The sequence below is a fragment of the Patagioenas fasciata genome, chromosome 2, assembly GCF_037038585.1.
Source record: "Patagioenas fasciata isolate bPatFas1 chromosome 2, bPatFas1.hap1, whole genome shotgun sequence".
NCBI lineage: Eukaryota > Metazoa > Chordata > Aves > Columbiformes > Columbidae > Patagioenas > Patagioenas fasciata.
The window spans coordinates 72,156,289-72,300,467 of NC_092521.1; the positions used below are offsets into that span (position 1 = coordinate 72,156,289).

General features: G+C 37.3%; 2 long non-coding RNA genes across 9 annotated transcripts; both read left to right on the forward strand.

Annotated features, from left to right (window-relative positions):
• The first annotated feature begins 26,107 nt into the window (after positions 1–26,107).
• Positions 26,108–102,517, forward strand: LOC139827192 (uncharacterized). 6 transcript variants are annotated; one of them, XR_011737498.1, is made up of 8 exons: positions 26,108–26,174; positions 27,636–27,758; positions 37,149–37,252; positions 40,154–40,364; positions 41,376–41,440; positions 99,563–99,778; positions 99,902–99,983; positions 100,337–102,517. It is a non-coding gene; the product is annotated as an uncharacterized lncRNA (long non-coding RNA). The 6 variants fall into 6 exon arrangements; XR_011737497.1 differs by lacking the exon at positions 27,636–27,758 and having other exon boundaries at positions 26,123–26,174; XR_011737500.1 differs by lacking the exon at positions 27,636–27,758 and having other exon boundaries at positions 26,123–26,174; positions 100,415–102,517.
• A 15,949-nt stretch (positions 102,518–118,466) lies between these two features.
• LOC139827193 (uncharacterized) lies at positions 118,467–130,017 on the forward strand. Of its 3 annotated transcripts, none has more exons than XR_011737503.1 (7): positions 118,467–118,709; positions 120,195–120,372; positions 122,374–122,469; positions 126,151–126,394; positions 127,297–127,435; positions 127,836–127,996; positions 128,300–130,017. It is a non-coding gene; the product is annotated as an uncharacterized lncRNA (long non-coding RNA). The 3 variants fall into 3 exon arrangements; XR_011737505.1 differs by having other exon boundaries at positions 129,412–130,017; XR_011737504.1 differs by having other exon boundaries at positions 122,434–122,469.
• The last annotated feature ends 14,162 nt before the right edge of the window (positions 130,018–144,179 follow it).

Below are 144,179 nucleotides of genomic sequence, written 5' to 3' on the forward strand. Positions count from 1 at the left end.
TTTCTTTTTCTCTCTTTCTGCCTCCTCTACTTCTCTTCCTCTTTCTCTCTGCTTGTTTGCTTTCTTTTCAGATGCCATGATTTTGATTTAGGTTCTACAAAACTTCATGGTGGTCTTGAGCTGTTCTGGTGACTTATCCTGTTAGCTATACTAACTGTGTCTTATTCACAGAAACAAAGAAGTAGTTAAGTCAGAGAAGACAAGTATTGGCAAAGGAGAAAATATAGTGTAAGGTTTATATGCACGCTTTGTATATATGTTTGTTACCAATAGAGCAAAACAAATCAACAAAAGAAGTAGATATTATTTTATGGTATAGGGAATTGAGATAGCGTTTGCAGCATCATTTGTGTTTACTTTTTCTTGGGGATTGTCACCTAAGTCTGCACACATCAATTTCTGCACTCTGTGTGAGTAATGAGACTTGAGACTTCTCTTTCCTAAAAGCCACTTTGAATTCTGTTTTGAAAAGTTCACTGTAACAGCCAAGTGATGTTTTCTGTATATTATGCCTAGTACATTTTCTGGTTTCAATTTTCTATAATAGCAACAACTTATTTAAATTAAAAAACAAAAACAAAACAAAACAAAACAACCAAAACAAAACTATTTATAGGTTTGGTAATGTGAAACTAATCCACGTTTTTTTAAATCTTTTCTTGAGGGGATAAAGCCTTAAAAATCCTTAAGATATCACATGTAGGAAGACAGGACACTGAAAGAGCATTGTACTATTCACTACTCGATCTCTTGTTGCTAAAATCTGAGTTTGTATGCTCAGTTCCAAAGTTTACATTAATGGATTTTCAAAGGTATAATTAAGCCCTATAGAATCTGACAGCCCATTTATTTTCAGAAACAAAACAACTTTTCCAAAACAGGTACATTTCCATTATAACAGGGTAGTATGGGAGCTGTGTGATAGATGGGCAATATCTAGGTCCAGGCTGTTGAGAAAAAGATGATGTTAACAAAGTGACAAAAGGTTATTCTTTTGCAGAAGTTTATGCCTCAATTATAGGAGACCATTCTTCATAACATGCCCATGAAAGAGAAAAAGATTGGGAGCAGCAACTTAATATGGGGATGTTTGATATACCCTGTTGAGGTGCTTATTTCTTTTAAATGACTGAAGAAGAAGTCTAGGCAATTAGATAGCTGATGGAGATGCCAAGTTTGAATATGGTTAATACTTCTTTGAGTGCACACTCTGAATGGCCCCTAAAGGATTTATCTGTCTCCACTGTATGTATCAAGAAGAGACACCAACTAGCCTCCTAAATTAGAGGTGGATATGTTGATGCTATTAAAGCCTTTCACAGTCTTGAGATTAGTTCACTTTTGAGAATGTTTTTGAGTAGTGGGGAAAGAGATATATTATATATGTAAACAGACATAGCCTTAGCCTGTTCTTAGAAGCTGAGACTCTCAGGCACATCTTTAGTTTTTTGAAGATATTTGCTTGTACCTAATTAAAAAAAGGCTGGGAGCAACTTTATTAGTTGTTTTGGAGAGCAGGTGGTCCACCTAAAGAGATTTAATGGAGATAATTTGTTCTGTGGCATGTACATTTACATAGATATAATGTGTTCATTAAGGAGGAAAAGAAATATTATTCAAAAATAGATGTAAAAGGTCATCCAGTTGATCATGTTGAAAAACTGCTTCTTTTTGAGATTCGATTCACTGAAAAACTGTCATCAAATAAGAGCCAGCATCATTGGTCAGGATTTTTTTTTCTGTGAAACAAAAAGGGTACTCTGAACTTTAATTTAGTATAACATGTATGGCAGCAGCGTTCTTTAGAAAAATACAATTGGATTTTAAAATGTGATATTAAAAACAAAAACAACAACAAAACACACAAAAAACCCCAGGAACAAAGCATTACACCATGATTAACCATCCTTCTGAAAGTTTCTTTTCAGGAATTGATTGCCATGAGATTTCACTCTCATTTTCTGATTAAATTGGCTGATATCAATCAACAAATCTCTCTGTAGAGCATGATATTAATCACAAGAAGAAAAGATGGCAATCCAATCCCACATTATAGCTTGATTGTGTGAGATATTCGATATCTTCAAATTATGCTGACACTAATGGTAATAAAGCATGTTATACCTTTGACAGACGTGTTTAGTTCTTTTCAGTGCTGTACTTTTGTTTCAAGTGCTGTGTTTTCAGTGTTTATGATGAATGTAAGAGAAAAGGTTTAATCAAAATGTGGAACCCCATTAAAATTTTTCATCTACAATTAAAGTTAATATAACAGGCCATTTGATTTTTTTTTAAATCTCCAGCCATATCTATCTATCGATCTGCATCTATACCATGTGTATCTATGTCTATATTTATATCTATCTATAGGTATCTATGTATCTGTATTTGTAGTATTAAGGGCACAAAACTTAACAAATCAGACCCTAGGGTATAAATTAATAAAGTATTCCACTGAAGTCAGTTTTAATTTTGCTATTAACTTCAGTGGAACAAGAGAGGAAAGATCAAAGGTAGAACTTACCTAGAAATGTAAAACTTATTGGAAAATTATTTCCTTAGTAGAATGTCTTAAATTTTTTTTTAAAACAAGTTGATTCCATTTTTCTTTTCATAACTACCTTTATCTATGTATGAGATGCAAAATATGATAACAAATCTTAGAACAAGCTATTACAGTTAAGTTAGTATTGATCGCAAGGAGTGAAATTGCTGTATTACATGTTGTAAAACTTATTCATACCCCACAAAAATATTACATTAAAAGTATAATAAATTACAATCCTTTAATCACTTGGCAAATGATTTGACTCTTTCTGTTCAATTTATAGTATCATTTCAGTAGCACCTGCTTCATAAAATGTGCATATTACTGATACTACTCTGATGGCTTTTATGGGAACATTATTGGCATAATTTATGCAATTGCTCTTTTTAACTAATAATTCTTTTAATTTTTTATTCTCTTTCCCAGATAGGTCCACTTTTACTTTTTAAAAATCTTTTACGTTATCTTATAGTATTTCTACTCTTATTCACCGTCACTTGTCGAGCTAATGATGCATCTTTTCTTCAATTAACTTAATCTTTCATTAGAAAAAAAATCACAGTTTTAATATTTCTACTACTTGCCTTAAATATAAATCTCCAAATATAAGTTTATGAAATATGAGATTCTCTGAGATTACCCTTCTGTTTCTGCTTTATGGTACTACATCTTCTATTTTTAATTAAGTTTTTACTGAATTTCCCATTGAAGAGTAACAAACAAATCATAATCTGTGAATTATACATGAGCTAAAACATTCTGAATTAGTCTAATGGAAAAAGAGTTCATACTTATTCAATATATATTTTTATCCTGAAGTTTATAGATAGAATCTTGGCCTAAAAAAAAAAAAAACAACACAAAACCAAACCAAAAAAAAAAAAACCCACAACAAAAAACTCTTCCACAGTGTGTGTTTATAATCTTGATCTCTCCTTCATATTCTGAGGTGTCAAGAGATAGGGCGATGTGATATATGTAGAGCTGCATTCAGATTTGGTCATGGCCTTCTAGAATAACTTCAGCTACATGAATACCATAAAACCAGTTGAAATAAGATCATGCCAAAATTCATGGACCAAATACCAGACCTAGAATGAACTCAAATATGGCAGGAGAGTACAAGATACTCTCCTGATCACTCAGGTTGCTCTTAAGAAAAATAATATAAAGTATATCATATTTGGGGTGAAAATGGTATTTGTTTTAAATTATTTTAATTGTTTGCAAGATAAATGAACTATATATATAATCTTAAATAATGCAACTTATTTAAATCACATTATAATATCCTTTTTTTCTTTCTCCTTCAAATTTTTCCTTGGAGGTGAGGTAGAGGACAGAGAAAAAGGAAAAAATGTGGTCAAGACATCATATTCTCACTATAATCCTTATGTCAAAACACCTCTTGAGAAATAATTATTTAAAAACCTGAAGTGCATGACATGCACAAAAAGGGATTCCTTTTTATAAACCTGCCCTACTCAGATCCCCCAAAAGTCAAAGAGAAAGAAATAAGTTCTGTTGTCCTACCAGCGAGGCTTGATTTGGCCTGTCTACAAGACAACCAACAAAACCCCAGTAATACCTATTTTTGAGCAATGTAGGACCTAAACGGAGAAACTCTTCCTTCTTATGCTGCTAAGAAACAATGATTGCTACTGGAAATAGGGATTTTCAACTGAAGTAAAACCCAAAAGTGCTCTCATTGTTATGAAAGGGAGAGACTTCTTGAAAATAAGGACACGATAGCATTCCTTACCAAGAAATTAGAAATGCAATTTTGCGAATGTGTAATTTTTGAAAAAATTACACCTATATTGATACACTGCCATTATTTAGTGTGATGGAGTTATACAGAGGTGTGAGAAAGATATTTTGGCCTATGTAATTATTTTTGTTGACACCACCTAATGATATTTTTTGCTATAATCATATGAATACCTCAGGAGTAGTAATACTCTTTGTGTTGACACACAGTTCTGTGACTGTGTTTAATAAAACAAAAGGAAAGAAGAAAACAAAACAAGTAATTACATCATACAAAGTAGGCAGCCAAGCTGGAGTAATTTAATATTTTGATTAATCACAGGAAACATGCAGCATATACCTTATATGCTTAGTCTAGTTGTGGGGGAGAAATTAAAGGAAATTTGAGGTTCAGTAAAGGATATGGCTTTTACCATTTAGTAATTTAAAAAAAATATAATAACAGTTCAAGTGATTCAGCAAAATAAGATATGCATATATTAAGAAAAAATCAGGTAACTATGGTAATATACTCATAAGTCCATGTAGTACTAAAACCAGGAGAAAGTTCTGATTTTAAGTATACTGTGAACGTAAGCAACTATAGTACTAGCTCTCGTCACGTATTTGAAGATGTTCACATGGATAAAGAGTTATCCAAAGGACACTGATGGGTGTAAACTATACTATATTACAGTGATATTCTAGACTGACAGTGCTTTAGACACGTTTTACTAAAATCTCCATAATAATATAATGCAGATATTCAATTACTTTCCTCTCAAGATCAATACACAAGTACCATATATTGTGGAATATGATAAAATGAAATATGATTACACTTGTATAGAAAGAAGGAGCTACCCCTAGCAGGCAGAACAAGTATTAAAAACGAGAGATGACAAAGGAATAGCAAGAGACAACTCTGAACAAGTTGTTCCCATCCCAAGTTCTGAACCAGAGATCAGCATTTGTTCTATCAAAAAATAAATGCTCTTTTCCCTCTTCTTTGATAGAAACAATAGTATCCAAGACAACACAGAAAGTATGTGCATTAACATGGCCACAATTTAACAGTTTAGCACATTTGGGAAGTTATCTAGAATATGTCTCCCAGTGTTAGTTAACCTTATTTTCATGATCAGCAGTATGTATCACTCTAACTGCTTTTCAATCTGTACTGAGGGATTAATTGTTTGCACAAAGCACTGTCTGTTTTTTCTGTACTGGACTGTCCATATATGCTAATAACCAGGTATAAAATAGAGCTATCCACAAGTGCTGGTTCTTCTCTCATAGTTTCACTGACATTAGTGAATTTAGAGTGGTTTTGATTTATAAGCATGCAATGAGAAAAGAACTGAGAATATACTTCCTTATAACAAATTCTCAATAAGATGGGTTATTGTTTCGTGTCTTTTCTTCTTTTTCCTCCTGTGAGCTATGCAGGTGACAAAATTTGGAAACAGAACTGTCAGATGAGAATGGGAGTCTTTGGAGTATCTTCCCTAGTAAAAGATAATTTAGATGACAACAGATCATAGAAAATGCAAGACTATGCATCCCAGTTAAGACATAGTAAAGACACACAATCAAACATGGCTCAGTTTTCAGTGCAAAGAATACGTGTCAAAGATCAAGTTTTTATTATTTTTTTTTCAGGATTGTTTAAACCCTCTTTTGACACTGCAGGACCTGTCAAGCAAAGCTAAATATTGAAAGTATGCCAGATTTGACATTTTCAAAGGTGAACAGGTAGACCTTTACACTACAGATAGCTCTCTGAGACTCTCACCTCTGTTACTGCAGACTGCAGTGTCAGTTCTGACAGCAGTTTTGATGGTGGGTGAGTGATGACAACCGATGATGACAGACTATAGTAGGGATGGAAATTCAGCTGAGTCCTGCAACATTAGCACATGACTCAAGTAACTCAAATGTCTCAGATTTATGTACTATGACTACCAAAAAACAGTTCTGTGATTTGAGTTTTTGAATTATGTGCTAGGTGGGAGCTTGATACTTTAAATGCTGTTTCCCCAGAAAAGTATCTAACGTGAATACTGTTTCAAATATTAAGAAAGATAATACAGTAAATGAGCAAACACAATACTTTTTTTTTTTTTTCCCCTCTTCGTTACACTAAATTACATTACAAAGGGCTTTTCCTGCTCCTTTGCATTTTCCTGGCTATTGATCCAGAACAGAACATGATAGAAGGTTTGGGCCTGACCCTCCCTCAGTATAAATCAGCAGAGTCCCATTGTCTCCATTAGCATTACACTGATTTACAGGGTTGATGATCAGACTCTTCTTCCTAGGAGAGGACTAGCACAGCTTTGTAGAATTTTACAGGGAGACTTTAAAGCAGAAGGAGCCATCACTTTGAATTTACTTTGAACTAAGGTTTTCTTCTATCTCTAATACTAGATAATTGTCTTACAGAGTTTACTATATGTGTTTCAGTGACACACTTGAAGTCTCCTACGTGAAAATTATCCTCATAAAGACCTGATGTTCCTGATCAGACAATGCAGAGAAAATGAGCAGTAATATCACAAAGAGGTAAGAATTCAGCTATATTTTGTTCTGAAGCTTTAGCAAATCTCTATGGAACAGACTCAGAATGATTTTTTTGTAGTCATTTTTTGTGATTTCTAATGAGTGAATGAAATTGATAAATAGTAAAAATTAGGGTGCTTTTTTTTCTTTTTTTTTAACACGAGTCCTACTTTCTAGATGTGAGTTGATGTCTTATAGAAACTTTTTTTTTTTTTTAGGTGCCTATTGGTGATTCATTCTTTCAATTAGATGCCAAGTAAAATTTGTAACTTCAGTACAATTGGTTTTTACCTGGTTACTGTAGCTTGCTCCTTCCAGTTGGTTGTTGTAGTACTCTTAAGATTGAATTATTTTCTTTGTTGATATTAATCAGGAACATTTATAACATTGTAGTTATCATTTAAACTATTTTTCTAGAATTTTCACTTACAAACAAGCAAAATTTGCTTAATCAAAGCTTTTAACTATACAAAACTTCGTATTCCAGCTGTATTAATTACTAGTCCTTTTAAAAGAACTTGCAAAACAAGAGAAGAAAATCATGGGGTTGTATTTTCTTTCACTCTAAAGAAGTGAAAGGTTTAAATTGTTTACGTAACTAAAAGTCACTGAATTAAATATCAGTCAATATCACATGATTCTATCTTGAATGTTCATCTCTAGAAATTTCCAGGTAGTATCAGAAAAAAAATGGCTTTCCATCTTACCTATACAAGCAGCTTTGTCATACTAGCATGGTTTGTCTCTTAGCCTAGAAGCCACTAAAAATAAATGTAACCTGTTGGAGTAGCTAGGAAGTGATAGTAACTAATCTAATATTTCTAGGAATGTGACTTGACTTCAGTCTAATATCTGGTACAGAAAATTTAACAGCAAGATAAGATGAAAATGGGAAAGGCTGGGGGGGGAGGGGAAGGAATAGGGAGGACGGACACTCAAAAAGAATTAAAACCAAGCATCTTCACTGTTGGGAAGACATCACAGACTTGGTATCTGCAGCTGATGTTTATCCAACTCAGGTTCCAAGTCAAGAATTCAGTCTAAGTGGAAATGAAATAACGGGCTGTTCTGCTCAGGGTCTGGATTGCATGCTGAGCTCAAGGCCCATTATTGGTTCAAATCAAACTGAATAAACTTACAGATTGTCCTTTGGGATTCAGAGATGTGTCAGCATTTTTGCCTGTATTTCATATTGCCATACATGAACTGCACAAAGAGCAGATAGCTTTCTAAAAAAGGAGGGAGATGGAGGTTCTGCAATGTTTCTGGTGTTAAAATCTTATTCAACTTTTATATGCACAATTCCAAATAGGAATATAACCCCACAGAAAGAAAAAAAAGTACCCTTTTTGTAGAGTGCCCATTGATTATTCTTGCAAATTTTAGGTGAGGAAAATTCATGTAATAAGGAAAAAAGAGCGATCACCCTTAAAACTAAATTAAGCAGAAACTATTTGTTCCTTAATCACAGATATTTGTTCTATGTAAAATGTCATATCTCCAGTATGATACTAGGCCAATTTTTTATGAAAGCAAAACATAATATATATTCTTGTTTAATGCTCTCTGGCCATAACCCAGCTTGTGGCTGCATATATATCATATAGATATGTCACTCTGTTTACCATATTGAACGAGAAAAAACAGGTAAATTGATCACACTAGATTTGAATTGTATGCAGCATGAGCTATTTCCTTACAGCCCAGCACTTAAATATGCTTAGGTGAGACATTTGATTCACTGCTGGATTGAAATAGGTTTGTGTGATTTTTAGACTTCTTTGCTGCTCTTCAAAACATATATCAAGACAATTCTTCTGAACAAAGTGATTTACTATGTAGCTTATCTCTGTATTTTGCTGAGAACAGCACGTGAGAAAACTTCCATCTCCCGTTGATAGCAGAGAGGCTACATTTCGTACTGATGAAGAGTTGAGGTGCTTTCCATTTGTCCATTGCTCACCAGAGGCATTCTCCATCCTGCTTGTACTGCAAAATGGAGGACTATGTAGAAACAGCTCAGGAAATAATCTCTGGAATTAGCAAGGCCATACAAAAGTGGAGGGAGTAGTGTTTTGGTCCCTGTAGCAGCGTATCTGCCTGGACCTCTGCTTTAATGTAAGCCATCTGCTGAGGGCCAAGGTTGTGCTGAAATAGCCACAGTGCTTCTGCTTCTGGAGCAGGTGTGACCTCAGCGTTCCTTAAAGTTTCTGCACTGCTTTCTGTTTTGTGGTGTAATACTGCCCAAATATTAACTCTTTTTTATTATAATGCAGACAATGTAGTGACTGCTCCATGTATTAGTAAATAAACCGCTTTATTTATACATATGTCATTACATGTGAAAGTAATGAGCAATATAGAAAAAGACTTTTGAACAGCTAAATGTACCTTAATTTTGACCATGAAAATATTTCCTTTTTAATGGCACATAAAAATTTACATTCAAAAGCAGTTTTATTCATAAATACTTACAATTTTAAATTTTACAAAAACATTTGTTCTTCTGTGTTTATTTTATCCCTTCATGTACAGTGCTATTTAAATCAGGACTTTTTCCCCAGCTTCCTCATTAGTAAAGATCCAATTTCAAAAAATTTTCAACCTGTTCTAGTCATCAGAGTTGCAGAGAGAAATGGCCTTGGCATAAGGTAAACATAATCACTGCTGATAACAGTAATAAATATAACTACAAAAGTGATGAGATTCAAGTCTGAAGTTTCTAGAGGAAGGGCGATAGCAGTGGGCGATAGCCCATTTTCCCTCCTGCTGACATTCTTTATTGAGAGAGGATGGCTGTGTATTGCTTGTTCTGTTTGTGAACTGGCCCCCACCGTTCAGCAGGACGGAGCAAAAATAGGAAGAGCAGGAGTGAGAAAGCTTGTGGGTTGAAATAAAGATATGGAAATCACTTGGCAATTATTTCCATAGACAGAACAAACTCAATCTGAGGAAATTTGCCAATTAGCATAAATATTTAATTACTGATTAGGATATTGGGGAAAAAAAACAAAACAAAACAAACAAAAACACCAAAACATTAAAAAAACCTATTCCCATACTGAGGCTTAGTCTTATTCTGAGTGCCTTTCCTCCCTTTTAATTATCACCACAGGTTGGAACAGGCTGTGTGTGGCACACGGCAGACCCTGACCTTTTCTGATGGATGTCATCTCTGCAGACCCCACAGCCCAACCCTTGCTACCAAAACTTTGCTGCTTACACGTGATACATGCTGAGTTCTACTGGTGCTCCTTGAGAGTGTGATAATTATTGTCAAAAGTGCTTTACAGTAATCACTTTATTAAGCTGGTGTTTTGCCTTGTTTGTTTGTTTGTTTGTTTGTGGTTTTTGTTTTGTTTTGGATTTTTTTTGTTTTTGTTCTTTGTTTGGTTTGGGTTTTTTGTTTGTTTGTTCTCTTTTTCAGTTTCATCACGCTTTATCATACTTTAATTGTGCTGGATCATTACTTACAAAATGGAATTTTATACCTTGGTCTCAGAAAATAGAGAGTCCATATGACATGTCAAAGAAGAAAGCTTTGTGATTTGTAGGAATAAATTGTTTCACTCCCTCTATCTCTTTTTTTGCCTGTCTCTCTATATTTCTTCTCTCAACTGTTTTTTTCAGGTTTCTTGCCTTCAAAAGGCAAGATAGTCTTCCAGCCTTGACATGAGGCTAGCTACTTTCCCCTCTTGCACCTTATATCACTTTCTAGTTGGCTCATGAAAGTGGAAGCTTCACCCTAGCTCAGAGTAGCATTTATTCTGAAGGTACAGCATTGGTGATGCTATACCGCAGTGTATTTCGCAGAATCACAGAACAGTTGGGGTTATAAGGGACTTCTGGAGATCATCTAGTCCAACCCACCTGCTAAAGCAGGTTCACCAACAGAAGGTTGCATATGAATGCGTACACGTGGGTTTTGGATGTCTCCAGAGAAGGAGACTCCACAGCCTCTCTGGGCAGCCTGTTCCAGTGCTTTGTCATTCTGTTCTCCCTCAGCCTTCTCCTCTCCAGGCTGAACAGACCCAGCTCTTTCAGTCTTTTCTCATAAAAAGGTGCTCTTGTTCCCTAATCATCTTTTCTGCAGGGATCCATCTTAGGGCCAGCACTCTTCGATGTCTTTATAAGTGACTTAGACTCAGGACTTGAGGGATTGCTTAGTAAGTTTTCTGATGATACAAAATTGAGGGGAATTGTTGACACACTCAAGGGCAGAGAGGCCCTGCAGAGGGATCTGGACAAATTAGAGAACTGGGCAATCACCAACCGCATGAAATTCAACAAGAGCAAGTGCTGGATTTTGCACCTGGGACATGGCAACCCTGGCTGTACATACAGACTGGGGCATGAGATGCTGGAAAGCAGCTCCACAGAGAAGGATCTGGGGGTTCTAGTCAACAGCAAGTTGAATACGAGCCAACAGTGCGCCCTGGCAACAAAGAGGGCCAACTGTGTCCTGGGGTGCATCAAGCACAGCATTGCCAGCCAGGCAAGGGAGGTGATCATCCCACTCTGCTCTGCACTGGTGCGGCCTCACCTGGAGCACTCCGTGCAGTTCTGGGTGCCACAATATAAGAAAGATATTAAGCTACTGTAGAGTGTCCAGAAAAGGGCTATGAAGTTGGTGAAGGGTTTGGAGAGGAAGCTGTATGAGGAACGGCTAAAGTCACTTGGTTTGTTCGGCCTGGAAGAGACTAAGAGGAGACCTCACCCCGGTCTGCAGCTTCCTGTCAAGGGGAGGAGGAAGGGCAGGCGTCACACTCTTCTCTTTAGCAACCGACGACAGAACCTGAGGGAATGGCAAGAAGATGTGCCAGGGGAGGTTTAGGTTGGACATTAGGAAAAGGTTCTTCACCCAAAGGGTGGTGGAGCACTGGAACAGGCTCCCCAGGGAGGTGTCATGGTCTCAAGCCTGACAGTATTCAAGAAGGGACTGGACAATGCCCTCAGCCACATGGTGTGAACTGCGGTGTTGCCATATGCAGGGAGAGGAGTTGGACTCGATGGTCCTTGGGGGTACCTTCCAACTCAGGACATTCTATGAATCTATGATTCTAAATGAGTTATTCTGTCAGCTTTCCAGGGACGGAGGTGAGGCTGATGGGTCTGTAGTTTACTGTATTGTCCTTGCCCTTTTTGAAGACTGGAGTGATGCTGGCTTTCTTTCAGTTCTCAGGCACCTCTCCTGTTTTCCAAGACCTTTCAAAGACGGTGGAGAGTAGCTTAGCAATAACATCTGCCAACTTTCTCAGCACTTGTGGGTGCATCTCATTGGGGCGCATGGATTTGTGGATGTCCAGTTTGTCTAAACAATCTCTAACCTGATCCTCTTCAACCAAGGGCAAGTCTTCCTTTCCTCAGACTTCCTCTCCTACCTCCAGGGTCTGGGATTCCTGAGGGCCACCCTTAGCCGTAAAGACAGAAGTGAAGAAGGCATTCAGTAACTCTGCTTTCTCTGTATCATCCATCACCAAGGCACCTTCCTCATTCAGCAGCGGACCTACATTTTCCCTAACTTTCCTTTTGCTGCTGATGTACTTGAAGACGCTGTTTTTTGTTGTCCTTGACATCCCTGATCAGATTTAATTCCAAGCAGAGCTTGGCCTTCCTTACTACATCCCTGCATACTCTAACCTTATATTCCTCTAAGGTGGGTCTGTCTCTTTTTCCACATTATATAAACATCCTTCTTCCACCTGAGTTTTGTCAGGAGCTCCTTACTCATCCATGCTGGACTCTTACTCCCTTTACTTGATTTCTTGCTCATGGGGATGCATTAGTCTTGAGCTCAGGGGAAGTGATGTTTAAATAATAGCCAGCTCTCTTGCACCCCCCTACTCTCTAGAGCCCTAACGCATGGGATTCTTCCAAGCAGGGCCTTGAAGAGACCAAAGATCGCCCTGCTGAAATCCATGGTTTTAGTTGTACTTATCCTGCTTCCTCCATGCAGGATCCTGAACTCCACCATCACATAGTCACTGCAGCCAAGTCTACCCCCAACCCTTACATCTCTAACCAGTTCTTCTTGGTTCGTTAAGACAAGGTCCAGCAGCACACCTCTCCTCATTGGCTCCTCCACCATCTGTGTCAAGAGGTTGTCATCAGCTTCCCGGACTGTGCATGCTTAGCTGTGTTGCCCAACAGCTGTATTGCTGTATTTGGGCTAAATGTGGAAAATTATCTTACTTTAGATCAGTGCCACTAATATTACATTTAAAGAACCTCTACTGCATTTAGTTCAGCTTCCATGTTTAAAAGGTTTGCTGTCAGTGAGTTTATTCCCTGAAAATAACCCAAGCTCTAAAGAGATTTACACGCTTTTATAACAAGAAACTAGAGATTGGTATTTCAGCCACAGTCTAATGTAACTTACTTTTCTGTATCAATATATAAATTGTATATGTCTATATATCTATATATTTATATATAGATATATCTTCTATATTTTTGTATCTGTATTTGTGTGAAATGAGAATTAAAATGTAAGTTTCATTATATTTTCAGTGTTGTGTTTGATATATGCTGAAGTATTATCTTTGTGTTTTCCAGAGGTTAATATTTCTTAGAATATTTGAACCTATAATAAGACATCCAGAGCAACAAACGGGTATGCAACTGATAAAGCTAATTGTATGCACTTATTTTCTAATTTAGTCTTTTCAGTATCAGTTTGCTGATTACAAAATCCACTAATATAATTTAAATTTAAATGTGGTAAAAGTAATTCCTTTATGTAGTGTTCCTATATAAATACCAATCACTAATCCTTAAACAGGTTTAGCTTAATCAAATTGCTTTTAGATTGATCTTGGATTATTCATCTCACCCCAAGCATGCTCATTGGTTTGTATTCAGAATCATCTTATTGAATCCAAATGATTGAACCCAAACATTTGACATAATTTGATTTAAATATTGTTGAACTGTAAATGAATCCAATAGATTTTCTCAACTAACTACATTGAATGTTGCTTTCAAGACCGAAGCAGTAGAAGGCAACCATTCAAATATAAATTATTTTAAAATGGACTTGAATCTCAGTATCACACAACTAACCTGTGAATAGGGAGTGTGAAAAGAATTGTTACTTAATTCTTAGAAACAATTGATGGTGTTTTTCAGTCTTTACTTTGGCTGACACTCTTGTTTGTAAGATCAAGTTCTCAGTTGCTTATGGCTGCCAAACTTGCGATATATGGGTTGAAATATTCTGTGCTGGATATCTACCACATGATGATTTTTGAGCAAGTATTATTTAATTACTCAAATAGTTCTGAGAATGGAATCACAAAAAAATAAATTACTTTGACTATGTCAGGAACAACTTATACAAGCTTCTACTAAAACACTTCTTGTCCTTTTCATTGAAGGACGTATTGAAAATCTGGCAGTGCATTATGATTCTGAATTTTACTGTTCTTGTCCAAACACTGAATCTTCAATGAATCTTACATGCCTGCTAAAATTTGGTCAAATGAAAAAAAAATTGTCTGCACTGAGCAGCATGCAGTCTTATATGGCTCCTATGCACAACTGTTCAGAACAGGCATTATATCCGTGAAGCAGCTGGGTATGCACCAGTACAAGGCAGAAAGAGCTAGGCAGAATTTCCCAGGTAGGCTGGTATTTAGATTTGTTGTGAGCTGCTTAGGACATGTACAAAAAAAAAAAAAAGGGTAAAAAAAATTAGCTGTATTTTCTAAGAGATATCATGCTAGGCTTGGATAGCTTGAATGAAAACCAGTTTGACTGTGCCACAGAAAGCATAAGAAAGACAGTACTGTGGTGCTAGATGGAAATAATAGTAGACTGGCACAAAAGTTCAGTCTGATTAAGGACCAGGATTGGCATAGTGTTATCAGGAGCAAATCTCATGGTGAGTTTGAATAGCAACAGCTGTCGGGGTGTGTAAGATTTAAGAACAGGCCAGGAAAAGAAGCTGTCAGGGGCTGGATGGTCAAGTACCAGAAGGTGCCCAACACTACTCTGTGGCAACTAAGTGTCCAAGTTTTGTTCCTGACATGTAGCCTTAAGAATATCACCAGCATAAATTGAAGTCAGGATCCTGGCCTGGGTCCTTAGCCACAAGCCCACATATTGGCTTTTCTGCACTACAGTAACTGAAACTAGAGTCCTGGTAGAAAGCTGGGATTTACTTTATAGTTAGATTTTTAGTCAGCTGTAATTAATTTTACTGACCTGTCACAAAACACGTTCACAGACTTGAACTTCTTCAAACCTTAATTGATTTATTATTTTATGTTACAGTTAATTTTTCAAAGCTATTTATGCTCTGCCTTGCGAAAGTAACTATGGAAATATTAATTTGCATATCAATCCTTTTTGAGTTTCCTACTAGCATTGGCACCTTTTGCAAAATTCATTATTATGATGCATGAATAGACCTTTCCCTTTTACCCAAAAATGGAAGTAGCCTTACTTTTAGGAATTTCTATGAATATTTTCAATTTTTATGATAAATTGATAGAAAACTACATGAATTAGAATGAAAGCACATGAAAGGCAGAAAGTTAGCTTGGGTATATAACTTTAGCATAGGCTTTGCTCAAGTCTCACGATGTAAATTTTCACAGAGAACTTATGACTGCAGGTCTTCTCTAAAACTCCTAAACTCATGCAATTATGAGAGAATTCAGAAAAGATCAGCATGGATCCATGCATGCAAATACGTATCCAAAGAAACTGGACTGGAAAATAGAAATTAGATTAGAAAATAGCACACAAAGGAAGTGTAGGTCCAGAACAGCCATCCTAGACAATAGTCCTGAGAGACTGGGACAACATCGGTCACTGAGCCTTAAATTATGACCAAGTGAGGTAAAGAAAGGTAAGGGGTAAGGTGTGCATAATTTGGGGTATCATTTGTTAAGGAGAGGATAACAAGCACCTGGAGGCTTAAGCAAGTCCTCAAGACTGCAGTTTGAGCAAACAGAACAAATCTGATTTTAAGGTACCTAGGAGATTTTCTGCAGCTGGGTGGGTGATTGGCTGCTGGCTTGAGTCAACCTGCCACATGTCTTAATGCTGTATAGGCACACACCTCTGCATGGTCTTCATTGGCTAATTTGATAAAAATACCATTGTGCCCACTCTGCTTCAGATCATGTCTGTTCAGCACTTATCCTGGAGAGATCTGGTATTGGTGATTATGGGACTTTGGTCCAATGCAGAAGTTGATAATATTTTGGAGCAAAGGTTGTCCTTTCATCCACATAAACCAAGATGAAGTTAACTTTGACCAGACACTGACAGCAAACTGGAAGCTGCATGAGCCCAGAGAAAGTGAAAAAGTTACATAGGAAGTTTAGCTGAAGTTTCTACTTTGCTGAGACTACTACATTTTGTGGTGGAGAAAGGGTGATCTGTTTTAGAAATCTAAGAGAAGTCTGTGCGGGGAATACATACTATAGGTGTGCATGGCCGTGTTAAACTGGCTGAAGTGTCTGTAAAAGCTGTTGTTGGTGGACTTGAAAAGGGAACCACAGGAAAGAGTGTAACATCACTCTTGGTAACCTGTGGCAGTATAACATACAGGAAGTTTATTTTTATGCACTGAAAATGTGTTACGGTGCTGAATCCTACTGAAGTCAATGGAAGATTAGGTACATGGAAGACACATTGGAAGGGAGCGTAACATAGCCTTGGAATGCTCATGTGTCCTGTTCTTGTAAATGATCTTTCAGCCACTGTGATCCAGCAAGAAGCCCTCTGAGTTCTCACTTTTCTCTGAGCCATCTTGCTGAGAAGATAACAGATGCATGTGCTCTGTGGATTTGGAACAGAGATCAGAATGCATTCACTGGTGGGTTACATTTATGAAAATTGTAGGCTTTTTATTTCTAAACTCTGTTCACAGTACAAACAAGTATTTGGGAAACCAGGAAAAGTTATATTTGCTAAAAATTATAGGACCTGTTTGGTTCAAGTGGATCACTGCCTGGATACCCCTTATATAAAATTAATAGTTCTTTCCATATACTGAAATGAAACTCAGAATTCTGGGGTGGAGGGAAACATAATTCCAACCTTTGAAAACATCAAATACATTGTTTTCTGCCTGATCTTTGATTATGATTGACACAGTGAGAACTACAAATGAAAAAAAATAAGTCAGCAAACATTGGGACTAGCATTGCGTAAGCTAGATTCAGACCATGAAATGGAATGACAGTTAGAGATGGTTATTGATAAACCTGAATCCCATCATGTGAGAGAATCAAGACCATAGGACCCTAGAAAGACCTCAAAGGAAATAAAGTTGGTCAGGAAAAATGAATGACAGCACTTAATTTTGTTTCTCTAGAAGTCCATGAATTTAAAACACACACTGAACAATTTCTAACAGCTAAAGGCCACTGTACCAAGAAGCTTGTTACTGAATCCTCATTGCTGGATTTGCTTTTTTTTTCCCCATAAAACAGAGGTTACTACTTCCTCTACGCTGCATAAAAAAGAAGAAGGTAAAACAGTTTCCTGTCATATTAGATTTCAATTGTGATTCCATTGAAATTAGGTATGATCCCTTATTATTTTGAATTTAAAACCCTCTGTAATTTTTCTTAAAAGAGCCTGGAAACAGATTGGCCTATCTTTGTATACTGTCACCTGAAATACTCTGAAAATAGATATGTATCTTTTGATACTGGTGAATTATTTGCAGCAAAAAATTTGTTCATAAATACAGAGCTTTCTACTATTCATGAACTGTAAGCAAATGATTACTTCTTCCCAGAAAATTTTCATTCCTTAGAATTATTCAACAGCTATTTTATATGAATATATTTCAACCTATAGATGACTGAGAAATTGTTTGCTAAGAGTATTGCTTTATGTATTTTACATCTACAATTTAAAACACAAGCTGTTTAGATTATACACATACATCAGTGTTAAAATTTTGTTTAATAATTTTAGGAGAGTAGACCACAGAATCTGGTTCCTCTGTAACTTTAAAAATAACTGACTGGAGGCATGGTCTGCAAAGAACATTGGAGAAGAGGAAGATTTTCATATTGTGTTTCGTATAAGCAAAGTGTGCTTTTCTTTGCTGATGGGTTTTATTACAGCACTAGTGGCAAAATAAATTCCATAAAATGGCTACTAATAATAGAGAGTCCATGACACACTTCCAAAACACAGCATTTCCTATGAAAGAATAACAGTGCAACATATTTATAAGTGACTAATTTTCCTGCTATATGGAATTTGTTAGACTGTGCATTTCAATTAGAGATAAAAGCTAAAATCATATTCAGGGTTAGCCAATTAACTGTTTGTAGATGTTTAATTTTTTAGGAAAAAAAGAAAAACAATTTTACTTATTTAATGACCTTGATGAATTTGCCTCTTATTTGTCAAAATGTAAGCTTTGTTCAGTAACGTGTATGCAAAAATCTTTCTAGTTCTTAAATGTAGATTCAGTTTGCATTAGTCTGGTTATCCATCCTGAGTCCAGCTACATAAATAGCAGTGATTAGTGCACAGGAAATGTGCAATTAATAGTTTTGCAAAGTGAAAGTCAAGGTCTGTGAAAACAAGCAAAAATAACTATTTCTAATTTTTATTTGGGAAATGGAAAGACACCGAAATCACTCTCACATGTCACTGACAGCTGAATGTCTTGACTCTTCTGCCACCACTTTTTTCTGGAAACAACTGTAAACAAGCTCCAGAAAGGACTCATGTGACTTGGAGCACAGTGCTGCAAAACTTAATTCTTGGCTGTCTGGTTCCCGGACACAATGCAAACTCTGCAGATAAGTTGTCCAAATATCAGTGAAACCTGGGCTTTGGCCTGGTGTGTCTCCTGAGCTGTGCTTGGTGTCCCCATGGGGTCTGGACTGATCTCAACCAGCTGAGCAGCCTGCTGGTGGTGCAGAAGTTGCTGGGTTCATGTCAGAGCTGAGAAATGGAAAGAAAGATGGGGAAAGGGAGCAAGCTGCCCCTTCTATCTCCTGTTCCCCTTCACACCTGCTTGCAGTGCTATTCACACATGTATGCCAAATGGCTTGGAGACAGCTGCTAAACTGCCAAAATCTCTCTCTTGGTTCTGAAGACACTAATACAGTCATCTTGGGGCCCATGATGCCCATTTCAGCTCAGGCTGAGGCAGACTCTCCTCCTGTTGTCCTTGCCTGAGGCACAGCCCTTCCTTCTGGAGGGATCATCACCTGTCCCAGCTCTGCAGGCCCAGCTCAGGCTCCAAAGGATGGCAACCTGTTGTTGAGGACATGGCTTCTGCCTGGACCACCTGGGCTCATGGCTGACTTTTAGCCCTGGAGTTGCCCTGCTAGCCCTGTGCCCTGATGTAGACTACCAAGAAGAGGTGAATAATCCTGCCTTGCTGAGTTCAGGCTCCCATGTCCCCTGTGAGATTCCAGCTCTTGAGTCAGAATATTAAAAAAATCTGTGAGCTGAGCTAGGTTGAAACCTTAGCTCTGGCTTGGGTTTACCATGCAACATAAACTCATGTGATGGTGAAGATCTAAAGGCACAAGTATATCCCAGAGCAGGAGCTGCCTTGTGTACGCTTAGGGTGTCACAGAATCACAGAACGTCAGGGATTGGAAGGGACCTCAAAAGATCATCTAGTCCAATCCCCCTGCCAGAGCAGGAACACTTAGATGAGGCTACACAGGAATGTGTCCAGGCGAGTGTTGAATTTCTCCAGAGTATGAGACTCCACACCCACCCTGGGCAGCCTGTTCCAGTGTTCTCTCACCCTCACTGAGAAGAGGTTTCTTCTCAAATTTAAGTGGAACCCCTCGTGTTCCAGTTTGAACCCATTACCTCTTGTCCCATCATTGATTGTCACCAAGAAGAGCCTGGCTCCATCCTCGTGACACTCACCCTTTATATATGTGTAGACATTAATGAGGTCACCCCTCAGCCTCCTCCAAGCTAAAGAGACCCAGCCCCCTCAGCCTTTCCTCATAAGGGGTATATTCCACTCCCTTAATCATCTTTATTGTCCTGTGCTGGACTCTCTTAAGCAGTTCCTTGTCCTTCTTGAATTGAAGGACCCAGAACTGGACACAATATTCCAGGTGTGGTCTCACCAGGGCAGAGTAGAGGGGAAGGAGAACATCTCTTGACCTATTAACCACCCCAATTCTAATATACCCCAGGATGTCATTGGCTTTCTTGGCCACAAGGGCGCAGTGCTGACTCCTGGGTCATAACCATGTCGGGTGATAACAAGGGTATACCTGCAGCTCTGGCGATGTCCCAGCTCTGGCTGTCTGTTCCAACCACTAACTTCCATTAACAAAGCTCCATCACCTCCAACCCCACTTTACATGGAATTAGTGGCTGCAGCTTCAGTATGGGAAGAGCCTCAGCAATGTGCCAGGATCAGGTATTCTCTAGCAGTATATGTCCTCGAAAGGACGTATCATGAAGAATGCAATATTTCTGGAACAAAAATGGATTTCAAGGACAAACTCAGTGCTTTGACTCATCAAGAACGGACATGTACAAAGACACTCCATAGTGATCTGAATTTTAAACTCAAAAAATAAAGCATGTGTAGAATTTAGGAAGCAGCGGATCAGAGATTTTCATAGTTATAACTTTAGATTCCCTTAATCTGTCCCACTCTAGACAGCCCTCAGCACATAACCCAAACACCATCAGTCTGGTTCTTGGTAAAAAAAGTGTGTCACAGCAAAAAGAATTGGTATGAAACTCTTGATCACTTGACATAACACATCTAGTGACTATTGCTTTCCAACCAGCATGTTCAACTAGGTAGTGGGAAGAATCTGTCTGTCTAAACGAGAACCTGAACTGCAACACTTTGAAAAAATATATATATTTAGCTGAATTCAGAGAAAAGTCCTCTACCAAGCTTGCATACAGTGATTAAAGTGAGTATTTAAAACAACAAAAAAGTAATTCTTATCCACGACTGTTCTGTCAGCAAGAGATATCTATTCCAAGAGTGAGGCTTTCAAAAAAGCAATGATAGCTGCTTGGTAGTCTCTGCTATTTTTAAAGATGGAAGACATGGAGCATATTTTGTGTCCTGCTGTAAAAGTACAGTCATAATGTGTCATGAGTATGTTGTCAGGAATTGATAAGGGTTCAGTTATGAAGAGGAGGTATTTGGCTCTTTGCAGACTGTGTGGGCTGAGGATTCCATGTTGACCATTAAAAGACTGTCACTAAAAACAGTGAAAATAGAAGGAACCTGCATTTTTCCACTTTGTTATGACATGTAAAGACACGTGGGTGAGCATGTAAAGATGTGTGGGTGAGGCACAGAAGAGCACAATAGAGTGTACCATCTGAACGCTCTTCTAGAGGAGGAAAAAAAAAAGGTGGTTGTCAACAGAGGCAACAAGTCGGGGTAAGATGTCCTAAAACAGATTAAAATACCATCGCAAAAAGCACCTCTAGGAAGAAAGAATTCTTCTTCATAGGCAGGAGGAACAGGAAAAGGGGGAGCTAGAAGAAAAATTAGGCAGCTAATTTTGTGAACTACTGTCTGCTCCAATAGGAGCATCAAGTGGGCACAACTAAGAGAGAGATTCTAAAACTGAAGTACTTTCTTGGACAGACTTACAGATGAGTAACAGAAGTGAAGGGTAATATTATAATCACACTCAGAAAAGACACAACTGCTTTCTAACATCAGGGTCCTGATGCTAATTTGCTATGGTTGCACAGAAACTGAGTGGACTAGTTAGGACCACATATTTTTGGCTTCCTTTCTCTTTCTGATTAGGCCTGGAATAAGGCAAAAAACAATCTGCATGGCAAATATCTTTAACGAGACTTTTAAAATCCTTGACTTTGTACCTTCCAATGTTATATAAGAGGACTGATCATATCTAGACCGGTTAAAAAAAACCTCAAAACCAACAAGAAATGGAAGTTCAAATATGGTCTGCTGAGCTTCCTTGAATCACTCCATCCAAACACAATATATCTGTTATTTTTTTTTTCTTGGTTTTTAGAAGTAATACTGCAATATAACTGTTGATCTATTACTACATTGTTATATGCACTGCCTAGCTACTAAGATAAAAAAGGAAAAAGGAAAAAGGAAAAAGGAAAAGGAAGTAAATGATTGACCTAACAAGAAACAAAGATATCCAACAGGTTTCTGGAGATACAGTTCATTCTTATATATATATATTTTCTTGAGGCTGGTATGTATTTTCATCAAGGCATACTGTTTCATAGTTAGAAATGATGACCAGCCAAGGAACTCTCACCATGAAATTCAGGAGCTGGAGAACAGCAGAGAACATGTTAAAAATTCCCTAGACAGGCAGCGCCTGCAGTTTTGCACAGATCTTCTTTCGTTTGTGTTCAAGATTTTAGAATAACCTATGTAGAGCAATTCAATCAGCGGAGACTTACTAGTAGTGTTTGATATGCTGGCTCTACTTCATCTGCAACAGAAATATCACTGTAACTGTCTAACTACAGCACAGTTTTTCATATTTGCGGGAATAAGTGCTAAGCCTTTTTACAGTTACTTCCCATAATTGCATGCAATAACCATTGCTCTTTTCTACTCTAGTATATACAAAGAAATGTTTTCAAACTGGAATGACAATATCTGTATTCTGGTCCACCACAGGGCTAAACACTCTCATTGGTATGACAAGTCACATCTCAGCTGCTGCTTCTGCATCTGCAGTTTCCCACAAAGGAGATGTCATCTTCCCAACAAGTCTTTCCCGTCATGCTGGGATAGAAGTTTCCAGACAGAGCAAAGCTCAGCTGTCTAATCTTGTATGCACTTCTCCACCATGTGTAGTTCATGTCCTAGAAATCATTTACAGACTGACATCCCTAAGGAAGAAATCTATTTTCAATTGGTGTGCCACAGTAGAGCAAAAGACACATATGTTAAGCAGTATATGGCAAAGGAAGCGAGGAAGAAAATCAGGCTGGTTTTCTGTCAGTGTGACCATTGCCGGTTTCAGGATTAGTCCTTTCAGAAGCCCTATGTAAAGCTGAAGGTATTTGTTTTTTTCCAAACGAGTTGGAAAAAAAGCTGTGTACTTTCTCACCCGTGTGAGAATCGGTCAGCAACTGTTTGAGGAACAAAAGGAAGACCTTCACTACTGATTTTAACATTCACAAAAATACAGATTTCTTCCTGGATCAGCAGTAGATAAATATACAGACTATCACAAAAATCTTTTTCCCACAGAATTATAAGCTATAGTCTTACACAGAAAAGTTTACTGAAATTGAAATACTATACATATACTATAAAACCCACTATGAAATTAGTGTCTTGTTAGATACTTACGAACTGTTTGACTTAAATTTAACACAGATGTTCTTAATAACATGAGCAAACATAAATTTTCTCTTTTCTGACCAATTTTAAAATTGATTTGCGCAGAATTTAAATATCAGATAACTTTGTTCATATAAAATATCACTGCAGCTTTAGTCTGAAGAACTGCCACAGATGTACCAAGCCTATACTTACATAAACAGAAGTGGGCTAGTAAAATACCCGGGCAACTGATTTGTCAGTATCCTGTAACATTTATGCCATCTACATATAAAACTAAATGAGAGTATTACTAACCCATTAAAAGAACTTTTAGGCAATGTTTCTTCTAAAATCTGTTAATTACTGATTTTTAAAATGCTTTCCTGTTAAGAATAATTCTGCCTCCAGGTCTTATCACCTATGTTTCTGGTGTTTTCTCTGGATAAAAATAAGACGAGAAACCAGCAGTGTTTATATCATAAGAATGCAGAAATAATGCTGCCGTATTGTTTAGGAGAAAAATAGACCTGTTGTCTTCCAATATATTTGTGTTCCTAAATGATGAATGTATTAATATATTGTGTATTTGTTTGTATTAGGGGCTTTAGATAGTAGAGCTATGAGAAACATGTGCCTTGGGAGTATGTTAGTTTTGCTAATTCATGTAATCTTAAAACTGATTTTACTCACAATTCCTAATCCATTGTTAGCAGTCAATCAGATCTTACACTAAGTGGGACTTTCTGGCTCATCCAGGGAGTTGCAGCTTGCCTAGAATACGGTATTGATTTATTGAAATGCAATTTTCATTGTAGAATGAACACAGTGGGAAGATATTATGCAGCTGTATGAATACTAGATCACAATAGCACAGGAAGACAGTATGTGAATATTGTACAAAAAAAAAAAAAATTGTAAGATGCAAGGAGAAGAAAAACAAAATCCTTTTTAGGAGGACAGGATGCTGAACAACTGTCCCTTGGTGAATTTGTTTCTTAGTGAACTTCTGGGATTTGTTTGTGTGTCCACATAGGAATCAAAGGGACTAAACTAGAAAAAACAGTGCTGACAAAACAAGAACTGGCCTGAATTTTATATCTAAAATTCAAAGCAGACTTAAAACATTTTCAATAACTGAGAGAAAAATAAATCATTATTCTTCATTCTGGATGTTCTGATTTTAGTTGGAGTCAGCAAGTTTGCTGATGACACCAAACTGGGAGGAGTGGCCAACACATCAGAAGGCTGTGCTGCCATCCAGCAAGATCTACACAGGCTGGAGAGTTGGGTAGGGAAAAATTTAATGAAATATAACAAGGGCAAGTGTAGAGTCTTGCATCTGGGCAGGAACAACCCCAGGTTCCAGTGTAAATTGGAGAAGGACCTGTTAGAGAGCAGCGTAGGGGAAAGGGACCTGGGGGTCCTGGTGCACAGCAGGATGACCATGAGTCAGCACTGTGCCCTTGTGGCCAAGAAGGCCAATGGCATCCTGGGGTGTATTAGAAGGGGGGTGGTTAGTAGGTCGAGAGACGTTCTCCTTCCCCTCTCCTCTGCCCTGGTGAGACCACACTTGGAATATTGTGTCCAGTTCTGGGCCCCTCAGTTCAAGAAGGACAGGGAACTGCTTGGGAGAGTCCAGCGCAGGGCAACAAAGATGATTAAGGGAGTGGAGCATCTCCCTTATGAAGAAAGGCTGAGGGAGTCAGGTCTCTTTAGTCTGGAGAAGAGGAGACTGAGGAGTGACCTCATTAATGTTTATAAATATGTAAAGGGTCAGTGTCACAAGGGTAGAGCCAGGCTCTTCTTGGTGACAATCAATGATAGGACAAGGGACAGTGGGTACAAACAGGAACACAAGAGGTTCCACTTAAATATCAGAGGAAACTACTTCACAGTGAGGGTGAGAGAACACTGGAACAGGCTGCCCAGTGAGGTTGTGGAGTCTCATTCTCTGGAGACATTCAAAACTTGCCTGGATGCCTTCCTGTGTAGACTCATCTAGGTGTTCCTGCTCTGGTAGGAAGATTAGACTAGATGATCTTTCTAGGTCCCTTTCAATCCCTAACATTCTGTGATTCTGTGATTTATCAGTTGTTGTTTTTCTGAACAGAACCAGCACATTCCCAGTGAAGCCCAGATTTCAATTTTTTAACACAATTTGTAACACAGACTTCTTTGAAAAAAGTTCCCTGTAGAAAGTTGACCTTTATTTGGCCTCAGATGGATGGGGAGGCTGGACAAGGGTAGTAATGCTTTCAGCAGAAAAACAGAAAAATCTGTTTTCTTACCCAGTGGCAAGTGTTGTGCCTTAAAGAAGTTGCAGTAGAAATATGCTCTTATTCAATCCTTTCTCAATTAGGGCTCCATAAGGAGAACTAAACAATTTCTGGAGTAACAATCTTTCTCATTCTGCTGATCAATACTTACTCTTCAGTCTGTGAACTGTGTTCTGCTTTATTTTTCCTCCCTTGAGAACTTCACTCCATTATTAAAATACTATATGTTTTGGATTTTGCTTTGTTTTGTTTTGGTTTCTGGTTTTGGGTCATTTGTTTTGTTTTGTTTTATTTTTCCTGTAGCTGGGTACTGAAGAAAGGATAACCCAGCAATCCTTCATTAGTTATGAAGAAAGTACTTAAGACGGGACAACAATCATAGAAAAGGATTTGTGAAGAATAATGAACAGATCATATAAGCCATTAAGATTACATTGACTTTGAGTGAAGCTGTTATTTTTTAGCATGTCAGTTTCATGGTGTGGCCATGGAGTGTGAGCACTGTTGAAGATGATGACATTTGCATTAGACGTGGAAAGCTCAGTTGCATTCTTAAGCAGCTGAGTGAGGGACAGTGAAATCACTGTTCGACCAACTAAGCATTGCGAGTAAAACTTCAGCTCAGTTCCCATGGTAGCTGCCTCAGACCTTTGTGACTTTGGACTGTCTATTTAAAGATAGGACTCCTTTATTCAGGCATGTGACAATCACCGAATTTAACCCCAGAAACAAGGCAGTATTGCTCACTACTGAGATCTGTATTGTTGTAAGTAACCTTTCCTTCATTATCTGATCTAGCTCAGGTACCTCTTTTGTATGCTATAGGCTGTTATTTTAATGTAGGTCATATAAATATTGAATAGAAAGGGATAACTGGATGGTTTATGTCACTTTAAAACTTCTTGTGTTCCAGCTTTTATAAAGACATAAAATCACAATGTGGAAAAAATATGTATCTTGACCAAGTACTAATATTGTAGTCAATGAAAAGAAATTGGAAGTGTCTGAATTATTACTTACACTTTTAAGCACAGCCTTCCTCTTTCTTCTTGTACTCAGGCACAGGCTATTTTTTAAATGAAATGTCAGGTACAAAGCCCTAGTGCTCTTACTGTTGGATTCAAGACAGTATAATACTATTCAGAACTCCCAGAATATTTGTTCTCAAAAGGATATCTCTATTTGTCATTTCAGAAACCACAATATGAATTTTCCTTCTCCTTATCTGTAAAATCACTATTTGAAACATTGGATGCTCAAATAATGGCCTAGGGAAACTGCTGACACACAACTGACACTCTGAAGCAATTAAAATTTATCACCAACATATTTGGAGAGACAGCAGTTCTCTGTTAGACTTTTGCACTCATTCTTCAGCACAGCTTGTGTTACCAAATTAGCGTCCATACTTGAACATAGAGGTAAAAGAAATAAGAACATCAGGAAACAAATACACAAACTTAGAATGAATTCACAATGGCATAAACTATAAAGTTGAGGGATTCTGTCCTTTTACTAGTAATTATTTTGAGAGTGGGTAGGAACAAAGCACTTCAATACTAAACATGAGGCTGGAGGTCAATAGCAACACAAACCCACTTGGCTGCTGCTTATAATGGTTCTTGCTTTATGTTGACACTGAGGGCCTCCCTACCCACTTAGACCTGAGTCAGTGCACTAATATATCAAATCAACCAGATAAAATAAAATTTTGAGATGGCTTGCCGTGCTGGAAGGGGCCACGCTGAAAAAAAATTAATAGCAGAACGCAAAGGACAGGATGAGTTTATGCTGCAAAGGGGAGAGCAAGGAGCCAGCATCTGGTAGTTAGACTGGTGTGGACTGCGGTGGAGCCATCCTGACTGGATGGGAGAAGGAGAGAAGGAGAAGTAACTGTCTGAAACACCCAAGTAGAAATTTCATCCTTACTGTTTACTATGTAGTCTGTAGCTGGAGCCAATTGCTTAAGAATTTTTTTTTTTTTTTTTAAATCTTGTGCGTTACAGTGACATATGCATACCATGTGTTAAAGTAATATGCATACTATAATGAAGAAGGCTTAGGAGGCACCTCATCACAGTATTTCTGTACTTCTGCTACAAAGAGGACTGAGGCTCTCACTTCACAAAGAATCACATGAAGAATACACGTGGCAACAGATAAAAGTTGCACTGGGAGAGGCTTCATCTTAGTATAAGAATTATTTTTTTTTTTTTTTTTTTTTCAGCAACAACAAGTATTCACTAGAACATCTCCAGGGATGTGGTGGAGTTCCCTGCACCAGAGGTTTTTAAGATGCGATTGGACAGGATGGCAGATAATGTCATCTAAGCTCTCTTTCCAATGAAAGGTTAGACAGATGATCTCTGGAGGTCCCTTCCAACCTGGGAGGATTTTCCAATTCTGTGATTCTCTGTTTATTTTGGTTTCTTAATATTTTTAAGTAGAGAAAAATAAAAGTGAAAAAACAACAATACTTACTTATATATATTTCAGCAGGCATAGTGAGACTTCTTATAGGCAAAATTCAAACAACGTATTTTTCAACTGGATTATTTGCCTATGGGAGAAGAAGAGTTGGAGTTGTTCAGTTTCAATGCATCTTTAATGTGCTTCTGATGCTTTCTGTTTACCTTTTTCAGATGCAGATTTTGAGATTTTTTTTTTTTTTTCTCAAAGCCCCAATTCCCACAGACTTTGGATTGCAGAAGGAACTTGGCTTTCACTTGAAAACTGTGACAGATAGAGCCTTGTGGTTTCTGCCAAGCAGATTAAAGTTTATCAAGAGAGAGGGGAGACTGTAAATAATGCCCTGGATGGCCCTTGCCTTGCTGGAGGGTTGACTTCATTGACTGCTTCACACACCATGTGTTTACAGTCACACACCACTGAAGTTTTTCCATTTCTATGGCATCTTCTACCCTTCTCCTAGCTCAAAAACCTTAGAATATGCCTACTGTTTTTCTTTCAAGCACAAAAAAAAATTATCTAAAGTCCCCTTCATGAATTCTAGATTTTAGAAAAGAGTAAACTGTTCCCCAAGTCTTTCATAAGACTTGGGCTTTTTCTTTTTTTTTTAAAAATTTATTATGCTCTGTAAATTATATTGACAATATTATCACATTTTCTTCAGAGTTACAGTTATCTTTGCTTTTATCTATAAATCTTTTCATATTAGCCAGCAATGCTAGAGTACTCCCCAATAGACGGTGTTTCATGAAAGCTTCAAAAGTTTGGTAACTGATGTTAAAATTACTCTGAAGTTCCAGACCTATTGTTTCACTCTCATAATTTTGCCCCACAGGTCCTTTTTTTAAAAAAAATAAATTTAAAATGTACCACTCAGGATACCCACTGAGACTAAATGTCCTGTTTCCATAGTAAAAAGCCGTTAAAGTTTATTTATTTTCTTTAGACTTCTAGTAATGAAACTATGAAGTTACAAAGATAATTTCACCCCCACCTCCTTCCACGCATTTCAATAGCTTTGGGGTAAATGCCACAATGAGTTTTAAAATGAAATTACCTTTCATTTTCAGAAAATAATAACTTCTACCTGTATCAGCCATCCAACAATACTTTTTTTCCTTAAATTAAAATTGAATACGATAAGAAAAGACAACAATGCCTGAGGAACAATACTGACAACAAACAAATAATTGTGTCATTGGAGGAAATCACATATACTGTTTGGTTTGTAAGGCAAGATGTGTACTTTTGAAGCTGAAATACTTGAGACGGAATATTTTTCCATAAATGGTAGAAATAATGGATGGTGACCATCCATTGAAGTTGTGTGACATTTTCCAAATATAATAGATTCCTGATTTAATTTCTGAGTTACTCTAGCTTTTTCAGTGATGGCCTCAGTCCTTTGGGTTGGTTTCACTTTGTCACACTAAGTTCCTTTCCATCTGAGCTGGGTAGCTAACTCCTCCATCTCGTGTAGGGTGAGGGGCAACGGGCACAGACTAAAAGATAAGAGGTTCCATCTGAATATGAGGAGAAATTTCTTTACTTCGAGGGTGCCAGAGCACTGCAACAAACTGCCCAGAGAGTTTGTGAAGTTTCCTTGTCTGGAGACATTCAAAACCCACCTGGACACATTCCTGTGCGATCTGCTCTGGGTGAACCTGCTTTAACAGATGGATTGGACTAGATGATCTCCAGAGGTCACTTCCAACCCCAACCATTCTGTGATTCTGTGTATTACTGAGAAAATAACGTTAAGCAAATGTCAGGGATATATGTGCTGAACGGTCAGGCTCCACATCAGACAGTCGTAACCTTTTCTACTGCAGTTTTCAGGGCTGATAAATTTTGTTACAATCAAAAGGCAGGCAGAATGGGCATCTGAGGTCTGTAAGGTGACCCATCTCTTCTTCATGGTGAAGAATAACACATGGGACTGAGGCTGGAGAAAGGAATTAGGAGAAATAAGAGCCTGAGGGCCTCTCTCACCACAGGCCTGCACGTGGCACTTCACCAGCACTGCCTGTTCTTGTGTCTGGCCATGAAGATCTGGGCCACACCCTCTCTAAGCCTGCAGACCCAAGAAGCCTGTGCTGTCTTTCCTCTGAATCTGGTGCACAGTGTGAATATTTTCTCCTTTCTGAAATAACAATGCTTCTGCTACTAGTAAAAATAGCATGACACACATCACTGCAACTGTACAAAATATCTGTGCATTTGTATTCCTGTGAAAATAAGAACTAGAAAACGGCATAACTCTTCTTCTCCCCTGCAGAAAATTAAAATAATCCCACGGCAATAACTGTGAAGAATGCCATTAAAGTTGTGATAGGCGAAGTTCACATTCAAGATGCTGCTTGCAGTCAGTTACCATGCATCAGCTGAGCCACAGTAGCTACATTCTTAAAACAGCCAAGGGCACTTAATGTGGTCTGTGACGAAAGACGGTTGAACTAAGCCACATTACCATGCATTTGCCATAGTAGAACAACAAAAGACTCTCAGGTTTAGCTGATATAACTTTTAATTGGTGGAAGTTTCAAGCTGTACTTAAATCATTATTTTTCATTAAAATGCACTTGAAAGAGGATGCCAGGATCTTGCTTCTTATGCACCCCTGCATACCTTATGATATATTTCTAAATTGTATAATTACATATTGCTTTTCACAGTTGGGCTCTCCCCTATTTCAGTATGCAAGACAAATCTGTAGTGCACAATTAAGACTTCAGAAAGAGTAGAGGCTCCTGCTTCACAGCTGGGGAGCTCTGTTGGCTCAGGAAAGTGCAAAAATAGACACTGGTGGCTCTTTTTAGCAGCTCCAGGGTAATTTGCCCTGTTGGAAGAGTGCAAAGACTGTTACTTGTGGGCGACTCATGTCACATGCTCTCTAAGGACTGAGCGTTAGTGGTGGCACAGTGACAAAATGCAACAAGTTGCTTTTACCTGTCAACATTCTAGAAAGAAATAGAGAAATATTGCAAGGAAACACCACCTTGAAGTAAATTCTTCCTTTCCCACTGCAGTAAAACTAGTATTAAGTATTCATTTCTCAGACTCCATTTCCCAGTTTGTTACTACATTAGAGGTTTTTTATTTGTGTTATTTCTAGCACAAAGCCTATCATTAGCTACCAGTACTGGTGTGTCAGTAATGCTCTAGAAGGAAAATATTTGTAAACTTAGTGGGCACATTTCAGAACATAAATGTTCCAATGGAAGGAAAGATAATGACTCCTCTAATGCAATACATATATAAAGTATATGTGCATATATTATAGGCTGCCTTTCATTGTAATCTGTTTTTTGCTTCACAGTTTGTCTACAACTACCTGAAAGGAGGTTGTAGCATGGAAGGCGTTGGTCTCTTCTCCCAAGTGGCAAGTGATAGGACAAGAGGAAATGGCCTCAGGTTCCACTTGGGTATTAGGAAAAAAATCTTTATGGAAAGAGGTGTCAGGCATTGGAACAGGCTACCCAGGGAAGTGGTGGAGTCACCATCCCTGGAGGTGTTTAAAAGACATGTAGATGAGGTTCTTAAGAATATGGTTTTACGTCAGAGTTGGACTCGATGATCTAGAGGGTCTCTTGCAACCCAAATGATTCTATGATTCTTGAGAGGCCAGTTTTCATGTAGAGATGAAAAAAGTTTTCTGAGTTGTGATATTGACTAGCAGTATATAGTAAATTACCATATTCTTTTATAAACAGAAAAGCTTTTGAAATGTGTTATAGTCACACTGTTTAATTAACAATGGTTGCTATGGATAGTTTTTTTTACTATTTTTTTTCTTTTCCGTGAACAACATTACTTAGAAATAGGAGACTTCATATGCTGGAACTCTTGAGTCTCTTCTGAAAGTCCCATATTTTTCTCTTCTTTCCACCTTTTATTGTCAACAACCTGAGAGAACAGCAGGATTTAGGCCTAAACACAATTTGAAAAAGAAATACTATGAATTTTTTCAAAGAAGACTTTAGAATATAGGCACCTGTATCTTATTCTGTTTTAATTTCATCCAGCTCTTTGAAAGTTGTAGTTTTAGGTGACAATCATTTTAGTTAACACCAATTACATAAGTGTTATCATTGCTCTAATTCCAGTGGAAGATTTCACAATTAATAGTTTTCTGGAGTAGGAGAAAGAATTAATGAAGGTTATTATTTTTTTCTTATCTCACAGATGTATTTACAATACCTACAGTTAAAATTAAACATAATTAAAGTCACTGGTTATTCACAGAAATGTTCTTAGTCAGATCACTTTAAGCTGCTCTAAGTCCTTACAGCTGAAGTTCTCGCATGACCCATGGTAGAAATATATGTGTGTGTGTACATAGATTCAGAAACAGCCTTGAGCAGTGTTCTTGATGAAAGTATGAGCAATGCTTAAAACCATATTTTGCTCCCATTTGGATAGGTTGTTACTTTGATTTTGTGCTTGTCAGAGAATTTGAAACGCACTCAAAGAGGCTCCAGTATAAAATATTCAGTAACTTAACTTTCAGATTGCTGCCTTATGTACCACCAGCAAACTCTTTTGAATGATAGTTGTCATAATCCTAATTCACTAAGGAAACAAACAGAATGTTTTTTACAATTATCTCAATCAAGGAATGGATTCTGGACATTCCCAGAATTGGAGTAGCACAACCACTGCACATTAGATCTAATGTATCAGGAGGTTGTCTCAGTGTGCTTATTTTATTTTCTTCAGCTTTTCAGACACTAAAAAATCAGGACAATGACAAATGCTACTGTAGTTTCTTCTGAAGTCTTCTCTTCTGGGGAGGGAAGATAAAATGTTATAAATATGAGGAGAAAATATGAGGATTGATTCTCATCTTATACCTGACTTAAAGTCTTAAGGCAAGCACTTAAAGAGAGTTTAACTGTGACCAGGTGAAATTTTCCATTAACACATTGTTAAATGAGACAAGTCATGTGATTAGAATTAACATGTACTTAAATAATGTGTTGAATTAAGCTTTAAGTCTTAAATACAAAGTGATTTAATGTAATAGTCACATTCAAAACCAGAAAGCTTTGTTTGAAGACAACCTGGAGGAAAACTGAAAGACACATTTCCTAACAGAAACCAGGCAAAATTATGTAGATGCTGGAAGCATAGTTCTACTTTCTAATTAAGGTCTCTAATTACTTAAACTATTCTGCACAATCATTTTCCTTTCCTTCCTGTAGTGCTGAGAAGTCACAGGGAGACCTGCTTACATCCATCAGCTTGCTGCATTCACATATAAAATACGGCATGGCCCACAAAGAAAGACAATTCTTTGTGGTTTATAATTAGCATCACAATTGGAGACATTAGATTTTCGCTCTCTTCCAACCCCACTTCTGGCTTCAGACCATATTGCTGCCAGAACAAAATGCCAGAAGGTTTAAAAAACAGTATTTGGTAGCTAGTGCAGGAATAGAATAGCTGTTTTTCCCAGGAAGATTTAAGATTATGGCAATGTTGCAGCACTAGATTGAAAAGGGTCCCTTTTGATAAAGGAGTTAACAGAAATTAAAGGAGTAACTGCTCACTTAGCAAGGTGAAGAAGTGACAGAATGGATCTGGAAGTGATGAACATACCTAGCTCATTACAAAGCCTGCAGCAAGAAGCAAATCTTCATTCATTTTCTATATGTGCTTTACTCAGACCTGCTAGCTAAGTACCAGGTTTTGATTGCTCTTGATGGTTATAGTTTAGAAGCCTCTTTTGCAGGTGACCACTTACAGAACAGTGTCAGAAAATTATGCTTTTTCCTGTCCGATTTGCTTTTCAGGAAAAAAAAAGTTACAAATAGGTGTTGAGTTTTTAACTTCTCCTCTGTTTTTCTGTGGCTGTGGGTACATGCCTTGTGAAGTCCATTCTGTGTCTTTGGTGCTAAGAATATTTTTTTTTACTGCATTGAGGAGTTAGGTGGTGAAAAGACAAATGTTTTTGTTTTAAGTTGGACTTAAATGCAAGCTGAACTTATCAGTAAGCATTTGGTACTCAAACCTTGGTGTATTTAGAGGCATAACTTTAGCTAATGAGGGGAACACAAATGACTTGCTGTGTGTAAGTGCCTCCAGAACTAGTGAGCAGTTGTATGAGGGCTTCTGTTTGCCTTGGACTTGATCTGTTGGCAGTAGTTCAAATCTCAGGTTAGGTTCTGATCGCTTTCTGTCATTTCTAGAATATTGTCATGTTGGTTTTGTCATATCAGGCTTGGCAGGTGCAATGTGTCTGATACAACCTTCTACAACATGCTGGGCTAGCTGTAAGTCACCAGTGCAACAGATGTGTGGGTGCTCAGCTGGTGGTTTGAATTTACTGTGGATTTGTGAGCCCTGTGTGTCTGGGACACCTGCAACTGTGCAACTTGAGTTAACCAACAGTCTTTAGCAAGAAAGGACTTCCAGAGGCTGATAAAAAAATGATCAGGACTGCATTTGTATGAGTGTCTGGAGGGACTGTTGACAGGGCTATATAATCGCAGGTTCTTGGCACTAGTGAGTGCTGGTATGCTCCCGTTGCTGTGTTGACTGGCTCTTATGGGGTGGTAACAATGGAAGTAGGGGTGGTAATGAGGGAGAAAGCAGTGGGATGGGAAATGCCATAGCTTTAAGGAAGAGATTCCAGATACAGAAGAGGAACTCTTACTTGCATTGCTGTTAGGTGCCCTAGAAAACTTTCAGAACAGCAAATTATTCAAGGCATGCTGTGACATTATTTTTTGTCATCACTCATCAAATAGGCATAAGCCCTTTAATAACAACCATCTGGAGTTTGTGGTATTGTAGTACTGAGCAATAATATCTGTGCTTTATGTGCCCCAGTCAAGAGAATGATAATTGCACGTGTTTTGAAGTGGAAATAGAAATTATGTGTACGTAGCACATAAATGCTGACTGCATAGAGCAATTGTTGCATGCACGGACAGCGTTGTGTCTCTGTCTGGAAAGCACCTGGTTTGGTGATTCCCACTTATTGGAGCATCTCCAGGAGATAGAGCCTTATTCCTGAAAGGAATGACAGTGGTGCATACAGACCCATAGGCAGACAGTCTCCAGCATTCTTTTTTGGTGAAAAAAATAAGTAATTCAAGTCCTACACCAACTTGATTCATTTCTGGTTTAATACAATTACTGCATATCAAATAAAGTGGAAGCAGATAATTGCCACTATATCCCTGACAGAAATCTTCCGAGTTATATTTCCATAGCTGGCAATTGTTGTGCTAATGTGTATATAAGCTTGTGAAAATGTCTGCTTTATTTTTACTCTTAAATTTCTTTCTCCCTTAGAAATGCTGTATAACCTAGTTATGGCTTCCATTGTGATAGCTCCTTCCAAATATAACCTTCTCTCTCAGGAAGTTGCCAAGACAAGATTTTGTTGTTGTTGTTGCTGCTGAGTTTTTTGTTTGGTTGGTTGTTTGTTTGTTTTTTTTTTTTCTGAGATATAATGAACGTGATCAAAACTGATGGGTAAAGTTACAGATAGGAACAAATTCAAACTGATAAATCAGGTATAATTCTTTACATGTTTTTAACTTACTGGCTACCATTGTTATTTTTTTACTTAATATCATTGACTAGAAGTTTCTGTAAATTAACAGTCTGCATTTCATTGTTGTTTTTTTTAATCATAATTTGTATATTAAAGTGAAGACCTTTTTGGGTATCATTTCAATTAAAGAGGTAAATCTACAAAAAGTTTTAGCTCCAATTATTGTGTTTTAAATGGTTCTCCCAATCTGCATAGCATCACTTGTACTATTAGTGAAAAGAAAATGTAGGCAGTTTTCATCTCACCTATTGCACTTGAAATGACACCTTACAAGAATTACCACTGGCACAGTACAATATTAGATGCAACATATTTTACTCTTGTAGTGGGTTTTGATGTTTTTGAAGTGATGAAACTAATTATTCTCAGCTAGATTTTTTCAGTGTTTCTCTTTGGCAGGTGAACAGCGCAGCAGCATGAGCAGCAACAATGGCATGTCCAGCTTTCACTGAGGAACTTAAACAGTGAGGTACATGGCTACTGTCTCACTCACAGAATGCCAGAAATGGAAATTCACTTTGGTGTTGGAGAGACATGATGGGTGATCTGCTCCAGACAGGCAGTTCCTACTTCCTGTGTCAGAAACAGAGACAACCTGGAGGCTTATCTGAAAAATCTCTCTTGACTAGATATGTTTGTGAATGTTCAAAGAGTCTTCACCTAGGATTATGGTGTGGCAAAGGAACACGTTTTAGGGACTCCAAAATGGCAAGAACAATGAGGAAATAATTCAACCAAAGAGAGAAGGTAGCTGAACATATTAACTAACATGTTCAAAAAAATGGACATCTGGTCAAATTATTTGTAAGATTTAATAACCAGAGGGAATCTCACGCTTACCTCAGATTAAATTATTTTGAGAGTTAACAATTAGTTTTTGATGCACCATTGTATATGCTTTTGATTTCTTATTCCTAAAATACTTACAATCAGTTTTATAAAAGTGTTGGCATATTATCTTTCCCTAAGATGCTAGAAAAACAATCCCAAACTGACAGTAGTAGAGCAGATAGGGAAATCAAGGAGGCAGACAGCTTAAATTAATGAGGATCAGGTTCACCCTGGGTGGGAAGATTATGAGAGGAGAACTACAAACTACCCTAAGTTAGCTTTATCAGCAAATGTCTGGAGCAGGGTTTGTACAATGATGCTTTACTGCTTTGGTAGAAGTCATTAGCTGTCAGTAATGGGCAGCTCATTAAAAGCAGATATGATGATGGGTATACAGACAAACAGAACCACATCTTATAAACAGTGGCATACAAATAGACTAAAAGATAATGTTTTCAACCTATGTGATGTTCTCTCCAGGTTGTCATTTTTCTGTCTGAGACTATTTTTGACACTTAAATTAAGCTTTTAAAACTTTATAATGGTTCCCAGTACTTAACGCAGCAACAGGAGGAAAATAACTTCCTAGGTTTCACTGTTGAAGCGTAAGTATTCTATTTTCAAAGCAGTTTTCTTCGAATTTCAGAAACTAATATCTAAGAAAATGCAGAAGCTAAGTGGAAGTGTCCAAAGGTCCTTTTTGCTTTTTTTCAAGCAGTGATTCCACGTCTGGACTACCAAACTGTCTCCTGTCTCCTTCAAAACCAATAAAATACCAGTTTTATGTGTTAGCAATCTCTGAATTTGCATGTGACCCAGTCATTAAAAAAGATAACGTGCAACTCACTAATGATTTTTTTCCTTTTGTTTTAGGAAAAAAGGACATTCAGCTGCCACAGTAAGTGAATGAAGATGACGTATCTGGCTGTTAATACCTGCATTGTACCTTCAGTCACTCACTACTGAATACTTTCTAGGTAAATGTGGTAAGAAAAATTAGGAATGCTTGAAATAATATCTATTTTAACTCAGTTCTCGGAGAACAAACCTGAAGTCACTGTATCATTCTATGTGAAGGTGAGGTAGACCATAAGCCTTGTTTTGTACTCTGGGGCTATAGAATTCCAGCTGGCCCCAGCTTGCTTGGAGGTGCTCTCTGCCTGCATAGCCAGGAGTTGAGACACAATCAAGAATCTGCTCCCCGGGAGTATAATTGGACTGAAGTACAGTTACTTGCTGTGCAAATTAATCTTTTATGAAGGCTGCTGAAGAGCAGGACAAAGTGCTTGTTTCATTGATTTGACACAGGACGTACTATTCTCATCACTGTATGACACATTCTCTAAAATAAAGGACGGATGATTGGTCCTGGCAGGAGAGATATTCACAAAGGGCCTTTCTTCCAGCCCCCTGCCTCATCCCTGCTTTTGAACACTCTTCTCAGTGGCAACTGTATCACAGCAGCTCCTGCTACTGCAAGATTAAAGACAGAAGGCCCTCTTTCTGCTGTAAAAAGTGGAACCTGTATTCTATCTGTATACAGTCATACGCTATGTGCAGAATGGCTTCCCAAGTTCAAGTCAAGAAACAGTATTTTCCACTGCACTCTGAGTGCTAATTTTGTCAATTCTGTTTCTCTTTCCCAGAAGTCCATTGCAACTATACTTGAACAGATGTTTCTTTTCATCCTATACAGTCATTTTCACCATCATAAAACTACTGATTTTGACAGTATTGGTAAATAATGAGGGAGGGGGAGAAAAAAATTGTTGTCAGGGAAACATAGCAAAAAAAGCATTTTCTCTTAGTTAACTGATAAAAGTTGGAAGGAGTTTGTACCTTTTGAAAAATCTACATCTATGTTTTTCTTTTATTTGTTCATTGTAAGTCTATTTTTAAAAGTTCTTACTGAAAACGTTTAGATTGTTTTACCTATACAGAGCTGGGAAATACAGGACCCAAACAAATACAACAAACTGCAAAGTAGTCACAGAGGCTAACTTTAGCTTAATGAACTAATCTTTTGTGTATTCAGTAGGGAAGGAGTCAGAAAAAGGAGGTGTGTATTGAGTGTGGCTGGGAAAGAGTTATATTTGTGTTGGGTTTTGTTAGGGTTTTTTGAGTTGCAACTAGAATAAAAAGAAAATACAAACAAACAAACAAACAAACAAAAAACAGCTCTCCTCCCCCCAATCCAGCCAAACAAAAGCCACGTACAACTCACCCTAAAAAAACCAAACAAACAGAAACAAACAAACAAGAAACCAAAACCAAACAGCAACAAAACACTTCTCTGTGAATTGTAGAGAAGCCAGAAAATCTTTTAGAGTCCTTATTATGTTGCCTTGTTCCAAGACCAAAAGAGTATGGAAGTAGTTATGATACTGACTGTAAATTTCATAGGCATGGCAGAACTTGAATATGTTAGTGTGAAGAGTGTTGCTAGGGAAGTTTGGTCTCTGCAACAGTACCCAGTTGTTACCCTTAAGTCTTTACAAAAATTAAAATGATTGAATATTTTTCTGTTGAGAGATGTAAGAGTAATGTTGAGATTTCTCATATTACATGACTGATTTTAGATTTAATAACATTTCCAATGGCATAGCCAACAGGGAAGTAAAAAATGGCTTTGCGTATAAACTGAAAAATTGTTTCTTGCTTCAGTGCTAAGTGTGTCTGTAATTTTATCAAATTGAAATACTTCTGCAGCTACAGTAAGATTGTGTAATGAAGCACAACTGATGATGCTATAGTCTTCCTAATATTAACATTATTACTCAAACACAAATTCATGTGCATCTTTTGGGGTATGTAGTAATGAAACTAGTTTATTTTGTCTTCTGAGTGCTGTGTCTTTTCATTGAACATTTGGTGTTATATCATATTTTCAGATAACAGAGAGAAAAGTACCTGCTTTGGAGTAATAGATTTTAAGGTCAGAAACAAGCTATAAATGAGTAGGTCCTGCATTCAAGCATGGAGGCTCAAAGAGACAGATTATTTCATCCTTACAGATCCAATCTAATAGAGAATAGAATAACTTCCTATCAGTTTCCATGCTAGTTGCCTATGCATCCACTTTTTCTAGTTTTCTTACTTGTGTGTATGTGTGTCCTTTTACCCAGACGGAGTTGTGTAGCTGAATAATTCTCACCTGTGTGGTTGGTCTCTCATCTTTCTTGCTCTCTTACCTATTAGCTGTACTCATACCTGTGGCTGGAAGGGAGGCTTCTACAATGTATGTTCATCAGTATTTGCAAACATAATACAATACAAATCTAGCTATCTAAACAGTCAAATGTCTAAAAACTCCCATCCTAATACTAAGACCAGAGAAATGTGTGCATTCACAGCAGTTTTCACATGGTGTTTGGAAGACTTGGATAACCAGTAAATGCCATGCATGTTTTAGTGTCAAACATGGAAATAGATGGCTGGCTCTCAGAACAGAGCCATGAAACCTGTGTGAGGGCACTGGTTCTCTGTTGTGGAGGAGGTAGTACTGGTGGGGAAGAGTTCAGTGATTTGAGGCAGAAGGATGAACTGGATTCTGACAATCAGAGTCTATGTGTGGGTGTGAAGTGCCTAGAACAAGCCACCTGTGAAACAACATGGGTGAACCTCAGACACCTTGGGGTCAGGACTTAATACAACCTCTCAAAATGAAGCAGTGCCTGAAATGAAATAAGATCTGCTTTTTTCTTGACATTACTTTTCAATTGACATTACTTGAAGGTTTAAGGTTTGTGGGGTTGTTTGTTTGTTTGTTTTCTAAGGTCGGAAATAATAAAAATAAGTGTTGAAGTAATATAAATATTTACCTTTCTTCCTACTTATTGCTGCACTTCTCTTCTTGTACTTCTACTTTCACATTCCAGCTCCCTCACCTGAAACCTCATCAACAGGATGACAACAAATTTTACTGCTGAACTATTGACTATAACACTGAAAAAGTCAATTTTCCCCATCTGTTCTTTGCTGATGTCTGGGGCAATGTAGGCAAAACATAAAGGGAGAATGAATTATGGATGAAGATCTTATAATAGAAAAGGCAACTGTCTGAAGAACCTTCATAGAAGAATGCATAAGGTGAGTTTTTCCTTCTAATCAACTTTGTAAGTCTAGAAATGCTTTTCACAGCCGATGTTAAGAACTGTGTGTCTGGTCTTTGTATGTGTATCTAAGACTTCACTAAACATAGGCATGAGCAGATACAGAAAGATGATCATGGAGCAGAATAACCCAATAGGGGCACTAGAATGAAACTGGACTGAATGTTTTTCACTGGTACTATTTGGAATTGCCAGAAGATGAGAAGTGAGAAAATATGCAGCTAATACCAACAGTAGAAGGGCAGTCAGAATTTCTGGAGTACCTAGTCTTCGATGATTATACTCATTATAAAATATTCCCATAAAGATAGAAATCCTAACACGACAAATGAGGAAATAGAGAATAAAATCAACTGGGAGTAGTGTCGGAGGGGGAGGAGATAGGGAGAAAAGGAAAAACCATTATGCTTCAGTATTTTTTTGTGTCTTATTGTCCTTTGCAGACTTCAAGAAATAATGTTGTAATGATTAGGGAAGGTGTCCACAGTATTTACTAAATGCAACAGTATTGAGAAATCAAAGTATTTGGTGTGAGATCAAAATGTAGATTAAAATTGACAATGTAAAGTCAGTACTAATGTAGAGTTGTAAGATGAAGACTTACCAGTATAGCAGACGAGAAACTAGATAATAAGAACAGATAGGAAGAATAATTTACCAATGGAAAAAGCTTGAGGAACAGCCAAACAACAATTACTCTCTACTGCAGCTGAAAGTAATGGAGGTAGTTGGGGGCATAGATCCCCAAGTGTATATTGAATTTCAATAACTGAATTACCAACACTTAATGTCATCTATAGCAGTCAACTGGGAATCAGTGGATATAAAAAGGCCATTTGAGAGAATTTCTTGAATAAATTAATATCAATTAGATTGATTAATCCAATGATGAATTAAAAAAAAAATAAAAAGAACTTGATAGATAAAAGAAAAGGTAAATTGGAGACAAAATTGCAGCAAGTGACAAGCACCTTTTTCTCCTGTGTAGGCTTTAAAAGAGTGAAGATGACAGGCTAAGTGGGAAATCTTCACCTTTATTACGATGTCTCTAAGGTAACTAGAAATCTAAGAGTAAATTTGGTCGTTAGCTGTAGATATGTTATTGAGAAATTTCATGTTTTGTGATTTTTTTTTTAAAGGGTATATTGTAAGTCATATAATACAGGGCTACTATTTCAGAATTGTGACAAAAATAAAGTTCTTACTGCCAGCTTTCATATCCAACAGGTCTGATTTATGAAGCATAAGGACATGAAATGTCTGCAGTAGTATTGTGTTGCTTGGTAAAGGAATTAAATATTCTGAATGTCTGGCTGATTGGCTTAATTCCTGAAATAGCACAACACTATTCTTATTTTGCTATCAGTGAAAGGAAAGAATAAAAATCAGTTTGTGATGAGCAAAAGGCAGGAAATCCATGGAAAAGAGTGGAAGCAGTTCCTTGATGCAATGACCACTAAAAGCTGTCGCTGCCCATCTTCTTGTCCTTCTGAGCCACTGCACTGCACATAATGTTCAATCATCAAATGGAAGATGTTATTTAAATGTAAGGCACAATAAAAGAAAAATCCATGTTGTTTTCAAATATGTTTATGGTCCCAGAAAGTCCAAGGGTACTTGGGCTTTGCTTTTAACATGACCAGTCTTAAGGATTCCACCAAAGTAAACTTAAACACAAATGAGGTACTTAATTAGTAACTCATGCAACTAAGAAATGTATACCTTTAACTAGTTCTAGCTGGGTTTGAATCTTTCTGATGATTAGTGGCCTATTTCAGTCCTCTTGGGGTTTGCTTTTTTTTTTTTTTTAATGTTCCTTTTTTTTTTTTTTTAACCTTTAATAAACTTTGTGTTCGTAGGTATATAAACAAAACAGAGACCCAGGACACACTTTTTCTCTAGAATAAAATGTAGAAATTTGAATGTAGTATTTCAAGGAAAGAAAGTGTATGAGTAAGCTGCACTCACATCTCACCACCAGCAGAGCCACAGAATTACAGAGGTGGGGGAGAGAAGATCCATAATGGGGAGTAGTTTTGGGGTTCTTCTAGATGAGTTTATAGAGTACCCTCTTACAGCTTTTCAGAGAACTTGCTTCAAAGTCTTCCAGTGTAGGATAGGTGGTTAAAATTGGTCATTTTCATCCTTTTTCAGCGTAAGTGGGAGGCAAATATGGGTGTCCTAAGGAACATCTGTGACTCTCAGAGTGGGGAGTGGATGAGCAGATGTAATTTATGTAGGAAAGGCAGAATCTTTTTCAGGTTTATACACTGTGATAGCTCCAGTAATGCAGGTACACCTTCTGGGGATCTGAGTCCAAAGAAGCAGGTCCAGGCACAGGTGAAATTGATGTAGTGAGCAAAGCAATAAAGATATGAATAATTGAACAGAAGACGTAACAGTCTCTTAGAATAGCTGCAGAAGAATATTGAACCTGGAGTTTTGGGTTCAAAAACTCTAACAATAATGAAAACATTTTTAACTGAGAGTTTGTGCCAATGTACAATATATGATACAGCTTCTTTGTATTTACCATTAAGAAGTGCAACTATAATCCCTTTAATCATAAGCAGTAAGCAACAGGATAAACCAATTTATTACTGAATCTTCATCTGATTAACTCATATCACCCTTGTCCAATGTATTATGCTATATATAGATTCTGCATTCTAAGATCATCACCAGCAGATGAGTCTTCACTATTATTAGCTGTAAGTGGCAAATAGATGGTATGTACTAAAATGAAGCAATATATTAATACTTCTGGCTTTTTCTTGAATATTAATATTTTGGCACTCCTTCGAATTTGTGTAGTGCATCTACTGAAAGTAACAAATAATGAATCTCTTCTTTTGCAAGTTATCAGTTATATGTACACAGTTTTATAATTTTGTTTTCTTGGCTTATCCACTGGGCAAGATATTAGATGTAAACGTCTTGTGTTGTTGGAAATGTAGTTTGTCTTCTAGAAACAGTACCTTCCAGAAATATACCCATTCTTTTCTTTGTTCAGTTTCAGTTCCACATGTGTGATCTTTTGGTGTGGATAAAGTCATCTTAAATGCATTTAAAAATTACTTCACTTTACAACATTCAGATTTGTTTTTAGCTATGCTAATTCAAATTACATAGAAAACCCCTAGATTCTTCCATATCAAACTCTACATCATCTGATTTGTTTTGTTTTGTTTTTCTAGTGCCTTCCTCTTCCTTTTGTCATTAGTAATGATGTTGCCCTAACTCAGAGTGTTTACATCCTGGATATTTAGATTTATCTTTGTCCTTGTCTCCTGCATCACACATTAAAGCATAGTGGCAACTTGTATACTGCAGAACTGGATTGAGCTTCTCTTCTGTTAAATGTGCAGAGTATACTCACATTAACATCATAACTAGGAGAAGAAGTTTTTATTTCTTGAATTAATGTCTCCCTGTTGTCCCCGCTAAACTGTATTTTTGTTTTGCATCCTGAAACAGTTCTGGGTTGAATGCATTGGATTACTTTTGAATGAACCTAAATCAGGAGATATCCTTCAGCTGCTGAAAGGGATTCAGTCCACAGGGCAAAACAAGCAAACAATAGTTTGTTAGTTCAAAAACAATCCTGCAAATGCAGTGGATTCACTCTTTGTTTTGGATAAATAATTTAATTTTACACATTTTAGTGAAAATGTCAAACCACATTTAAAAGGAATAGTTTAGGTAAATTCACCTGTTCTTTTACTGTATGGCGAGTCAAGAAAGAAGGCCAAGAAAACTTGTGCTGTAATATTTTAAATAAATATGGGGGTTTTTTGTTGTATTTTTTTTTCTCAAAGCTAAGGTGAAATTTCATGGACAAAATGACTATATTTGATAGTTTATTTAAAAAATCGAACTTGACATTATTCATCTCTGATCCTGTAGTCATAGTAAACTTGAGCAAGCTTTTTAGGAGCTCAGACCTGTTCACTTATGGGTCTAAAATAAGTTTGCTTTCCTACTTTTTAGTTGATTTTTTTTTTTTGAATGAAATTTGTTTGTTTGTTTGTTTGTTTGTTTGGTTTGGTTTGGTTTGGTTTGGTTTGTGTTCAGCTGAGATCAGAGAGTGATCCTGTCTCTCTTGGCACTGGAAAAGTTTGTGCTCAGTCTGACCTTGAAGTTCTGGGTTCTTCTAAACCAAATCCAAGAGACATAAAATAAATGTAAGCATAGGAAAACGTGAAATTAGAAAAAAACAGGATGTTGGATTGCTTAGGGCTGTAAATTGTACAATTTCCCTTTCTCTTTTCATTGTTGTTGTTTTTTGTTTGTTTCCTTTAAAGAACAGTCGACCCTTCTTGCCCAAAGAAATAAGTTCTTGTATAAGTTTAAATACCTGTTCCTTGGAGACAGTACAAACTTATTGAAGAATTTGTTGAACAACTTGCTTTCTGAAAATATAAAATATCTGACAGATGTTATTTTACAGTTGATTCAATATTATATATTGTATGAGACTTCCATCCCTTCTGGAAAACTGACACAGATAGTATAAGAGTGTGTTGTACTGCATGCTGTGGAGTTTTCTAGTATAAGTGATGAAATGGAGAAAAGTCTATTTGGAAACCAGTTCAGGAACTTTTTTTAGCATATATGCTTGGTCAATGAAAGAGTGATTTAGCAAACTAGTATCACATTAACTACAAATCAGATGCTCCAGGTACTTAATCCCATGACCTTATTTGCATAATTATAGGAACTCCACTGACTAAAGTTACTCATGCTTTCAAATGTAATACCAATCTTAGGCCTTGTTTGAGGTTCATTTTTATAATGTGTTGCTCCAAGATCATCTCTGATGGTTTCTGTTGACATTCAGTGTGGTGGAGACTGTCCTGGGCTTTTCAGGATGCGCCTTTAATAAATAAGGAAGCAGTAACTCTGTTAATACAGTCATACAATAGTTCTCACTAGAATGTGAGAAGGACTCTTCAGCTATTTCTAACAAGAATTGAGACACATTTAGCAGAGAAGATTTTTGGCACAGGATTTCTAAGCTCTCACTTGACATTGATATAAGGAGATAAGTAACAGCTTCTAACTGGAAAGTAATTTAGCATCTTTCCCCAGAGTAAAAGGGTGTTAACTACCTTCACCAGAAAGCCTGCAAAAACCACTACTTAATAATAGGAAATTGATTTTTCAGAATGCAAAATCTCTTTAACAAAGACTTTAAGATACTTATTGACAGATCAGGAAGAAGTTGGCCTGATATACAGAAGACAAACAAAATGCCTAGATCACTTACTTGTTAATGAAATACTTGTTATGAATGAGAATCAAGTTCTTAAAGGCTTCATTCTGCCTCAGCAAGGTGGATTTTACTGACACATAGACCTCATTCACACCTTCTATGCCTCAGTTTGTAAATGTAGCATCAGATCTGGACTGGTGACAGTGATTCATTTGCTCTACCCAACACAAAAAAGCCAGTGGACATCAGTCTGTCCAGAGCACCTCAGTTAGCTTACTTCTGCAAGAATGAGTGAATGAATCTTGAGAGACTACAGAGATGTCTTGGCCAAGCAAGGCAGCTGTGCTGGTTTGACTGAAAATGAGCTAATTTTCCTTCAGGCAGTTAGAAACCTTTTTTTTTTTTTTTTTTTTTTTTTTCTGTAGCTAGCTCAGTCGTTATTAGGATTTAGTTTGAGAACAAGAAGATAACACCCTGGGACAAAGCTGTCTTAGAACCAAGGACATTATGAGTGCTCTACCCATGGGTGTGAGGTGGCTACTAAAGGGGACATAGATAGGGCAGACCATGACTGACATCCAGACTGATCAATAAAAACATTCCATGCTATAGGTGTCATGCTTCGTGTTGGAATCTTCCATGCTATAGGTGTCATGCTTAAGGAGTGTTGGGATCTTCCTGCTAAGTCCTTTCCTTGTTTGATCAGAGCCAGGATGGAGACCTGTTCAGGAGAGTTCTGTTCAGGACTTCCTTTATTTGGCCTTTTGCCATCCTGCCATTTTGCAGAGGCCTCTGGGCTTTTTTAGCCTTTTTTCTCTCTCTGGGGTCAGCTGTTTGGACCAACTGCTGCTTCCTGGGACTAGCTGTTTGGTGCAGATGCAGTTCCTGAAGAATTGCATTGAGTATCTTTTAAATTCTATGACTATTTAAAATATATATATTTACTAGTAGTGTATTAGTATCTGTTAGTTTATTAAACTGTTTATCTCAATCCAGGTTTCTCCCCTTTTGATTCTCTCCCCTATTTGGGTGTGCGATGTGGGGCGTGAGTGAGTGGCTATTGTGATTATATTGCTAGCTTGGGTTGAACCATGACAGCACTTCACATAAAATGTTAGGTGGTGGGAATATGCATCTTAATGGTTCATCATTAGTATAATGAACATATGATTTCCTGGCACTGTAGGGGTTGTGTGAAGTATGATAAAATAGAGCTAGCTGCTGGGTTTAAGCCCAGGAATAGTTGATACCTGTGAATTGTAACTAAATTTTATAGCTAATTTATTTGATCATGATAGTGCTCGTTCAGTATAACATTGAATGCTATGAGGAGGTCAAGAAGAAGTATCCTGAAAAACGAGTATGACAAAGAAGTAGATACAAATTCATTAAACTTCAAGAATTCTACATTTAATTTGCCGTAATATAGAAATTGCATTTAAATTCATTATTTCTAAATATTTCATATGCTTCTAATAACCTAATCCACAAATCCATACTGTGCAGTGCCACCTCTCTCACCCAGATACATTTAGAGAAATGTGTGCCTGTTTGTTTTATTTTGGTCCTTCCTGTCTTACAGCATATACTATTATCTTCTTTTCCTAAAATAAGACTGTTTAGGGCTGTTCCATGGACATTGTTGCAAACATATTTATTTTTTAAACTATTGTATATTCATTTGCACTCACATCTTGTCCTCTCTGTCTGGTTAGCTTCATGTTGTGGTGGTCTCCATAGATTTTGCTAGATGAAGAAGGATTTAGCCTCATTCTGATCTGCTCCAAAGACCACCAAAATCATAGGGGAAAGTTGCCAGTGAGAAGAATTTGCTTTGGATCAGTCTCTTTGACTGAAGATATTTTTTTTTCATTACAACAGATGTCTTTTCTGAACAGTAAAATATTCTGATCTCCACTTCTTCCACTGGTTGGTGCCTCAGAACAGAAAATTATCTAAACCATTGAAGATTTTCTTCTGTATTGGTAATGTTTATTACAGAATGTTTTTTGTTCTTACAAAATGAGAGCCCTTTTTAACATTGTTTAACACACTATGATAGTAAATTAAACCTCTCTATCTTCTAGACCTTTGGTAGTGTTATTTTCAAACTTCTTGGACTTCTAAGTAGTCCTTGATGGTGGAATCTGAAAGTAAATGTTTATTGGTTGACATCAAATATGTGCCTCTTGGCATTCTCTCTTCTGCCAAAACCCATGTGAAGCTTGTAGTTTGCAAATTCAGCAGGCAACTTTGTTCTACCCTAATGAGGAAAAATATAGTCGTTAGGGTAGCCATTGTTTTTAATGTTTAAACTTATTGTTGAAGGGATTATTGTTGCAAAATTATTATTTCTGACAGAACACACTGCTTACCTGGTTAATTACTTTCTTGCTTTCATTTTTATTGATACAAAGTGCTGTAAAAGTTCAAATAAGAGGTTGGTTGCAAATTTTCTATTAATGCTCTTTAGGTCTGCTTATAACACAGACACTTCATTATTTAAAATTTTATGTTTGACTTTCTATTTTCAGACTTGTGTTGTAAAATACTTGGTTTTGTACTAAGTGGCTTACCAACACAATGGAAATCAATGGGAATTTTTAGAAAATTTAGGCAATTTACAGTAAAAAAACCTGTAGCTTGGAAGAACTGATCATTTGTGATTTAATTCCTTTCAGCATGCATTATCCGAGGCTTGATATAACTGAAACTTTCTGATCTACTTCATAGCTTCTCAGGTGAAAAATTGTTTCTTACAGCTATTCAACAGTATACATGCATTATATCAGAGGAAAAATACATTAGATTTATTTAAAAAGTATTGTAACTTAGTGTACTATAACTATAACATGACTATTGTCATTAAATCCAACTTTGCTAGGGTATCGTAGGTACTGTGAATCTATTTTTTTTAAGACACGCTTCTACTATAAACATTTGATGTTTGTTTTAATTCCCATTCCAAAATAAGACAAAGGTACAGTTATATCTTGGAAATCTAACTGGGGAACAAAGGACATATAGAAAATCTTATATCCTCTGGTTTTGTGTTCTTATTAAGAAAACAGAAATTTGACTGTTTCCAGAGTAGTCTTACAGCAGTGAAGGAAAGCCCTGCATAGCCTCTCAGCAGGCCTGACCAGGTTGATTGTGATTGAGTTCAAATGAAAGTGTATTATCTGGAGTAATTCCCTGGACCTAGTTTTACTTTATAAATTTTAATGTTTGTTTCCTTTGGAAATGGACTGGTATTACTCTGCAGCTGCAGTTATAGCCTTAAGGCTGTTGTGTGAACAGTTAGATGTGGAAGAGTTCATAGCATTATGCCAAATTAGCTTAATTTAAGATCTGCTGATCTAAGAATAAAAATGTTGATATAGAGATTCATACTATTATGTAGTCTATAAGAACAATTATATCAATTAATTATAAAAGCATTAAACTTTTCTAAGAAAATTCTTAGTTAATGCAAGAACCCATCTCTGATAAAGACATCTCACACATTTTTACTTATGAGTATCCATGCTAAAAGCCAGTTTTTCTGGTTATCAATAACTCATAGGTCTACATATTCTTCAGACTAGGGATCTGTTATAACCAAAAAGAAATCAACTTATCTGTTCCGTTCAATATTTTATTTCAATGTCCTTCAGGTCTGGGGAAATGGGAGTGGAAATTCTTTTCAGAATCTCGTGATAAAACACGATAAAATTTCCAAGGTTACTCATTTAGGAAAAAAAAAATAGAATTCTTAAATTGAGTACTTGACCACATTAAAAATGTGTTTCTGTCTGTCTTGCAAAGAACTTAGGTGATACAGTCAATTTTTTTCTTTATTTGCCGTTCCTATTTTTTTGGCAGTTTTATTATTTTTTCCTATTTAACTATTTCCTGTTTAACTCCTGTTTAAAGTTAAACTTTTTCTTTAGGCCCTGTATTGTACCACTGCTTAAAATGTTTGACTAGTTGCTACAACCCCATTAACAGTATTTCCTTGTGGTTTCTCACCTCTATGTACTCAATTGTCTTGCTAACTGTCTGCTTTTCTAGGTAGAAAGAGGAGTCTTGCTTGAAAACTGACCAGTAAATGCGTCTCTTATTCAGACTTATAAGCACTTCTGTGATTCACATTATCAGTGATTAATGTTGCATGTACTAGAGAGAAACAAAACCAGAAATGTTCAAAGTCTGTCTTAAAAATTACACAGTCGTGCAAACAACAATGGCTTGAACACCAGGCAGTGAGCATAGGTAGATGGGGGTGGTCTCTACTTAGGGAATACAGAAGGATGAAATATCTTTCCAAATCAGTCATGTGTAAGAGGGTATAGATGCTTTATTTAGCCTGAGGCTATGTGCCAGTGCCTCCCTGCAGAAGCCATTGATACGATACAATAATATAAGGTACGAATCACAGGTGGACCCATTTAGGCATGGTTCTAATTTGTGTCTAAAGTCACCATTTGATACCAAGTAAACTCATGTTTCTGGGCAAGTAACAAGCCAAGTCCAAGATTTTTATTTTCAGCTGACAAATATTGTGTAGGGGTTTGGGGATTTTTTTGGATGTTCTGTATCCTAAAATAGATGTAAGATTTTTGTATAAGCCTTCATGCTTCCTTCCTCCTCTTTTTGTATCAACAAAGCTGTACATGGCTGACTATACTCAGTACTGAGCTCAGCAGTGTAAAATTTGTATTCAGCCTTTGTCTCTTCAAGCTAAACTGAATTCTGGTCACTAGAATGCAGTGGTTTTGGCTTCCAGACAGCATTTGTTTCCAGGCAGGAATTTGCAGCATTGCAATGTAGTTGGTTTACCTTCAGGGTAGAATAAATGTAGGGCAATTTTAGTTCTGTTGTGCTTGTTACTCATTGAATGTGGGGACGCATTTGTTACAGCAAGACTCCTTTCATCCTGAATGTTAGCAATCTGTAGTATCTCCCCCTTTCACTAATATTGTATTTTATTGCCAAACTTGATAATAGTGCAAGGGCCATGGGTATTTTTGCCTACCAAACATCTAAAATAAGGTAATGTCTTCAGGTCCGTTCTTTGGTTTAAATCATATATTCTTCTTTGGGAAAAGTAAATTTATTCTATAAGCTGATTAGAATTTGAATTCTACATTTAGCAATAGAGCATATCTGCCTCTACACTCAGTAGCCCCAGGTGTTTGGCATTTCCTAATTAAGATACAGAAAGATACAGGAAGGGTTTTCAGTTTATCCAAAAACTTTATGATGTGAAGCATATTTTCATTCAGCCAGGTCTCATTTTTTCTGGACAGAAATAACTCCAGATTTCAGTAACACTGACTGGTCTGTCCTGGAATTGAAGGATTCAAAAGGAAACTAGGAACACTGAGGTGAATGTGGCTTGCCTACTGAGGAAAAGATACAATTTCTTTAGTTATCCTCTTAGCTGTGTCACATATGAATTTGTGTTTACAGAATATAGAATTATTCCAGGATGGTTTCTAGCATGTTACTCAGGAAGAGTTAGACCTTATATGTAAAGGAGCTCATAAAATGGCATAACTTGGCCATCCGTAGCTCCTGTAGGATTCTCTTTCAGTGTAAGATCAAGGCCAGATGTAGGTGGGAAGTGGCAGTGATAATTTTGATGATGGGTTCAACATTTGTTTCTCTGCCTCCTTCTAATTATTGGTGGAAAAAGATTGGCTGTATCAGGTTACCTCAGTGGATTCACTAAGGAAAAAATCATTGTTAAAAACTGGGATGAGAGTACCTGAGAAAGATGTAGACATTTGTGCATCAATCCTGACAAAGGACACAGACAATACCAAAGAACACTATTTTGGGACATCATGCAAACTTTGAATTTAATTGCTTGGTTTGAATCCATGGATATGGTTAGATCGGCAAAAGATATGTTTGATAAACACAAACACAAAATTAAAGGCAATCATTATGCCTGAGAAGGAACAGTAAATTACTTATTCAAATCTTGTATTTAGTGTAGTTATAAGCCCTGAACACCACCTATCATACTACATTCTGTTTAGGGGGGACTGAATTAATGGAGGTGTCTATTTATATGGTCTGATTCCACCACCCCACCCTTACTTGATATGTGTGCAATCTCATTAGCTTTCTTTGATGAATACATAAGGTGTCCCAAGTGGCTTGTAAAGTAATTGAAGTTATTCTTCAGCCAGCCTGTTCCTGAACCATTATTCTGAACCTGTCAGAGGTTGTAGCTTAAATCTTCAGAGAGCGTCTTCTATGAAACATTAAGTTATATTTGTGTTAGTGTCATGCCACAAATGTTGAAATTGTTTTGTGATGTATGTAACATTTTTTACTTTATTTCACTTGCCAATATTCATAGGCACAACATCAGTTCTAAAGAACTTGCCCTTCAGTTGCAAAAAAAACCATTTTCAGATGTCTGGTAGTCCTTCATTCATCTGGTGTGTAAACATTATGACTGTGGTCACATAAGATTTGATTCATAGTCCATAATAATTATAATGTCAATAGCAATAGGTAAGGTATAGAATTTGATAGTTTAAGGTTGTGACACTCTGGTTTAGAGATTGGAATTACTTGTTTGTTAGATTAATACACATTGGACATGTTCACAGGGTATTTTCTGAAGCCTGAATCTCATGAAATCAAAGCAATGTTTTGTCTAGATGATAACCATAGAAGGTTATCAGCCTGTGGCCTAGCATACCAGCTACAAATAACATAACTGCATTTGGTCTTGGTATTGTTGACTATTACAGGACATTTCCCATTGGTGTCATGGTGAAAGGGTCTGGGTTCTTGGAAATCTTGGTAGATTCTAATTAAAATAAATGGCATAAAAATATCTTTATTCAATAGACTATATTTTATTTCAATTAACAATATTGTTTGGATTTTCAGCATGTTACTTAAAAGCGTGTTTATAATACCTCTCATGATATGGCTCTAGTTAATCACATACTAGATGCACTGCTTCTTTCTACAATAAAAATAATTCAGAATAGCCTATTTGTTAGAACTTAGGGTAAATGACACTGTAGATGGTGTGAACTCTATGGGACGTAAGGACTTCCTGCGTATGTATGAACTCGATAAGGAACAAGATTTTGCTTCTGTTGAAGAGCAACTGGAGGTTGTTGTGCTTATTTATCTGCAAAAGAGCACTCACCAAACCCACTCATAATGCCACTTTTATGCTGGAGTAACTTGGAAAAAAAATCCTCAGAAGAAGTCCCAAAAAAATCTCTAGTAACTTAATTGTACTTGAAGGACTGATTTAAAAAATCAAGAATTTACTTTTGATCTGTTCACAAAATCTTTCACTGTAAGCATTCCAGTTTACTCCTCTCTGAAAGTAATATTTTTCAAAAGGATATCTCGCTATGCTCTTAATAAGAGAGCATATATCTTTCCCAAAGTAGATCTGTTTACTCTAAGCCACACTGTAAAATGACTCAATGCCACTGCTAATCCTCTGTTAATCTAGGTGACAAAACTCTCCATCATCCATAGTTCTCTTTGTTTTCAATGTAGATCATGCAGTTCAGAGATTACTGGGATGGTTACATGAGTTCCTAATACTTCAACAAAATTAGATGGCTCATATTTAAAGACACGGGCAAAATCTGAATGTAAATAAAACCAAATATAAAGAGTTTATAAGTGTATTAGGAAAGAAAAAAGGGAAAAAAAAAAAAAAGAAAAGACAAGAAAACCAGACATCTTTTCAGAAGGAGACAAAATAAAATGCATAGAAGAGAAAGTGACATTCATGCAGTATGATGCTTAAGGAATTTTAGTAAATATTTCTTAAAAAAATAAACCATTGCATGCAATACACTTGTTTCATACTGGAGCATTGAGAACAATTATGGTTCAGGCTGCCTGGATGTAAGTTACCATGTGACGGTGACTAAGGCTTTTCTTTGGGTTACCACTACCTTCTGAGATTTAGCAAAAGAGCTTTTCACTGATTCATAGGCCCTGAGTTCGATTTTATTTTTTATAAGACCTGTGGTGGAATATGAACTACTCATGAATACACTTCCAGATGGGAAAAGAAAAAAAAAAAAATATGAAACTTGTGATTTGATTACTTTTTTTTTTTTACCCCCAGTCTTTTCCCTTGGACCTGTGCTGATGCTAGCAGCAATGGAATTCTGGACTAATGGTTTTATGGCACTGCCTTTAACTCAGCTTAGTTCAGGTCAAATTGGCATCTAAATTCCAAGTTGGCAGTTGGCAAATCACTTACTGGTTTTATGAGGTGTTGTAAATGTCTATTTCTATTATGAACTGACTGTTTTGTGAGTCTTTATTTTTCCTAATTTTTCCCAAGAGACTAAATTAAAAATCAGAAAGATGACAGCAGCATCCGTAAGTTATGATTGCATAGATGATATGCAATTTCTATTTTGTATTTCTAAACATTTCTATTATGCTTTTCAGTGGTATTACATGCTTATTATAGGAGACCACAAGGCTGTGGAGCTGCAGAATAGAATACAAGGTGGCTACTTACTGGACTTTAAGTGTTAAACTTGGCTTTTACTTCTGTGGTAGAGCAACTGTCTCCATTTGTAAAGATTTAGCACTCTGCTACTTTATCTCTTGAGATATTGGGTAACCCCCAATGCTGTTTACTAAAGCATAGAGATAACTCGCAGAGACATCTGCAGGAAATAGCTGTCTTACTCTAGAGGAAATTTGATTTAATCCAGGACTGTTCACAGACTACATAAATTAAGATGTCATAAAGTGGGTTAATTTTTAGGTTTTTAAACCAATTGAGAGACATTAGGTCCCTGGCAATACAAATTATGAGATTAGTGTCTTACTGTATTGCTGTCTATGTCTATTTTGAAATCTTTCATGCAAAATATTACTGGGTCTACAGGTTCATCTACTTGGGATTCAACTCAAAATATTGTTTAAAACCTAGATTTTCCTGAAATTAGAAAGATGAAAAAGTGCCCTGTGCATTGTCACTTTGAGCCTATATATTATATTTTCATACACTGAGCATTGCACTGAAATACTTATTCTTACATTACCATACGTAGTGCTGCCTGAGTATCTTCCCAGTCACTTCTTCCATAAAACATTACAACTAATGCATTATGCTTCTGACTGTTGATTGTGGGTAATGTTATGACAAGTCCTTTTGGGTTGTGCATAGCACTTGAATTTTTACGTGAAATGGCTTTGCACAGAACATCTACATTTCTAGGCAATCTATCAGACTGCGAGGATAACTGCCATGTTGTGAAGGAGAGTTCATGTTTCAGTTTTTATTCTGAGATTCTTCTTGTGCACATGGTAACATAGTTGTTATCTTGGAGAATGTTCAACGGAGTAGAAGAGAACAAGAACGATTTGTAGATAACCTGTGGGAAGGAAATGTGGACTATAACTGGAAGAGGAATTAGAAACTTGAGGACAAATCTGGTTTTGACCTTTCTGTTTCTTCCACTGTCCAACCAGTGTCTTAGTTCTCTTTTTTTTCTGTTGTTTTTTGCTCATACTTCTCAGGAAAGCCGTGTCTCTTGCAGCCAATTTATTTTGTCAGCCTGATACTAGGGGAATAGAACACAAAAGACTGTGTGACTTGTTGGGGATGTCAGCTGGAGTGACATCTGGCTGGGAAATGTTGCCTTCCAGCTGTTAAGTGGGAGCCAAATTGTGCATTCATTTTGACAGTGACACCAGCATCTTTGGCAGAGAAATGCTCTCTGTCTTCCTTGGAGAAGGTTAGGTGGGCCGGTTATGAAAGGCAGCTGTGGGTAGCTGGGTTTGAGAAGACAAGCTTCTCCAGGGAAAACACAGTCTCTACAGTCTATGTCTACACACAGAGTGTGAAAATGAAGACCAGGGGAGCACTTGGTGTGCAAGAACAGTGTTGCATTTCTGCTTTGATGCAAGAAGCTTGCTAGGCAATAAGAAATTAAAATCTTCTACTGGCTTAGTATAGATGGATGGATGCAGGCAGGCAAGGACAGTGTCTGGGAAGATTGTGATGGAGAGTATGGATTTTTACACTCAAGAGACCCAGGATAGCAGCTGAAAAGTGATTTAAAAAAATGTTAATGGCAATTCAGAAATTGGGTGCATAGGTATGAAATGAGAGGGTAGGATATGCAAAAGGGAAGGATATGTCATTAGAAAAAAGCTGTTGGGAAGAGAGAGACAGCACTGATTTAAAATGGTTTAACACGCCTGATACATAACATGCCATACATCTAAATGTGTCATGACTGCTTTGGAGTGTCTGTAGAGGAAGGGATGTGGCGGCATCCCTTTCTTCAGCCACACATCTTTGTATTTACTTTGGTACCCTTAATAACTACATAAGTGTTTCACACCCTTTTAGAAGTTGTGTAAATATTTTTTCAGATTTGACAACTCAGATTAAAACAACCTATAAATCACTTTTGCTGCCAAAAGCATTCAGGGTAGTTCTGCTCATTTGGAAATACAACTTGAGGTGGTGCTCCAGATGACTCTCAAAGACTACTTCTTTGTCAGATCAGCTGTAAATGCATTATCTTCTTGTTTGGACAGGTGATCAGATGTGCTAGATGTGATCCTAACTCTTTGGATTCTTGCACACTATTTTGCAGATCCAATGAGCTATTTAGGCTCAATTTGGACCTTTTTAGTAAAGTACTATGACAAAGTTAATTCTGTGCTCCTCCAGAGAAGTTTTCATAAGTTAAAAAGCTATGCAGATTGTTAGCTTGGCTTTTGGAGAAGGGGAAGATATGAGAATAACAGTGTAGTACATAAAATACTGCAAATATTTCTTATTTGTAATAGACTGCTGTGGAACAGTCTTTATTTAGACCATGTTATTACAGCTAATTTGGGGTAAATATTGCAAACATTTTATTTTCTCTCAGCAGGCCAAAAACAAATTGCAGAAAGAATAAAACTTTATTGCTTTAACTTGAGAAACACTTAAAGCAGTGAAATAGAAGGGGAATATAGGCCTCATATTTTTAGTGTACTTAACAACACTTTATCTGAAAGGCAAAAGAATGACCTATTGATATATTTTAAGATTTACACTTGGAGCAGGCAGATTTTGTGTCTCTGAAGTGGGGAAGTAGTGTAGTAAAAAAGGAAGTAAAAATACTGTATTGCATCAGTCTTTCATACCTGTATTTTTTTTTTTTCTTGTCATGAAGGTCATTGACAGTGAGAGAGGTAACCACAGGCAACAAAGAGTTAAACAGAGCATAAAATGATTTAAACATCTAACGGGCATGGGATGAGAAAGAAGGATGAAAGTACCACACAAGGTCTTTTAAAGCTATTTTCTTTGTTCATCCATTATCTTGCAGTTCTAATCCTAGGTAAGAGCAGCACTAAGGCTAATGGGGGATAGAGAAAAGAAAGAAGGAAAGAGAGAAGGAAAATAGATGTGGTGCTCTGCATCAGGAATACAACATGATTCCGTGTATCTTGCCTCAGGAAGGAGAGTAGCAGAGGAGCTGTCATCCTGTAAGGGAGGGAGACTGACTTCTGTGGATGATGGGAGCGTTTAATAGCAGGAGCTCAAGTGCTCAAATTGCACGATGTGTGTATGGTGCAATTTTCTGTTTCGAGAAATCCTAATCATACAAATGTAGCAGAAGCTCTACAAATCCATGGTTTCCCTTGATTTTCTGCTCACTGAAATGGATTTCTCTTGCTTTGAATGATGGACAATGTCTTCTGGCCCAACCATTACAGTTCTCAGCATCCCAGAAATTCCTCAGTAAGAAGTATTGGTGACATTTGAAAATGTTCCTGTTTGGTGGAATATGTTTCTGGAATAGAAAAAATATTAGGTAAAGTGGCCAAGTGTGTGGAGGTTGCTTTGGTGTCTTTTTTTCCTTCTTACAGTACGTCTGAAAGATGCAACAACTGGCAGATATGAGAACACCCTTTTGAATTAATGACTTACAATTCTTCAAGTACATAACCTCTTCCCTTGACATGAATGCTCATGTATATTGTCATAGAAAATTTGAATGTATTTCCAGCAGTCCAAAAGAAAAATATAAATTATCAGGTAAAACTATGCTGTACATATGAAGGCTGCTATTTTTCAATGGTGTTGAAACTGAATTTTCAACTTCATTGTTCAAACCATGAGGTGCTATTGATACTGGTGTATTTAACACAGTTTACGTTAGGCAGCTTCACAGATGGATAAATACAAATGACAACTGTAACTTATTTATTTTTACCCTTTTGATCTGCTTTCTTGTTTGTTTAGGTAAACTGTTTTACTGTGTTCAAAGCAGATATTCATAGTTTAAGAATACCACATATTAACTGTCATCTGATATATTAATTACTACCCAGTAGGTATTTATGAGATACTGGTTATTGATTAATATGCTTGCCACCCTCTTGTAAGTCATGTGTGGAGTCTGGTTAGCCTGATAGTCATCACTGAGAGGGAGAGACTGATCTTCATTGATTCTGGGACAGGCTGAACATCATTGCTGCTGTGGAGCAGTTTTCCATTTACCTGCTTTTTTCCTTGGCAGTTTGTACAATTTGTCTCAGTTTTTCCTCTGAAATTTTTAAGCTACCAATCACCTCTGTCTCAGCAATCTTGTGTATGTCTTCAATTTTACCTTTCTTACCTTGTGTGACTCTATTGTGTTTGTTTCTTCACCACTCTTGCTTGCAACTTGGAAGCTTTGCACAAAAGTCTGAACCAGGGATACGCAGCTATGCTGCACTGAAACTACACCTTGTATCACAGAGACTATAGTGACTGGGAGGAGAGTTGCATTATTTTCTGCAAGACGGGAGTTAGATGTCCTCTTGTGGTTGTAGCTGAGTGATGGCAGTAGTACCCGCTCTCTGACTTGATGTGCCAAGATACCTGCATGTTTTTTGTGGAGGAACCAGGGACAACTGTACCTGTATTCATGTTAGATTATTAGGGTGTAGCAGTAACCTAGAACAGTGGCAAGTTGATTAGTGGCAGCAGTAATGTCTGAACCCTGCTGAACTACAGCCAGAACAGAGTGAAGCTTTGCTTCAGCCAGTGATTATTACCTTTCAAATTCCCCTACCTTTTTTTATACTCTTAAATATTGCTGATAGATTTCTTCTGTAGAACTGTTATGAGATAATATAATAATATTCTCATATGCATAGTCATTTAAATAATCATGTGATTTGTAGAGGTTATTCCAATAAATACAATTAATACCTTTTTTTTCTTTCATGTAAGAAGTTTGACCTTCTAGAGGTGAGAAGGAAGGTGTCTGGAAGGTGTCTATGCTTATGTTGGAAGATATTATCTAAAGAGAAATTTTGTCTGACGAAGATCCACCACTTTTACCTAGCTTTGCTCATTTAATCCACAATAATTACACTGTTTGTGTAGGCCTGCTGTCGTCAGTGAGAAATCATGTAATTCATCTTGTTTCTTCAGAAGTATTTGCATTTAATTTTCAATTCACAGTTGCTAGTTTGAGCTTTGAACAGGAAAAAAAAGGACACCTGTGGTTTGATGCTAGGAATAATTTTGCTCTCAAATCCAGAAATACCTCTTGAGAAAGTGCATCATAAAACATCTGTGGGCTAATCAGCATCAGGTTGACCAGACTGGCCTTGCTCTGCTTCCTTGATAAGTTACTTGATTAAAAGTTACTAATGTAATGAATAATGTAGAATCTTTTAGGACCTCACTCTACGTGCACCCAAATATCTGTAATATTTGGGACCTGAAAATAGTTGGTGGACTAATCTAGGTGCAGTCTTCTGTGGGATGTGCTGTAGAGTTGCTATACAGTGGGGGAATGTAAAACAGAGAATTTCATGTATTTTAGGGAATAACAGCTCTAGTTGTGATTCACTGTGTGCCAGAGCTAAAGTATCACTTATTTGTCCCCTTATAAGGGGTTAAAATAATTTTATTTTTCTTCAACGGTAGAGAAAATAATTATTGTTTTCATAATTTTCCTAGGAAAGGGAAAACATCAGTATCACAGTTAATACCAATGAATATGGGAGACAGTGCAAGATTGGTTTAGCTGCACTCTAATAGGAGGAGAGCTACAGAACTTGTGCATTTTTGCTTTTCTCATTTGCTTCTCACAGCCTCTCCATTACATAAATCTGATTGTTGTACACTGTAAATGAACAAGAAGTCTAAAACTTGTGCAGCTATTGTATGGAGAAGAATGTATCAATCAGAAGACTTCTTTTGTAATACAACTCTCAAGGCTGGAATGCATGGCATATAGGCTAGTGTCGAATCCTACTTTACTGCTTCTTTTACTATTTCAGGATTAGAGATGGTTTCTAAAGTAATTAATAGGATTTTAAAATTTTCATTTTTTAAACTTTTAATTTCGTGCTATTGTTCTCTCTTCTTCATATTTTCCATCTTTGAACTGCACCTCTTCTCAGCAGAAAAATGAAAATGGGAGGGGAAGGAAGAGTTAGGAAAGCAAAATGTTATAAAAGTGGAAGAGATCTGTCAGAGAAATCTTAGTGTGAAAATGGATGAAAATATTTCAGAAACTTTTCAATATTTTATCAGCTCTAATGAATGTCAGAATCACTATCATTAGTTTGACTTTTAACTTTACATTATGTGCCTATATGATATGCCTCTTATTTATTTATTTACTTATTTTAAGTGTATGCACTCTTTTAAGAAATGTAATATAGTTAGCTTTCCGTAGCATTTATGAGATTCCTGTTCATGGTTGCTTCCAACACAGGAATGATGCAGTTTCCCAGGGGCTTGTGTACCCAAAATTAAAAACATCTTGGCACTGATAGCTGTATAAGCTCAGTTGTGAGATATGGGGACTGCGCTCATATATATCAGAGCCATTCTCCCTCCATTTTCAGAATGTAACACACAGTTTTGCTTCTCAGACACCACTCTGTGGGGAACAAGTCTGCTGCTCTGATTAGATAATGCATGGAGCTGGCTGTTGACTTTCCAATTAGTGAAAAAATATGTGTAGAGATGATAGGCTTTTGGACCCCCACAGATGAAAAAAAAAAAAAAGGTAGATCTGTACAAAGTATGAATGGTCTTAATAATGTTGATGATTTCAGTATTGAAATTAAGGACTACTATATTTACAGTTGTTGAACTTATTTTGAACAGTGCATTATTTTCATTATGTGAAAGACTTTACTTGAAGACTTACTTGACAAAGAAGAAAGTAGATGAGCTAGAAAGCAATGTATTGGAAAACCCCACTTCTTTATATATGTGCTTTTCCATACCTTAAAAATTCTGAAAGGCTATTCTCACCCTATACATTAGGTAAAGAAAAAAGAAAACAACTAACCAAGTTAATGATATTACTTAAAAAATAACAACTTTGTCTTAGATGCAATATTTCTTTATGGGCTAATAATGACATCTGTAGCACTATTATCTATTTAAAAAAATAGCATAAGGAAAATTAGAAACAAGTTAACAATTTAGATCATAGTACAGCTAAACTAAGCTTGTACTGGGCCATCAAGATGATCAGAGGGATGGAACAGCTCTTCTATGAGGACAGGATGAGGTAGTTGAGGTTGTTCATCCTGGAGAAGGCTGTGGGGAGACCTCATTGCAACTTTCCAGTACCTGAAAGGGGCCTACAAGAAAGATGAGGATGAGGGGTAATGCTTTTAAACTAAAGGAGGGGAGATTCAGGCTAGACATGAGGAAGACATTTTTAACAATGAGGGTGGTAAAATACTGGCACAGGTTGCCCAGAGAGGTGGTAGATGCCCCATCCCTGGAAACATTCAAGGCCAGGCCAGACGGGGCTCTGAGCAACCTGATCTAGTTGAAGATGTCCCTGCTTATTGCAGGGGGGTTGAAATAGATGACCTTTGAAGGTCCCTTCCAATCCAAACTATTCTATGATTCTATGATAAAGTATAAGATGCATCAAGGGCCATGCTTAGCAAATGGTAAATACTCCGCTTAAAGGACTTTCTTGGCATTGAAAACTGAATTGAGACTGCAAGTCCCTAGATCCAGATTTATTAAGAATAATGAGTTGATTAAATCATAATGGAAGTAATAGTAAAGATAAGGTAAAGATATTTAGTGGATTTTTTTTTCTCAGTATCACTGTAATTTAAAGCAAATGACAGTGCCTAAGAAGATACACGAAAAGTGTGTCTTTTGGAAGCAGCAGAGGAAAGAGAGTTTTCAATTGCTGTTCTTTTTCCTCAGATGTCATCCTCAATGCATATTTAGTGTCACTTTTACAGGTACAATGAAATGTTTCTCCTTTGTTTATGAAGGATTTCTACCATGAAAGTATACAGCCCCAATTCATCGCCAGCTAGACTTGGTGCAGAACTGATGAAAATTTTTGACCTTGTTGAAAAAGAAGTGCTGCCAGTATAAGTGTGCACTCATGCAAATGACTGTTGCTGGGTTTTCAGATGTCAGTTGCGTAATTTATTATTGAATTCTAATTAAAGAAAACCCCCACTTCTGCCTATGTCTTTGCTAAATCAGAGGAATACAACAATATCCAAGGTCATGCTCTCTTTAGTGGTTATGACAGATTATTCTTACTGTGCATTAATGAAGTAGCATTGGTTTGAGTTCAGATCTTAAAATAAAGCATATGCAGGCCATTGTGTGTCCATAGAGTATTTTAGTTGCACTGTCACACAAATGTTTCCTGCTTTCAGAGATACAAAACCAAAAAATATTTAGTACTGATGTTTAGTTATCTGCACATGTTAGTTGACTATCTAACAACACCTTGTCAGGGACTTTATGCTCTACTTGCTCTTAGACATGTTTTCCATCAGTGGATGTGCCCAGGTAAAAATCAAAAGAAATCAGTTGGGCACTCCTTCAAAAATTTCTCTCAGCAAGTGTGAAGATCGGTGACTTAGTTTGCCATGGTATTTACTAGTGGTTATTTAAATAAAATAAAATAAAATAAAATAAAATAAAATAAAATAAAATAAAATAAAATAAAATAAAATAAAATAAAATAGTTATTATTCATTTTGTTAAGGATAAGAGGAAATTTGCCTAGTTGTAGTTGATAGTTGTAGCAATTATGGCAGGTGCGTATGTTCTGCTTCTAATTCGTTAACCAGTTAAGAAGAATTAAAACACCACTGTTTCTAATTCACAACTTACTTTAGTCTCTAGAAGACTACTAGATTTATTGTGAAATGTTTTGTACAAATACATGACATGACATTTAAAATCACAAACTATAGACATAAATCTTCTCAGATTTTTTCAACTAGACATTTAGTTGTATTAAAAACTCAAAGACTTAATAAACTTTAGACTTCTATTATTTTGTGAAGCACACTTTCAGTTTTCTCTCCTTGAACTGAACCTGACCTCCATTTAAAATAGCTGTATGGTTTTTAAGATTCTAGTAAAAAAAAAAAAAACAAAGGTGTCTTTTTTTTGTGGTGAAATAAAACATTTTGATGACCCGCAATTTACTTTTAAATTTCACTCTATAGGAAGTTGCTTTAACTGTTCTTGCATTTTGAAAAAGAAGAATCAAAGTTATGAAGCGTTTAGAGAAATAAAAAAATAATGTCATCAGACACCACTATTGCAGACTTTTTGGGGGCTGTGCAATTTCAGGGGCTGTGCAAAGACTTGAGGAACTGTAACAACTCTTGGATTAGAGGTCTGAGAGACTCAGCTGCTGCATATTAGTAGATTGTCAAACAGCAAGACAGTACTCAGAATAGTTTGTAACTGAATTTCCTCATAGAGCAGTATTGTGCATTCGATTGAGAGTGCACATCTTCTTTCTAACTGTTGAGTATCACGACTTAAATGCTTCAGTCATTTTTACCATCTTCTGTCATATTTTGGGGAGAAAGTTCATAGATCTTATACATTGACCTCTCCGGTACTGTAACATGGTTCTAAATGCACCTTCAGTTGCTGGTAAACTTTGTCTCCTACCTTACCCGCAACAGAAAAAAATACAGTTAAACATAAGAGCAGGAACTGATTTTGGAGAAAAAAGAAGTTTCATGCCTTGTAAAGGATGTCACACTTCTCCTCCATCTTCATTCTACATGTTTTTATTCAGACTAATTGTTCTTCACCCGTATTCACTGTTTTATTGACGTCTCCTTGAAATGTAGCTGGCAGGTTACTTTCTGGGGTAAAAACTGCAGGATTATTTTTGCCCAGTAATTATTTTTAGAACTTATTTATTAGAAGAGTAGGTAAAGGGGGTTTGCTTTTTGCTTTATGACCTGATGTAAATGGGAGGTAAGGAAGATTAAGTTGAGCTTCATAAAAAAACTGCTCACATTTTGTCTAGGCAGTCTTCAGTGGCCATGTCCTAGCTGACAACTCTGTATGAGGGGGTACATGGAACTGTGCTGAAAAGTGCTGCTGTAGTGCTGCTGAGGCAGCGATTAATTCCATCCATGAGGGTGCATTGCTGTCTCATGTTCAGCTTGTCCACCAGGATCTCCAGGTTCTTTTCCTCAAAGCTGTTTGCTAGCCAGTTGGTTCACAGCCTGTTCTGGTGCATAGAGGGTGTTCTCTTCCAGGTGCAAAATTCTTGAGAAACTCCTTGCAGCCCATTTCTCTAGCTGAATTTGATGCAGCTGTTTACAATGATCACTTTGATCCTGACTGCTCAGCTGGTTTCAGTTCATCTCACTGTCCACTTATCCTATGCTTCATCATTTATCAAATGAGGATGTTATGGGACACAGTGTCAAAAGCCTTATAGAGTCTTCATTTCCCTCCAGGAAATGTCAAGAGAAATGTTGTAGAGGGTGCACAATTTAAACTGTGTAATGACAGTATAAGATTATTACAGATTGATAGGACACGTCCTTGAGAAAAGCATCTAAATTTTATCTATCCTGACCCACATAATGAATATTACTGTTCAAGGTTTTGCTTACTGTGAGTGCTGTGCCACTCTGACTAGTCCCTTTTGAATTAAGATACAGCTTTTAAAAATAGTACAAGCCTGACCCTAGGGAACAGGATATGACTATTTTAAGAAAGATGAGTGTTTCTTACCGTTTTTTGCAACTCTTACATGGTTTTGTACTGGTGGAACCAACAGTACTGAATACATGGATTGCCTCAGGATTCCAGTGGTTTAAACTGTCCACTCACCTCTGCAACACCTCTATATAGCTGAAGGTGCATTTTGGTATTTACCCACCTGAGGATTTCCAAATAGTCCCTGAGTGCAACAGCCTCATGCTCTTGTTATACACTATGGTTACAGCATGCATAGGTCTCTACCGAAAAAATGTCACCTAATTTGTAAACCTTTGTAAAAAGGTTTTTCACTGTGCATTTCAGAATGTTCTCTTCTTTAATGTTGATGGGAAAAAAAGAAGTTAAATGAATCAGGTTACTAGCACTTAAACTTCCTAAAGAAACATGCACCACTGAGTGGATTTTCATATTACACTCCCAGTAGGAACTTGACGTCTTGTAAACCCTTCAGTTTAACAGATATGAAAAAGAGAACTTTTTTTCTTCTTAGCAGAACAAAACTGTGCTCAGGTGTTTTATAAGTTGTTCTGATCTCTTTATTCCGCAAAAATGAAATATTAAGGAATACTTACCATTCCCAGGTGCAGTTGCTTCTCTGACCTGGCTTTAGGTGAGAGAACATATTTGTATAGCAGTCCTTTTAAAACTATGGATTCTGGGTGGCTTTTTTTTCCCCTGCAAAGTTATAATCCACTTTTTCTTTTTTAAAATATAACCAAACCTTTTTCCTAAAAGAAAAAGAAGAAATCTTGAGGCTCATAACTATTATCCTGTGATGTAAATTGGTTTTGGGAGGTTTGTATTTTTTTTTTGGTTTAAAACATTGATACATTTGCACATGTTCTTCTGACAGCATCTCTTGCCTCTTGGCCTCTCTCTAAAGCAAATGTACACTGAAATTATCAATCAGAAAATGAAGAGTCTAGCAAGTTAGTAGAATGACCATAAAGTTTCATGCCCAATGCAGAAGAGAGGAACAGTAGGTAGTTTCCCAGAGTAGCACAACACTCACAAGATCCTGTATAGCAGATTATGAAACAGACCTCAGACTTGTCTCAAAAGTCTTTATGACTTCTTCAACTTAAAATGGCTGTTAGTGATACATCACATGCAGTTTGAACTTGAGCAAAACCAGAGAGTGAGAGATGACACACACAAAATAAAAATAGAAAGGGGGGGGCATGGAGGGAAATATACTTTAAAAATAGTCTAGAATCTCTTAGGCATTTTTGTTCATTGTAGATGAATGAAGAAACAAAAAGCAAATAGTTTAAAATCATTTTCAGGTCACCTTTAACAGTAACAGTAATATCATTACAATATATGAGCTGAAACATAAGAGAGAAATATCTGTTCATTTTAAAAGCTGAAACAGAGCAATTAGCTGGAAAGGATGTGTCATGCCTTACAATAAAAGTTAAATTACAGTAAAATATTTCCTTGCAAAAATGCTCACTGTGTGCCAAAGCCCACATATCAAACCACGCTTTCTCCAATCTGCAACACAGTAGTTCCCTTACCTGCCTGACTGTAGGAATGTGAGGGACGATAAAGGGCCTTATTCTCTAATGTGCTATGACAGTTTAATACTTATTAGAAGTCATTGACTTTTCTGGAGTTGCTCTATAGAACTGGTCTAATGGAGTATGAGGATTTATGGCTTCAAATAAATCTTTGGTCACCTGATGATTCAGGTAAGCTCTGGATACTGCTGCCCATCTTTATTTCGTGGTCATGGTGGTAGATCTACGTCACCAATGAAAATGGTAGAGGGGCTGTTTGTGGAGAGTTTCTGGCTGTGTGCTGTGAACAAGCCAGAGCCTGATGTGGCTGTGGTGCACGGAAGGTTTTCCTGGAGACACCAAAGACAGAAGGGAAGTAAACAGAAGCTGGTCTGCCCTCGACCCAGGCTGCAGGAGGGGCGCCGTCGCTGCTGCGCATGAACAGCCTGTGGACGGTGCCCTGCAACTAATCACCATAGTTGGGGGGGGGAAGAGTGACTGCAAGTGTAACCAATCGTAGCCTGTGCTTGCCACATGGCTTTTGGATAAAGAGTATATAAGGGTTGGAAAAACGTAGTCTGGCGGACATTGATATTCAGTGTTGTAAAGAGTTCATTAAAAGGTACTGATGTTAAATTCATATTGAATTAGACTCATTACTCTCACCCGGCCCGCGAGTCGCGTTCAAAGGGATCCTGCCGGCAATTTGCATTCTCAACATCATACATCAACTGTTCACTCATAGCATGGTCACATTTTTCTTTTCAACTTTCCTATATAGTAATCTGTTCCACACTTGCCTCCAACAGCCCATCTGGTTCTTTTCCAGGGGAGGTCTCTCAGAAACTCTTATCTAACCAAAGATGTGTGGAGATCTATGTATGGTATACTTTCCTTTATGTTCTTTGTATGTTCCTGCAATTTTATGTTGTAGTTTAACTCCTATTTAGCCCTTTTAAAAGAGTACTGTATTCTATATATTACAGATGTTATTGTATCAGGGCAGGAGCCATCACACAGGTCTTGGGTCAGTTCCTCGTTCTTGATCTGTTACCATCTGAACTGTTTTCCACCTTGGAATCCTATCCACAGTAATATTCATGCTTCTGCAAATACTGGCTGGGGAAGGTTAGGAGACAGCCATACAAGTCTTTGTTTATTTTTTTTTATTTATTTACTTAGGGAATATTCTAAACAATAAAAAGGGAAAGAGAAAGGAAGCACTGAAACACCCAACCCCATTAACTCAAACTTCCATGAAGTTCACATTCTTGTTCTATTATTACTAAAATTTTCACATAGTCAACAAATACATTAAGCTTACTTTTAATAGAAATGTGTACTGTGGTACGTATTTATTTGAAAATCAAATGGATGTAGTAGGAACTTTCTAGTGGCTATCACATATCTTTTACTTCTCAAAGGATGACTTCTCAGAAATAATCTAATTGAAAAGCAAATTGCAAGGTGCTTTTTATCTGAGTTATGTATATTAAAAGGAACAATGGCTTGATACAACCATCAAAACTTGATTTCAGAATTAGAGTTTCAGGCATTTAGGAAGCTGTATCGCTTCTTATGGTGAATATCATGAATCAGTCTGAGCCTGAAGAAGAGATTAATTAGGAGAGAAAAACCCAACATGCACATTTAAATTAAAAATTAAAGACAATCATGTCAGTGCCTAGGGAAGGAAGGTGGAATTTCTCCTTCTGTGGAAACAATTCATGGTACTAAGGAAGAGAGAGAAATTTTCACAGGCTGTAGAGGACAGCCTCCTCAGAGGGGCTGGGAAACCTACAAACTGAGAAATTTCTCAGATTGAGAAAAAGGGAGTTCTGAGAGTTAGGGAGCCAGTTTTCACAAACAAGGGAAATAACTTCTAGGGATGAGCGTTTAACATTTGCTGGAATTTGGAGTCTTTGACTCATTTGAAATCAAGTCAGGAAGTAAGGATGGCAAGGATACAGTAGGCAAGAACAGGAACAGTTATCCTCCTTGTAGTCCTTTCTGAACAAGTCACTTGAGTTTTCTTGATATAGTAAATTTATTGTTATTTTGCACTATTGTTTAAATAAAACTTCTTTTTTCTTTTAGAATTGAAAGGCTTTCTGGCTGTCTTTACAGATGTCTCTGCAGTGGTCTTTTAAGTGATGATAAGGAGGGAATTATAGATAGACCTATTTTCAATGCTTTAGCTGATTTGGTTTCTGTCATGACGAATTATTATTAATTCCTTGTATTCTGTGTGGATATACCAAGTCTACAAAATTTATATGTGGTTACAGTCTGTAGTAGGTACATTTCTGTGGTTTTTTTTCCCCCATTTAAAAACCAAACCAAACCAAAAAAGCCCACAAAAATAAAAATGAAAAACTACCTCCTGTGAACTGTCCTCAGAGGTCTGGCTTTTATAAGATTTGGTGCAACCTGAACAGCTAGACATGTGACTTCCACTTTAAAACCAGTCCAACTCTAAAGTGAGAGAGCATTCAGGAGGTTCCTATCTTTCTAAAGTACTGAAAAATATTGTCAATTGTAACTGTGTAGTTCTGTTATGAGAAGTCAGTGACAATAAAACTTCAAAAATAATTATTTTCTATTTTAAAAAGTAAGTAAGAACTAGTGAGAAAGGTTGACATAACCAGAGCTCTTACATGGGAGGTACAGCCAAGGGTTTTACCTGCTCTTGTCTAGTGACAGCGCTCCCAGAACAAAAGTGGCAGGGTAAGTACTTGCATGTTGCCTGTGGTTGGGCAGGACTCTGAAGATACACCAGTTCTTCTTATGTTGTAAGCAGGTTAGACCACACACCCCTTTTAGAGAGAGTGTTGTCAATAATATTGTCTGCACTTCTTTGTGGGTGAGTTCTTATCAGAGGCAATGAAATCTCAGAACTTTCTTTTTAGTGTCCTGCAAACAATCCAGTTACTAGAGATGGAAACTGTATTTTCTATCTGAATATTGTAGGAGAGCTGTAATGAAAGAAAAGTAACTTTTTATCTCTCTGTATTCCGTGGGGAGCATTTAACAGTGATTTCACTCACTTTATCCTATTATGTACTTTTCTCTCTTTTCAATTTCTTAATATTTATGCAGCTTATTCTATAGCTTACCTAGCTCACCTGATCCCCATGTAGCACATAAATCATAGAATTTTTTGGTTGGAAAAGACCTTTAAGATCATAGAGTCCAACTATTAACCTAGCACTGCCAAGACCAACATTAAACCATGTCCTCAAGTGCCACATCTGTACGTCTTTTAGAAACTTCCAGGGATGATAAACCAACCACTTCTCTGGGCAGCCTGTTCCAATGCCTGACAACCCTTTCCATGAAAAAAAAAATTCATAATATCCAATTTAAATCTCCCCTTGTGCAACTCTAGGCCATTTCCTCTTATCCTAACTCTTGCTACATGGGAAAAGAGAACAACACCCTCCATGCTACAGTGTCCTTTCAGGTAGTTGTAGACAGCAATAAGGTCTCCCCTCGGCCTCCTTTTCTTCAGGCTAAACAGCCCCAGTTCCCTCAGCTGCTCCTCATAAGACTTGTGCTCAAGACCTTTCACGAGCTTAGTTATCTTTTCTACACTCTCTCCAGCACCTCAATGTCTTTCTTGTAGTGAGAGGCCCAAAATCCAATACAGTATTCAAGATGGGACCTCACCAGTGCTGAGTACAGTGATTCAAGTGTTCTGATACAAGCCAGGATGCTGTTGGCCTTGGCAACCTGAGCACACTGCTGGCTCATGTTCAGCTGGCTATTGATCAACATCCCCAGATCCTTTTCTGCTGGGCAGCTTTCCAGACACTTTTCCTAGAGCCTGTAGCATTGCATGGGGTTGTTGTGACAAAAGTGTGTTACTCAGCACTTGACCTTGTTGAACCTCACACAGGAGTAGTTACATTTATACAGTCTCAAAATTACATTTGGCCCTTTGAAGGCAACTGTAATGCTGATGTGGCCCTTAGTGAAAATGAGTCTGACACCCTTGCACTAGAGGATGGAGATTCTCCATAGCCCTCTTCTTGTTGCTCATGTATTCACAGAAACATTTTTTTTTCCTTTCAGAGCCGTCGTCAGATTCAGCTTTAGTTGGGCTTTGGCCGTTCTAGTTTCTGCCTGCATAACCTCACAATATCCTTGTAGTCGTCCTGACTATGCCTTCTTCCAAAGGTCATTAACTCCTTTTTTTCCTGACTTCCAGCTGAAGCTCTTTGTTCAGCCAGGCCAGCCTTCTTCCCTGCCAGACTGTCTTTTGGCTCATGGGGACAGCCTGCTCCTGCATCTCTAAGATTTCCATCTTGCATAGCAACCAGACTTCCTAGACTCTTGTCCTTCAGGACTGCATCCCAAAGGACTCTGCCAACAAGTCTCCCAAAAACGACAGAGTCTGCCCGTTGGACGTCTAAGGTAGCAGTTCTGCTGACCCTCCTCCTTACTTCTCCAAGAATCAAAAACTTGATCATGATGGTTATGCCTAAGACAACCTCCAACCATCACAGTGCCCACAAATCTTTTTCTGTTTGCAAACAACAGGTCTAGTGGGACACCTTCCTTAGATGACTCACTGACCAGCTGTGTCAGGAAATTGTCTTCCATACACTCTGTAAGCCTTCTAAGCTCTTTCTTCTCTGCTGTGTTGTATTTCCAGCAGATATCTGGCAGATTGAAGTCCCCAATGAGAACAAGAGCTAGGGATCGTGAGACTTCTCCCAGCTGCTTTACAAAATATTTCATCTGTCTCTTCATCCTGGTTGAGTGGTCTGTAACAGATTCCCACCATGATATTTGCCTTGTTGGCCTTTCATCTGATTCTTACCCATAAACTAGTATTTTATGGTGGAATGGGAGAAATGCACTCTTTAACCACTTACCATTTGTGTGGATTTCTTTTTTATGACTTTTATTTTTCATATGTTGGAAGATGATACATGGTTAAATTCATGCAGGTAATTTTGATGGCAGCCATAGAAGACTGTATTTGAGTTTTGATTTCTATTCTTACAACAGACAACTCATGCCTTTTTGAAGGCTGTGGTGGAGAACAGGCATGTTCTTTTTGATTTCTTGGATAAAATATCCACCTATTTTTTGTTACACAATCTGGGGAATACCAAGCAATTTCCTCCCCAGAACTTTTGTCACATGCCTCGGATACTTCTACACAGAAGGTACAGATGTATCTGCATCCTCAATATTTCCAACTTGCAGTTGTTTCATAGCACAGCTGGCATCAAAGATCTGGCATTGTGGGAAAGGAAAGCTTTCTGGAACAGTTAAAAATAAAAATTAAAAAAAAAAAAAATTAAAAAACCCCACCAAAAATTGGAGGGAGGACTTTGTTCAGCTTAGGACTTTGTTCAGCTTAGGCCCTGGAGCCAGCATTGTCTAGATTCAGCAGCACTGTGCTTCACAGCTGCAGAAGAGGGAGAGTCCTGTCTGGAATGTTCCACTCCTGCATTCAGCTATTTCTTCTTGAACAAAATGTCACAAAAGATCTGTTTTTACTGCTTTCACTTCAGCTGATGAAAATTAAACTGTGTGTTTAGGCCTACTCATCTGGTAGGAGAAACAAAGCCAACATTTGTAGTTGGACTTGGACATTCCAAAATGAACAGGTGGTAGGCAGTCCCTGGCATATTTATATTTGAAGTCAACTAGCTTTTTTTTTTTTTTTTTTTAATTCATCCATGGTGCTTATAAATGCAGCTAAGAGTTTATTCTAAGATGGTCACATTGGAGAACTGTGAAAATTTCATTTTCTTTTCTGAGAGTGCTTTAGGGAGGTGGGTATTTTATTTGCTATTTTTCTCTATGATTTTGAGATTGTTTATGTCCTGTAATTGCTGGATCTAACCACAGGAAACTTGAAAATAAGCAAATAAATCCTGAGTTCTGCCAGTAACAGAGGATTTTTTGGAACCAGTTAAAATTTGTTAGTTCTTCAACTTCTTGGCCAATTTAGTCAATTCAGCAGATTAAGGAAGATTAGTATCTTCTGACTGTTTCACTAATAATTGAGGCAATTCAGTTACTCCTTCAGATGTTTTCATTTCCTCTTGTTCAGCAATGGGAAGTTAAATCTGCTAAACAGACATTCTCTGGAGATACATATGAAGATACACTAGGCAGTTACATTTTCTGGATTTACTTTTTGATTCATAGTTACTTTTACCATGGGTATTTTTACGCATTTCCTTGTGCAAACATTTGAAAGAAACCATATTTCTGAGCTCTTAAAGAATTAATAGTCACTAGTCAGAGTGTATTCAAGACTGAATTCCTTAGGAGTAGCTATTTTTAACTTTGATGCTAGCTGAGAATCTACCCTCATGGGTATCTAGATTATGACAGTGAAAATCATAAAAGATGATCTGCATGCCCTCATGAAGTGAGGCATACTGAATGTTGTGGTAATTCCTCATGCTGACAGCTTACTGAATTAAACCTGTGTTCTTTAGTTCCACAAGTGCTGAAATGCGATTTATAGAGCGAAGTCCTACTGTGTTTGTTAGAATAGAAAATAAGGAATAAAATACAAGACTTCATTCTTAGTTTGGCCATTAATTTGCAACCAATGCATCGGCCCTGGGCCAAGCTCGTTGGTGGTTCCTAGTAGTTAATTGCTGTATATGGAAACCTCAGTTACAGTACTTTCTGTAAATGGTCAGGTCCTTGAGAAATTCACAGAGCAATAGGCATGATAGCATCAGTAGCTCAGGAAAACAAACAAGTAAAATCTTAATTTTAAGTAGTAAAAACACAGAACTTTTTGCCTTGATAATTTCCATGTTGAAATTTGGCCAGTGAATGCACCTCAGCAGGCACCTGAGCCATCTTCCTAGACAAACATGACCCGTCCACACTTTGTTCTGGGTCCTCGCTCAGTTAGCTGCTGTTCCTGCCAGCTGAGGGAGGGCCTGAGTTGGGCCAGTTCAAGGAGATCCAGTGCCAGTTTGGACACTTTTGGGAGAGAGGACAGGCTAGGAGTTTCAGGGGTGGGAAGCACAGGTCTCCAGCTGAGAAAATGCAATTAATTCATAATATCTGTTTACAGTGGGGTGACTTGAGACAAAAAGAGTGTTTTGAGTGTGCTGATCTGATGCTCCTAGTCATTAGTTGGGTTTTTCTCATTTTATGTGTTTGGAAACTGGCTTAGAGCAATGAAGGTAACTTTCTCTTTGATAGAGTCACTGTGCAACGAAGTTATCATTATAAATATTTTGAGCACGTATAATCAAAGTCTTGTGATACACTTCAAATTACCAACTGCAACAGTATCTAATTATTAACAAGTCATCTTTCCTTTTTTGTTTTATTTTGCAACTACCTGGAAAAAACAGAAACTGCATAATCTCAGGTATTTCTCTGAGTTCCTTTATTAGACTGGCTGTTGACCTCAGTGTGAGAGAATGAGATACCTCAAAAGAATTTAGTTTCCAATGGTTTCTTTCTTGCTGTATTGCAGAAACTGCATATACTTTAAGAACCATTTGCTAGAGACAAACACCTTTTTCTTTGTTGCTCAGCTAAATATGTGGTTTAATCTGTATATTATTACATGTAGTATTTTAACAAGGTTGAGTACTATTGCTTATTTTCTTCTTTCCCTTAAAAAAAGATAAAGAAAAAAAAAAGACAAAAAAAAAAAAAAAAGAAAAAAGAAGTGATTATGTATCCTAATTCTGGATAAAGAGACTTACCTAATTTTTAGTTATATATTACGCTAGCACCTCAAATCTCTAAACAGGAATTAAGATTACATGTTGCATATTAGTCAATATCCAAACAACAAAATAGTCCCCCCAAAGTCACACAGGAAACCTCCTATCTTCCTTTTCTTCCCAAACAGAAGAAAATCAGCACCTTAACATTTCTTGTCTCAATGCAGCACTATGTGTTCCTAGCTGTCAAACTCAACAGTTCCTATTCTGTTGCCGATGTCACTCTGAATATTCCTGTGTGGAGTCTCAGGACAGGGAATCTAGTGCCTCTGTCCTTTTCTCAGGGCTTTTTATCTTGGTTGAACAGTATATAGGCAGTTTCCAGACTTACCTGTTGGTGTCTGTCATCTGATAATGCCAGTTGTTCTGTTGTGGTGTGGCAGTTTCTGTACCTAGGTAGTAAAAAATTTGTAAGCTTTTGAAAAACACTGGTCAGAGTGCTAAAAGGAATTCAGCACCATGATAGTGTTAATTAATCAATATTTATCTTCATTTGTTCACCCACTTGACTGAATTGTGCCGTATTAGACACATTCTCTCTTGATTTTGGCAATTATGGTGTTCCTATCACCTTCCTCTATTATGAGCTATTGAAGGTGTAAGTACAGCTATGAGAAAATATTTCTTGAAAGCTTTTTTTAATGATATGAATTCTGAAAAACAGGACAAAAGAGTTTTATTGGTCACTTGGATCACTGGTCTACTAATACTTGCATTATTAAGCTGTTATTTTGAACATCTGAGTACTCTGTGTACATGCTGAATCTGCTTGGTCAGCTTTTGGGTTTATTTAAATGAGCAATGAAAAACATGAGACTGATCGCACATCTCAGGAATCATTGTGCTTCATAGCATAACATCTCTAAGAAATACAAAGTAAAAAAATAACCTATTTTAGGGAAGAGGCAGGAAAGAATTTTAAAGCTTGTTTCTAAGAAGAAGTGTCTGGTGGTTTTTTTTTTTTTTTCTTGTTTTTTCTTGTTTTTTCTTGTTTGTGTTTTTTGTTTGCTTGTTTGTGTTTTTTTTTTGTTGTTGTTGTTTTGTTGTTGTTTTTTCTTCCATGGGAAAAAATAATAGTGACAAGGAAACCTCAAAAGGGTTAGATATTTAATGTGGAAACACATGCAGTGCTCTCAGGTGACTTACATCTGAGAAACCTTATAAATCCGAAATGGAGATTAGTGGCTAGAATTTTCTGCTAACTCATAAAATAGTCCTTTGTTTTGAGCAGAGAAAAAGTAAAACAGAAGGTATATGGAGATGCACTACTAAGCTATATGTCCTGCCATTTTAACAAAAAGCGAATATCCAGGTATAAACATTCCTATCACAGTGGCATTCATGGCAATCAGGAGTACTTTCCTTGTAGATGAAAGATCAAACAGAAATAAAATGCAGCAAAACTGTCCTCTGAATTAGGTCCAAGAACTGGTAATCATATCTTTAACTGATAGGACTGTTTATTTAACAAAATAAGTACACCTTTATTTAAATTAAAGGAGGTACTGGAGAGTATTGTACAAGTCTATGGGAGACTGTCTGCTAACTGGCTCACAGAAGTTAACTCAAAGCATGCAAAATTCTCCCTCTCCTCTTGTGCTTCAGCACTGATTGCCTATTGTTAATATTTTAGGGTGCTACATAGCTGTTTTGTGTATCTGTGAGACTGTGTTTCAACGTTCAGATATTCAGCTCTGAAATACTGAAGCTAGGAGAGAAGGAAAGATCACTAAAATATGTAGAAATTAGACCTTGTATTACAAAATAAGCAAATGAAAATGACAGAGACTATGTTTCTGAAATAAGGAAGGCCAGAAGTAATTTGTGAACTGTTATTTCAGAAGAATTTTTTTCTTACGTATGTAGAAGCTTGCTGTTAGGTAAATCCTGGACAGGTTTTCAATTAGCTTCTTTACCTGCTGTTGGAGTCAAGCTAAGGACAATACTCAACTTTATTGGTTTTAAAAACCCAGCAAAACCTTTCAACTTCCTTAGAAATCCAGTTCCTTAGCAACAAGGAGTGCTTGCATACACAAGGCATTTGGATGGTGTTTGAGCAAAAGGATTTATTTCAATTAAGAATTTTTCAAAAACCACGTCAGTTTTCATTCAGATGGGATAAGCTTTAATTTACATCTCACATTCCAAAACTTCTTTTTCGGATTTTAAAATGCTTTGGTTTATATATCCATGTTTTCTTCATATGGTTCTTTAAATACAAATTTATCATCTCTGTGTTAGTGTCTAGTGATAACATTATTTTTTTTTTTCACTTAAATGAAACTTGACCTCATGTTTTGAATAAACCATAAGGAGAGAATGTTCCTTAAAATACTCAGGGAAATATTAAGAGCTACTGAACAACAATTTCAAAGGAAGACTGTAGCAAAAACATAATCTGTTCTAGCCTTACAACTTCTGTGAATTTTGAATAAAACACTATCAGATGATGTATCTTATTCTTTCCATTGCCTTGAGAAAACAAGTAGCAGTGGCATGTTTTGTCAGTTCTTGACTTTTTTATACAAAATATGCGTAATATTCTGTATCTAAAAGAAACAGTGTATTAGACCCTGCCACAATAATCAGGGAGGCTCACGTGGAAAGGGCTACATGCTGGCCACTAGGTGGTGACTTTATTTAATTTCATGAAAAATAGATAATTTGAGGTGTAGAATGTTTAGTAAAAGATATGCAGAACAAGTCAAAGAAACACATTTGTAAGTAATCTTTTATCCTGTCTTCAAACAACTCTCTAATATCTATGCTTTAAAACATAGTTATGTTTTATAGCTAGAGAACACTGTATGCCAGGGGAGGTGCAGGGGAGTTTCCCGAGTGGATTACCACCTACATTTTATAGTCAGCACAGTGTTTTGAGCAGTTGATACAGCACTGGAAAGAGAACCTCAGGAATAAATACCTTTCTTTTTAAGACAATGCAGTTTTTATCAGAACTACTGCAGTAGGAGTTTTATTGGTTTTTAAGGGTTTCCTGCCCCCAAAATAAGAGGGAAGAACACAGCGTTTGTAGCAGAAAAGATACTGTAGGCTTCCTTAGCAATGGGGAGAAATTAATTAATAGGGAAAGGAGAAATTTTCATAAATATATATTAGGAGACGGGCAAGATCCTTCCCCAGCCCACACTGAAACCCAATAATTGGAAAAAAGAAAAAAGAAAGAAAAAATCAGAAATGCTGAGAACTTGGTGAGGAGAGGACACATTCTGCCATTAAAAATGTTTATACCAGAGTTTTGCATGAATTTTTGAGCTTAGGTCAGTTCTCTGGGTTTGAAAAAGAGAATTCATGTTGGTGTGTCCATTAGAAACCAAAACTAGGAAGAGAAACCTAGATAGAAATGTATGTCAATCAAAGGCAGAAACTATTGTAGCAATCCATCACCATTTGCTTTGTACAATAAGCCAGAGCAGTGACAGTCAAGCCAGACTAGCAATAATGAAAACCAGGACCCAAGGAAAAAAATATGAACATGCTTGTTTCTAATCTGATTTATCTCATTATGTTTATCTAAGTGGTGTTCATGTTGCAGCACTTATTCCAAATCATAAGTAGAGTCTAATCTTGTAATGTGGAAATGTTGTGTCTCTTGTTTACAGTATGATGATCTGTATTTCTGTTATCACATGTAATGTATGGTTTACTATTCTATGATTCTTTTTTTAAACATATTTCTGAACACTTAAAAGTCAAACCCTAAGTGAGACTAGGAAATACTGAAAATACTTAGAATAATTTAGTCTTAAAGAACACGTTGAAGCTGGCCACTCAAAATGGCACTCAGTGTTTCAGACTGCTTTTGAAAATCTATCCCTGTTACTGAAAAGAGTTTCAGAGGATAAGAAGAGGAGGAACTGTAAGCAGACAACCACTAATAACCTTGTTCATGCCTTAGAGGTGTCTCATTTTGTTTTGTTTCTGAAGTCAAAACCTGATTTGATAACTTGTGTGTGCATATCTGCAGTAAATAGTTTTTCTTTCTTATCAATGCGTATCTCCAAAAGATTGCCCAGAATGTAAGCATAGATCCCTAGAATATTTGAGGATTACTGAACTTCTCATTTTCCAGTGTGAATTTTACTTCTTCAAAAGTAGTGCATTGCATATAGAGTTCCTGCAGGGAACATTGACCTTTTGTAGTCCTGGAGATGGTAAGTTGTAGACTCCTGCTCCACAAAGCCTTAGTTCAGGAGTATGTTTTGGTGTCTTTGTTACATTGCAGAATGCCCAAGAAGCAGACATTGAATGTAGTGCTGTTGTCTATACAATAAATTAGATTCATCATATGCATTTTACACTTCATTGCCACTCTGCCAAATAATCTCTTCCTAACTGAGGATATAATGGCTTCCTTGAGCAATGAATTTAATTTCCTTTTCCCCTTTTTTAGAAATGAAAAGTTTGACTTTCATCACCGACCAGAAAACATGTGTTGTGTTGCATAATGAAACAGACTAACTTTAAGGCAAGCTTTAATGTCCACAATATCATGACCCTAAGTAAGTATAAATTTGGGATGTATAGAGAATGCAAAAGAAAAGTAGCTAGATTTTAATGAGCCACACAGCATTTCTTCAAGTCTTGGGATTCTGGAGAGATTAAGTACTTCCCCGTAATGCTTTAAGCAGAAGACTCCTCATTGGTTATCGTTAAAGAATGAAACAGAGTAATTTTTTTTTAAAATGTTTTTCCTAATTCATCTTTCATTATAATTAAATATACCTGGTTATACCTATGCAGAAATGAGGAGGAAAAGTAAATGCACATTAAAAAAAAATAATGCTTAAAACTAGAGTAATGCCTTAGATGCTAAATTCCAAAAGGAATGCCGTTGTATATGAAGATTTTATTGGCATTCACTTAGAATGACCTGAATAATTTATTGATGCCTTTCTGCTTGTCTGTAATGCATTCTGATACATCCATAATAAAGCATTAATGTCCGCATTGGAAATGGTAGTAGGAGTAAAAGTGTCTCTCTCATATTAAATATATCTTGTATTATAAAAAACTGGGAGTTTCATAAAGGTGACTATAAATTATGAGCTTTGAAATGCAGAGAGTTGATGACAAATGAAAATCAGTGGTAAATTCTACAGCAAATAAGGATAAGGACAAGAAGAAGCATTTTAGTTTCTCTAGGTGAAAAATTGCTTAGCTTTGATTTAGATAGGTTGCTAAGAAGGGAGAGCAATGATTCAGAAGGCAGGTATGTTTGAATAAATACTAAGTTAGTGTTTGCAGAAAGGCTCTCGATGGTGTTTTCACGTCTCCAAGTTGAGTGTACATTCTAGTTCAAGAGTGTCTAGAGTTGGTATTGAAGAGCTTTAGATCAAAGTATCTAGAGTTGGTATCAGACTCAAAATGTATGTTTGAGGTATTTAATAAAAATAACTTAAATAGAAAAGGAGAAATTACTGGGATTCAGAAGTCCCAAGATGTAAAACATCAGGGGTGGGGGTGAACTTCTGCAGATGCCACCTTGTGTCTGTTCTGGCTCCATCCCCTCTTAACGATCTGTTTTTTTGGCTCTGTGTGATCCAGGTTCCTTAAATCATCATTTCCTGCATGCCATGGCTGAGTATGGTTGCATGAGCAACTTGTAGCAACAAACTGGTTGTGAACTTGCATTTCAGATGAGAGTCTGTGGCACACAAGTGACACCCATCCATTGTCTTACTGCTCTGCAGTGTTTCTTGAGTGCCTTGTTCAGTGCGCTCCCTCCCTTTCTGACCTTCATCAACTGTTTAGGGAGATTAGGACCAGGCTTCAAACCTGAGAATGGGGGATAAATTCAAAAAGATGCTACATGGTTAGCTGGTTTCCCTTCAGATCTCAGGCCTATAGTTTCTTGTTTAGCTATGAAAATAAAATAATTCTGAAGGAATTTTACAGTCAAGGATCTAGAAAGAATTAACAAGATAGTTCTCTGAGTTAGGGTTACCAGTGTATAAGATGTTTTACAATACTGACGATGTTCCAGATAATGAGAAAACAGGTCAAGAAAACCAAAGAGCTAATGTCCCAAATGCCTCTGTGACACTTTCTGCCTGTTGCTGAAGTGTTTTGATGCAGCAAAAATCAGTATTGAAACAGAACAAGTTGCAAAGTAATATTATACAATTTGTCTCTGACTTTTTTGTTTTCTGAGGGCCTAATTTTATCAAAACTACATGTTTTTTTTTTTTTTGTGTGTGTGTGTTTTTTATTAAATATAAATGATCTTCAAAACTAGATGGTATAGATAGATTAGGGACTACAGCAAGTGGTATTTCACAACCCATAAGGCAAGTGAAACTGTAAGGTCAAGAAGAGGAACTGTTAGACATTGTGGAAAGACTAAATAAAATTGTAGCCATTATCCAGTGTGTTTTCATTGCATATGCCTCAAAATCTTAAAAAATACAAACAAACAAAACCCCAGCAGCACAAAATGCACAAAGCTTTTAAAATATCTTAGGAGATGACATTGGTTGTGATCACTTTCAGTATTCAATTTAATTATCTTCTAATGCAGTCTATAAAGGTGCTGAGCTCTGACTTGACAGGCACCATTGGGAAAATAAGTCTTGTAAGAGTATTCAGCTGTAAAGAAATGTATAGCAGTTTTGTCAGATCTTAAAGGTAGCAGATAAGGAAAGACTCTTTGCTATTGTAATATGGCAGGAAGTCAACGTTCAACTTAAAATTGCCATTCTTACTTCAACTATTGGAAGAAAAACCCTTGAGAAATGTATTCAAAGTATCTTCTAAATAACGGACATATGATAAAGGAATTATAATAGAATTCAGTTCTGCAAAATAAAGTTAATTAAAACCATTAACCATTGACTATATTTCAATGTAGTTTAAAACAAGAAAAAAGAAAAAAAGGAAAACAAACAAACAAACAAAAACCCAACCACAACTGAATACATAACAGCTTATTAGAGAGTAAAAACTGTGTGATTTGCACAGTTTTTTTCATTTTTTGTTGCTTCAGCATCCTGGGATGTATTGGAAGACAAGTAGATCACCACATGAGAGAAGAACTGAGTGAGTTTTAGATCACTGGGATTGTGTAGTCCTAAAACATTCTTGGTTTGTGTACATGAAATAGAAATGGCAATCATTTCACAGAGCTGAAGCAGAATTCAAAGATAAAGCATAAAAGCAATTTTTGACATTTTGAGGGCCATTGAGGGACATTTTGAGATCACCATTTCTAGGATCTTAGTAGTTCAAAGTGGATGACATAAAAAATAGTGGTTTGCTGTGAAATTTAGGAAAAAAACAAAGTGTTGTTCTTCTTATCTACCACAGCCATAAAGAAGGGTAACAATGTAATTTAATGGAAAAATGAGAAAACACAATCACAAGAACAAGGTTTAGCTGAGAATGTTGCACTCTGTAATTGAAACCATCCCTGTTATACAAGGAAGGATAGACATTAAAGGGTCTGGCAGACAGTAAAGGAAAAAGACTTTTTTCATTATTAAAAGCCTTATATATTTATTCTTTCCCAAAAGCAGCTGTAAAAGATCACTGAGAAATGCTAGAAGACAACATTTTACCTCTCTGAGGAGCAAGATGTGCATTGGCACTGATAGTAAATTCTATATCAAGTAACAAATAAAGAAAGCATTATACTTTGCTGAGTTTGAAAAAGTTTAGATAGCAGTGTCAGAGTTAGCACTGACATGCACAACACAATTTCAACGCTTGGCATCATGTCTGTCCTCCTCTGTAAAGTGAGATACATTCACCATCTAGATCAAATATGGCTGAAAATTTGTTAAAAATTGTGGTGTTGCTTACGATATTAGGATATTATTTTGTACAAGTGTGTAGGGTGGTGATTTTATTCCTTTTGTACACTTGTGGCCTAAACTTGTAAAGAATGTTGTATATTATAACCTTCATATAAATTAAATTGCCTTTTACAGTTATGTAGAGATGAAGACTTAATGACAAAAAAAAAAAAAAAAAAAGGATGAGATGTTTTCCTTTCTTCTCATGCTACTGGAAGTGTTTGCCTTCTGATTTCTGGAAACATAATTATAATTCCATTGGTATCTACTATTGGTGAAGATACTAGGAGCTGTTGTAACTGGGGCATCCAAAAATCAGTTTAGGGAGGTGATAAGCTCCAAAAAGACTTTATTCTAGCCAGAATTGTTTAGCAAACCAACTAGAAATGGGTTTTATCCAAAATTATTCTGCATTCCAGCTGAGGATATTGTTACTGTCTGACCACTTAAGAATTATGAGGATCCACAGCACGCATGAACGCACTCACAAGAACAAGAAGCCTCTTTCACTCAAAGGTACCCAGAAGAAATAATCACTTGCTCAGGGTGGACAAGGGCTCATTCAAGAAAATATCCATAAGAAAATCATTCACCAAGGAGAAGGCAAGGACACTCAGTCCCAGGAAGTCTCCTTGGATGGTGTCCCTGATCTAAGGGAAGGGCTCTGTTCACAGACCCACTGCTCCAAGAAGACTACTCAAAGGGGGTCTTCAGCAGGGGCCCCATTTTATAGCCTGGTTGGATATGGCTGTGGTCATTATGACCATGGTCCAGAAGCTTCTCACCTTCTCTGGGTCTGGGCACTTCTTTCGTTGAGGACTCGGTGTATTGACTGAAGGTCCCCATCCTCCTCCTCACCAGTCCAGGGGGAGGTGAACGTGAGGAGTCACTGTGCCCCGAGGTGAGATGTGACTGCAGTCACCTTGGCACCAACCAAGGTGCCAATGTGAGGACAGACACCGTGGGGCACAGAAGGTCCTAAAGAGCCATCAATTGTCATATTGAAAGGTCTGGATCTTAGTGGGAGTGGGTTCGGGGAGCGCAACTGCCACAGCTGTCTTCAGTTGTACTGGTGGTGAATCAAACTGATTTCCGTTGGATCTGACATAATAGGGAATTAATTTAACAAAACTGCTAAACAACATTGATTTTCAAAGAAAAACATAAAAAAACCCACCACCCCCAAAAACACACAAGCCCTCCCCCACCCCCTGACCTCACACTCCAGAACAGCAATTTTACTACTAATTTTGAATTTTAAATACCTACTTTCAGAGCATCATCTCCACTTTAATGTGAGTATCAACATAGCGTTGGAAAAGTGAAGGTGGGGGTGGGGGGAGCAGTTGTTGATATATTTATCCAGCAATGGAAGAGGTGGATTTTTTTAATGGAATTGCAATCCATCCAACTTGTGTATTAACTTATGCTTTCCTAAGGTGGCTGCTTCTTTCCATTATCTTGAAACTCCCAGTTTCCAACTGTTTGTTCTGCTGTTTTGACTGAAGAGCTTAACTACCTTCAGTTGTCTTCCTCTGCTCTGTGTGGTGTTACACCCCTAGAATAGAAAAATTCAAAGAACTGGTATTTTCCCTGTAAATTTAGCTTAATGTATTACTGTAAACTGAACTTTTTATAGACCTGAAATAAATACTCTGGTCTATGAACTGCAGCAGCTCAGTCTGATTGGAATTCTGCTCTGAAACCATAGATTATTAAAAACCTAGCTGTGATGAATGTTTTTTAAAACACATGGATGGCCAAGTCAGAATACCAGTGGTTGATTATATACTGTAGACACAATGTTATGGGTATTGTAAACCCCTAAGTGTTCGGATATAGAATAGAAGTATCAGATATTCTGTGAATCTTATTATTTTACTTTAAATTACCTACAGCATATAATAGTCTGCTTGGAGAGCTGGCAAATAGATCTTTTTGGAATTGAAATGTTTTTTGATAATGTTTCCTCAATGCCCTTTACATGCAACTATTAATCATCTCTCTGACTTGCTCTTTTGGGAGATAAAAGAAATTTTGCTGTGCACACTCTGATTTCATCTCTATGCTTTAAATAGCTTTTGTTTTTCTTTTCTGAATGTTGCTTAAAAATATGCCGAAGAATTATGTGATCATGCTGTTTCTCATTTGTATGCAAGCTGAATTCTCAGGAGCATTTTCTATGTAGTTATAGAAGAAGCTATGGACAAAAAATTCTTTCATTAAAGCCCAAAAACCAAACCTTGCTCTTTGTAAAAGCCTCTCATTCGCTGTTTCATGGATTCTGTTTTGGTTTAACTGACAAATCATTAGCAAGAAGTCTTATTTTTATTGGAAGAGATCTAATACTACTTGTCAAGACACTTTTCCAACTAGTAACTTTAAATAATGAGCTACTGCTGTGCTTCAATGATGCTTTGACCTCATTGTATGAGGGAAGGAAAATGAAAAAAAAGTCTTTATTTGTTGCATAGGAGTTGTTCAAAACAATTTTAAAATGAATGTCAACAAACTGCGAAAGTATCCTAGTTTGTCTAATTTTAGATCTCTTTTATTAATGTTAGGGACCAAACGTGTACTAAACTACCAGGCTGTGAAACTTGTCATTTGAATTTGTGAAGTGTGAATCCTAAAGGTATCAAATTTAGAAAAGAAGAAATCCTCTACACAGTACAAAAAATGATTCTCCTTTATACAGAACAAATTCACTGTCCTTCCTTAAGCAATGAATTCTCAGTCATTAAAGGCTTTCTAGTATTTAAAGACAGAGTGAGAACACATCACTTTTAAAATGAGAGGAAAGTATGTTTTTACCCAGTTGTCAAAGATACTTAAGAATAGAAAATATACCAAAGCAAATTGATTAATTTTACACTACATAGGAAAAGGATTATTTTGAATTTCATACAATATTTTCAAACCTCACATAGTCAAGCTTCTTTCAGACTTCTTATAGGAAAAGATGAAAAGCAGCAGCAGTGGCATTTTGAGAGCCACCCACGTGTCAAGCTCCAGTGGAAATGGACTTTAAACACGGAAACACACAGAAGATAAAACAATCTATCCAATCACTGCATATCTTTTCAAAGATTGTTATTCAATTTTGCCTGAATAATACTGTAGTACTTTTAACTAGAATAATGGAAATTATGGAAAGTCTTCCCTAAAGAGAAACAAGTGTTTTTTTCCAAACCTATCTGTTTGGTTACAGACAACAATCTTAGTCACATCAACCGGATTCTTGTGCAAGCTCCTGTGATACCTTCTTGGTTATACAGGGCCAAATTTAATTTTGCAGCAACTTTGTTTACATCTAAAGGTGGAAACTTCTTTCTCTCTGTCTTCTGTTGGTTTTTCGCTTGAAACAGATTTTGTATATTACATAAAATTCGTTTGAACATGACAAAACCTGGGAAAAAAAAAAAAAAATCATAGTGATCAACCTAAGATAAACTCTTCAGCAGCAAAAAAATTGCGTGCATCTATTGCCTTTATTTTTCCTATCACAAAGAAATGCCTGGGCTACAATTACTCCTGAAAGAGATAATAAGAAATGTTTCTGATTTTTCTTGACCTTGTAGGAAACAAACCAGACATAACTTTCAAGTGTTGCATAAACTAGGTCAGCATAAGAAACAATAAACCAGTGAGAAAGCTGCCCGGGGTGACTGCATTTGTTGCAGAGGTCTTATTTATCTATCCAGTTTTGCTCTCTCTTGATCAGGTCTGATGTAGCCTCTACCACCTCTGGAATGGCAGTCTGCACACTCTCATACAGAATACTTACAACTGCTTTTTTCAGCAGAAACCAGACTATCCAAAGCCTGTACCAAGCCTGAAATATTTTTGTGTGCATAATTTCCTTCATGATGTTGTGGTTTTTTTCGGTTTGCATGATTCTAATCTGTTTAGATTTGGTTTGCAATAAGAGCTCTGTCTAATTCCATGTTGGACAATAGTCCACAGATGGGTTGTGCTTTTTTTTTTTTTTTGTGAACTCAAGTAGGGAACGTTCTTCTGGAAACTTTAGAATAAGGCATGCGCACACATGAGAAGTATAGCATTTTATAGGTAGAGTGAAAATTCATTTTTTTAAAGGTTGTCATGAATTCACCTTGGGGCTGACACAAATATTTCATTTTCTCATTCAGTTACTTAGATCAGATTCTGTGTGGCAGCTGTTTTCAAAAATGTGTTTTTCTCTTGCATCATACTTAATAATAACGAAGTGTATCTTTCGAGATGTACTCACTGAAAGTTGGTTTTATATCATGTTTCTAGAAAAATGGAAAAGGTGACATGTCTTTACAGTTCAAACTGTAGTGATATCCATCCCATCTCAAACAAAAATGTATCCAAATCAAATTGTCTTTGCTAATTCTCAGTCACAAACAGTGCATCCTCCCTGTGCTGACAGCTTTTCTTGGGAATGTAAGGAGAAAAGAGTTCATGAGGCTGGTGTTGTCCCTAGAAACTTGGTCACATACAATCTGTTCCCTTATGTGCATCCTGCAGTGAAACTGCACTAATCTGTTGGCGTGGATGCAGACATTCAGAATGGTCACAGTGGGTCTTCAGCTCAAGATGTTTGTAGAGATGGTTTATGTGACCAGTCATGAAGATATAAGTGTTGGATTATTAAATTGTGTGAGGGGGAAATGCAGCCCCTCACTGTAAAGCTTATTATAAAGAGCTCTTTGGCCTCTAGATGACACTGTGTACCTAATACTGTACTCAGTCTTTAAGCCAGAAATTCCCATCCATCTCTCTCTTCCCTTCTCATTGTAATTAAGAGCAGTTGCTGGCTGTTTTGAGTGAGCATTCACAATCGTGAAAGAAGTAAATGGAAGAATGTTGTTGTTATTCAAAACAATTTTTAAAAATGCAAAAAGGGTAAGACTGAAAAGCAAAAGGAATGTTATGATCATGGCTATTTGAATGCTTATTTACAGCTTTATCACCAAATTTGGGATTGCAGTAATTCATGTTTGGGTTGACATTTCTTCCAATGTCTGGGATGACATGAGGCTGGAGAGAAGGTTCTCCAGCATTTCTCTTATTGAATGCTTGTTTACAGCCTGGCTTTAAAAAAATTACTTTGAGACAAAAGCTGGCATTCAGGAGCAAAGTATACGTGTAAATATTAAAAAATCTTATTGAAAACTGATGGATTTGGAGGGATTTTGCTTTTGGGTTTAGTTGTAAAGTGAACACAAAATTAAAAAAAAAAAAAATCTCAATATGTTTGTTTTTTTTGTTTTTTTTTTTTTTGTGAAATTAGTGTGTCTAGTACACAATAACTGGTATTTTCCCCTAATGCATTAAAGAGACAGTCTCATGCAATACTAGGACTTCTGCTTTGTACTGTACTTGACAGTTATATCTGACAGAGATGAATTGCAGAGGGCAGCATTTAGGACTATCATTCAAGTGTAGTAGAAATGGGATAAATCCTTACACCAGCACACTTAAATAATATCACAACCAGAGACGCAAGTGGTAATCCTCACTGACACCTTTTGTGAAGAGCAAAACAATAAATGAAAGAGTAAGGACTCCAAACTTGAAAAATAAAGAAAAAAAGAAAAACAGTGAAGAGTGGGCTATTGTATAAAACAGATTTGGCTCACACAGAGTAAAGTTAGAACATCACTTTTGGCATGGTGACTGTAAGTTTTCCAAGAAAATGAAAGCTTAGGCATTAATTTACTCTAAGTACACCAGCTGCAGGTTTACCAGGGGAACTAGCAAGTCATACATCTCTCTCTTTAAAGCTAGCTGGTACAGTAGACAAGCTTCTGGATACATGATACTGGAAAAATCATACAGTTACAGTGCCTTTTAGAGCTTGCACATACTCTGAAGTTGTGTAATAATTAACTTCATAGCTGATTTCAACTTTTGTGTGTGTGTGAGAAAATATATTCTGAGAGAAATTTCAATCACTAGTTTGTGTGTGTTGGGAAATATGAAGCTAAGCATCTTGTCAGAGACCATGGGGTTCTGCGCTTCTGCAGGTTTGCATGAGATGAGCTTCATAGCATCTGGCTTGGATCTAGGTTCAAATTTAATAACTAGCAGTTTTGCCATAGTGGAAAGTAGTAGATTTTCCCTGAGAGGAGATAAGGGAAACATCGAGTTTTTATACTATGTTAATGAATACAGTATGTATATATATTGCTGGGATATGATTTTAGTTAGTTTGTATGAAATCCTTCCTCGCAATTTTCTTCTCCATGGTGATGGGAGATTAAAATAATGTTTTAATATTGTAAAACAAACACAGGAAAATATTGTACTTTGAGATGTTTTATATATATTTGATCTTTTACAGGAAAAATGCAATTTAGATAAGACTATCTCAGTTTTCTTAATGAGCACCATTTCAGAAATTATTTGTTGACTGATTAGTCAATACCTCTGACCTTAAAATGACAGAAGTTCTGATTTTTTTTTTTTTAATTCATCTTTACTGCTGAGGATGGGGGAGGCAGTCAAAAGGGTTTTAGACAGCGAAGATGACATATGAAGACCTATTGTGAAACAATGGTTAACAACACCTAACAAAAGACCTGAAGGTATCGAAAATTTGAGCACATGCATTCAGCACATCTGGATGACATAGATTTATTTATGATACTCGTAGAACCGGATAACGAGTGTGCAGAATTACTGTGAAGCACATTCAACAAGTATCAGAGAACAAGAATACTAAGGTAGACTTTAAAGGGTGAAATAGGAATTTAGAAACTGAAACGCTGGGATATCCAAATAATATAATAAAAAACCATACTGAGATATATGAACAACATTTTCACTTCCTTCCTTAAGAAAATTATGGAAAAATATGAAAATAAGAAGAGGTAACTATCTTTGGCATAAAAAGGCCTTAAAGCAAAGGGTTAATGTAGTTTCATGAAACCTAAATCATCCTTAATAAGCCTATGGTGAAGATTCACTGCATATTTAGCTTTTTGCATAAGAACAGCAATTTTTTTTAATTAAAGAGAAAATACCTCGATTTTTTTACTTGGAATACTTTATAAAACTTTACAATTTGTTTTCATGTACATTACTATTTATATGGTATTTCTGTTTCAAATGACCTTTACATAATGATGAACAATGTTCTTATATTTGCATACCAATAACAAAAGACAGAGACAACAGAAAGACTGTTGGAAAGGATATCTAACTTCTACAAAATCTCATAAGTCTTATATAATATCATTTTGAATGTTTGGAAAAAGACAGCAGATTTTGAATGGAAAGCCTGAATGGTACTACATCAAGAACCATTTAAAAATATTGCTGAGAACAAAACATAATCAGATCAGAAATATGGGCAGGAAAGCAACAAAATAAGGATCATCTCTTGAAAATGCAGACTCTGGGAAACTGACACAATCTCAGTGGAAGGCAGGAACCTGGGGAAGTATGATGACAAATGAGATTTGTGGCTGTTAAGAGGCAGTAAATTAAATACAACTTCAGAATGAAATAGGTAGGTCTTTCTGGGAGGTGCTGGTGTATTTTGCAATGGCATGGTGTAGGACAGTTATAACTCTATAGGTCTTCACTGCATTTCAAATGTGGCTGATAATTTGAATGCATTTAAATTGAGCCCTGAATAGAAAGGGTCACAACACTGCCAGGTTTTTTACAGCACATGATATATCCTAGTAAAAATATCTTATAACTCTTCTGAAGTGCTTTTTTTTCCTCTTGATCTTTTTGAGTGATGAAAAGTGAGGAAGAGGAGAGCAACCTCATCATATATCACATTTTTGCTTTCTCATGTCATCTTAAATTTGTCACTCTTCCTTCAGTTATATTTTCAGTTTTACTAAAGAGTCATTGTTTGTCGTCACTTCCACTGATAGCCCTGTCAGACCTGTATACATATTTATGGCTCCTTCTTACAACATAATGTTTTACCTGATTGCATAGGTCATATTCTCTGCGGCTCTGCAGCACCTGGGGCTTAATGCCAAGGTCAGTTCACTGGTGCCCTCTAAGCTTGCACCAAGGAAGGCTCTGACCTCCCAAGAGACAGCCTTGAACTTTCTACAGTGCTGCACAAGACAGAGGGGCTACAACTTTGAGGATGGGATCCATATGCGCAGGTGTGATGGAGAGGAGCTGTTGGATGTGGGGAAGAAGAGTTCTGGCTTTTCCTTCCAGTAATCACAGAATCACAGAATGGCTAGAGTTGGAAGGGACCTCTGAGGATCATCTAGTTCAACCCACCTGCTAAAAGAGGTTCACCTACAGCAGATTGCATAAGAATGCATCCAGGTGGGTTTTGAATGTCTTCAGAGAAGGAAACTCCACAATCTCTCTGGGAAGCCTGTTCCAGTGCTCTGGCACCCTTGAAGTAAAGAAGTTTGCCTCATATTCAGATGGATTTTCCTATTTTTCAGTCTGTGCCGGTTGCCCCTTGTCCTGTCGTTGGGCATCACTGAAAGGAGTGTGGTACCACCCTGTTGACATCCACCCTTGAGATATTTATAAACATTAATGAGATCCCTTCTCAGCCTTCTCTAGGATGAACAGACCCAGCTCGCTCAGTCTCTCCTCATAAGAAACATTCTCTAGACACTTAGTCATCTTTGTAGCTCTCCCCTGGACTTGGAGAAGGGAAGGGAGAAGGGAAGAGGAAAGGAAAGGAAAGGAAAGGAAAGGAAAGGAAAGGAAAGGAAAGGAAAGGAAAGGAAAGGAAAGGAAAGGAAAGGAAAGGAAAGGAAAGGAAAGGAAAGGAAAGGAAAGGAAAGGAAAGGAAAGGAAAGGAAAGGAAAGGAAAGGAAAGGAAAGGAAAGGAAAGGAAAGGAAAGGAAAGGAAGGGAAAGGAAGGGAAAGGAAGGGAAAGGAAGGGAAGGAAAGGGAAGGGAAGGGAAGGGAAGGGAAGGGAAGGGAAGGGAAGGGAAGGGAAGGGAAGGGAAGGGAAGGGAAGGGAAGGGAAGGGAAGGGAAGGGAAGGGAAGGAAAGGAAAGGAAAGGAAAGGAAAGGAAAGGAAAGGAAAGGAAAGGAAAGGAAAGGAAAGGAAAGGAAAGGAAAGGAAAGGAAAGGAAAGGAAAGGAAAGGAAAGGAAAGGAAAGGAAAGGAAGGGAAAGGAAGGGAAAGGAAGGGAAAGGAAGGGAAAGGAAGGGAAAGGAAGGGAAAGGAAGGGAAAGGAAGGGAAAGGAAGGGAAAGGAAGGGAAAGGAAGGGAAAGGAAAGGAAAGGAAAGGAAAGGAAAGGAAAGGAAAGGAAAGGAAAGGAAAGGAAAGGAAAGGAAAGGAAAGGAAAGGAAAGGAAAGGAAAGGAAAGGAAAGGAAAGGAAAGGAAAGGAAAGGAAAGGAAAGGGAAGGAAAGGGAAGGAAAGGAAGGGAAGGGAAGGGAAAGGAAGGGAAAGGAAAGGAAAGGAAAGGAAAGGAAAGGAAAGGAAAGGAAAGGAAAGGAAAGGAAAGGAAAGGAAAGGAAAGGAAAGGAAAGGAAAGGAAAGGAAAGGAAAGGAAAGGAAAGGAAAGGAAAGGAAAGGAAAGGAAAGGAAAGGAAAGGAAAAGAAAGGAAAAGAAAAGAAAAGGAAAGGAAAAGAAAAGAAAAGAAAAGAAAAGAAAAGAAAAGAAAAGAAAAGAAAAGAAAAGAAAAGAAAAGAAAAGAAAAGAAAAGAAAAGAAAAGAAAAGAAAAGAGAGAAAAGAAAGAAAAGAAAGAAAAGAGAAGAAGAAGAAGGGCAGAAAAACGGCAACCGTCAAGGTAGTTATTTACTTGCAGCTTTTGTATGAGATGGATTTCCTCTAAGCTTGTGGAAGGCCTAAAACTAAACTGCTTTCTGACTAATTTTGATATTTAAAAATGAGCATGGAGACTGTCAAAAATGCCTCTGACATTTCTGGTGTCCCTGGGAGGGTTTTAGTGGGAAAGACTTGCTCTACATTTTGTGAATGAGTACGGACACTTTCTCATAAAATGTTATTTTCAAGTTATTTTTTAGAGAAATTTTGTCTTTAAGGAAAATGAAGTGCTGCAGCTTTTAAAAAAAATGTGGGTTTTAATACATACATTTTTAAGGAAACTGGAGTTATCTCAAGTGCTTGGCACAAGTTTCTGGACTCTGCTAAGAATTCTGAATCTGAATAATTTACACAAACTATTTTATAGTTACCTAAATGATCAATATGTCATGGGTCTCACAGTTATTACTGTTTTAACTTCCGATTATGAGCTTCCTTTTAATTAATTTAGGGATTTTATAGTTAAGTCCAAATCTAAATTTCAGTTAAACTGTATTGTTTCATAAGGAGCCTCATAATACTTTCTTTCATTTTACTTGTTGATTCCAATACATGAAAAATAAAAATATTTATGCTAATATTTTCCTGATAAAAATACCGAATTAGTATTTGCATCTAAAAAAGACATTTGGCCATTGAAGAAAATTGTGACATATGACTATCATTTTTACCCACTTACATTTTTCAAAACGTCTTTTTCACATACACTGAGTTCATTAGCATTTTTGTCTCCTTTTACACAAATTTATAAAATTTTAAGGAACTGTAGCTAAAACTATACATAGGCCACATGTTGTTTGACCTTTCCTACCTTTTCTGAGTATTTGGTTAAGCAACTGTAGCATATCTTTAATGTCTGATTTTACACTTATCCTCTTCATTAATTTCCAATCTTTTCAATGAAAACAAACAGTACAGTTAAAATATAATTTTTAAATGAGTGAATTTCTGCAAATGATCCACATTATACTCAATGTCAGTGTTTGAATTCATTGCACAGTTGGATATCTGCCACTCAGGCTAACTAACTAGATATGGTAGATAGATGTAGTAAGTCATCATCTGTAAAGGCAAGGTATTAATGTATTCAATTGAGGCATACATTTTGCAAGGCAATTTGACATAGGAATGTTGAGAGTTGGAAGTTTCAAGCAAATACTTTTCAACAATAAAATCTTACTCCATCCCTACCTCTTATTCATTGCTCACTGGTGGGAACAGTGTCCCCAGTGTCTACACCAAACACCCATCAGCTCTGCATTACAGTTTCCTTGTATAGTATTTTCATCATCATGTCTATTATAACAATCTCTTCTGTGTCCTGACAATCTCCACTCATGTCATTGTCTCTCAGTATCTTAACTGGGTTATCTTCCTGTTGCTGGGGTACACATCCCTTCTTTTTCTAGTTCTGAGCCTATGCTATACTATGCTATATTCACCCCGCATTGCCAGAGATGAATTATGGGACCAGTATTATTCAATATATTCATCAATGACTTGGATGATGGAATAGAATGTACTATCAGCAAGTTTGGTGATGACACCAAGCTGGGAGGAGTGGCTGACATGCCAGAAGGCTGTGCTGCCATCCAGTGAGACCTGGACAGGCTGGAGAGTTGGGCAGGGAAAAATTTAATGAAATATAACAAGGGAAAGTGTAGAGTCTTGCATCTTGGCAGGAACAACCCAAGGTTCCAGGATGAGTTGCGGAAGGACCTGTTAGAGAGCAATGTAGGGGAAAGGGACCTGGGGGTCCTGGTGGACAGCAGGATGACCATGAGTCAGCACTGTGCCCTTGTGGCCAAGAAGGCCAATGGTATCCTGGGGTGCATTAGAAGTGGAGTGGTTAGTAGGTCGAGAGAGGTTCTCCTCCTCCTCTACTCTGCCCTGGTGAGACCACACCTGGAATATTGTGTCCAGTTCTGGGCCCCTCAGTTCAAGAAGGACAGGGAACTGCTGGAGAGAGTCCAGCACAGAGCCACAAAGATGATTAAGAGAGTGGAGCATCTCCCTTATGAGGAAAGGCTGAGGGAGCTGGGTCTCTTTAGCTTGGAGAAGAGGAGACTGAGGGGTGACCTCATTAATTTTTATAAATATGTAAACGGAGGATGGAGCTAGGCTCTTCCTGGTGAGAACCAATGATAAGACAAGGGTCAATGGGTATAAACTGGAACACAGAAGGTTCCATTTAAATTGGAGAAGAAACTTCCTCATGGTGAAGGTGATGGAGCACTGGAACAGGCTGTCCAGTGAGGTTGTGGAGTCTCCTTCTCTGGAGACATTCAAAACCTGCCTGGACGCCTTCCTGTGCAACCTCATCTAGGTGTTCCTTCTCTGGCAGGGGGATTGGACTAAATGATCTTTTGAGGTCTCTTCCAATCCCTAACTTTCAGCGATTCTGTGATTCTGTGAAATTTTCTCTATGTCCCAGCCTTAGGAAACACCATATCCAATATGTATATTAGCTACCTTTCCAGTGAGACTGCAATTGGTAGCATTTATTTTTCTGTATATGTTTGCTACTATGTTATGTATCTTCAAGAGAAGAGTGACCACGTTGCCCTGAAATTCTTGGAGAGCAGGACATTGTCTTCTCTGCCTACTAGGGAGCTCCTATCTATGTACAGTGATTCCCCTCTATATCTCTTCCACCTATTTCTTTTTTGACACCTTTTGTTTCTTGGGAACTTTTCTGCCTACAGCATTCTTGGCTGCTCCCCAGAATATGAGCAATGTTGTTTGCTCTTCAGGAAATCACAGATTTAACTGAAGCACAGCTTAGAAACAAGTACCCAGCTGCAGAGACATACTGACCCCAGGGAGAACTGATGGCAAATCTGCCCCACTTCCCCAGTTCTCTCTCACCGTATTGCTTTGGAGTTTCTCTCTTTAAAACAAAGTGTGCCAGTTTTATGGTTTCCATTCTAATAAAATTTGTATTTTTTTCTTATCTGTGAGGAAATAACTGTCAAAAGAAGATCTAGGTAGACTTACTTTACATCTCTGACTGACTCATGTTCCTGTTTCAGAGTCAAAATGTTGCAGTGTGCATGTGGAAATAAAGAGTTTCTGTAGTTGGTAGCAAGGGCAGGTTTCTGTAGGATCGTGTGTCTCTTTGAGAGAAAGATGAATGCCCATATTAAAATTCAGTTTCTCTTATGAAGTGTGAAGCACCCGCACTTATTGAACTAAGTCATTCTGAGAGCTGGACAGAAAAAGATAAGTATGTTTATAACTGGACCATTGTCTGCAATGTGCTCTGGTTTCCACCAGAGAAACTGGAGACTGAGGGACTCTTTGAAAGTGATGATTTTTTTTTTTTTTCCTCTCTTTTTATATCCCTTTTCTTTTGCCTGGAAATCAAGGCATTGGGATGGGGATTGGGGGAGAAATAGCACTTTGCTGGGTTTCATCTTGAGTTACAGTTGCTATGTGGATATGCTATGATGGAGGACAGAACCAAGGCCAAAGTCTGTGTATGGAAAATTTTATCTCAGATGGCTTTATTTACCATGGTTTTATATGTATGTAAGAGTAGGATCTAGTCAAGAAGAGAGTACGACAACTCAATACCGATCTACAGCCTCTATGCTGATATAAACTATGTAGATGACCAAGCAGAAGCTTAAGCACATGCTTCTTAGGTGTTTGAGTAATACACCATAAATTCTGGTGAGACTCAAAACGCTTGAATATTTTTTGGACTGGACTGTGAGGATAAGATCACAGTCTCACTGAAGTGACTGTGACTGCATGCACAATTATGTTTCCATATAAAATGGAAGTAGAAGAGAATATAAAAAGACACTTGGAGAACAGAAAGGGAGGTTCGATTTTCTTATTTCAGCTCTTTTCAATCACTTGGTTACTGTTTCATTGTGATAACTGTGTGGATGCTTTTTCCCTAATTCTCAAATCTTGTTCTAAATAATGTTTTAACGGTCACTTTTGGCATTTTAATCAAAATATGAATATATCAAGGACTTTTGTCTTATTTTCAAATCTAAGTAATTCTTAAATTCTGTAAGAATGTGTTAAGAAAATTGTAGTTTTTGCATTGGAAGAAGGTTAGCATCACCATTGGAAGGGTTACCATCACCTATCTATGTTTACATGCTGGAAAGTGAAAAAATAATTTTTAAAAGATCTTTCACAAATTATCAAGATACAGTATAAATTGTAATCAGGCATCTTGTGAATCAGGAAATAATTATTCATTGCCTTGATTGAAAGCAGTGTTTTTCTGTCCTAGCTTTCTGTGATGGAAATGAATAAATAACTCTAAAACACTTAGGCAGCACTTTAACCTTCTAGCACAGGTTAACTTGCTTCAAATCATAGTAAATTTTGTAGGTCAGCTATCAGTTAAATCTTAATATAACGTATCCATTCAAATTTCATTTAGAGGCAGAGGTATCAATTGGGTCACAAGACATAAGTATCAATTTGCTTTATTTTCTTTATTTTGTTGCTGTAAATACGAATGTACTGGGACATCATCATCCTTAACTGAAGGTCAAGTTCTGAATGATCAAAGTCAGTTGAAGAAACTTCCACTGACTTCAACAAGGCCAAGATTTCTTGCAGTATGTCTAATTTATCTTAGAACAAATTACTTGGCATTTCAGTCATGGTAATATGTATATATTAATAATTTAAACAATCATCCCTAAGTAGAATGATTTCTTGCTAATGCAAGTTTCTCTAATACAGAACCACTCTGAATGCTGCATAGACATGGTCTTAATAGGCTTTTACCACTTTACATGGAGTACCTATTCACTTTATATAAAAGCATTTTATATTTTAGAAGAAATCCACCTATTATGAATTATCTAAATTTAGATTAGATTATTTAGATACAGAGACATATGATGTATCTGTTAATGTCAACTGAGGACTAGGACTAGGTTTATTTTTCCTCTCCCTGTATTTACACCATTTAAATAGAAAATCTTTATAGAAATAAAAATGATGAACATTTGTTACATTGCAACCAATAGTTAATGGGGTAAAGAAATATATAAACTCAATAACAAAAAGAATATGCAAACCCCTCTGTCATTTGTGATTTATCTCATAGAAGAGAAAACAAAACAAACAAACAAACAAAAAACAGAACCTCAAAGCAAAACAGAACAAAACAAAATAAAAAATCCAACGTTGTATATATAAAATCCTAGGTATTACTGTGAACTGTGACTTCCAATACAGTCTTCTGTGTGTGGTTGCACTATTTCTATTCCATTTTTATAGTCTGCAAGTTCAGTTAATAAAGACTGAATAATTTCAATTAGAAAAACCTCCAGAATAATTACGTACCTACAGTGTATAAATTCATTGTCATTACCTTGAGTGTCTTGAATTTTACTCACAGAATGAAAGAAAAAGAAAGGATTATGAAATGCCTGTTATTGATACCCTCTCCCCTGGGGGTTCTGGTGGCTTAGAGTTACCAAAAATACTTATTGATAAGGTGCAGAGAACGTATCAGCTACTAAACTTATTAGATTTCAGCTGACCCCACTGAGTAGCAATTACTGTGCATAGTCTGCAGGGAACTAAAGCAATCTTCTGTCCTATATGCACCTTCTGACAACTGTTCTCACCTAAATGTATAGCATAATGTCTTTGTATCTCCCAAGAACATGTGGGTTGATTTTTGTTCTTCTTGCTTGTTTTCTGACCTCATTTAGAAGAATGGCAACCTTTATAGGGCACGAAAAATACTTTCCTGTATATTTGTATAGCCTTCAGTACCTAGAGTGCCTACACTCCAATGGTACTTATACATATTTCCTCTTATTATAACAAATAAAGGAAGTAATGTGAGCATCAAAGCTGATGAAGGCTGGTTACTGCCTATCTCTAAGCCTCATATGGCTGGGTTTTCTGATATCCCTTAAGGGGAAGCACTGACAAAGATGTTACAGTTCTTGAGACATTCATATAGCATCTTTCCAAAGTGTCCCAGAAAGACGGCTTTCAGTTCTTCCATCAGTGGTGGAACTGTTAGGGGTTTTCTTACCTTCTTTTGTCGAACTTCACAGTATCACAGTATCACAGTATGTTTGGGATTGGAAGGGACCTCAAAAGATCATCTAGTCCAATCCCCCTGCTGGAGCAGGAACGCCTAGGTGAGGTCGCACAGGAATGTGTCCAGGCGGGCTTTGAATGTCTCCAGGGAAGGAGACTCCACAACCTCCCTGGGTAGCCTGTTCCAGTGCTCTGTTACCCTCACTGAGAAGAAGTTCTTTCTCAAATTTAAGTGGAACCTCTTGTGTTCCAGCTTGATCCCATTGCCCCTTGTCCTATCATTGTTTGCCACTGAGAAGAGCCTGACTCCATCCTCATGGCACTCACCCTTTATATATTTATAAACATTAATAAGGTCACCCCTCAGTCTCCTCTTCTCCAAACTAAAGAGCCCCAGCTCCCTCAGCCTTTCTTCATAAGGGAGATGCTCCACTCCCTTAATCATCTTTGTTGCCCTACGCTGGACCCTCTCCAGCAGTTCCCTGTCCTTCTTGAACTGAGGGGCCCAGAACTGAACACAATATTCCAGATGGGGTCTCACCAGGGCGGAGTAGAGGGGAAGGAGGACCTCTCTCGATCTACTGACCACCCCCCTTGTAATACACCCAAGGATGCCATTGGCCTTCCTGGCCACAAGGGCACAGTGCTGGCTCATGGTCATCCTGTTGTCCACCAGGACCCCCAGGTCCCTTTCCCCTACACTGCTCTCTAATAGGTCATGCCCCAGCCTATACTGGAACTTGGGATTGTTCCTGCCCAGATGCAGGACTCTACACTTTCCCTTGTTAAATTCCATCAGATTATCCCCCGCCCAACTCTCCAGCCTGTCCAGGTCCCGCTGGATGGCGGCACAGCCTTCTGGCGTGTCAGCCACTCCTCCCAGCTTAGTGTCATCAGCAAACTTGCTGATAGTACACTCAATTCCCTCGTCTAAATCATTAATGAATATATTGAATAACATTGGCCCCAGTACTGACCCCTGAGGCACTCCACTAGATACTGGCCTCCAACTGGACTCCGCACCATTGACCACCACTCTCTGGCTTCTCTCTTTAAGCCAGTTTGCAACCCACCTCACTACTCTATTGTCGAGACCACACCTCCTCAATTTAGCTGTGAGGATGCTGTGAGGGACTGTGTCAAAGGCTTTACTGAAGTCAAGGTAGACCACATCCACCGCTCTGCCATCATCCATCCACCTTGTTACATTCTCATAAAAGGCTATGAGGTTGGTCAAGCATGACTTACCCTTGGTAAAGCCATGCTGACTGCCCCTAATGACCCTCTTATCCCTGATGTGCCTTGAGATGGCACCAAGGATAAGCTGTTCCATTACTTTCCCAGGGACAGAGGTGAGGCTGACCGGTCTATAATTACCCGGGTCCTCCTTCTTGCCCTTTTTAAAGACTGGAGTGACATTTGCTTTCCTCCAATCCTCGGGCACCTCTCCCGAGGTGCTCACCTCTTCAGGGAGCTTCATATTTTGGGGACCTCAGCAGCTTATCCAATATGGTTGAAATTTGTTAACAGGCTCCAAAGTGACAAGAGAGACAGTGACATGCGAGTGTGTGCATGCACACATGTGCCTAGAGAGCTAGAGGATTCATGGTCACCAAAGCTTATGTTTATAAATAAGTTGACATCTGTGTACAAGTTAAACCAGAGACAGCATATTTTTTAATTTGTTGTATCTCAGAAACCATGTGTTTCATGGTTTCTACGTACTGTAACTGTATTATCTTCTACCATTTCTGCAATTATTTTTTCTTTTCTAGAAACTCTGCAGTTACTTCGAATTCTATGATATCGACCCACTTGCTGCTCATTTTCTTTTAAGAGAGAAACTGTCACTTTGAAGTGTTATGAGTTTTCCACATTGAAAAGGCTTCAAAGCTAAATGTTTAGACTAGTTCATGATTGCTGTCTTACAGCCCCTGTTAGATGTAAAAGCAGACTACAGACTTCACCAGCAGACCACTTTAACTTTGCCTCATGGGGCATGGAAAATCTGCTGCTCATCTGATCAGTTTGAGGCTTTATATAAAATAATAGTTCCTACCCCCTAACTTTCTTCATCATTGGCATCTTCCCAGGATCAGACTGTGATTGAAGACACAGAGCAGAAAGAAAGGAGGGATGGACAAGCAGAGAAAAGGGAGAGGAAAGAAAAGCGAAAAAAGCAATGCTCTCCTGCTACCCTCTCTCCAGTCTCTCTTCATCTGAAGACCAGGAGAAAAATGTTATACAAATGTAGCTCCAAAGGGCACAAACAATACCTTTCTTTGTTCCTTAGCATTTAGGTAAAAAAGGTGAGTCTTTAGAAAATTTTTCAGATAAATGGTTCAATGAGTTTATGGGGCCATGAGAGGAAGGGTTAAAAAGGTAGAAATCTCAGTGAATTTTAACTTCAAATGTTTGAAAATCTTTTGTAGGATGCTGTGGCCTTTATTTTAGAGGGAAGATGGTGCATGAAAGGAAATTGAGGCAAGAGCACTGTTGGAAGAAACCAGACAGGTAAAGCTGGGAGACCACATTTAGCAGGTACAACATTACATTTTCGGAAAAGGTGCCATCATACCAGCAGGATGTTATTCTGATTCAAAGCTCCCAGAAATATATCAGTCATCAGAGGCTCTGGATGCAATAAAAATAGTAATAATAATAATAAACCCCCTGAAGTCAGAATTTGGTTCCACAATCCCAAGAAACTCAAACAGATGAGGGGGGAGGAGGTGGGAAACGGGGTGGGGAGAGAGGAAAATTAATCTTAAAAATCAATGTGATTACAAGAATATTTGTCAGAAGCAATGAGTAAGGTTGAGATAAGTGTGCCAGCTCAAGATTCACTATGCTTTATTGAATTGCAGTGTGTTCTGTAATGTGTTGGAAGAATGATAACCTGCTGAAATTTGAAAGGCACACACTTTCCTTTTGACTGTAAATAGCTGGAGTTCACACTTTAATACACATAGAAGGAGAAGATGGAAAGATGACCTATGGAATGGAGGAAGAGGAGAAAAAAACAACCAAAATCTCAATTCGCATTTTACTCCAGATGTTATTTACCACACAAAAGCTGCTTTTAATTGTATTAAAGTCTTTCATACAGTTAAGTATCACTAAGGAAAAGTAGTATATCTATACTTTTATCAAAACAGATAATTTTAGCTTTCATAGATATTATTTTTCCTTTATTTTGCAGATACAAGATTAATCATTTTGCTTGATCCTGCTTGTGTTGGAGGGAAAAAAAAAAAAAAAATAGGAAAAAAAAAGCTATAGTCCCTGAGATTTCAGGTTGTATTAGGTATGACAGTACAGGAGGCAACCAGAAGTTGAGTGAAGACATACCAGGTTTGCAAGACTATCTTGAAGTTCACCTATAAAATAACATATATATTTAAAATTGGAAGAGGATTTTACATAATATGCAAGTGATCGAAGGCTGTACATAGAAATACAATGTATCGTGTATTTATAATTTATACAGTGTATAATCTTGCCGGCATTTCTCAGTGTATAAAATGTGAAACACTGAGGAAATTCAAAGATGTTTTTCTGTTTATACAGCTTTGGGAGAAGGCGGGCTGAGAATAACTACAATAGCTCATTTTAGAGAAGGTGTTATAATTACAGTAACACAAAATTCTTTTTCACTTAATTGGCAGCACAAAAACATGAAAAGTTAAAATACTTCAGATGAACAGAATAGTTATTTTATATGACTCACAAATATTCTTTGCTATGTTTTAAATGTGTAAGAATAAGTGTATGTAAATTTAGCCTTAAAGAATTTTGAAGCAGTGGATTAAATGTTCCATTTAAGAAATGTTACAATGAAGGTTCCCTCCCCGTAAATAAAAAAAATAAAAATATATAAATTTAAAACAAACAAACCAACAAACAAAAAGCACAAAATAAAATAAAGCTCCACGAAAAACTGGAAGGCTTAGACACCAGAAATACTGACTAAATTTGAACAAACCAAGCCAGGCTAGTTTCTGTCAAACCATAACTTTCGTTGCAGAATTTTTTTTTTTTTTGCAGAATTTTTTTCTCCATGTATAGTTCATGCTCTTGCAATCACTGAAGGAGGAATCATTTATTAGTTTAAAAGAGCAATGAAATGAGGAATTGAAGGCATACAAAGGAGTAAAGAAGTCCTTAGGACCATAAAGGAAAATCTGAGTTGCATTGTGATGGTGTATATACACAGGTGTCTTAGGCCAGAAAACAAAAATGAGACAAATTTGCTGCCACCATTCTCCTCTGTATTTTAAAGGAGAAATTTAGAAAGCATTGGAGACTCTGCATGTCTGGACATCCTGGGAAGAACCAAACCTTGGAGGCAGTTTTTTCACTAACCAGGAAATATTTGGTGCTAAATACACAGGGTTCGTGCAAGTCTTGAAATCAAAGTGTATGGGACAAATTCTGTGTCTGAGCATAACATGGTGAATCACAGCTCTCCAGCTACCCTCTTGTATGCTGGATTCACTCCGTCTTTGTGGGATAACATACTACCAGACACTAAGCAGTCTTGGGAAATGTCTGACTGAAGGAAAAGTATCCAGTGTGGTGAATTTGCTAAGGAATGATGGGTAAAGAGAAGATTGTGTGGTGAATATTACCAGGCTTGATTATAGTGCAACTGTTCTGCTGCCCCATTGCTTGCTAAACTGGAAGGAAAGAAAGGTATATTGTGATTGTTAATGGGATCAGGATCACAGGTGTTCAGAGGCTATATGGTATTTAAAATAAATTATTGACTGGTACTTTGCAAAACTCAACACTGAAAACAATCTTTAATGTAATGTGCTGACAGTATTTTCTACAACCAAGTATTTGTTCGGATAAATGAAAGAGCTAAACACTAATTCACCTCACTGTGCTAGCTTACTTCTGACAGTGAAAGAAGGGAGCCTTTTGCAATGCTAATTTAGGGGAACAAATTCTTGGTTTTGAGTCTTGAACAATTAAGCCTTCAAGGAAAGTTAAAACTCTCACAGCAGGTTCTGGTTTGGACACATTATGCAACATTAACATGGTCATGGTGTCCCTTAGGGGGACCACCACAAAAATAATTTCATTGAATAGCTGAGATGAGAGTGACTTGCTGATAAAGGTGAAGTGAGAGGCAGAGGAGAGGCTACAACAGAGTTGAATGGCAACAAGGAACATGGCAGATATCTTTATAAGTCAGAAGTCAGATTGTGGGTGGTGAATATTGCTGTAGGTAGCCAATGATGCTGATAGAATGATTTTTATAGACTAGTGCTTACATGGAGTTGCTATAGTATTAATGTGAGAAATGTTGAGGTTTAAACTGGATTTCTGTGTTTTATTTCATTCCTGTGTCTTATAGATCTGCTTTTAACTGTCAGAAACAGGGTAGTGTTAGTGTTCACTCCATTTGGTAGTGTACAAGACTAAAATGAAAAAAGACATATGCAGTGGTGTGAGGAGAGTTGGGCTTCACATCTAGAGGACATGCCAGTGCTTATCACACTGATCTAGGACTTGCAAGATTTGGTTTATTTCCCTGAGTAGTCACATGCTCCCCATATAAACAAACCACTATGGGTGATGTTCAATACAGAAATAGTGGAGCCAGGATGCTTGGGACTGCTAATTAACCCGGCTTGAGTGTACTACTAATGAAGCTTTTCTGACTTGTAAAGCTAGCTGCCATGTCTTATTTGAAACTACCCTTCCCATTCAGGCCACCCTTCCTGACTAGCGAGCCTATTTATGGAGAGTGGAGTGCCAGTGGTTCCCTTCCCTTCCCTTCCCTTCCCTTCCCTTCCCTTCCCTTCCCTTCCCTTCCCTTCCCTTCCCTTCCCTTCCCTTCCCTTCCCTTCCCTTCCCTTCCCTTCCCTTCCCTTCCCTTCCCTTCCCTTCCCTTCCCTTCCCTTCCCTTCCCTTCCCTTCCCTTCCCTTCCCTTCCCTTCCCTTCCCTTCCCTTCCCTTCCCTTCCCTTCCCTTCCCTTCCCTTCCCTTCCCTTCCCTTCCCTTCCCTCCCCTCCCCTCCCCTCCCCTCCCCTGCCCTGCCCTGCCCTGCCCTCCCCTCCCCTCCCCTCCCCTCCCCTCCCCTCCCCTCCCCTTGTTTGTTTTCAGTCTGTGACTTTCCCTTTCTCAAACTATCTAGCTTTCCACAAAACCTCTAGCTTTTTTCATCCAGACCTCTGGATGCCCAGTTATTTTTTGCTTTGCACACCTGCTCATTACTCCTCTCCAGATATGCTACTTCATCAGCTAAGGATGCTGTCATATAGTGAAAAAAAAAAAACAAAGCAAAGAAAAAAACCTCAACACAAACATATTTTATATCATTTCTTATATAAGGTCCAGATCTGTCTCCTGAAAAGACTACTTACTCCAGTGAGGGTCCTTTACCCAGCTCTTTTGCTGTTGAAATTAGTGGGACAGCCACAAGAGGGGCATACTGTAGAGCTGAGACCTTCAAATGTATCCAGACAGATCTTGAGCGACCTCAATTCTCAGACTCCTGCTGCTAAAACCCTTCTTAGTATGCTTTATAAAGAAGCAGTATCTTGGCCATCATATTCCAGGGGATTTTGCATGCCTGCAGAAGACTTTTCACGATTTCACTATTAGACACTTTGTTGAAATTCGTCCAAAGTCCTGTTTTGAAACTGGCCAGCCTTGTTCCTCCTTTTTCTTTCTGTGAAAGGAAAAGTTATCTTTTGTATTATTTTACAACGAGGGAGTTACAAAGCTAATTTAAAAATTATTTTGTTGAGATTAATGGTTAGCTCTTTGCTTGATTATGGGAAGGTACAGCTTTTTTTTTGTAATGTATGGCTTGTTTGTAATTTGGAACTGCTCAGTTGCTTAAAGCTAGTCTGTTCTGTAACATGTAATCTCTGTTGCACATGTTAAACTAGAATCAGTGTACTACTGTTTACCGATCAGTGCCACCTGTACCTACAGTTGATGCTTGTCTACATGGGGAAGTTAGTCTTTTTGAAAGGTTAGAGGAATACTGTTAGACCTCAAAATGTTCTTGACTTATTTTACTCTTTCTTTAAGGATGCCTTCTCATGAGACCTCAGTTCTAGTACGTTTTCATTATTTACCATAGGAAAAAATAATCACTTTCTTCCTTTCATGTTTTCCCACTATCCTGGAGCAAATTAAAGATGACTTATGAATTTTCCAGTAAGATATCTTTCCCTTTTCATCTTTGAACACATATTTTCTTTCTCTTGTTTGCCTCTGCATATCTCACCTTCAACTGTTTTCTTGTTTACACATATACTGCACTTTCTTTTGAGAAATGTTCCAGAATGACACTCCTTTTCTCCTTTGTAATCTTCATTTTTCTAGAAATATTAGATACTAGGTATACTAGAAAATATAAGTATGAAGAGCTTCTGCTAGTAATGGAATCTAGCCAATAATTTAAAGCACCAGTGGGGTTGCCAAGAGGTAACTATGGAATTAAACTCGCCAAAATTCACCGTTATTCAGCTATAAGATTTTGTTCAAGACGATCTATCTGCTCATGAGCTTTTTTTTTTCTTTTTAGAGAGTGGTAAGTCACTAGAATTGCACCATTGTGAAACCACCTATAGTGCAAACAAAGTTTACAATTTTTCTCTTGAAGCCTTTTGCTATTATTGGTTTTCTTTTTTTCTTTTCTTTTTTTTTTTTTTTTTCCTTAGACAAATGAGATTGTTAATTTTCACTTTTACTTCTGGAAATGTGTTTGTTTGTTTAGGTTTTGTTGGGTTTGTTTGTTTGTTTGTTGTTTTTTTTTTTTTTTTTCTCCTGGACAGGTATCCTAGTATATCTACACAGCACAGTCATCTCATGCTTCATTATAAGTCCTTGAGCTGATGCTGAGCTATTAAGTAGTGCTCTCTGTAGAGCATCACCACACTGGGAAGAGATGCTTGCTCAGTCACAAATTTCTATTCAGTTTCTGCAGTCACATAAACTTGAGGGCTGTACTTATGAGGTGCAGGGCTAATTAAATTAGGTGTAGACTTGCTGTGATTCAGGCGTGCAGTTCTCCAGATTTAGCTCCATAAGGGACTGGCTGGAAATTCTTCAAGTAGCACTCCATTGTGCACTACATAGTGACTGCATCAGGGAGATGTTTGTTGGTTAATTAATGAGATTTTTTGCATATTTAAAAAGGTAATAAATGTAGTCTGTGTTGATTTGTTATCACTGTTATATTGCACCACAAACCTGCCTAACTTATTGCCCATTTCCAATCCTGGATCTCTTTCATTAGGGATATCACCACAAAATGGGCACTGTAGAACCAAGAGCTTGTGAGATTTGGCATAAGACAGATGATTCCTGTTGCAGTTATGAAGTTGGATAGTCCTTGTTAAAGATACCAGTCTTTAATATGTCATTTTCATTACATTCCTTCAGTAAAACTTTGCAATGCAGGTAATTATTCCTGTCAGCTTAGTGGTGATAGGAAATACTAATGAATGCTTTGGAAGCTGTTATTTGACCTTAAGTTGCACTTATGTCTTATTTTACTGTATTTAAAAATGAATCATACAAATTTGCTATTTTGTGTGAAATTTTAAATACCTTTTATTTCAGCGGAAAGAGTTAATAACTAGCCTATATCTCAAGCTGCAAGTACTATGAAACATGGCTGGAGTTGTCCAAATTGTCTTATTTCACATTTCTTTTCTGAAATATCTTAAAATATATTCACACTGATATCTAAGTGCAGTCCAAGGTCTTGTCTTGGAGAGGTTTTTATGGCTCTTATGTTAATGCATGTATTTTAGAACCAGAAACTGACTATATTTGTGAAGGTCAAACAGTCTTCAAGTAGCATTTATTGGGTGTTGTGGTAGAGTTAGTATGATGATATATTGTGGGACATGCCATGCTATTGCAGTTACATAAGAACGGAATTATTTTTCCCTACCTAATTAACAGTGACCACCTGTCCTGTCTTTATAAACACTTTTAGACTTTTACTGTGAAGTTGATGAGATTAACCCTAATTAAGAGTTTCAAACTGCTTTCAGTGGTGAGTTTAGGTAGCCTTTTCAGCCTTAACTAGATTTAAATTACAGGGAGTGTTCATGTAGTCAGATATGGCATCTCAGTTGGGTGGTGGTAATTAACAACTAAAAAAGGGATAGCTTCTTAATTAATTGCTCAGGCATAACTGACCTGTGAACCTAATATATTTCAGTGTAGCCGTCAGAATGCAAAGGTTCTTGTTCAACACACAATATATATGTGTTACAGTAATAAAGTAATATTTATGTTTTATTACTGTAAATAATTAACAGTTTGGTTGTTTGGAAAACTACATATATGTGAATAAAATGTAAAACAGAAAAAAAACCAATATTTGTAGAAACTGAAGACAGTAATCATGCAATAATTTCTCAGAGAGTACTATCAGAAAAATGGTATATTTAGTCTTGTACTTTGTAGCGCATGTAAGAAGGGTTAGGGGAAGATGGGGAGAGAGAGAATAATCTGGAGGTTTGAAACTGTAGGGAAGGTTTTCAGTACTAATGTGATCTTTCGAAGTTTATTCAAAGTAGACAAACTCTTGATTTTGGGGATTTTGCCTATGAAACATTTCATTATTCATTTTACCGACATCATGATTAGTTTCACTCTGATGTCAAATCTGAACTGTCACTTCCTTGAAAAAAAGTAGTTTAGCTAGGTTTCAGGTCTTTAGAAGATGATGGGTTGGAGGGAAATTCCTCAAAACCTATAGCAACAGCATGAAATTACATTAGCCAAAGGAAATTATACTAGCAAATTTTCTTGTATTGCTATATTATTAGTCTTAGATTTGTTATTTCTCCTTTTTTTTCTTACTCTTTGAGAGGATTGGGAGGTGGCGTGCTGGTAGGTTCAGAATTGTCTAAATTAAGAGAGGAAATATATAAGCTTTGCTTGTGTACCGACAGCCTGATAGGATTAATGTGTGACCATACCCATGAAAATTACTGTAAGAGAGAAATGCTTTCTTCTTCATTGCAACTGATAGGACTTAGCATGTTCTAGGGCATGAGAGAGGTTGTTTTGCTGAGTAAGTTAGCTTTGGGATGAAAGGCTAAAAAATTGCTTGGAAGTTATATATTGGCTTATATTAAGCTGTCAGCTGGCCTACTCATCCACACAGACACTGAGCAATAGGGAAAAAATCTCTATATATCATGAGGCTGTCAGTAGTGGAAATGACAGCTGACCTTGCTAATATCAGACTATTACCATGACACTAAAAAATAGTAATATAAAGTAATTAATATTTTGCAAAGGAGATTGAATTTCCATCTTTCTCATTGTTTACCTACTTCAGGCATAAGACTAGTTTTTTTTTTAATCAAGAACCTTCTAGCCACTCTCCATGTCTGTCTCTCTCTCCCCCTCTCTGTCTCACATATACACAAGCACGGACAGAATATTTGGTAATTACTGGTGCCACCATCAAGCCAAGGAGGCTGCAACACTTTAATTTGTAACCTGCTATCCTTTTCATACTAAAGACTGCATTTAAGTTAGAAGAGCTGTCTATCGATTTTCCTGGTTTAGCTTGCTTCTGAAATGAACTGCCAGTCTCTGAGATGGGTGTCCTATTTGCAGGCTGTCTTGTGAAGGAAACAGCAATGTGCCAAAACTCAGTAAGAAGCACAATAGTCCTGCTTTCAGTGATGGTGGAACCTTTAATACAGGGGACTTCACACCTGACTTGAGAAAATTTAGATAAAATTGTGTTAATATTCACAAAGCCATTCATACAACCTCACCTCCAAAATCAAAAAGGTTGAAAAAAAGAAATCCAACTTCTTTCCACCCCCTAATCTTTCCAAGAAAAGCACAAGCTTAAGAAGATTTTAGTTATCTAATATATATCAATGAAACAAATATAAACCAATGAAACAAATTTGTAATACTTTTAAAGAAAATTCAACTATTCTGCTATTTGGGATTGGTTAAAATGTTAGAATACAAGTAAGTTCATTGAGACTAATGTATCTTGCAGAAAAAAAATACCCTTGCATCCTACATTTATAGAAGATATAATATTTAGGCTGGGAAAAAAATCAGACACAAGCATCTGTAGTTTATTTTGTCATAAAGGAAGCAGTTGAAATTCTAGTATTATACTAGTAACAGAATATAAGTGAGTAATGTAGTTGCTCCAGATTTCTGACTTTAACTAAATGTGAACTTTAGCTGTTATAGAAATGGGAGTGCTGTGAGATTGCATAGACCAAAGGAAGTTTGGTGGCAGTCCCTAGTCAGTGAAACCACTCTATTTTGCATAGTTGTAATCTTGCATAGTTTTGATAGTCACACTGTTCCTACTCTCTTCTTTACAGCTGCAAAATCTAAACCAAATCCCCAGATCACAAATGAATTTGTGATTTTTTTCTCTCCACAGTTACTCAACTACAGTTACCAAAAAAGTGAAGTTTTAGAGTTCTGACTACACTTTTATCTTATAAAAAAATCAGAAAATACTGTATTTGTTAATTTCTTTCATAAACTATATATTGTTCTGATGAAAATTTTACTAATTGTAATTGACTGACTTTCCACTCCCCATCACAAATATTTCCCTAGACTCTATACACACAGCTTTTGAGAGAGAATATCTTGGCCCAACCACGAAAGACATGTCATCATTCTCCTTGTTAATGCTTTAGGGAGATGATTTACAAGGGAGTGAGTCAATGAAGAAGATCTCTTAGAGCCACGCTTTGGGAGGTGGCATGACTTATATGGATTAAAAGTTTCATCTTTGCAGCTTTTAAAGTAAGGCATTTGAGAATGCACAATTTAGCTAATACTTAACCATTATACTTGGAATTGATTAGTACTGTGCTAATATGAAATACACTACATATTAATAAAATGTCAAGGATAAGGAATTATGTAGAGTAGGTAGATAGGAACTAAATGAGAAGTAGCTGAGGGCTATCTCAGGGGCAGGAAAATTAAAATGTATGGTTTTAAGAAAATGCTTGAATAACTGATGGGAATAGATGGCTACAGAGAAGACAGCATGGAGGGGCTGAACTACAGTGAAGTTTTCAGGGAGTGTGTATGTAGATGTTATAGGAGCATTTTGAGACACCTGGGGGAAGTCCAGTCAAAAACATCTGAGAATGATAATTTTGTTCAAGGTAAGTAATGTGTGGTACAAAATGGGAATGGTTGGAGAAAAGCCATAGTGTCAAGGAAAGAAGGTAAAATGACCTTTGCAGGCACCAGGAGAGAAATACCTGGGTAAGAGTCAGGGCTGAGTGGAGAACTGGGGCAAACAGACCGTGCTGTCAGTAGAGGATACAAGCATGTACAAATGACCAGTGAAAGAAAGTGAGTAGTTTACTCTGCAGAGAAATCTGGGCAAATATTAAGCATTTCTGAGCTTCTGTCTCAGCTACATCTCCATACATCTTCTCCTCCTAGATGCTTTTTGTCTGTCAAAATCAAAAGGGAAACAGTAAGATATGAGCTCTCTGGCATTTTGGGCATGTCAGGAGGGAAAATGTAGACCAGCAGCATGCTTGTCATTCCATGCTGGATGTTGTAAAGGCAGGTTAGCCGGCACATGTGAATACCCTGTGACATTTCTGAGACCTGGCAACTTAGCCGTTGTTTTCTTACTTTGTAAGTGGGTTTGTAACAGCTACACTGTCAGCCTGAAGTGATTTTGAAAATGTCACCATTGTAATTAGTAAGTAAAAAGACATTTATGCAGCTTTGCTATCTGCTTATTGTTCATGCAAAACATATAGCAAGCATCTGTAACTCTTTAATTTCAGATTCTTTTGGTCTTGTGCATATGTGTGCATGCAAGGAAATGATGGAGACATACATTTTGCAATCTTTTTTATATTTTTTGAAAAAAACAATGATTTAAGAATAAAATACCAGAATAATAACACCATTTTGAGACTGAATGGGCTACATTATGAAACAGTGGGAACTTATAAACAATGGAAACTATGGTAACTAAAAGAAATGGGAAGGCTCCAAGAGAAACTTGGTATTATACTGTTTCTGACTCAGAAACCGAAAATACAAGGAAATCCCTGGAGGGCAAAACAAACGCCCTTAAAACAACAAACCCCAAGATTTTATAAAGTATTATGCCTGCGTTTTTGAAGTGGGACCATAGATAAGTAGCCAGAGTTCAAATTATGATCCTATGTAATTTCTTTAGGCAATGAGAAAGTACTAAGTTCCCAAGTCACCAGGCCGGCTACTGCTAGGAAGTAATGGTCGCACACTGAAAGATTTTTCCACTTTTGTTACAAATTGGCAATTTTTCTCTTCTTAGGTTAACTGAATAATTCATGAACTATCCTGAGTAAAAGGTGTTATAGAAAGTGATGAAAAGTATGTTATCAAAGACTTTAAATCGACTTTTCAGGCAAAATAACCTCATATGTGGCCTAGGTCTTGAAAATACAAAGTTGTCAGGCTCAAATTATGAAATGTTTCTATCCATCTGCACTTTCCTTCTCTGTTGGTTAAATTCTTAATTAATAAGTTAGAAGACTTGTGGTCCTGAAGTTGATACAAGGCAATATTTTTTAAAAATCTTGATATACTCTTGTGTGAGAACAATAAAACATTATTTTTATAAGAGGGCAAAGGTGTACCACAAGGAATCTGTATTTTTGCTCAGAAAAATAATTTGTCATATATTTCAAGAGGTATAAATCAGTAAACCTTTAAACCATTTTTTTTGTAGACTGCCAGTGAATACTAGCTGAAAATCTGAGCCACTTTTAACTAGAGCAAAATAAAATGTATGGAATCAAGACTGCAGCGTACAGGTTATATTCCCTCTTTGTAACACTGGAGAAATAAAAAGAATGTAACATAAATTTCTGGATTGTTGAGAAGCAAAGATACTACATACAGAGTAGCATAGCTTTATTTTTTATAATACTAGGCTGATTTTTTCAGCAGATATATACTGATGTTATTAACCTAAAATGAATTTGTGTTTGATTTCTTAAGCCTTTCACTTTTTATTACTTTTTGTGTCTAAACCAGAGTTTGGTTCTCACCTGTATATCTTCTGTTTCTCGTTTTCTTTCATATCTCTCAATCACCCTACCTTTTTCATCAGTAGAAACCAAACATTTTTTTGTGGTAGAATTGTTGGTAGGATGTAGACACTGAGTACTTTTGCATAAATTAGTAAAAGTCTGTGGAAAGACCAGATAATAGATTACATCTGTTGTCTTTATCTGCATACTGAGTTGAATCTGTGCTGAAATCTCTACTGTCACTGCTAATTTTTAGCATAAAACCAACAGAACTACTCGATTGAAAAATAATACAGCTGACTCACCTAGTACCAAATAAAAGACATGTTAATTTTCAAGATTATATGTTTTAAAGCAATGTAGAACTGATTGGTGGTTATTATAGCTGAGCTGATTTATAAACACGAATCAATTAGGAAAGGCCAGATCTTTCCTACCACTAGGTAAATAAGCATAAGAGGTAGGATTCCTGTGACTAAATGTTCCTGTCTCTATTGGTCTCTAATCAATAGAATCAGAGCTATGATTTGTCTTACCCTGAAGCAGAGTTCTAAAACAAGCCATTCCTTAAAGAAGGGTGGTTCTTTTTTGTCTTTAAGAAAGACACAGCTTGGCTAGAATAGTTTGCATTGATTCCAACGAGGTTTGGGCCAGATATATTTTAGATTTTTATAAAAATAAATGCAGATCTCCAGACGTTGTTTATCTATATGTTAAAGGTGGACTTCCAACATCACCTCAGATGGATTATCAAAACTTAAATTGTAATTTTATTCAAGGTCCTTGAAAGGGTGTTGATTACATATCACTCACCCTATGAAAATCAAACAAGTTCAATGAAGGTCCTTCTGAAATAATCTTCTGTAGAACTATCATGCCAGTGAATACTCTGCAAACACAATTCTGCCATGTTTTAGAACAGAAACTCAGAAATATTAATACGGTGGTGTGGCATAGCTTCAGGTTAAGACTTCATTGATATTTTTGTAAATTTTGAATGACAGTGTAGCCATCAGGAGAGAGTTTCACTAGTGTAAGTGGGATTTGGGATACTTTCTAAAAATAGACACATAATGGAACTACTCATACTTCATGGAAACTACTTATCAAGCTTAATTTAAATATTAGCTAGCAAGTCTGCACTTCTGAGGTTGCAGAATTTGGTTTCAGTCTTCAGGAAAATAGTGTCAGGAACCTCTCTGAGAACAACTAGTTTTCTGGCCAGAGCACGTGGAATATATCAGTCAGAAAAGGAAGTGTCTAAAGGGCTAAGTTGCAGACCATCCTCCATGTAATCTGTGCTTTTGCTTTCCAGATTGCACAGTGGGCAGCAATACTACTGAGTTCATCAAAGCTTTGGTGACCCAAAAAAAAAAAAAAAAAAGAATTGCTGGGAAAAACAAGAAGCAAGAAAAACCAAACCAAATCAAACCAATCACTTTTCTTGTACTTTTCCTGAGTTTCCTAGGCAGGAGGGGAAGGTGTGAGGCACGGAGGTGTAGCTAGTGACTCTTGATTTCAGATAGACAGTAGCTGTCTTTGATGGATTACATGGATCCTCTCTGCCTCTTTTAACCTCCCCAATCAGAATTTTATTTTTTTTTAATCAAGTCACAAGAATTCCAAATTGATCAGATTGCTTATATTAGAGCAGACTTTTGGGTTGGTTTCATTTTTTTGGTGGAATTTGTTTGTTTGGTATTGGTTTTGTTATTCTATTGGTTTTTGGGTTTTTTGTTTTGTTTTGTTTTATGATGTTGTTACCAAGCAAAGCCATGTTTTGTTCAATTTTTAATGAAATGAGCACAATGCCCAAGTCAACTTAAGCAATGTCTTTCTCTTTTCTACTCACCTCTAATGTTTTCACTCTCATCCTTGGCTTAGTTTGCAGGTGCCTTCCCAATGTCAGAGGCATAATTCATCTGTACTTTACAGTTTTCCACAAGCAGGCATACACATAGTAACAATAAATAAAAAAATAAATATATAAACAATAAATAAATCAGGACTGTACATTCAGATTCCTAGACAATTTCTGTGATGACCACCTAACTTTTGCTCTTGAATGATATTGCGTGTGCCTTGTATTTTTTAGGATGACTCCTTTTAGCTGTCTATAAATTAATAAATTCCTTCAGTTTCTCCCTGCACAAAAAACCCCAGCACTTACATACATTTAGATCCATCAAGGTTTCTCTCAACTCACGTATCATCCATGGTTTTGAAAATTTGGGCACAACTTCATTTTGCCCTCAGTCTGGCAATGTTTCAACTAAGTATTAGTTTTGTTTTGTCATGCGAGAAACGGTGGTGCATAAAGGAAAATTGTTTTGGCATTGTTATGACCTAGAAGTGTATTTATTAGCCTTGTTAGGTGACTGTTTTTATATAGTGCCCTGAGATACCATCCTTTTTCATAACTATTGAAATAAAAAATAAAAGTTAGACAGTTGGAAACGAGAGACCCTTAAAACTCCCCAGCTGCATGACCTGCAGCAGCTATTCACAGTGTCACCAGTAACATCACTAAGGATTGCAAAATATCACTCCCCAAATGAAATGTTGAGCACTCTGTGTCCCCTAAGATGAACCTGCACAACTATGACAGATGTTCACCAGCTGGAGGACATGATTTTGACATGTATCTGTTGAAAGAAATAAGAATGTAAAGATTTTTCCTAGTGTGATATTAATAAACACGGAGAACTGAAGCAGCAAAGTTTTTAAAATTCTGCAACTTAGAATTTGTTTTAAATATTGATCTTTTTCAGATTCAATGTCATTAAAAGTGATCATTCAAACTTTAATATTTTCCAGTACAACGATATATACAATTAAAATACAGTCCTTTCTTTGTTCAGAGAATTCAACAGAGCTAAGAATAGTTTTGTTTATGCTATGTAGTGTTCAGGGAAATGAAACAAATATGTTAAAAATAATGGTAATAAAAGTAATAAGCCTTAGTGTCTCATGACAGATATCTTCTGTCAAGTGGGTGAAAGAGTAGCAAAGAACTCTTTGGACACAGAAAAAGTACTGTCATGGAGGCACCCCGAAGTTAGTTTTAGGCAGACAACAAGGTCCAAAACAAACTTTTATTCTGGTCAAAAAGTTGCAGCAAATTAACCAGTAAGAAATGGGGTTTATGCAATCAGTTAGCAGTCCAGTAACATAAATACAGGTTCAAATATCAGTAGAGGAAAGTATTGGGGTGCAGCAAGTAATTACAATGGAGATCCACAGTGTGTGTACACGTGGCTCATGAAAAACAACGCCAAAGCCGTCCCCAACTCCAGGAAAATACACTCACTTTGTCTAGTGAGGAAAATGCTTGCTTATATTAAAGCAAGGAATTATTTCATACACTCGCTTATCTGGCAAGGAAATACACTTGCCTGATTTCAGCAAGGAAAATGCACTCGCTTATGCAGTGAGGAACTATTAAGTAAGTTATCACTCACCCACATGGTGCAGTGAGGCAGTCCCAGTCCCAGGAGGTTACCTTAGGCAGCGATCCGACCTAAGAGGAGGGTCTCTCGGCTGCATTTGGCCCACTGCTCCGAGAGGACACAGACAGAGATTTAATTTCCCAACCTGTGTTATACTGTCTAGTTTATTAACTTGGTATATTTTTCAGTCAACATTCATTTTCTGTAATTCAAATGCAGTATAAAAAATTGAGAAGCCTAGAGCCAACTTCTGGTGCCCTTTGAGCCTCAGTATATGATAGAATATTATTTAATTCCGCATTTAAGTGGGTGTCTGTTCTTCAGATGTCTTCACTGACCACATAAAAAACCTACAACAAAGAGATGCCTCGGCAGGATCCCCATTTTTTATAGTCGTGTCAGATCTGGCTGTGGGCATTCCAGAAGCTTCTCTGCTCCCCCACTCTGGCTATGGAGTGCCATGAAACTTCTCAGCACCCCTCCTACTCTGGCTGTGGGCGCCCAGAAACTTCTCAGCACCCCCCCCCACTCTGGCTGTGGGCATCCAGAAACTTCTCAGCAGCCCCCCGACTCTGACTGTGGGCACCCAGAAACTTCTTGGCTCCTTGGCGATTCTGCACCCCCTCCTGATCTCTCTTAACAACCCTGGCCAGCGGGCTCTCGGATCAAACAAAAGAAGCTGTTAACCCCGTTGCAGGAGATGGGGGAGGAGAAGTATTGAGGGAGAGGGGGATGTCCCTACACCTTCCATATTGAAGGAAGGTGGCGGGGGGGAGAGAGCGGGGTGTGCAACTGCCACAAGTATATATTAAATAAAAACTGATTTAGAGTCGAGAGTAATTTGATCCAAAGTCTTAAGTGCATTAATAACTATTTTCCTCTCATTACAAACCAAGATAGACTTTTCAGCACCTCTTTCGCTTTTGTTAAGTGTCCCTTGCCCCTACAAGTCCTTTACAGAAGGACCATCTGTACAACTCGGCGATGAAAGTTGCTATGCCAAATGGAAGTACCTACCTTCTGAGGGGGAACCCAAAGTCTTGAAAAAGCAATTTCTTCCTGTAAGATTAGTAATACTTCAGAAACAATTTACGTCATTCAGCTTGTTGCTTGAACCGAAGAAATGAATCTTTCTCACAGTTTGGCCATGACTAGTAGATATATCATTCTCCCTCTCTTAATGTTGTATATGTTTTGATTTCTCAACCTGTGTTATACTGTCCAGTTTATTAACTTGGTATATTTTTCAGTCAACATTCATTTTCTGTAATTCAAATGCAGTATAAAAAAACTGAGAAGCCTGGATCCAACTTCTGGTGCCCTTTGAGCCTCAGTATATGATAGAATATTATTTAATTCAGCATTTAAGTGGGTGTCTGTTCTTAAGATGTCTTCACTGACCAAATAAACACCCTACAACAGCAGGAAGACGATGTGTGTCTGTGAACTTGTAAGGTGGACTGCTTTAAATTAAACCTCTGCTACTGAAGTTTAAGCTAGCATGTGTTGTCTTTGCAAATGTATAGTCAAAGATAGCTAATGTGCCTTAGATTTTAAATAATAACTTATGCTGCTCTAGTTTGACTGCATTTCATCATATGCTAGTAACCTTCTTCATACAGAAAGGCACAGGTGTCAATGTTTTTTATTACTGAAATGAAAGTGCTTGCCTTAATATGAAGGGGTCAAGCTCCTTGTATTCTGTACCAAGTCTAGGAGAAACTCCAATTTCCTCAAGTTTTTCTTTTTATAGTGTGTTTGTGTGTGTGTTTTGTTTGTTTGTTTGTTTGGTTGGTTGGTTGGTTTGCTTTGTTTTCATGAATGGATTCAGGGAATTTTATCTTTACCAACTGGTCACTTCACTGAAAGTTGGATATTAATTTATAGCTAGACTCATCTACCAGATGTGTGTTAAAGGACAGCTGAAAGGCACTGTCTTTAGTGTACTGCTACTGTAAAGATATTCAATGTGATAATGTTTAGTGCACAATATTTTGTTCTCATTACTTTATCACCTATCACACATCTCATTTATGGTTTTATCACTCTTTCTTGTATTTCATAAATTAAGGGTGAATATAATGTGTTGTAATGACTGAAGAAGGCAAAAAATATTTCCTTGTATTCTTTACATATCATTGCATGTGCCTTTTGATTGTTCAACAGGATATCTTAATGAATAACTCTGAGGAAATTATAAAAGGTATCTGTCAGTTCTGAGAGCTGATGGCTGTTCTAACACCCAGTCATTTGAATACCAGCCCATCTACTTGGATAGCTCGCTGGGATTCCAAATAATCCAACAGGAATTGAGTCCAGACTATGGTTTCATCTTTTGAAAGTGTCTGAATTCAAAATATTTTAAACTCACTTGGCCAAATGATGTTTGATAGAGTTAATCACTCTATTCCCTAGAAATGTCTTTTCTATCAAGACTGGTTGTTAAATGGTTTTCATTTTTCCTTACTTGATATGCTAAAAATTTAACACATAGAACCTGGAATGAATTCTGAAATGTAAATCTGATTTACATTTTGCTATTCAGGGAATCTTAATGTAAGTTCTGTCCTGGATCAGAGCAAAGACATATTTGGGCCAATATGCTGTCTCTCGCAGTGTCTGCTGGTATGTGTAGATGTATCCCTGAATGTGCATTCTTTGGTACACTTTTCCTTGGTACACTTTTCAGGGTCCTGGCAGGCAGCAATTTAAGCTGGAGGTTCCCTGAGTTACTGGACTTCCCTGTGGAACTGTCCTCGGGCATTTGATTAATGTCTTCTTAATCTATTTGTAATAGAGCTAGTCTTCACTATTTCCGACAGCAGGGGGTTTCTCTGTTAAAAGGTGTTTTGTGATGCATCAGTACAGTACTGATTGATTCAAAGGTATACAGCTCCTTTCTGTTGGATCACTACCCCTTCGTTCAGGTAGTAACAAATTAATTTTTTTGAGATGTGAAGTGGTGCTACCAGTTAAACTGTCATTTCAAGGATTTTGTGATGGTTACCTAGTGATGTCTTTCCTCGGTGGTAGTAGTTTACATCTCCTGAACATGTACGTATGGGGTTTTTGGTTTTGTTTTTGTTTGTTTGTTTTTACCATATGTTTCCATGTACCAAAAAAATTAGTTTCATTTTGTCACCTAGTCATTCAGTGTTGTGAGATGTTTTGCAGTATCTCCAGGTGAAATTTGCTTTTGAATGTTAAATTATTTCATGTCAGCTGAAAATTTTGTCACATTTCTGGAACTCTGCTATATGATTAATTTTGTCCTTTCCTATAATGCTTTGCAATTTATTTAAAGGAATTCTGGTAGACTAACAAGACAGACCTGCACTTTATTTTAGAAACCAAAATGATTATTTCCTGTTATATTCTATTTATGCTTTAGTGTGTTAATTGATTTCTATATTGTATTTTTATGTTATAAGCACATATACACATAAGTATATGTATAATATATGTATTTTAATAATAATGTTACATTATGGAGGTGATGCTTACTTCCTTCAGGGATTGTTTCCAAAGCCTGCTTTGAAAATATGGCTCTCATGTCTGTTACCTTTTGTTCATCTGCCGTTGGATCCACATTAAGCAAGAGTTAGCATACACCATGTCCCAGTAGGAGGATCAACATCAGGGAACTGGTCAGCCTTATCTCAGTTCATGATAAGGCTGTGAAGCAAATCCTTCTGGAATTTAAATGACAAAAGGCAACTGGAAACAGCTAGCACACATTTAGCAAGGTAAGCTGGTGACTGACCAATGTGACAACTTTCTATGATGAGGCAACTGGCTCTGTAAATAAGGGGAGAGGGATGGATGCTGCTCAGTTCTACTTCAGCAAGGCCTTTGGCATGGCTTCTCATAGTATCTTGTTGCAAGTGAGACATGGACTGGAAAGGCAGTCTATGAATTGTGTGAGAAAAATCTATCTGAGCAACCAGTCTCAAAGGAGTTATCAGCAGCTCCAAGTACAGCCCGTGGTTGATTACTCATGGTGTCCCTCATGTGTCAATATGGTTAATGTACTCCAGGCTGCGAAGAATTGTACTTGGGGGAGCAGAAGGAGGAGTCAGATCACAAAGGTGCACAAACACAAGTTGCAACCTGGGAAAAGCTGAATGAGTGTTAAGAAGGGAAATTTCCATGTGAGGGTGGTCTAACACTTGAACAGGTTGCATGAAGAGGCTCTGGAGTGGTCAACCCACTCTAAGCTGGCCTTGCTTTGTGCAGGGCTTTGGACTGGAAGGTCTCCAGAGGCCTCTTCCAAAGTAAATTATGCTATGATTCTCCACCTCCATAAGGGGAAGCTGTGGCATGTGAGCTTCCTTGGGATCTTCTGTAGCAAATACATGTACAAAGAGCAGATTCAGCTCTCTGTTTTGTCTTTATCTTCTTTGTGCTCTCCTTTTGGTCTCTGGTATGCTCACTGGCTCCCTGGCAGAATTTCACTTTCCAATGTTACCCCAAAAATGCTTATTTCTCTAAAAAATTACTTCACAAAATATTTGCAACTTACTTTATTAACTTTTTATAGTTGAGCTTAATAAAGTCTACATTAAAAAAAAAATCAATAATTGCACACAATTTCTGCTTTCAGAAAGTTTTTCAACTATTTTCTTCTATACTTTAACTTGTGTGGATTTTTGAGACACAGAAGGTTTTTTTTTACAGATGACCTACCTTTATTTTGCACATCCTATTCAGGTTTTCCAAACAATCCTGACTTTTTATTAGTGTTTTTCTGGTTTTGTTGGTTTTGGTTAAATATTATTGCTAGGCAATGGTCAAGTAGAGCCCTTTTCATGGGGAAGTAGAGCCCTTTTCATGGGGAAGGAGAGGGGAGCTGAATTCAAATGCAGTATGATCTCATTGCTAGTTACCTCTTCAACTAGTCTTTAGGCTTAATCCAAGATTCAGAATGTTTTTTCTAGTGTACTGCAGGGAGAAAGGAGACCATGGAGAGAAGAAGAGAGGTCAAGTGTCTATGAACAATTTTTTAAAGAAGCAATCCTGTCTGATTCCTAAAAATGTATGATCTAAATCCACCACCTAATGTGTCATTTACTTAGTCTTCATAGAGATACTTGAAGCTTTCCCCTAGTACTGTTTGACCTTGTTTCCTTCAGTCTTGGAAAAATGATCACCCTTGCATGATATTGAGTTTAACTGAGATGCAAAGTCAACTTTTCGTTTCATCATCCTTTCAACATTTGTCTTTCTCATAGGCTAATTCAGAGCCATTGTGTTTCATATTTTACACAACTTAACTCCAGACTTTAATGAATTAACACTACGGAAAACAGAATTGTACGGACTCCTACAATTCACTTTAATGTACAGTTTCATTATGAGATCAAGCACACAGCAAGTGTCTTCAGATAGCTTTGGATTTCAGAAAGCAAGGTAGGAAATGATGCCTTAATACTTTTCAATAGGATCCCAATTTAATTTACACTTCTACTGACTGACTGTGGCTTGTCTTAGCTGACATCAGTTAAAAGGGGTCAAAAAGAAGTGAAACAATGAAAACATTTCCACATTAATTTCCTAGTATTAAACCCCCACTTATGCAATCACTGTGTTTTCATTCTTACGTGCAACTTTTATATACTCAGGCTCAGTAATCTGGTAATGAATTCAGTTAATGTAGAACACAAAATAAGAAGAACTATTCTACCATCATAAATCTGAAATTTCAGTTTCTGCTGCATTTTCAAGATGCCACATTTCTAAGCTGAACAGAATATATGATAAATACATACAAGCTTTCTTTACCTAAATTATTCTATGCACTTAAAATTCTCTAGTGCTAAAGTGGATACAGGGGAAAGGTTCCAAAGGATCAGTGATGCATTGGCAGTGAAAAATATGAGAAGGTTATAAAATGTATATGTCCTTATGTTAACTAAGTCTTGGACATAATGATAAGCTCTAATGTATTTTATTAAATTTGCATTTAATTCACTGTGTTGTGAAAAACCCTTCAATTCCAAAGAAATATTCTTTATAGAGCAGGAGTGAGTGACCTGTGGGAGAGGGGGAGCCAAGACTGAAGGGAAGAGACAGCCTGTCCTGCTCTTAGTCTTATTAGCCAGTCCTTCATAAGTGACTAATGATAAGAAGGAACCTCAGCAATTTTAGGATAATTGCCCAGTATTACTAGAAACCATACACATTCTGTTTCATGTTCATGACCAAATTAATCAGCCACTTTAAGCAAAGCATGTCCTTTAATATTTCCTACAGTTTAGGTGTAGACTAGGCTAGATAAATGGGAAAGACCTTTAATGTGCAGAAGTCAATCTCAGTTCAGAGGCTGCCCGAACTGCCCACCCTGTGATAGTGCGGCAGATCTGTGGACTCCTGTGGAGCTGGTTGGCCATACAGTTTCAGACAAGAGAAGAGCCTGGAAGCACATTCCTGTAGAGCACACACCAGGTATGGAGAGTGCCTCTTCCCTCATACCTCCACTAGGGCTTCCCTGAAGGAACAGACTGATCCGTCACAAGGGCACAGCCATACACATGCCATGCCTTGCCTTAGTTTTCAAAGATTTGTGCCATTTTAACCTGAAATATTTTAGAAATGAAGAGACAATATGCAAAAAAGTTCTAGTGACCTCCCATCTGGGACTTGCAGACAGGGTAAATATGATACCATCCAGCGCAGCATGTAATTTGCACTTATGCAATGCAGTAATTTCCACAACATCCCTCTTGTTAAGAGTATGACTGTATTTGGCCCTATTCATCCACAGCACACCAACTGTTTCCACAAATGAGGAAAAAAAAAATTGCAATTTAAAAATGTTCACTTTTATGTACCAACTAGTTTCTCTAATAAGACAATTTCAAACTGGAGAGCCTGATTTTTCCCTCATTACTCCAATCACACTCTGGGGTAGACCTTTTGAGTTCTGAAGAGCTATTATTGATTCACCTACCAGTATATATGAAGAAAAGCTAGGCCCAGAGATTGTTCTTTGCCAATGTCAGATAACATTTGAGCACTGCCACCAACTAATAATATGTGCTCACAAAAGGGCTCAGGCTCGTGGGATAATAGATAATTACAGACACAATTGTCCAAGCAGAGAAATATCCAAATCTCCTGTAGGAAACTGTGAATATGTTGGGACCCATGAGTATAAAATTAACTGCCGGGCTTCAATAAATATGGAAAGAAAACTTCCTAAAAGTTTAATATGTCATTAGTGTGGGATCTATTGAAGGATTTTTTTCAATCTACTTTCACCAAAGTACACCTATTTAAGACTCAGAACAATCCAGGGGACTGCTGCTGCAGCGTGTATATAGAATTCAGAATGCAAAAGCTCTCTTAATTTCACAATGGAAGTGGAAAATAGAATTTCTGATGATTTTTCAACCATGAAACTTTCTTTAGGACAATGTATAAAGGTGAAAATATTCCTTCAGCAGCTTTTCTTTTTTACACTTTAAATAGCCATGAAAAGGAATAATGACAGCTTCTACTTTCAAGGTGAGTTGCATATAATCTTTTTGTTTTGTATTATAGATCAGATAGACCTGTTCATTATTTTAGTCTTCCTCAGGGTTCCTGAACTGATATTTAATGTAATAAAAAGAACAGCAAAAGAGGGACAAAAATGCAAAAAAGGAGATATAGAATCCTAAAATAAAATTTTAAAACATCCAGAGTCAGAAGGGACCTATAGGGGTCATTGAGTAAAACTCCTGACTCCACACAGGGCAACATAAATGTTAAACCATACGTCTTAGAGCATTGTCCAAATGCTTCTTGAACACTGGCAAGCTCAAGGCCATGACCACTTTCTTGGGGAGTTTGTCCCAGACTCTGCCACAGGCCTTGCTAAAGTCAGAGTCAATGACAGTCACTGCTCTCCCTTTGTCCCTCCTCAAACCAAGGCTCAAGTTGGTCTTGTGCACAACTTGGCACACTTGAACTGGTGGTTCCCTGATGTCATCTTGTCTTTCATGTACCTCCGGGTGATCTTGTAGCCAATGTCTGTGAAAGGCAAGAGCTTCTTCCCAGAAACCTGCTGGAAGTCTCCAGTTCATGAGCTGCTTTTGATTCTTCCAACAAAACAGGAGAGCTTTTTTCTCAGAATGAGGAAGCAAGAGACTGCAAAAGCAGTTAGATGCTTTGTCCTTCATACTGGCCAACAGAGAAAGGGTACATCTCAGACTGAACCCCCTTCCACCTCCTGGGCCCAAGGACCTCCCTTGGTGGCCTTCCACTGGCTCCTCACCTTGAGCTGGTGCAGCAGCCCAAGGATGCCAGGCCCTCTGCTCCCCTCTCCCTCAGGGCTCTGTGCACCAGAGATGGCCCCTCTCCACGCTCCAGGGGCTGAGCTAGGGGACACCCAGGGAAGAAGAGTCCACACAACACTTTTATGGAATGCTGGCAGACCTTGTGCAGGATGGCTGGGCCTCCTGTTCCCCCCGGCAGGATGTCTGGGTGCTTTGCCCCCTCTTAGCCACTATCGAGCACAGGGGGCTGCAGGGCACCAACTCGGTGGGTGGTCAGTAAGGACCTGAACCCTCCTGCAACATTGTTACCACCATCTCGTTGACGAGATCGCAGAAGCAGGATGAGGAGATGCTGGACCTCAGGGCACATGAAGGGAGGTAGATAACAGTTTCTGTGCCCAAGGGGCAGCAGAAGGGCACAGGGGAGAAATCTCCAGGAAAGGGGCCCTCAGCTCCCCCAGCCCTCGTTCTTCTCCCACATTAGGGCATTTTTTAGGCCACAGAACCCCCGATTCCCAAACCAGCTGTAGCTGGCCACATGCACTGGCCACATTCACAGTCACCAATCACAGTGACCTCCTGCTGTCACAAGCCTCCTGACTCCCCTTTGCTCCAGGTAAGCACTATAAAAACAAGGTTCTCAGCAGCTGGCTGACTGTTCACTGAGCTTTGAGTCCCTTTCATGACAGACATGCTTGGAAGGAAGAGCAGCTGGAGCAGAAAGGTGAGTGGCTGCCCACCTTTGTATGGGACAGCAGAGATGCAAATTCTGGAAGAGGAAGAGAGGAGAAAGCTGCTTCCCAGGAAGAGGATGCCAAATCTGCAGAGGAGGAAAATCATCCAAAACGGCATTAAAGTAATTGCTCCTGCTCATGTGACCAATAGTGTGCAGAACATGGATAAGGCTTTACCTGCAAACAGTATGGGGCCTGGTCATGTCAATCCACCAAAGGATAGGTGGAGAAGGAACACCACCTGTAACATGTGGACTATGGACTATACTCATGTGACTGGTGGTGTGGAGTCCATGGATGTGGATCCAGCAGGGAAGAGCATAAGGCTCAGTTGTCTCAATCTGCAAAGGAATGACTTGAGGCCCAGGCATGTCAACCCAGCAAAGAATGATATGGAACCTATGCATGTCAATCCACTAAAGCAGAGCAAGGGGCTAAATCTACCTCAAGATGAACTGATGGAAGTGGATCCACCTGTGACAGGGCTGATCTGGCACCACCCAGCACACCTGGGCTCCCATCCACGAGATCACACCAATGGACATCAGAGGAGTGCCTGGCTGTCTCCCCACCAGCAGCCCAGTCTTTGCACCCCACATTAACTGGGAGAGGACAAACCCTACAGACATTCTGTAGGCTCACCTGCAAGATGTCCTGGCAGTAAATAGTTCTTTAGATGATTTGCAAGACTTGCATGGGCCCTCCTTTCCCATGCCCCCCACCATGCCTGAAGATGGTTAGCTATAGCATACTTAATGCACCCCAGGATTGGATATTTTGAATGCCAGGGCTTATTGTTGATTCATATTGAGCTTACCTTCAACTGTCAGACCCCTTTCTGCATGGCTCCACTCCAGCCTCTTGTCCCCAGTCTATACATCCATACAGGATTATATTCTCCCAGGTGCAGAATCTGATATTTGCTCTTGTTAAATTTCGTGTCGTTGGTGATTTCTCACTTTATTAGATTTTCCCTTAATCCTTACCCAGAGATACTCAACTATGTCATGCCCAACTGCAACAAGTGCTGTACAGTCAAACTGCTACCTTTCCACCTCACCTACCCTGACTATCTCTCCTGAAGAGCCTATAAACATCCGTCAAGCATTCCAGTCACAGGATTCTTCCCACCAAATCTCACTTGTGCCATGATGTCATAACTCTGGTACTGAGCCAAAGTTTATAGTTTCTCTTGTTTATTCCTCCTACTGCATGCATTAGTGTACAAACATAAAATGCACTCCAGTGTACTCAGTACATTGTGAAGCAGAGTGATGACCCAAACTATACGCTATTCCTCAAACATCGTCATGCCATCCCAGAGCTTATTACTAGTAATCCTGAATTTACACCTTTCCTGAATTTATACCTTTCCTCCTTCAAACCTAGTTTAAACCTATGAAATTGTGAGCAGAAATACTTTTTCCTCATTGAGAAAGGTGAATCTCATCAGGCCCCAGCAGGCCTAGTGTTGCATAGACCACCCCATGATTTAAAACCCTAAAATTCTGCTGGTGACACCAGCCTCAGAGCCAGATATTGATAAGCTGGGTCCATCTGTTTCTTTCAATGTCTCTACCTACAACTGAGAGGATAGAGGATAATACTAGTACCCTAGTACTGCTAGGGTAGCTTGGTTTCCATTAGTCTGAGTAGTTTAAAGGGAAATGTCATCTGTAACTGGTGGCAAGGAAAATGAGGTAGCAAAATATAGCTGTAAATATCCAAAATCTGATTCTCCTGTTAAATGGTCTTTTGAAAGAGAAAATCTCAGTGGGAAAGACTCATCTGAACTTCAAAGCAAGTTTTTAACATTTTGTAATAAATTTTAGGACAATATGTAAAACCTTGACTAGGAAAAACATTACTTTGTTTCAAAACAATAATCTTAGTCAAAGTTACTCTACAGGTGTTACCAATCATTTTTATTAAAGATAAAGGAGATTTTTTTTGACACAGCAACATTTTCTACAGAGTACAGATACCAAAAGCAACTGATGTAAAGTAATCAAGCTTAATACTGAGATGAAGATGTCTTTTCTGCAAAGATATGTTGCAGAATTATATGCTGAAAAATAATTGACTTAATTTCAAATGCATGGCATTTTACAGTGATTTTTTTTGTTTGTTTGTTTGGTGTGGTGTTTTGTTGTTGCTATTGTTTTGTTACACTGTTAATTTTTATTAACATGTAGGACAATAAGAGCGAGTTAGATTGTTTTAGAGACTGGCATCCTGCAATGACTGCCTGGGAGAAATTTTGTGACATCACACTGATACCTGGGAAACATGCATCTCTGCTGAATCCTTGGTGGTGAGGAGACAGTTCGTGTCTATGTGTGGGACCTGGCTGTGCAAGAGACTGTCAGGATTTTTTCAGTCTGAAGCTGTTTGCTCTATGTTTGAGCAGCTGCAAGTCCTACCCTCTCTACACTTCCTGTAAGTAGTTTATGTAACGAAACAGTACTTTTATACTGCCTTACCAGAGCTGTTTTGTGATGTGATAAATACCGGCACAGATCAGGCTTAAAAATTTTCTTTCAAGTTTGCAACAGGGAAAAATTGAAATAACAGTTGAAAAAAATCTTCTCTTTGAGGTGGCTGGGAGATACTTGCATGATTTATGCATATTGTTTGTGTATAACAAATAAATGAGGACTTCTGCACTAGATGAGAATGATTTTTCTCCTCCACATCTTAAATTCCCCACCTTTTCATTACAACAAAAGAACTAATAAGTGCCCAGGGAACTTGAACTGTTATCTTTCATGTAACAGCATACAGCACTGTTAGAATCAGATAAATGGCTTATGGTTTCTGAGGACACCTTTGTTACTTTTTTTAGATACTTTTGACTGTTTAGATTCTGTTCTGCAGATTGGTATTTCTGGATGAAGTGAATAGTGCATATACTTTTAGGTTATGTGGATCCATTTTCCGATGTCCAGTTTTGTTCATCACCCATAGGGAGACATCTAATCTTTTTCTTGTCTCTGCTGTACTATTGTCTTCTTACACAGCTACTCATTAATCAAGTAGTACATATAGCTCAGAAAATGAGATTTCCCGTATTTTGACCTATTGTTAAATTGCCATCTTTTTAGTTATAGTTGGTGTCTTGAGGAAAATCTAGCAAGACAGAGGTAGAGGAACTGAATTTAGCTTTTTTTTTTTTTTTTTAATCAGTATTTTTTAATAGTACTTTGTCAAATTTTGTTTTGAAATTGTCTGAAAAAATGTTTTTATTGAGCATGTTCTCTCAGACTCTGTTGCAATAAAACAGCAAACATCATTGGGATGACTGATACAAATTTCAAACATGGCTCCACCAACATTGACAGGAATGCTGTTGAACAAACTGCTGAGAAAACAGAAGGATGTACACAAGTGCATACAGTAAATTCAACCAGCTTCATTGCCTCTCCTCCCTAAAGAGAGCATCATCAGACATCCTGTTAAGGATGCAGTTCCAGATGTAAGGTATTGTTTGTGTGAAAGTACTCAAATTACTGCAAAACAGATATAATGTTGTGATTGCTACTGTGATTTTGTTGTGTTATTATGATTGCAATTATGATTTCTAGCAGTTTGCGCTCAGTTGTTCAGTGCTGAATATGAGGCAAATTCATTTTTCTTTGGGTGGACAAATTGTGGTGTCTTAAGTAATCTATCATATAAATAACCTTTCTGTATGTGTCTGTGTACATATATATACATATAGAGTAATGGTTGCTGTGTGTGCATATTTGCTGTCATTGCTACTTCTTTGTCTTCTCCTGTCTGAAAAATACAAAGGGAAGAAGTTATATTGCTTCTGTAGAGAATTACTCTCTCAGTCTCCTGAAAGAGATAAAATAAAACTGAGACAAGTATTTTCTAGTTCATAGAGGAAAAGATTTAATAAAGAAAAAAGAAGCAAGCACCCAGCTCCAAGAAGATCCCCATAGTAAAGGTTCAGAAGGCAAGAAGAAAAAGAGAGTCTTCCATTGCTCTCAAAGATGACAGAGAAAAGGCTTGGCTTATTTCCTCATCTCCCACCAGGTATGTAGTATGTTGACCTTTTCCAGCCTTGTCAGGACTGGAGAAGAAGGGGTCTGCTGTATAAGCTCTTACATGATGCATGTGTCAAAACTCTGAAGCTGATGGGAAAAAAAAAAGAAATCCTAAAAGATCAGTAAAGAATCTGACATGCCTGTGACATTTCTGACAGGAAGGGCTTCATGATTTTGGGGTGGAAGACAGAAAGGATTCAGTAAGACAAGGAAGCAAATTTCAGCAACTTCCTTTGGGGTGTGCTTGGGTTCAGATTCCTCCTTTTCCTCTTCTTTACCCTCACTCATTCAGGAGTCGCTGAGATACTTGAATCTCAATCCTGCTCATCTTTCTTTGTGAAGAAAAAAATTGCTTTGAAAGAACAAACTTATTCTGATATAAAATGGGTGAATGGAAGAGGAAGATGTCTATCTCCTTTCCTTTCAAACTGAAACCTCAGGTCAGATAACATCAGGATCTACAAGAACACAAAACACAAAATAGATACTCTGTGCAGTCTGTTGGGCAAGAAGAAGGTTCCAAAAGAAGACATTTCTTACCACAAGCTAGGAAAGAACTTTCCCAATTGGGAATGAGCTCAACATTTTTGAAATCAGTCTATGAAACTTTGTAATTGCTTCAGTGTGGGATACCAATGAGTTAAAGACCTTCAAAAGTTTTCTGTAAGAATGGTTGGCTGAATCAGATCAAAGCCTTTCACTGTATCTCTAACACTGGTCAAAAATGAATGCTTAATATACAAGTAGGGCAAGTAGTGATATAACCCTGGAATATCCCCCAAAGTAATTCCAGTTCAAGGATCAATGTGATATGACTTTTAAAGACAGAATTATGATCCTGTGTTTTATAGCCTTCAAAATATTTTTATCAATATGTTTATTCCTTTGTTGACTAACTGAATAATGTCTGTTACTAAATTTGTGACAAGTATTTTTAATATGGGGAAACATAGATCTAGCTAATGTTTTTCTATGTTTTTTAGTATATATATATATATGATTATGGGGAAGAACAAAGGGGATTATTTGTGTTCATAAATTTACGGTGATTTCAGAATACCTTGACCCATTTCAAATTATTTCACTTTGGAGGAGCTGATCTCAGAAGACATCCTGTGCTTCTGAGCTGAAATTTGAGTCTTCATTATAAATTAACTATACTGGTGGTAGAGTCTGTTTTGATACTACCATTCTCTGCAAGGGTCAACTTAAAAGGTATGGTAAAACCTGCTGGTCGTTATAGGGGAGGATCTTAGTCTGCAAAACGGTCTGCAAGGTTATTAAAATTATAATAACGTTAGAATAATGAAAGGTTCACTTCTGTAAAGAAATGTACAGATATATTTCATGTATTATAATAGTTTGCATTCAACATAACTAGAAATTAAAATCTTTCATTTATAGTTTTCTTGGACTTACAGCAGTCAGAACCCAAAACTGACGTACGATGAGCTAAGTTTTCTGGATGTCTTTCGTTGCTAATTACACAGCTATACTTGCAAATCTGAGTAAGTTTATTGTATAATTAATGCATTAGGGATTAAGGATGTAGTGTTTAATTATGGTTGGTCAGCTTTTAAGCCTTATTTTGTAAGAGAATAAATCCTTTTCTGTAACATATATATTTTTTATGTCCCAAAATCAGAGTTGAAATTTTATTTGTAGATTTAGCATACCCTGTGGATGCATTTTATAAAATATTTATTTTCATTCCTTCAGAAAAGCTCTGAGATATATTTGATTATGCATATGTTTGCTCAGCAGTTTGGATTGTTACTTATATTTTCAGAAGTTTCTTCTTGAAGGGACTCAGTTTTACAGATTTACAATCTATGTTGCTGTAGACTAACCCATGATTTCCATGAATTTAATGTCACATTAAGATAATGGATATAGTTGCACAAATGTAATTTATATCATGAGCTGCACCTCACAAACTGTTTGTGCAAATGCAAGTGATGTGTGGTAACTGCATATTCTTACACTGGACATCTGAGCAGTAAATTTTGATATGACTGAGCAAGTGTACATGTATGATACAGCTGGAGACAGAGGTCTGAAGCTTCATTCTTCCCAGTGTTCCCAACTGCTGGTTGCTTGCTCACAAGCAACCTAGGTACTACAGTATGAAGCATGAATCTTAGGCTCAGAAATGGAACAGTTATTTTGTATTTTTTCTGTACATGCTATAGTCATGTTAAAGATATAATAAATCCTAATGTCATCTGTTCCACCCAGCTATTAAACTGAGCATGACAGAGATTATATTCTTCATATGTGATCTATTATAGTTATTGTTTTTCATAAAACAAACAAACAAACAAACAAAAAGTTTTACCTGGGAGGTATTTGGTGTTCCCATTAAATGATTCTCAAAGATTATAGCATTTAGAAATTTGCAGATTCAGATAAATCAGAGGAGGAGGTGGCTCTTCACACAGTAGGCAGTAGAGCTGTGGAACTCATTGGCAAAGGGTATTGCAGATGGTGAAAGATTACCTGAACCCAGAGGTTATTGGAAAAAAACATGAGAGATAAAGCCATTTAAGGATACTAAACATAAATTGATACTGTGTATTTCATAGAAAAACTGAATATACATCCTACTGAATAAGTGCACTGTATGGAAAATACTTGGATCCTGGCAGAGTACACAGTAAATGGGAAATGTCCTTTGCTGGTTCTGTTTTTTTCTTCTTCAATCATCTGCTTGTGACCAGTGCTTGAGACAGAATGTCAAGCCAGGTAGACCTGTGTCTGATCTAGTATACCTTATGTTCTTTTAACACACAAAATGAGCCTATTCGGCTCCTTAGCATACAAAGATCTGTGGAAGAGCATATAAAGACCAATTGGTGCCCGCAATATTCTCAGCTGTACCAAAGATATAAGGCTTTTGTAGGCTCAAGTGAAATGAGGGGGACACAAAGCCTGTGTATGTATGGCTTAACTCTCTCAAGCTTTTTCCAGGTGTCGGGTTTTTTTTGTTTGTTTGTGTTTTGGTTTGGTGTTTTTTGTTTTGTTTTATTTTTTTCCCAGAGTAATGTTGGTAGCAAAGGCAGAAGGATGGGATGGCATCATGATTTTGTTGGTAATTTTCTTTTTTCTTTTTTTTTTTTTTTAATGTTTACTATAAAGTTTGTAAAATATATAGAAATCAAAGAAAATACTCACCAAGCTTTCAGACACTACAGTACTGCCTGGTAGAAGAGTTAAATTTCTGCTGAGCTATGTGAATTTACATTTGTATGTTCACTTTTGGAAAGCAGTCTCCACATCATTTCAGAGATGTGTACTCTATTTCAATAAGAATGACTGAGAGAAAAGTCTGTAGTATTTAGCTGTCTGCAAAACAAGTGTGAGCATCTCATGTACATCTAAGTAGAAGTAGAAAGTGTCAACAGAGGATATTGATTTAGAATACTTGGCTCAGTCATTTAAACTCTGACAGCATGTGTACCTAATATCATAATCCATGAAAATTACTCATGACTGGGACCAAGGAAAAAATGTAAAGCATCTTATTAAAATGAAAGGTCACAAATTTGATGCAGTAAAAATATGTTTTCAGAAACCAGGAGTTTGTACGACTCAGAGAGCAACTGGAGATAGGGGAAAACTCACAGAATTACACAGCCACTTAGAAAGACTCTTTGCAGATGTACTTATCTATGTAAGATTATTGGTAAAAGTAGGACACAGTGCCTTCAGAAAATCAGAGAGAGAACATAAGGCAGTTATGTATGTGATTTTGCATCCCTATCAGTGTGAACACGGCTGTGAAAGGCAGCCTCCCATTCATACTGCACAACATAGCAGTACTACAGTCTTTGCTAGTGAACCTCCTATATGTAAAAGGTTTCACTTTGTGAAGAAATACATATGATGTCTTTCCTTCATGCAGAAGTGAAGAATATAAGACCAGTGTTTCTAGTGGTACTCTAAATCTTATCCATAGCAGTAGTGGATTTTCTAGCAATCAAAAAACAAGCATATTCCAAGGATCATATATTTAAGGAAAAGGGAAAAGCCACCCAAAGCCTTATAATAAAGCTGCCACTCAGAAAGCTAATGACTTCACCTATGCGGGTACTGTGGGCTGACAAGGAGCAGAAGCAGAGAGAGAACTGCAACTGCTTCACTGTATGGTCCTGGGGCATGCCATATAGAGGGCTGACAAAATAGAGAGTAAACCAGTTCTGTGTCCTTCTTCAGGACAGGAAGAGATCAGCACGTTCATGTGTGGGTCCAAAGACAGAGGAAAAGGACACACTGAGAGGCTGCCCAGCTCAGTCTCAATGGGAAGGGGAGGAGGAAAGAAGATGGAGGGGGCAGGGTACAAGTTGTTCAAAGGGATATTCCATACCATATGATGTCATGCCCAGCAATAAATCATGATATGAAGAATGGAGTGGGAGTTTTCTCTTCCAAGATGTCCTGGCTGGGCCTCAGTCTCTTTGTGGGAAGAGGTTTGACTTTGCATCTCTCTCTTCCCCCTCCTCTACCTTTCCTTCACTTATTAAACTACCTTTATTTTGGCTTACAAGTTTTCTTGCTTTTACTCTTCCTGTTCTCTGCTCTGTCCAGCTGAAGAGACTGGGGTAGTGAACAAGCAGCTGTGTGGCTGCCTCATTGCTGACTAGGGTAAATCCATCATAATATCACAAAATTATTTAATAGCATATAAATGTGCACTGTAGCTGACTTTATAGCTGAAGTTATATCTATGGCTATATATATTAAGGTAAAGACAATATTCATGCCAACAATATAGTCCAGTTTTTAGATTTTAGTCTATACTGTAATAAATCCCTGCTTTTTTATTCTTAACTCCCATCAAGGTTCATTTAAGTGTATTGAATTAGTAAAATTAGTTTACAGAATAGAGTTAACAAATCCTAAGACACATTAACAAAAAACCCCAGGATTTATACTAACTCTCAGGCTGACTTGAATAAAGCTAATTTTGTCTGGGAAATACTTCTTTTTTTTTCTTTCCCCCCTTTTTCTGCAGCCTAAGCATTTTTCTGCTTTCTTCCTTCAATAAGGAATCAGTGGATTTCAGTAGAAAAAGCTTCCACTGACTTAATCTTTTAAGTGCAATCACAGGTAGTGAAGTATAACCTTATCAGTGCTATAGCTGTGCTCTTTTTAAAAAGGTCTATTGGGAAAGATTTTCCGAGGTAAAATCTTGTACTAAAATTACTAGAATTTCTAGTTCTATTACAAATAATTTACCTGAACATTTGACTTTGTGACTTAATATGTTTACATACCTCTGTCCAAAGAAGAGACTGCATCTTAGTGATTTGCAATACATTAAACCATTATTCTTTCATGTTCCTGTCTCCTCTGCTTTAAAAGGAACACATCAGTGAATTTCTGTGAATGTCTTCAAAATGCCACCAAACAATATAGCTGAGACACTGACTTTGAATTAGTGTAAGAAATAACAGAGAATACCTAATTACGTCTTCATCTATTAAAGAAATGTTGCTTATTTTTTCCTTGTCACTTTTAGGGTGTAAACTGAGTTCCTTCTCTCTGTGTCTGTATTTTTGCCAGTAGAAAGTAATTACATTAAAAATGTTTTAACAGAGCATAGTGTATCACAGAACCTCCATGTAGTCATTTTAGGTCTAGTGCACTTGTATTAATGCAGGGAACTGATATACCAGATACTCAACTATCATTAATTTCTGAGGTTTTTTTTGAACCCAAGAGTATGGTGTTATCTGGCATACATACAGTTCAAAGATGAAACATGTTCTTATTTTCTTTAAAGATTATATAATTAAGTGATAATTATTCTCTTTTCATCCACAGTTCTAAGCAGCCTTTGCAAACATTAAACAGCCTGGGAAAATAATTTAGTATTCTCTCTCCTAGTCCTTAATCTTGTCAAGTTGTGTGGTGAGAGATGTGGAAACCCATTAACAAAGGAGGAAATAATCCTTTATTTTATTACAAATTTTAAACATTCAAAATGTTTACAAAAACAAAGCTCCAAACTCACCCATAAATTTATAAAGTGCTAAGTGTTGGCTTACAAAAACACTGCATTCACCGGAGCTGAAACTCTTCTAAATTAATTCTCATTGTTTTCTTTATGTTGTCTGTTTCTAATTAACAGTAAGTAGAATGTTTTAAAGTTTTTTCTTATATTTTCTCACAATGTACATCAATAAGCTCTATACAAAGAATTTCTGTGCTTGACAGAGGGTATTTTGTTTCTTTTTCCAGCTATAGGAAAAATGATATCTCTCTTTTTCATATTTTGTCTTGCATATGTCCTCAACTCAGTATAGTAACATTCATGTCACAGGGTCAATTGAAAAAAAAGACAACAAACCAGTTAACTTTGCAGTGCTGTGGGCACACTTGATATCTTAGCATTCTGATTTAATATATTTTGAAGCTGTCTTAAATCAGAGCTTTCAAGATGAGCTCTGGTAATTTCATAAGCCATAAGGAGGACATAATTTGGCCAGCAAAACAGGTGTACAGTCACTTAAAAACATTTGGCAAAATTGCTAAGCAAAACACCTACCATAATATGTTTAGCTTTAAGTGTCTTTAAGGAATAGAGCTATATGAAAAATGAACAAAAGAGCCTGAGTATATGTTACCATGTCACATCTCAATTGTATTCACTAGTACATTTAGTTTGCCAGGGCATATTCTGCAAGCAGGAAGTAGCTAATTAAGAAATCTTCAAAAGCAGAAATATCATTAAACTAAACTGCAAGCATGATTACACAACATGGTCTACTTGGCTCTTAAGTTATTCCAGTATTACACTGGTTTTAAGTGTGAACTAATGCAAATTTGTAAGTCTCCTAAGTATTAGTGCTTATCCAACAAACACAGTTTATGTAAATTTCTCAAGTCACGAGCTGGGTTTGTTGGCTTTGGACACCTGAAGTACTGGAGTTAAGGATTTTCTACACTGGTAATCAGAGTAGAAGTTTAGACCCACCTGCAGAGACTGATGATAAAAGATCTTAGCAGCCCCACTTGGTCTCTGGAAGGACAGAGGCAGAGGATGTCCAGCATCTTCCCTGGTGACGGGACTCCTCTGACAGTCTGAGAGTTGGATGTCTACTATAAAGCAGCTGCATAGGTTCACTTGCAAGGAGGGCATATCAACAGGCATCCATGGATGTTCATAGCAGTGGGTGGAAGAGAGGAAATGTGCTGCCTGGCTCTCTTGATGGACTGCAGAAGGACCAGGAGGCCAGCTTAGGTGTGATGCCTGGTTTGCTGCCTACATACAAGCAGCTAGAGTCTGTATGAAGAACTGCAGACCCCTGCTCCTAATCTTCTGCTACAACAGTGTCATAGTGCATTGTTTCCTAACTCTCTATTTAAAGAACTGTAATTTACAGGAAAACATATTCCTGAATATTTCTGTAATAACCCTCTTGAGTCTCTTCTATCACTGGCCGCAATTGAAAGGGCAGATCTTGAGCTACTGTAAATCACTCTAGCTCCATTGATTTCAGTAGAGCTATATTGATTTACTGCTGTAGAGGATCTGGTCTGAAATATTTCTATGGTATTGTGTGCATTTAGTGTTAGAAGATTAACGAGTTGTATAATAAAGCTAAGAAGCCTCAGTATAACCATTCTCAATAGCCAAGGTATTTCTTTGTCGTAAAGAAAATATAAACAATTAACTTCACCAACTCTGGTGGTGTAAAGTAGGAAAATGAGTACCTGGGATAGTGTGTTGACAAGCTGCTATGAAACATCTTAATCAATGCTAATATGAAAATATTTGTTCATTTATATGTATTATACTGACATATTCAGGATATAGGGTCATATTGCAATTGCCTAGATGTCAGAACTGGAAGGAAAAAAGACACATTTCAGTGACATACCTTCTAATCAGCTGTGTTATGTATAGCTTATTACACTTCAGAGTAAATGCTTTTAATGATAATTAGCAAAGTTGTTTGTGCAAAAAAAAATATATACCAGATGCAGTGAGAGGAATTAAACTTTAAGTGTTGATAACTGACTCAGTAACAATTTTCAAAGGTCATTTCAAGTGCCATAATGAATTCTGCTTAAAAGCTTGTTTGAGTCTATTCTTTTTCTCTGCAGATGGAAAGAATGATAGTCAATGTTGTAGCGAACAGCAATACACCAGACTATTTTATCAGTACTTTAAAACAATTGGAGTGCAGATGAGAATGTGTTAGCCACAGCTGGCTAAAACCACAGGTAGGTATATTGTGAAAGAGACTTAATTTTAGATACATTAAAAAGCTGCAGTTTCTGTTGGCTTTGCTTGGATAAGATCTGGATAGCTTTTGTATGTACATACGTAGGGTGGTGAGACAAGAAAAGCTTAGCCAGTGTAAAACCTTACCTGCAGAACAGGTGTTACTGCCCTACATCCTGTCATTCTCCTCCTGATCCTGACCAAATAGTCGTCTTGCCTTTCTCCTTTTTTGATAGCTCCTCTTTGCATCTGGAGTACTTAATATTCATGCCAGTTCAACTCACTAAGATGACAGAAAACTTGGTGGGCAGGAAGAGAAGAGCAAATAGCTTTCTTTTGGCTTACTTGAGATGTCAGAAGAATGGCAGAACTAGTTAAAATGTGGGGGAGAAGATGACAAAGCTGAGAAGAGAGACAAGACCCACCTTCTTGGACTTGATGATCTTCGGGGTCTCTTCCAACCCAGTCGATTCTGTGATTCTGTGATTCTTTAGCTGAAATTAATTGCCAAATAAGTTCATTTCTTTTATCTAAATCTGGTATCCTTATGCAGTATATCCTAAACATTCTAGTCTGAACACTGAAAAAAACCTCTGAATGAATATTGACCCATTTCAATACTTAACAATGTTCCTGTTGGCTTAGAATATGTTTATATTAGTAGTTACAGAAATATATTTGAAATAACTAGATTGTCAGAATTGGAATTAATGTTTTTCCACATGCGGTGTTTCATAGGAGCATGGGAAACATCTGTATGTAAGCATATGATGGTATCACGGGAATTGATGATCCTTGCCAACTGTTGTAATATAGGTGTCCAAACAGCATGAATTCACTCTTTTTCTGTCGTTCATAGAAATTTGGAACTAAAATAATTAATTTTAACTTCAGCATTGTTTGCTTGAAAGTGAACAAGTCTTATGTTTTATCACCTGAAATGATCTCTGCTGATTCCAGTTTCTCATTATACTGTGATACTGTGTGATACCTTTCTCCTGAGATTCAGCAACCCTAGATTGCCCTACTGTACAAAGCATGTCATCAAACACAGCTATCTGTTGGAGGGGGGACAAAGAAAAATATGCAAAATTAATCTGAATGGAAGCAGGAAAAGCAGAAATTTGCTAGCAGGTCATAAGCTAATCCTTAGCAGAATATAAAAGAAAATTACAATACATGTTCTCAGAGCATTATACCTCTGCGCAGGTGAACTATCTAAATGGCTGAGAAATGTCAGATAATGTTGCCCTCAAGCTTGAAAAAAAAAAAAAGTAATTGTAACTTCCAAGATACTCAGGCTATTGCCTGTGTTGTCATGTAGTGTGTTGTCGTTTCTACTGCAGTATGGGCGAGAATTCAGATGGAGTAGTTTGTGTTTTTTGTTTTGTTGTTTTGTTTGCAATTTATTTATTTATTAGAAGAATAGATGTTCAGTTGCTAATAAGTTGAATATTAATGTTCTTAAGAAATGTGAATAGCAATGAGTGCCTTTCTGGATGTTGTTTATATAAAAATTCTAGAATAACTGAGGTCTTAATTTAAAGATCTTAGGTGCAGTACAGTACAGTGGAATAATGATTTGGAAGAGAACAGAACTAGATTTTCTATTTTATGAGATATTCTGCAATTTCAGTTTATACTTCTACAATGGAACAAAAGAAAAAAAAAAGGAAAAAAGTCTCAGCTGTATTTGGTTTATAGGAACAGCTCTGGTAAAACTGAAATATCTCATTTTCATGTGGGCTTTTGTATTTTTGTCTTTATATTTATATGCACATAGAAACATTTTAATGTGTGTGTATATGCATGTATTTATATTTTAAAATACATGTTTTCTTAATGGAAAGAAAGATTGCTCTCTGGAAGCAGGTTCAAAAATTGAAATGTTTCTCTCTGGAAGGCAACTTGTATGAATGAAATATGTCAATTGAATTGAAAAACAATTTGGAAGATCAGTTAATGTTCCAGATTTGTTCCAAAATATGTCAGTAAAAAATTAAACTGTGACAGTTATGATTAATGGTACATTGAAGAAATGTGCTCATAATGAGAGCAAGCTTTCCTTTCTTTTTCCCTCTTGATGGCCTCCTAAACACCTTCATATTTCTGGTGACAAAACCTGGTATAAAGATAACATGCTGAAATTTACAAGATAACACATTAAGCTTAAAACTGTATTATTCTTGTTGCTTGAGTTACAGATTCATGTGAGGCAAAGTAAATACCACCAGTTTTGGTTTTCAGTGTTTTTTTTGTAATGTACTTTTCAATCAATATCATTCTGTGGAAGAGATCACCCATACAAATCCACGGATCCACAGAGTATGCAAGACCTGGTCTTTTTACTGCAGCCTGGTTTGGACAAGTCTCGCCACTTCCTGGTTTGCTACTAAGGGAACACGGAAGCGAAGGAATCTGTACATATCTCCCTCTGCCCTAACCTAGTTTTCTTTGGGAGTTCAGTTTACCCATGGCCCTAAAAGTTGCTGTGAGGGAGTGCTGGGTCAGCTCTTTGGTGTCTAAAGAATTTTTTATAAAGAGTGCATATCAAATTTAGCAGGGTGTTTCATTTGTTTGTTTGTTTGTTTTCCCAAGGAAAAAGTGAAAATATATATGACTTTGCATAAATATCATGCAGTGTTCGGTTTGGTTTGATTTGGGTTTTTTTGTCCTGTGTTTAAACAAGTAAATAACTTCCAAAACCATGAAATGTATTTGCATTTTTCTAGCCAGTGCTGAAGTAGGACAAAAAATAAGATTTTTACATTGGACATTAATGTAATCCAATATTTTTATTGGCTATCTGTCATATAGTTCTATCTTTCTCCAGTACCTTGCATGGTGAGTCGAGACTGCTAATGTGTGCTGGTCTTCATCCTACAGTACTGAATACAACAGACCTCAACTGAAGCCTAAAGGCTTGTCCTCCTTCTTCCTTTTCCATTATACTATTAGCTTGAAATCACACTGGACTTTTCTAAATTCTGTTTTCCAACACAGTGATCCAAACTTTGGTCTTTGTGATTCATACTACCACGGAAACAGGTCTAACTGGCTCATGAAGTTTAAAAGAAAAAACTGCAAACTGTCAGTCTCAGTGCCTATGTTGATCTTGCAAGAAAGATGAGTGTTTGGAAATCATTCTGTGATTGGAAAATCTGGGAGCTCCTACATTAAAAGACAGAAAAAAAAAAAAAAGCATACAGCAACAGGTTGAAAGTTTCAATACGTTGAACAACCCTTTCTTTCTTTACCCAGAAACGACTGTGCAAGAACCTCTCAGGTCCCTGTAATAATGTTCCTGATGGCATCAGTGAATATCTTAAAAATAAAAATCACTGCTGTCTTCTTTTAGGGGAGGGAAATTTGGAGGAGAGGGAGAGAGGAGAACTGCTATGTAATCTAACAGCAATTTTCCTATCTCGAAATAATTTTTCTTTCTTCAATTCTGCAGCTGAGAGCTGGCATTTTATCATTTCTTCATGTCATATTGTTATATTGCACAATGATGTGATGCATTGAAATGTTAGTTTCACCTAAAAATTGAAAGTTATGCCACACACCATTTTCAGCTAATAAGATGACTGTTAGTTCACATAGCAGATTTCCAAGGCAATATGAAGAGATGAGACTGTCTGAATACTGTTATATATTAGTCACGAATCTCAAAATACACCTACTTTATCTTTATAATTTTTGAATTCAACACTTCCTAGGTTAAAAAATTTAAAGTTTTTTTCATGAAAAAATGTAATACATGTTTGTTTATTTAATCAATTGAAAATATTTTGTCTTTGTTCAGAATAAAGGAGGGTGCTTTCTTCGTGGTTAAATTGTTCTATATTCCAAATCCTAGAAATAAGAATATGCATTCTTCCTTAATATTTATTTCCTGGAGTTGATCAATAAATGTAGAAGGTGACATTGCATGATTATGTCTTGTCCAATTCTGCTTATGCTGAAAAAGATTTGAACATGGAAAATCCCTTCCCTGGCAGCCTCCTTCATCCTTTTTCCTTTCCTTAGGGCTAAGCTGTGTGAGGGCCCATCAGGAATTGGGACAGCCCCAACCATTTATCACTCAAATGTTCAGAGTCAAGAATGACATAAATCTATGGCAGTTTTGCTAAAAGAGAGTATGTACTTCTTCATGTTCTTAACAGTTTTGAAGTCATCCAAGGAAGAGTTTATTATTAAAGCTGCACCAATGCTTATAGTTTTTATTAGACTCAGTGCTAAGAATTTGTCAGTTTTGTGGATCCAGTTTGGTCTAAGCTTTTGAGTAAACTGTAAGATTATTTAATGTATATGAAAATTACTGGGTAACTTGTAAATATCCTTTGGTGGTATGGGTTTTGAGTACTGGAATAACTAAACCAACCCCAGAATCTCAGAAAAAAAAAAAAAAAAAATATATATATATCTTTCAGTGCTGCAATATAGAGAGAAGGGAAAGGGAATGGAGATTGTAACACAGCTTGCACTGAGAAAATTAATTAATTTTCTTATGATACTAGTAGTGAATTGAAATGGGATGTTTCAGTGCATCTGTGTTCTTTTAGCAATAGAAGCTGTCTTGGTTTGGGTTTGTTTGGTTTTTTTTTTTACTTGTGTGTTCATTTTGTTTTGTTTTGTTTTGTTTTTTTCCAGTGAAAATTGTTTTGGATTCCTTCATGAACTTTTACCACTGCTTTTTGGGCATGGTAGCAGCAGGTTCAGTGAGAGAGAACATAAGACCTACTGGCTGCATGTGATGTTTCTTAGTGTTTTAGAATGCCATGTTGCAGAAGAACAAAACTTCTATTATATTATTCTATTCTATTCTATTCTATTCTATTCTATTCTATTCTATTCTATTCTATTCTATTCTATTCTATTCTATTCTATTCTATTCTATTCTATTCTATTCTATTCTATTCTATTCTGTTCTGTTCTGTTCTGTTCTGTTCCAGTCTAGTCTACCACTTTTTTTTTTCCCCTGGAAGGAGTCATGCATGATCCAAGATTAAATACACAAGCTACCAATATGGTTGGATCTCTTCACTGTTGCAGAGTGCAACCCAGCCAGATCAGTCAGTAGAAATGACACCTTGCAATTATGTTCTTTTCAAAATCATATACATAATGCATACATGTGTTTTGACTGAGGCCACTGAAAGATGTGTTTATATGACTTTGATATACAGATAAGATTCTGAAGATTAAATTTGGAAAAAGACGTTCTACACAAATGTCAGAACTCCTTTAGTATTGCATTGTCTCTCCATGTAGGTTTAGTCTGAGATTTTTGGATGGCTAACTGCTTTTATTTTTCTGTTTGTTTGTTTTATTTTGTTTGTGGTGTTTTTGTGTTTGTTTGTTTGGTTGTTGTTGTGGTTGTTTTTTTTTTTTTTGGTTGTTGTTGTTGTTTTTTTTTTTTACACATTGCATCCCCATACAAAGATGTACAATATGGACCTTAATAAATTATTTTCTTATACCTGTATTTCAACTTAGTGTTATCTTATTCCAAAGAAGGTCTTACTGAACTTTGCATGGACTAAGATGCTACTGAAAATGAACACAGCACCACAGTCTGTTTCTGTGCTGCTTAAAAAGTCAGAACTGGAGCGGACGGAGGGGAAGGAGCTGCTGTTTTAAGGGCAATTCTGGGGGTACGGACTTTGGTTTATTTTACATTGGAATGAAATGTCAGTAGTCTGGAATCTCTGGCAAAGGCAAGTGGTCCTTTTTGGCCCATCTGTCTGCTGGAGATCCTGAACACCAGATGGGTGCCTGGATATCCAGGGAGATGGAGAGACTCTACCAGCTGGCTGGGCAGCCAGAGCATAGACCAGTGGCAAATCAAGCAGCCAGCAAAAGGATGAGGCATCTGGCCAGGGGCAGAATGGTGGAAGCTGTCAGGAAGCTGGGAGCTGGGCAGCAGGTGAGCTGGGCAGGAGCCAGCTGTGCTCTTGGCCAGGTGGCCAGAGTCCTTGCTTGCTGGCTTGATGTCTTGCCAGATGATCACTTGTCATCCTGCTAAAAGTCATGAGTCCATCTTTGCAGTTTAGGAAAACTAGTGGCAAAGAGGTCTTACTTTGGGTTTTTTCTTTTGTTGTTCTTGAAAGGCTAAACAGGGCATTTTCCAGCTTTTCCTCACTACTACCAAATTTAGACATTGGGTAACTTTTTACAAATGTCAATTAGGGGAGGTATCATCTGTTTTTTAAGTCTTGTAGGACATGACAACTGTAGACAAACTTCAGATAAGTTTCTTCATTTGGCAGATCTGACTGTAAAATTGCTGCAAAATGCAACCATAGAAAATGGCTTAAAATTACCTATCTTTCCAAGTACTTTCTGCTTGTAAATTCTGAATATGGTCTGAATGTAAATTAGAAAACTCTGTCAAGAAAATAGAAAAGAGAAACTTCCTTGAAATTTGATGCAATATCTTTGTATTTCTATTCTGTCTTTGAACAATTATGCTTTCTGGAAATACATTCACATAAAATCAGTAGTTGGGCAATACTTGTAAGTAGTAGCTCTTTCAATTAGATCTAATAAATGGAGTGAGGAAAAAAGGCTTGCAAGCCCTTTTTGAGGTCTAAAATATAATCAGTAACCTTCAAAGGTAAATACAGATTTAAATCCATTATGCAGCATGATTCAGGCTAAGCATTAATTGACTAGTCAGCAGTCCATATTCAGCTGTTTGAACATTTGCAGAGAATGCATTCAAAAAACTGCAAACTCAGCTGAAGTGAGATCACGTACACATCCAGTCTGCAAAATGGTTTTGGTAGTACTTGGCAAATTCCATTTAAGAGTTTTCTTAGAATATTAGATTTAAACTCAGCCTCGTTCCCAGAAACTGCAGCTACAACTCTGCCTAGATCATTCTGTATGCATGGGAAAGGTTGAAGTGAGGGAGATGGAGATTTCTTTGGAGTGTACAACTCAAATCTTAAAGAGTTGTGGCAAGTTTGATTAATAACTCTACATCCTACTTCATAACCAATACTTGTGGTTTAAGAATAACTGCTTTCCTTTGTTGCTGCTGCTGTAAAAATATGTGGTGGTGCATGCTCTGCATGCAAGGAAGATTCCGTTTTAACCCTCCACATGTATCTACAGGTTCTTTCCAACATATGACAGCCTGAAGGACAAGAAGATGCCAGACACAGCAGATTGTGGCTTTGCTACAGTGACAGTATGAGCTTATAGGGTTGTATTTATCATCTACTTGTGTTCAATTTTATTATGATGGCGATGCGTCAAGTTAATACTAGATTTACTTTCGGCCTATTTGTGCTAGTGGTTTTGTATATTCTGCACATGAAACAGGAAAAAAAAGAAATCTAATCCCATTAAAATATGGAACCCAGATATGCAGGTCAGTCATTTGCTGCTGACAATGCAAAACAAGTCTGCTGCTCCAGTATGGATGATTTCAATCTCTGTGTCCAGTTTGGTAGACATGCTAGTCTGACCAGAGACATCTGCTAGAATGTTTGAGATGAGCAGTTTCTTAGGGCAATGAAATAGCTCTGCTTCCTTTGCTCTGCCAGAGTCAAATTTCCTTGCTACCAAGAGAGACAGAGAACTCTGAGAATAGCGGATATTGTCTGACCAGTAAGTCACAATGTATCTCAGTCACAGTTCTGCATGCAAGACCAGTAGGCAGGAACAGGTCTGGCTTTCCAGAACTCATATTTTGATTCAAGGAACAATATCTTCCTCCTCCTCCTTTGCCAACTGAGTTTTTATCTTTAGGATGGCTATGTTCTGCTTTGCCTCTTCTGAGAAGTTGTGATAGGTCTTTGAGTTCAATAATGACAAAACCATCTGGCTGGGCCATGGATAAGTGTTACATAGTTGAGTCATACCCTTGAGTATGTGGCTGATTTAGTGTTTGTCCATACAACTCTGTTAAGACAGAAATGCCTGCCAA